This window comes from Erpetoichthys calabaricus, chromosome 6 (genome assembly GCF_900747795.2).
Source record: "Erpetoichthys calabaricus chromosome 6, fErpCal1.3, whole genome shotgun sequence".
Taxonomy (NCBI): domain Eukaryota; kingdom Metazoa; phylum Chordata; class Cladistia; order Polypteriformes; family Polypteridae; genus Erpetoichthys; species Erpetoichthys calabaricus.
In genome coordinates, this window is record NC_041399.2 from 155,698,308 (window position 1) to 155,842,486 (window position 144,179).

The 144,179-nt window shown below is 39.6% G+C and overlaps 1 protein-coding gene across 1 annotated transcript; it reads left to right on the forward strand.

The window, feature by feature from the left end:
• The first annotated feature begins 11,754 nt into the window (after positions 1 to 11,754).
• On the forward strand, positions 11,755 to 76,567 carry LOC114653121 (FYVE and coiled-coil domain-containing protein 1). Its single transcript, XM_028803289.2, has 5 exons — positions 11,755 to 11,822; positions 16,250 to 16,348; positions 64,859 to 65,069; positions 73,278 to 73,387; positions 74,748 to 76,567. Exons 1-5 carry the CDS (start codon positions 11,755 to 11,757, stop codon positions 74,821 to 74,823), a joined length of 564 nt encoding a protein of 187 aa, XP_028659122.2. The 3' UTR covers positions 74,824 to 76,567.
• The last annotated feature ends 67,612 nt before the right edge of the window (positions 76,568 to 144,179 follow it).

The following is a 144,179-nucleotide window of genomic DNA, read 5'->3' on the forward strand; positions in this document are numbered from 1 at the left end:
GATTTTTTGGTAAAGGGTGTAAGATGGAGGATTTCAGACAGGGAGGAACTGAGGCCTGGGACAGTGACAGGTTTTAAAGAACTTTGTAAAGACCCCAGCCAGCTGCTCTGCACAGCTCCTCAACACATGTCCAGGGACACTGCCGGGACCTGCTGCCTTCCTAGGATTGACAGCCTGGAACGAGTGTTTCACCTCATGTACCTCCACCCTAAGGGAGGACGTGATGTTGTAGTGAGTTGCTGCATCTAAGCATTTTGGGCAGCCGTTTTGAATTGGGTTCAGATCTCAGGCATGTTGTTCTTGCGAGCATGTTAGGTTGATTTGATGCCTGACTCTAAATTGTCTTTTGTTTTAATATTCTTGCATGCCTAATTGTGCCCTAAAGGTAATCTAATGATCAGCCCATATTGGTTCTGCCTTGTGCCCAGGTCAGATCAGGCTCCAACTTCCTGCAAATTTAGATAAAGGAGATTCACTAAATGTATGTATAGATTGATGTTTTACATAATTTTACATAATAGCCACTACATTGCAACATATAGAAAATGAGGGCTACATTATTATAAAGAAGAGATTGTTTTATAGGAAACTAGGGGACTCCGTCCCATGCTCCATTCGCTCACCAACCCCCGAGTTTGGTCCTGTGGAAATAAAATTTAAACTGTTTTTTTTTCATGGGAATTGTTACATATGTATTATGTTCACTTTTTATTTTAGAATTTCAAACAATATTTGGAATGAACTGTTCTTCAAAATCACATTGAATTTTGATTCCTTGTTTGGTCTTACCGCATGATAATACAACGTATAACTAGCCATGAGTGAATATCGTTTTTCAAATGTTTATCCTTGTGATTTGTTAATTGTCATTGCAAAAGCTATTCTCATGGGAAACTGTAAACGTTTTATTACGAATGGCATATTCCCATTTCAAGTTCATTCAATAAAAATAAGACTTTCTGATAAAACAAATCTACTTATGAAAGTGGGAATATCCAGAGCCGATGTAGCCGGTGGCATTGTTCTCAAGAAGCTATGGATTTCTGGCCATTGTGGATTGCCATCATTGTAATAAAGAAATCTGGCCGACCGATAGTTGTGGTTGCATCATGATATAGTGTTGCAATGCTCTTGGACTACCTTGATATGATGATGGTAATATTACTGCTTTACCTATTTTGAATTTGTCCGACCTATTAATATTTGAATTGTGAATGTGATCAATGAGACCATGCATATGTTTCGTTCTAAGTTTAGCTTGATTCGATTTAATAAAGAAGAGATGATTAGGTGCGACTTTTACCCGAAATATTGTGTGGCTGTTTCATATTGTATGACCATCCTGTTTGGCCATCTGGGAACAGCAAAGGAAAGAGTACAGGGTCGGCATGTGGCGATGTATTTGACATACATAACGAATCATGCTTTGCCTTTGGATATACATGAATATCTACTGTCTTTGATATCTCCGATTTTTCGAAGTATCGCTGACAATTCCTCACATGTGGGTTTATTATAAATGCGACTGTGATCTTTCGGATTCATATAGACATCCAGGATAATTTCTTTGTCCTTGTTTTGTTGATAACTTTCGTGTAAAGTGCGATACTTTTGGACGTATGGATTTGTATCCATTATTGGCTGTACAATTTCTATTACATCGGATCTTATAACTCTTTTGATTCTATGTTGCATCGCTTCTCCGTGATCATAAATATACACCTGACCAAATTGTGGTTTTTTCGAAATTAAACTTATCGTAGCAGTAATTGTTGCGGTAACACAGATTCTCATAGCATATGGTACTTTTCCCTGATGGCAACACGAATTAGATGATCTACAAGTCTCCGACGTAAACTGTACAGCGTTACAATATCTACATACTGCCGACATATCACCTATGTCAATATATTCAATCTCTTTTTGCTGTTCCGTTATTTCACCTAGTAATAATTTCCGTTTGTTTGCGCGAATGCGATCTGTACTCTCTGTTGTTTGACACCTTCAAATTGTAGTACTGTCGTATTTTTTAACCTGCTCTGTGTGTGTATCACACAAAGGTTATTTTTTGAGCCTTTCGAATTCTACTGCTATTATAATCTGTAACCTGCTCTGCATGTGTATGTTTGGACGTGCCTGTTATTTCTGACCCCTGTTATTTCACCTAGTAATAATTTCTGTTTGTTTGCACGAATGCAATCTGTACTCTTTGTTGTTTGACTCCTTTGAATTGTAGTACTGTCATATTTTTTAACTTGTTCTGCATGTGTATTGCGCCAAGGTTTGTTTGGAGCCTTTCGAATTCCACTGCTGTCATAATCTGTAACATGCTCTGCATGTGTTGTAAAAATGAATAGACTCAATACACTTATAAAGGTTTGGGGAAGCTACCCGTGTATTATTCCGGGCTGCAAAAGGCTTTTAAATAGTACAGAGATGTTCTAAGTACAGAGTCCAAAACAGAACTGCCGGGGTTTTGCAAAGATGGCGGCTTTAAGGGATCAGACAGGACGTGACGTAAGGGAACCAGAAGTGATGGTTCTTCTGATGTCAGATTGTGTGCTGGAAGTGATATTATTCTGGGCGCCAGAACCGGACGTGACATTGTTCTGGGCGCCGGAACTGGAAGTGACGTCATCCGCTCTGAATCAGACAGGTTTTCCTGTGGCTGTGCTGCAGAGATAACAGGAGAAGGTTTAGTGCACCCCACCACCCCCTGGCCTTTGCTTGGTCCATATAATGTTCTCCTATTCGCACATGTGTGACAGTGTATGTTTGGACCTGCATTTGTCTTTTATTTCTGAGCCTGTTTGGACCTGCAAGGTTTTCAATTCCACTTGTTCCAGGCTGATTATTACTTTCCTTGCCTAGGTCACCATCTCACAGGAACATGCTTCCAATGGATGTCAGTATGACGTTACTGTGGATAGAGAAGGGAACAAAACTGTCCTCTCTGTTCACCAACAGAAAAGCAATTAATATATTTAGCAGTCCCCATCATTATCATTATAGAAACATATTATTTGATGCTGCAAAAGAAAAATTAGCTATTGGGAAATACCAGATAATTCATAATGTGTGTTGAGGTAAGTTGTATGTATGAGGAAACATTATGGTCATTATAGATTCTCAAAAGAGTGATTAAGACAGCTACAAAATTTATTAAGCAGCAGATGTTAATGGCTCAGAATAATAAACATTGCTTTTAAACTTACATTAATTGTAATTAATGTTTATATGTTTTTATCTAATGTTTATTGTACCATCAGTAGACTGATTTTAGCCTACCACACAGCCTTAGCAAGAATGTGTGATGACCACTAAAAAGTCAGTATTATGTTATTGGTCATAAGCAAGAATCACACCTTTAAAATCATCCAGTAGTATTTTGTTTTTATGTCCAAAGTGATTTAAAGCACAACATAACTATTAAAGGGAGAAGAAAGGATTTGTTTGTAAATAAAGTTTGGAAAGAAAGCATTTGAACTTGTGAAGAGGAAAACAAAAAAGCTTAATGATACAGGAAAAAGTAGTCAAAAACAAGACGATTGGCAAGGGACATTTTGCACAGATTGGATGCAATTATACTGCAATTTTCCACATTATTAAATGAAAACAACATCACCTCATGTTGTATAATACCTGTTTTACAACAGTGAAAGATAGTAGTAATTGTTTTTATGTTTATCTGAAATATTCATCTGTCTTTTCATTCACTAAAACTTGTCCAGGATAGGTTTCTGCCTTGTGCCTGATTCTGCCTAGACAGGCTATAGCTCCAAATGGAATTACACAGGTTCTGAAGATGACTGCCACTTTTTATTAATTTATTACTGTAGTTTTAATTAAATATGTAGGTTTATATTTCCAGGTTACTGTACTTTGTCTTTTTTGTCTTATTAATTAAAAATTTTAAGTTCTCAAAGTTGTCTGGGTGAAGACCAATATATGAAGTAAATTGAACTGAATTGCTTCTAGTATTTAAATGAGTGTAGTAGTTGCCTGTTGTACAAGTCTGAAAAACTAACTTGAAATAATATTATTTTCTATAGCACTCAGAATGAGAATCTGTTTAAGTATAACAGTGATTTTTTACATGTGGCATCTAATCTATAGAAAGTAAAAGTGCAATTTTAAAAATAGCCAAGAACAAGTTTGTACAATGATATTTGATCTGAATGGGTCAGCCAAAGCAGTAGCCAGGAAATGCTTGTAAAATGTTATTTTAGATTAAATATATCAAGGGAAATGAAAGGCTTAAATCATTCATGTGAAAACAATGCACATATCCTGTAAACGTTTTGAAAATGTTGATATGGTTGCGACTCAAAATAGCCACTAAGTGGTATTAGAAATGCAAATAATAAAAATAAGAGCAAAATAATGGTCTTAACAATGTAAATTAAGAGGGTTCTGTGTTTGTTACATATTTGTGATGTCTTTAATTTTTTATATAAGCAAATGTGTTTAAGGATTTTACCAAATTGTCAAAAAAGCATCTTGATTTCTTTTTTAAGAAAACCAGGAGACCTATTCTGCATGTCAACATTTTATCTGCCAAGTAGATTATACTGTAGTCCACTCAAATAAAGTAGGAAGCTTGTTATCGATGCAGACTGTTAAGAAATCCTTCCACAAAGAAGCACAAACACAAAAGACCAAACCAGCCCTTATTTCTGGCCTGAGCCCATTTGAAAGACCTCTGCCACAGGCTGAGTAGGCCAAACTTGAAAGGCAAGCTTTCAGACTTACACAGGTCTAAAATGAGAGGCTTTTAAAAATCAAAAAATGTCAACAGATACCAAAAGAAGAGAGTAGAAAACCAGAAAAACCTGTGGCCAACAGGACAAAGAAAGTTCCTTGAATATCTTAAAACATTTATTGTAAAGAATTAGAAAAGGAAATCCAGGAAAAGAGCAAGGCAAAGGCAAGCTTAAACCAAACAGTACCAGTAAGTAAGAAAACAAATATCAGTACTTTTTAATCAAAGCAGGGGGAAAAACCAGGAAATCCAAATAAGAATCATAAATTAAAATCAGGAGTCACAAACTATCAATGCTGAAGTTGCTGAGACCACTGTTGGGGAAGCATTTCAGCTCCATAATTGGGTGGCCATGCCTGTTTAGGCTCTGTACACAGGAGACAAGGCAGTTGAAAGTAATAAACGAATTTAATATATACAATATAAATATAACAAAATATTACACAATAATTAATAAACACAATATCAAATATAACACAGAACAAAACCAAAAACATAACTAATAACACAATACGATAAATTCCATTTAAACAACAACAGAAAGACTAAACAAATACGAAATAAACTTGAACCAGGTCAACAACCCTAACAATGCCATAACACTGACAAATGGCACTTAGCAAGGCATGAGCTCAACAGTACCTACTTTAAAACAGGAATTTGTGTAGGTGACTGAAACGCTTTTCCACATAGTAGTGTAGCTTACAGGGAACTACCAGGGATTGTATGTCTTACTATATAAATGATGACCTGAAAATAGTTATACAGATTTTAAAGGTACCAAAGTAAGAAAAAGGTGTTGGAGACTGACAGAATACCAAAAAGTTTCCACAGGGCAATACAAGTCATCAAAGTCATATCTGCCGTATTTAGCTTTATTGTTTTTCTTTGGATCATTGCTTCTTTGTGTACCTTCTCTGAATAAATCACCATTTTTATTCCTTTTGACTTTTGTGGCACTTATTTTGGGTCAGAATAGCACAAATGCAGGCTGCATTTGATAGGACATTTTTTTAGCCAAGTTTTCTTTTATAAAGCAATTTCATAGTAAGAAGCTGTCCCAAGGTACATTACAAAGTAAACAAATTAATATAGGTCAAAAGAAGGTAGAGTGAAAGAGTTAATGAACATAAGAGTGGATTGACAAGAAAGAGTTAATGAACAGTAAAACCAAGTCAGCATTAATAATGTAGTGGTAACAGTGTCAGTTTTAGGCAGGAAATATATATGTTGTTCAAGTTAAAGTTTGTTTTATGACAAATTGAGGCAAATTAACAGATCAGGGGAAATATTCTCAGAATTTTGCAGCCACAAATGTGAGAGATGTGTTGATGAAGGGCTGTATACAGATAGCTGATCTCACGCCCCTAGTGATTATAGAAAATGATAATTTATCTAAAATTCTGCAAAGGCATGATGGTGTATTTACAGAAATTATTTTTTGTTCTGGTGTATTGGATCTTGGTCTTGTTATTTTAAAATTATTTAAAAGGACTGCTCAAAGAAATGAAAGGAACATTTTTTAATCAGAATATAGCATCAAGTCAGTGAAACTTCTTTGATATTGATCTGGTCAATTAAGTACCAGAGGGGACTGTTAATCAGTTTCAGCTGCTTTGGTATTAATGAAATTAACAACAGGTGTACTAGAGGGGTAACAATGAGACGACCCCCAAAACAGGAATGGTTTAACAGGTCGAGGCCACTGACATTTTTCCCTCTTCATCTTTTCAGACTGTTTTTCACTAGTTTTGCATTTGACTACGGTCAGTGTCACTGCTGGTAGCATGAGACAATACCTGGACCTTATAGAGTTTGCACAGGTAGTCCAACTTCTCCAGGATGGCACATCAATACATGCCATTGCCAGAAGGTTTGCTGTGTCTCCAAGCACAGTCTCAAGGGCATGGAGGAGATTCCAGAAGACAGGCAGTTACTCTAGGAGAGCTGGACAGGGCCATAGAAGGTCCTTAACCTATCAGTAGGACCGGTATCTGCTCCTTTGGGCAAGGAGGAACAGGATGAGCACTGCCAGAGCCCTACAAAATGACCTCCAGCAAGCCACTGGTGTGAATGTCTTTGACCAAACAATCAGAAACAGACTTCATGAGGGTTGCTTGAGGGCCCGATGTCCTCTAGTGGGCCCTGTGCTCACTGCCCAGCACCGTGGAGCTCGATTGGCATTTGCCGTAGAATACCAGAATTGGTAGGTCCAACACTGGTGCCCTGTGCTTTTCACAGATGAGAACAGGTTCACCTTGAACACATGTGACAGTCATGAAAGGGTCTGGAGAAGCTGTGGAGAACGTTATGCTGCCTGTAACATCGTTCAGCATGACCAGTTTGGTGGTGGGTCAGTGACGATCTGGGGAGGCATATTCATGGAGGAATGCATAGACCTCTACAGGCTAGACAACGGCACCTTGACTGCCAATGGATATCAGGATGAAATCCTTGGACCCGTTGTCAGACCATATGCTGGTGCAGTGGGTCCTGGGTTCCTCCTGGTGCACGACAATGCCCAGCCTCATGTAGTGAGAGTATGCAGACAGTTCCTGTAGGATGAAGGAATTGATACCATTGACTGGCTTCCACGCTCGCTTGACCTAAATCCAGTAGAACACCTCTGCGACATTATGTTTCGGTCCATCTGACGCAGACTGTCCAGGAGCTCAGTGATGCCCTGGTCAAGATCTGGGTGGAGATCCCCCAGGACACCATCCGTTGTCTCATTAGGATCATGCCTCGACATTGTCAGACATGCATACAGCACGCGGGGGCCATACAAACTACTGAGTACAATTTTGAGTTGCTGCAATGAAATTTTGGCAAAATGGACTAGCCTGCCGCATCATTTTTTCACTTTGATTTTTGGGGTGTCTTTGAATTCAGACCTCTGTAGGCTGACAATTTTCATTTCCATCCTTTCGTTCCTAACACATTACCCAGTCCATATCAGTATAGATATCCAGCATGATTTTTTTTTCCCATTGAGATCTGATATGTTTTCAAAATGCTTCTTTAATTTTTTTGAGCAGTTTATATATACAGAGAGAGAGAACATAAGAAGGTAAATAGAAAGGTCATCAAACCTTCATACGGGCATTCCGACAGTCAGAGAATTCTTCATATACACTAATACTCTGCATTATGATATTTCTGTAGGAAAAGTAGACAAAGCATTTCTGGAGATCTGCACATCTTCACCCAGTCTTCTGCCCTTCACTCCACATGCTCAGACCACTTAGTTTATTTCTCCTCAACACAACACATACTGTATCACCTCCACACTATGTCTTTCGTTGAAGGATGTACATGTGGCAGATTGACTGGCAGGTCAATGCCCAAACTGTTGCTGCATCCAAATGATGCCATCTTTCGCCTGAGAGAATAAAACTGAATTAAAAAAAAGATAAAAATAAGTTAACCTTTACAAGTACCATAAATTTACACCGGCTGTTACAGACTCAAATCAAATGTATGTTTTTATTGTATATTAGTAACAATAAGAGCAGCTGACCACTCAAAACAGTAATTCTGAGAAGCACCCAGAATCTAACTCGTGACCTTTTGATTATGAGACAGCAGTTCTTAACCACTGCACCACCCAAGAGGCCATGTCAGTATCGTACCCTAACCCGATTTCTTTTTCTTTGGTTATATTCTCGAGTAAAAGCTCACTTGTTTTGTTATATGTGTACCTTTTCTGAAAGTGTTTATTTATATTTGGACTTCAGTCTTGACACATTATTCACTTCATGTCAAAATTTTGTCGTTAGTACTATAACACGAAAAAAGTTTGTTTTAGGTATGTGTTCAACATTTCCCACATTTCCTGTCATCCTACATTTACATAGATCGTTGTAGACACGGAACACACATGAAATGCATGTGTTCCAAATAATGATATATCATTTACCCTATACAACTCCAGGCACCTCACACCCAGATAAACAAGACTTGAGCTGGGACAACTTTTTGCCCTTTCTGTGGCAGTTGGGGGGATGGAATAGTAGGCTGCTTGTTGCTTTTGCTGATCAACACATTTACAACACAAAAGACGCTAATGGAGAGGTGCAAAGGAATTTAAGGTGGCCTAGGATTCCGAGTTTTTTTGTAGGCTTCAGGGATTCTAGTGTTAAGTTGTCAGTTACTGTGAATAGTTAAGCAAGCAGCAGATGAAATAATCACCAGAAGGTGTAAAGTTAAAGATAACACATTTCTCTCTATTATAAAAAAAAAATCCTGGAAAGGAAAAGCAGGGCGACGATACATGATCTTCTCAGAAGACACTTAAAAGACCCACGAGACACAAACAATATCAAATAACACTCAGTCGTGTAAAGGCACGTAGTACACACAGATGCTGTGCTCTCAGCACATATAAAGCGTATAAGGACAATGCATTCTAGATGAAATGTCAACGAATAAGCAAAGAAGAAAGAGCAGCATGGAGAAAAGAGACCCAAAAGCATTGGAGAGAAAAAAAGGCAGATAAGAGATTATGAAAGCAGTAGAATTCGAAAGGCTCAAACAAATGATGGCGCGATACACATGCAGAGAAAGGTAAAGAATATGAAAGAAGTAAAATTCAAAAGTATTGTAGCGTCCCAGCCAGGTTGAAGCCTTTTTTGCTTTAAGTGACTGTTAGGTCCGATTGAGGGAGGGCGGAGTACAGCATGGAAGACTGATAGCAGCGTGACAGCAGCAGAAAGGCAGCAACGGCACCTCCTTAGCATGCGTTCAGCTGCCAACCAACCCAGACAACGTGAGCAGCATTATACATCCTGAGAAAGAAATTTAACCACGCCCGGGGCCGGAAATAAAGGACAAGTATGTTTTTACAATGTCACACGAGACAAGTCAGTGAAACATCATTTAAAACAAGTCCACGGACATCTAACTTGTCAGTTGTTGGATTACTGTTGACAGACACGCTTCATGGGCTCCCAGCTCTTAAAACAATGACAAGAGACAAGCAAAACACGCAGCTCGCCAGCAGCAAAAAGCCTGCAGATGATCAGAATGCTTCTCCTTAGTGTGCGTTCAGCCAAACTAACCCTCGCCCCCCCCCCCCCCCCCACAACGCGAGCGACAGAGATGCCAAGTGGCAGAAGAACAGCTGTTGTACAGGCTTTGAAATGATCAGGCAGCATGACAAGCAGAACCGGCAGCTCACCAGCAGCAGAAAGACAGCAGATTATCCAACGGCATCTCCTTAGCGTGCGTTCAGCCGCACCCCCTTCACAACACGAGCAGCGTTATACGTCCGGCGAGAAAGAGATGTAACCACGCCTGGGACCGGAAATAAAGTATTGTTTTTTACAAAAGTTTTAAAATAAAAGTGAAAATAATGCATATGTAACAATTCCCATGTAACTAATAATCTCTTTAAATTGTATATCCACTAAACCAAACCTGGGGGTGGGCGAGCAGGGGGTGGAGCCCCCTAGTCTTTAATATTTCAAGCAAGATTATGTTTTTATTTCCATCATTCACAGGTACAAAATGCCAAAAAATTGAAAAGGGCCTGAAGCAAACGTTTGGGCACTCAACATGGTCAGTACTTAGTAATACCCCTTTTTGCAAGTAAATGCTTTTGTACCCACCTAAGAGTGTTTCAGTTCATACTTGGGGTATTTTCGGCCATTTGTCCTTACAAAAAGCCTTCTAATTCTGCAAGATTCTTGAGCCTTCTTGCATGCACTGCTCTTTTGAAATCTAGCCACAGATTTTCAATGATGTTTAAGTCAGGGGACTGACAAAATTGTCATCTTACACCTCATAAGGTATTCCATTGCAGATTTTGAAGTGTGTTTCGGATTATTATTTTGTTGTAGGACCCATCTTCTTTTTAACTTCAACATTTTTACAAATGGTGTGACGTTTGCTTACGGAATCTGCTGGTATTTATTTGAATCCATTCTTCCCATTACCAGTGACATGTTCCCTGTGCTATTGGCTGCAGCACAAGCCCAAAGCATGATCGAGCCACCACCATGCTTAATTGCTGGAGAGGTGTTCTTTTCCTGGAAAATCGGCAAACTTTTCTCTCCAAACACAACTTTACATATTGTGGACAAAAAGTTCTATTTTGACATCATCAGTCTGTCATGAAACACTGTCTTCAGTCAGTGTCCGCTAGTAGTTCATAGCCGGATGGTGCTCGAGGTACACCAAAACTCATATAAAGTACAAAGCCTCTTGAAATCAAAGTCACCAATGTTAATTGAGAAAAAAAAAGATAAACCAGTATTTCTGGGTGAGATAAAGGACAAAATCCACAACAACAATAAAAAAAATAATAAAATGTAACAATCCAGCAGAACAAAATAGTCACATCCAACAAACAGGAAGAATTCGATAAATTACTGAAAAAAATCATGTATAGTAATTATAGGCAAGGGCTGATAACATGCACATAGGCCAAAGCTGCCAAAAAAAATAAAATTGTAGAAAGAAAAAGGTCGAATAACTGATCCAATGGCTCTGTAACAGCCCAAAACCTCTCTCCCCAAATGCTGAAGTTCTCCCCAAAATCTAAGAGATTTACTGGCTTGAAAAGGTTGGGAAATACCTTTAAGACAACCTTGAGCACGGAGGGAAAAAAATTACCCTTTACAATTACGCAGAATAGCGACACCTATCCTAAACACTCCCCTCTTACTAATGGCACTGAGCCTTTTAAGTATTTCCTGTTCAGTCACTTAAAGGTAATGGGCTCCTACCATTCTGATAGAGGGGGAGGAACACCTTCATATCCTTACTTTATTTCTACATATACACCATCTTACATACATCTAACACATCCCTGGGGATTACATCTAAATTCTTAAACAACAAGACATAAAATACATAAACGAATGTAGTAAAACTATTACCATACCCGTACTGCGATTGTTTTCCCATTTCGTTCTTCCTGACTGATGTGAAATCAGGTGCTTGCTGGCTTTTAGCAGCATAAAGGGAGTATTCAGCCATGCGTGGGTAGAATGAAAACTGTACGTCAACTGACCACTAACGCGGGAAGTCAGCTTCAGAAGAGGACTCTGCCAAGCCGGTAAGTGAAGACATTATCTGAAATAAAAAAAAAAAAATCTGATATTTACTGGAATGATGTGCTAAGCTTAAGTGTCTTATGGGGAACCTTCACTTTACGAATCTTTCAGCACGTCACCTGTAAACTCTTTACTGTACTTTATTTGATTAAATAGCAGCTGTTGCTGGTTCTTCTGGCACCCCTCACCGACAAAAAACCCGGCGATGGGTCTGCTACTGCCACACAGTCCATTGAATTTGTTTCCAAAATGCATCAGACTTGCTTAGATGTTCATTTGCACACTTCAGGTGCTGAAGGTTGTCACTAGGGCACAGGAAAGGTTTTCTTCTGCTTACTCTATCATGAAGGTCATATTTGTTCAGTTGTCGCTGCACAGTAGAACACTGCTCCAACACAATGAGCAGTTCTTTTAGAAAGTTTTCTTTAGAACATTAGAACACTCTAGACGAGAACAGGCCATTTAGCCCCACAAAGCTCACCAGTCCTATCCACTTATTTCTTCCAAAAAAACATCAAGTCAAGTTTTGAAAGTCCCCAACGTCTTACTGTCTACCACACTACTTGGTAGCTTATTCCAAGTGTCTATTGTTCTTTGTGTAAAGAAAAACTTTCTAATGTTTGTGTGAAATTTACCCTTAACAAGTTTCCAACAGTCTTGATCCACTGTACTGATTCCCTTCATAATTTTAAACACTTCAATCATGTCGCCTCTTAATCTTCTTTTGCTTAAACTGTATAGGCTCAGCTCTTTTAATCTTTCCTCATAATTCAACCCCTGTAGCCCTGGAATCAGCCTAGTCACTCTTCTCTGGACCTTTTCTAGTGCTGCTATGTCCTTTTTGTAGCCTGGAGACCAAAACTGAACACAGTACTCAAGATAAGGCCTCACCAGTGCATTATAAAGGTTGAGCATAACCTCCTTGGACTTGTACTCCACACATCGTGCTATATAACCTAACATTCTGTTAGCCTTCTTAATGGCTTCTGAACACTATCGGGAAGTCGATAGCTTAGAGTCCACTATGACTCCTAAATCCTTCTCATAAGGTGTACTCTCGATTTTCCGACCGCCCATTGTGTATTCAAACCTAACATTTTTACTTCCTATGTGTAATACTTTACATTTACTGACATTAAATTTCATCTGCCACAAATCTGCCCAAGCCTGTATGCTATCCAAGTCCTTCGGATTCCAAATTATCTGCTAATCCACCTATCTTGGTATCACCTGCAAACTTAACCAGCTTGTTACTTATATTCCTATCTAAATCATTTATATATATTAAAAATAGCAGCGGTCCTAGCACTGACCCCTGTGGAACACCACTCTTAACATCAGCCAGTTCTGATGAGGTTCCTCTCACCATCACCATCTGCTTCCTGTGTCTGAGCCAATTCTGCACCCATCTAAAAACATCACCCTGAACTCCCACTTCTTTTAATTTGATGCCCAACCTTTCATATGGCACCTTATCAAATGCTTTCTGAAAGTCCAGATAAATAATATCATATGCTCCACTTTGATCATATCCTTTTGTTGCCTCCTCATAGAAATCCAGCATGTTAGTAAAACACGACCTCCCTCTTATGAACCCATGCTGACTGTTCCTAATAACTCCTGTCCTTGCCAGGTGTTGCTCAATCTTATCCTTAATAATTCCTTCCATTAATTTTCCTGTGATGCATGTTAAGCTTACTGGCCTATAGTTGCTTGGATCTGCCCTGTCACCCTTTTTATATAATTGGATTATATTTGCCATTTTCCAGTCCTTCGGAATCTCTCCAGTGTACAGTGACTTCCAAAAAATATGTGTCAAGGGTTTATATATGTACTCGCTAGCCTCCTTAAGAACTCGAGGGTAAATATTATCTGGCCCTGGTGATTTGTTTGATTTCATCTTATTTAATCTGAGCAGCACTTCTCCCTCTACAATTTCCAAATCCCTCAGTACCTCCATAGTAGTACCTATTACCTCTGGGAGGTTATCCACTTGCTCACTTGTAAACACCTCAGAAAAATGTAAGTTTAGGGAATCCGCTATTTCACTGTATCTTTTAATTCCCCTTTACTATTTCTGATGCACTTGACCTCCCCCTTGACTGTTCTTCTACTACTAAAATACTGAAAGAATATCTGAGGGTCGTCTTTTGCCTTATCTGCTATATTCCTCTCCAACTGTCATTTAGCCTCCCTGATATCCTTCTTAATGGTTGCCCTCATGTTCTCATACGCTCTACGAATCACTTTGTAGTCATTAGTCTTATATGCTTTATAAAGCAGTTTTTTCCTTTGCAACTTCTTTTTTAAATCTTTATTAATCCACTGTGGAGTTTTTTTAAGTTTCCTATTAATTCCAAATTTAGGTATATATCTGTCCTGCATTACATGTAAAAACATTTTTAAACCTGTTCCACCCCTCCTCGACTGTCTCCCCACTTAAAATCTTATCCCAGTGTATCATACTTAGACATCGTCGCATCTGCTCAAAATTAGCCCTACCAAAGTTCAACTTAACAATTTTAGTCTTTGCATCTGTACTCTTACAAAATACTGAGAATTGTATTACATTATGGTCACTTGACCCTAGTGGTTCAATCACCTCTACACCCTCAATTCTGTCCTGATTATTACAAAATACTAAATCCAGGCAGGCTTCACCCCTTGTTGGTGCTTTAACATGCTGTGTTAAAAAACAGTCACTGATTACTTCTAAAAACTCCTGCTCTTGTGCTCCTCCATCTGCAATGTTATCCCAGTTAATATTTGGATAATTAAAGTCCCCCATGATTATAATATCTCCCTGTAAACTTGCCTTTTTGATATTACTAAAAAGATGTGTGTTAAAATTACTGTCTGAATTGGGTGGTCTATAACACACTCCTAAAATAAGACCTCTTTCCCTAATATTTTCCAGGCGAAGCCACATGTCCTCACTAAGATGGGGCTCATCATCCAACTGAAGAGGACTTTCATTTAAATCCTGTTTGGCATAAACAGCAACCCCACCTCCTTTTCTGTTTTGCCTGTCCTTCCTAAAAAATGTGTATCCCTCTATGTTACACTCATCCCCATCTTTGTTATTTAGCCAGGTTAGCTTGGTCTTCCAGACCTCAACTTGACTTCCACTGTTCCAAGTTAACTGCCATTAAGATATCATTTTGCTTAACTTCTTAATAACATGACAAACTGAGGAAACAGCTACATGAAAACACTTTGGTATCTTTTCTATCCTTCTACTGCTTTGTGAGCATCAATTATTTTATTTTTCAGAGTGCTAGGTAGCTACTTAGAGGAGTCCATGGCTGCTGATTGTTGGACAAGATCTGAAGAGTCAGGGAATTGATACAACTTTGCAATTTGCATCACCTGGAGTTTCCTAACAATGATGGTTGTCCTAACAAGCCAATTAAAGTCTGAGACCTTGGTTAAAGTTATCTGAGACCTCATATATCTTGGGGTGCCCAAACATTTGCATGGTGCTCCTTTCCTTTTGTCACTGTACAATTCTTCAAAACAAAAATGATACACTATTGCATAAAATGCTGATAAGAAATGTGTCATCTTTACCTTTATGCCCTTTGGTGATCAGTTAGTTTTTTGCATACTTAACTATGCACAGTAACAGACATTTTAAGCAAGGGTGACCAAAACTTTACATGCCACTTGTCATGCTTAGTTTGAAGAGTTGCACAAGAGATAAGAAGAAGAGACCAGGTTTCCAGGGAAGTATAACCTTATTGCTGATCAGGTGGGGACACTGTAGACTTTATTCAAAAAAGAGTTTTTCTTCAACATACAGTTGCCCAACACTAGCTCCCTTCTTCAGATTAAAAGAACACAAAGTCTTCCATTTTGAGCAGGTTCAGTGGCTCAGAAGCAGCAGCTGGGGCAGACACAGTCTGGAGGAGAGAGGAAAGAAGAGTGAGCAATTGGGCTGGACAGAACTTGAAATTTTAAATGTTCTAAACATCATGTGACAAACATGTCACATGGTAAGCCTGCAGACCTGCAGAGAGCCTGTTAAGAGTATCCTTGTATGCTTGTATTCCATTGAATTTTTTGAAAGGGCAGCTGTGTTTCTTTGTCATTGGTTTAGTGTTTAATAGAGAGTCAGTGCGCAGCTAACAGTGTAAGCATATAAGTGCCGACGTTAAGCGGTAGGAATGAGCAGCAGACCAGTTACTGAACTGTCTTTGCGTGACTGCCACTGCTGTCATAGACAGCGAATCTATGGTGGCATCATCAGGCTCACACTGTATGTACTGTATATTTGTTATGATAATTGTAGTTCATCTATCATCTATGAAATCCAATTAAATCTAGTTCAAGGTCATTGAATGGAAGCCTATCCTAACACCATAAGTTTAAGATGATTTGAAATCAGTTTTATGTAGTTATTTATATTCATATTTATTTTTGTTTCTAGAAACTCAAACTCAAATTTCACTTCTTCAAATGAAATAGAGGAGCAGATATCAACTGTACAGGATGCAGAAGTAAATTTGCTCAAGTCTGGAGAGTTGACGTAAGTGGATTTTATCTATTAGTTAGAATGACAGAGCCAAGATTTATGGTCTTGTACCATCTGTATGTGCTGCTGAAAAAATCTGATAGAAGAGCTGTTGAGATGATAACCTGCACTCAGTGTGAATCCCTAAGAAATCATTTTTATCATATTTTGAAATAAAGCAGGGAAATTGCAGAATTAATTATGTAATCGGTGTTTCAATTCATCCCAAAGGAGTTCAGTAGGTCAGGGTCAGGGTTCTGTGCAGGCCATTTCAGTTTCTCCACATCAAACTTGTCAAAACACGTCTATGTCTTTACCTTGACTGTACCCCTGGCTTTGTGCGTGGGGTACGGCAATGTTGGAACAGAAACAAGGCCGTTCCTAAACTGTTGCCAGAAAGGAAGAAGTGCACTATTGTTTAAAATATGTTTATATGGTGTAGCATTAACAGCATCCATCACTGGAACCATGGGCTGTAGTCCAGACTCTGAAACACTGCCCCAGACCATTATCCCTCCTCTACCGAACTTTACAGTAGGCGTTGTAGTAAAGTTGCGCTGTCGTGGCATCTGCCAAACGTAGATTCATCCATCAGACTGCCATATAGTGAAGTGTGATTAATCTACATTATTAATCCACAGTTTTAATTTATGCACCGAGGCACCGACACGCATGCGCAGTGCGCCGCGGCGCCCCAGAGTCAAACGCAGCGGCTTCCCAGAGTCAGTAGGTGGCGCCCAAACAACATGGATAAAAACAATGAACGAAGGCGCCCACACAAAGAAACCACTTTAGTTCAAATGGGGTTATTGAATTAAATGGAAAGTTTACCATGCCTACGACCTGTGAACTAAACCTGAGGTAAAGCGTGCACACCAAGTTGTACAGCCGCCCGGACGCAACTGGACACACCACCGCATATACGACGACACAGCCATAAACAAACAAAAACGAGACTGCATGAAGAAAAACAATAACAGAAGCGCGTTGAAATGAACTGTTCCAGGACGCACCCACCCTCCATGATATTTCATCACGCACCGGCTTCCCCCCTGGGAATGGCCCATACTGCTTTCGCGTGTATTGACAAATATTGCATCGGATTGGAACAGTGCACCCTGAGCCAAATCACCACCGCAAATGTGCACAAATGTACGTGTTACATCTAGATGACGCAGTGTATCAACCACAGAGCTAATAATGAGAAACGTAGCTGAAGTCATAAACAATCACCCATTAGCAAACTGTATAAAAATGCTACATGAGGTTGAAAGAGAAGCCAATACAAAAGCAGAGGCGGACGGTGTGGCACCAACTACAATTGCCTTAGTGCTAATAAAGGACAAAGAACAGGATCCAAGACGATACAATGTTCCCATCGTTAATGAAGTGGCAATTGGGTTTCAAAGTGATGACGGTGAGCCTCAGTTTCACCGCGATATTGTCATGCATTTACGTCCTGATGGAAACAGGGGGCCTACAACACGCTTCTGAAACACCACAACCGCATGAGTCACAGCTCCAAAAAGAAACCGCTTTAGTACAAACTAGGGGGCTCCGCCCCCTGCTCGCTTCGCTCGCCAACCCCTGGCGTTGGTGCATGACAAAGAGTGAGATGTATGAATTAGATATAGAATAGTGTGCAGGTTTGGATGATGCCTATATAAATACAAAATAGAGTGTTTGGCATAGAGTAATGTTTTATTGGAATATTTCTCTGTATACAACATTAGTAGTAAAGATGGTGTCTTGTCTTTGAATGAGTCTTCCTTGGCATGTATCATTTTTAATTTTAACTTTATTGTGAGATGAACGTCGAACACATGAGAAGGCAAAATAAAGTTGTGCATGTCCAAAAACGGGTTCAGAGAGGTAGATGCCAACCTTGTCCATGGTTTGTTCTTGTGATTTTTTGCTGGTCATGGCTAATGCAGGTTTAATGGGGAACTGTCGGTGTTTCAATGTAAAAGGTAATTCTAGGTCAGAACTCGTAAGGTCAATTCCAAGAATGAGAACAGTATTGTTAGCATGTGAATCTGAAAGAACTGTTGCTTGAATAACATCGTGTGTTATGGTGTTGACGACTAACCGTGTGCCATTGCATAAACCCTGTTTAGTGTTAAGGTTTCTTAATAGCATGATTATTGTTCCGTTTTTAAGGGTAAGGTTGTGTTGTGGTCATCCATCCGGGTTAATAGTGTCCAAATATTCTAATGGGAAATTCAGATGTTCATTGTCGTCATCAGAGTCAACTTTGTCAGAGCTTAGAAAGAGCCGTGTCTCTCCAGGAAGTAATGAAATGACCTGGTTATTAATGTGATTAACATTAACAGTCTAATCTGCCCCTTTTGACAACAACGTGTAAATTCATTATTTGTATTGCCAGTTGTTTCTTCTGTGAAGTTAAGTGAATGACAATGATTGCAAATGACATTCATTAATCCCAATGAATTTTCCTCAATAGTGGACTCATTATTGAAAGCGTTGTCAGCCAACTGGCGTAAGAGTTTAGCAGACGTCTGGTGTTGATGTCTGCGACGGGCATGTTTTGCTTGTGGTGTTTGAGTGCCGCGTTGTTGCATGTCCATTATTTGTGACGCGCTATTTTTGAGTTTTAATTGATCCGCCTCCGCTTTGCGCAAAGTCCGTTTCACTCTACGTCGTGCATTGTTTGTATCGTGCCTTGTCCGTTTTTGTATGTCGGTCAGTTGAGCTTTCTGCTTTTTGAGTCCTGCTTGCTTGTTTTCTGGCCGGTCATATGCGCGTTGCTTTGCTCCCTTTTTTGTATGTCTGAGTCGCAAGCTCTTTCTTTTGAAATCGTGCTTGTTTTGATGCAGCACTTTGAGACGCGCGCTGTATGCATCTACGTTCAATGTGTCTGTCCATTTGGGCACGTCTCTGTAACGGGGTTACTTGAGCTTTGCGTTTTTTGATCCGAGACATTTTTTCTCACGTATTTTCCGAAGCGCATTGTATGCGCCGCCGTGTATTCTTTTTGTTTCATTCGTGTTCGTGTGTTTTGTTCCGTTATCCGATCCGAATAGTTTTGTACCCGTGACCGTGTATGCATGACTTGTTTGTTCCTCAGCGTGCGAAATATGGATAAGTATTTAGTAGGATCGTACTCACTGTTAATATGGAGCCTTTTCTCCAGTTTTTTCGGTTAATAGTGCTTTATTTTAATGAGATCCACCTATGCTGCCTAGTGTGAAGGTTTTGAGATGACGTATGTTTAATATGGACGTTTACTTTAGATATGTGGCTTTGGGTGTCACTTCTTATTGATTGGGGGGGGGGGTGTGTGGGTGAGGATTGTTGTTGAGCGAGCGTCTTCTTTCTTTTTGTGTTCCAGGGGCTTGTTGAATCCCCCTCTTTGTGTGTGTCCCGTCCGTTGCTTGTAGGGTGTGTGGGGCGGTTTTGTGTTCTTTTTTTTTGTGTTCCAGGGGCTTGTTAAATCCCCCTCTTGGTGTGTATCCCGTCCGCCCTAAATCCCCCTCTTGGTGTGTATCCCGTCCGCCCTTTCTTGCGCCTGCGCAGTACGTCTTTTTGCAGCTACGGCCCATGGCCGGATGTGCCTGCGTCCATCATCCGGTTTAGCATTCTCGGTTAGTAATATGGATATATTTATTTAATTAAATGACATTTCCCAGGACGCACCCACCCTCCATGAGGTGATTGCCATTCTTTGATTTGCCATTCTTTCGAGAATTGCGGGCTTGCTGGTCACTCCAGAAAACACGTTTTCATGTGTCCAGAATCCGTGGTGGTGTGCTTTATACTTCTCTGGCTGATGCTTGGCATTGGATATAGTGATCTTAGGCTTGGGCATTGAAATCTATTTCATGAAGCTCATGATACACAGTTCTTGTGATGATGTTGATTCTTTGTTTTTGTATATGTTTTTTTCAGTGAATTATAAATTATAGAGGTATTGTAGAGGTAATGTTAGTAAATGTAGAGCATAGTGTCTTTTTGGACTAAACTAAAAGCAAGCTTTATATTCAGAACTAACTTTAACCTTTAGTCAGTTGTGCACATGTGATTATGCTTCAACAATCATTTTGTACCTACACTATTTTAGTAATACCAGCTAAATTGAAATTTAGGCATTGTGTTTTTAAATTTGTTACATAATGTTACCATGTGAGAAAGTGATCTGGCTACATATAGAGAATGTTTTTTTAAATAAATATTTAAAAAATATAGAAATATATAATTGCATATGGTAATCCACAACCCAGCCACAGGGGATGCAAAAACCAGTGTGTTTCTTCGTACCGGTACCAAGCCCGGATAAATGGGGAGGGTTACATCAGGAAGGGCATCCGGTGTAAAATTTTTCCAAATCAAAGTGCGGACAACAATGCAAATTTCCATACTGGATCGGTCGAGCCCCGGGTTAACAACGACCACAACCAGTACTGTTAGCCAACAGGATGCGGGCGGAAATCGAGCTACTGTTGGCTGAAGAAGAAGAATAAGAAGGAGAAGAAGAGGGGGGAGATGTGTCCGGAGGCAGGAGGACAGGAGGAAGGTAAAGAGAGTGGAACTGAGGGTAGGAACTTTGAATGTTGGCAGTATGACTGGTAATGGGAGAGAGTTAGCAGATATGATGGAGAGAAGGAAGGTTGATATATTGTGCGTGCAAGAGACTAAATGGAAGGGGAGTAAGGCCGGGTGGATTGGAGGTGGATTCAAATTGTTCTGTCATGGTGTGGATAGGAGAAGAAATGGAGTAGGGGTTATTCTGAAGGAACAGTATGTCAAGAGTGTTTTGAGGTGAAAAGAGTGTCAGACAAAGTAATGATTACGAAGCTGGAAATTGGAGGTGTGATGATGAATGTTGTTAGTGCTGTGACAGATTGAGGTCTCCGTGACCCCTTGAACCCTCAGACTAGACGTCAGACACCGGGTAAAAGTCCAAATATAATATTTATTATTATAAATAAGTGCACAAAGCACCCTCCTCTCCACAATACTCAATAACAAACCACAATAATCAATCCTCCACACTCCCAGACACTTTGCCACCCTTCCTCCCAGCTCAGCTCAGTGTACTGGGCTTCCCAGAGTCCTTTTATACACCCTGACCCGGAGGTGTTCCCATTCAACAGTCCACAGTTCCTTTTCCCTTCTGGGTCAGGGTAAACAGTCCTTTTCTTCAACCCGGGAGCACATCGTTTCTTCCTGTCACGTGACCGTGCCGTACTCCCGGGTTATAGGGCACATGCGAGCCTACGAGCCCCCCTACAGCGATGCCTGGTGGCCCCCAAGGTATCCAGCAGGGCTGTGTATAAAAACTACATAGTCCATGAGGCCCTGCTGGAACTCGGGGCATGTCCAAGCTGCTGGGAGAGCTCCTCCTGGCGGCCTGGGGGTGAGGGCCGGAGTAGAAAGCCAGCAATCCTTCACAATACCCCCCCCTTAGCGAAGCCAACTGGGGTGAAGCGACCAGCCCCACGAGGGACGTCCTCCTCCAGGAGGACGCGTTAGCCGAACCTTGGCGACGTTGTCTAGGCTCCCCAGCAAACCTTGGGGGAACGGTGTATCTTCTGTCCCACCGCTCCCCTGTCCTCTGGGGACAACTTCGCCACAAATGGCCTGGTCGACGGCAGTTGTAGCACCGACGCTGCCCTCCTGGTAGTCTCTCTTTCCCGAGACCTGAAACATCTCGGGAATTCTGTCAGCTCCACCCTCTCCTCCGCTAAGGAGGGTTTTTCGGCCGCTTTGCTGCTCTCTGCCCGTTTCTTTACTTTGTCAAGAGACCCGCTTTTTATTTCGGGGATCTCCTGCTTACTCTGGGGCTTGTGCACAGCGTGAGGCTCTCTATGGAGAAGAGAGAGCCTCTTTGCTGTTTGCACGCCCGTTGTCCTATGTATTATAGGAGGCGGCGTCATTAGCACCACATCATTCCGGGTAACAGCACTTTCCAGCTGCCCTGGTTTGATTGGCACTTCCTCCGCCCCTCCAGTAACTAATGACAACTCCCTTATCACTTTTTCAGGAGACTCCCGTTTCTCTTTTAGGATCTCCTTTTTAATCTGGGGCTTGTCCGCAGTTTGGATCTCTTTATTAACAGAAAAGAGTCCTTTTACTGTCTGAACGCCCTTTGACTTTACATTAACCCGAGGCGGCGTCTTCAGCACCTTATCGCCCCGAGAGACAGTACCTTCCAACTGCTCCGGTTTGATTGGCGCTTCCTCCGCCCCTTCTGTCCTTATCCCACTCTCTCTTGTAGGGCTCGCAGTGGTTTGGCTCCCGCTACTTATCAATTGCGGGCCCGTTTCAGACTGCGTCCCTATTTCATTATATATGGTACCGGCATTTCCTACTTGTACCGCCAAATCATATAACACGGGACGCTCCCTACCTAGTCGCCGCAGGTATTCCTCCACCTTTCTAAAAGGCACTTCGGCCGCTGCTCCCATATCCCCAACGATCTTCTTTATCGTCGCCACAACCTGTAAGAAACTGTGCACAGGCTGAAGCAACTTCTCCAGCTCGTGCACGTCCAAAAAGTTATTTAATTCAGCCGGAGGTATGCTCAGGAGATCACTAGCCTTACCCTCCAGCTGGGAGCCAATGAGCACGTCCGCTGTCGGCACGTGCTCTGACGGGATTCGCGGAGGCATCTGGGATTTAGAGTTTTCTTCGTCCGAGGGCCGGGTTGCCTTCTTTGGCAAACTGCCGTCTGTCTTTAATAATTTGTCGACAGATCGAACAGCTACATCCCAGCCCCCCTTACCTTCTTGCGGGTTGAGCGGTGCTTCGCTCGCCTCCCCCTTCCTTTTCGGAAAAACCCAGTCCGTCTTTTCCGGGTTGAAGACGTAAACAGCTGGACACTGACCTTCTCCTTCGGGGTGGGTCACGTGTCCGTCGCCAGCACCCGACATGCGGAAGTCTTTCTCACTTGACTGCTCCACTGATGTGAGTGCACTACTGCCTTCTGCATTCTCTCCTGCCTCCCGCAGAACCTCCGGATGGACCCCTGGGAGGTATGCGCACGGGACAAAATGCGTTATTTTAAATAAGTTTTCAAATTCACTCCCGGCACATACCTCATTTCCATCGTCCTCTTCCGGATGCTTCTCCCGAAGCACGTAGCCACTCCGTGGTTCATCATGAGAGCAGGCAATGTTGAGCATTAGACCTCCGCTGTTGCTGGCGCTCTGCTTTGTCTTCTTCTTTCCCATGACGTCCTTGGTAAAGGTGAGGTTTGGCGATTTTTCTGCATGTCTGGACGCTGCCTTCTCCGGGTTCTCTGCCCACAGTAAAATTTATTTATGTACAGGTCCTCTGCCAAAATCGACGGCCAGAGAATCCTGCCGACTACGCCAACTGTGACAGATTGAGGTCTCCGTGACCCCTTGAACCCTCAGACTAGACGTCAGACACCAGGTAAAAGTCCAAATATAATATTTATTATTATAAATAAGTGCACAAAGCACCCTCCTCTCCACAATACTCAATAACAAACCACAATAATCAATCCTCCACACTCCCAGACACTTTGCCACCCTTCCTCCCAGCTCAGCTCAGTGTACTGGGCTTCCCAGAGTCCTTTTATACACCCTGACCCGGAGGTGTTCCCATTCAACAGTCCACAGTTCCTTTTCCCTTCTGGGTCAGGGTAAACAGTCCTTTTCTTCAACCCGGGAGCACATCGTTTCTTCCTGTCACGTGACCGTGCCGTACTCCCGGGTTATAGGGCACATGCGAGCCTACGAGCCCCCCTACAGCGATGCCTGGTGGCCCCCAAGGTATCCAGCAGGGCTGTGTATAAAAACTACATAGTCCATGAGGCCCTGCTGGAACTCGGGGCATGTCCAAGCTGCTGGGAGAGCTCCTCCTGGCGGCCTGGGGGTGAGGGCCGGAGTAGAAAGCCGGCAATCCTTCACAGTGCATATGTCCCACAAGTTGGGTGTGCAATGGATAAGAAAGAAGATTTTTGGAGTGAGCTGGATAAAGTGATGAACAGCGTACCCAAGGGACAGAAAGTGGTGATTGGAGCGGATTTCAATGGACATGTTGGTGAGGGGAACAGAGGAGACGAGGTGGTGATGGGTAGGTATGGTGTCAAGGAGAGGAATGAAGAAGGTCAGATGATAGTGGATTTTGCCAAAAGGATGGACATGGCTGTGGTGAATACGTATTTTAAGAAGAGGGAGGAACATAGAGTTATGTACAAGAGTGAAGGAAGATGCACTCAGGTAGATTACATCCTATGCAGAAGAGTCAATCTGAAGGAGATTGAAGAGTGCAAAGTGGTGGCAGGGGGAAATGTAGTTAAGCAGCATAGGATGGTGGTCTGTAGGATGACGTTGAAGATCAAGAAGAGGAAGAGAGTTAGGGCAGAGCCAAGGATCAAATGGTGGAAGTTGAAAAAGGAAGACTGCAAGGTTGAGTTTAGGGAGAAGGTAAGACAGGCACTGGGTGGTAGTGAAGAATTACCAGACAGTTGGGAAACTACAGCAGATGTAGTAAGTGTGACAGCAAGAAGGGTGCTTGGCGTGACATCTGGACAGAGGAAGGAGGAAAAGGAAAGCTGGTGGTGGAATGGGGAAGTACAGGAGAGTATACAGAGGAAGAAGATGGCAAAGAAGAAGTGGAATAGTCAGAGAGATGCAGAAAGTAGACAAGAGTACAAGGAGATAAGGCGCTTGGTGAAGAGAGAGGTGGCAAAGGCTAAAGAAAAGGCGTATCATGAGTTGTATGAGGAGTTAGACACTAAGGAGGGAGAAAAGGACATGTACTGATTGGCTAGACAGAGGGAGCGAGCTGGGAAAGATGTGCAGCAGGTTAGGGTGATAAAGGACAAAGATGGAAACATACTGAAAAAGCAAAGAGAGTGTGTTGAGCAGATGAAAGAGTACTTTGAGAGGCTGATGAATGAAGAGAATGAGAGAGAAGAGGTTGGATGATGTGGAGATAGTGAATCAGGAAGTGCAACGGATTAGCAAGGAGGAAGTGAAGACAGCTATGAAGAGGATGAAGAATGGAAAAGCTGTTGGTCCAGATGACATACCTGTGGAAGCATGGAGGTGTTTAGGAGAGATGGCAATGGAGTTTTTAACCAGATTGTTTAATGGTATCTTGGAAAGTGTGAGGATGCCTGAGGAGTGGAGAAGAAGTGTACTGGTGCAGATATTTAAGAATAAGGGGAATGTGCAGGACTGTTGTAACTACAGGGGGATAAAATTCATGAGCCACAGCATGAAATTATGGGAAAGTGTATTGGAAGCTAGGTTAAGAAGTGAGGTGATGATTAGTGAGCAGCAGTATGGTTTCATGCCAAGAAAGAGCACCACAGATGTGATGTTTGCTCTGAGGGTGTTGATGGAGAAGTATAGAGAAGGCCAGAAGGAGTTGCATTGCATCTTTGTGGACCTGGAGAAAGCATATGACAGGGTGCCTCGAGAGGAGTTGTGATATTGTATGAGGAAGTCGGGAGTGGCAGAGAAGTATGTAAGAGTTGTACAGGATATGTACGAGGGAAGTGTGACCGTGGTGAGATCTGCGGTAGGAGTGACGGATGCATTCAAAGTGGAGGTGGGATTACATCAGGGTGGACAGGTTGACAGACAAGATTAGACATGAGACCCTGTGGACTATGATGTTTGCTGATGACATTGTGATCTGTAGGGAACAGGTTGAGGAGACCCTAGAGAGGTGGAGATATGCTCTAGAGAGGACAGGAATGAAGGTCAGTAGGAACAAGACAGAGAGTACATGTGTGTAAATAAGAGGGAGGTCAGTGGAATGGTGAGGGTGCAAGGAGTAGAGTTGGCGAAGGTGGATGAGTTTAAATACTTGGGATCAACAGTACAGAGTAATGGGGATTGTGGAAGAGAGGTGAAAAAGAGAATGCAGGCAGGTTTGGAATGGGTGGAGAAGAGTGTCAGGAGTGATTTGTGACAGACGGATATCAGCAAGAGTGAAAGGGAAGGTCTACAGGACTGTAGTGAGATCAGCTATGTTATATGGTTTGGAGACACTGGCATTGACCAGAAAGTAGGAGCTGGAGGTAGAAGAGTTAAAGATGCTAAGATTTCCATTGGGTGTGACAAGGATGGATAGGATTAGAAATGAGTACATTAAAGGATCATTTCAAGTTGGACGGTTGGGAGACAAAGTCAGTGAGGCGAGATTGAGTTGGTTTGGACATGTGCAGAGGAGAGATGCTGAGTATATTGGGAGAAGGATGCTAAGGATAGAGCTGCCAGGCAAGAGAAAAAGAGGAAGGCGCAAGAGAAGGTTTATGGATGTGGTGAGAGAGGACATGCTGGTGATGGGTGTAACAGAACATGATGCAGAGGACAGAAAGAAATGGACGAAAATGATTCACTGCAGCAACCCCTAACGGGAGCAGCCGAAAGAAGAAGACGAAAGTAGAAGATATGGTAATCCACAGAGTTGTAGGGAGCATATTCCGGTTGGCTTTTGGGCAAAAGGTTTGAATTTGATCCAGGATAGCCCAGTTCATTATTCATTGTAGAAAATATACAAACACACAGTTAACCTCACTGAAGCTGGGTCAACTTAAAGACACCAGATAATCTTAAGAAGCTAAGTGTGGGTGGAAATCAGTTTAAGATAAGAGGAACACATCCATACACAAGATAAACATGCTAACAGTACAAAGGCCACACTTCTTTCCTTCTACTTGTGAATGTAGATTTTCCCTGTGTTCCATACTGTTTTTTTTCTAGATTATAGGGGTTGTCTTAAAGGTGATGGAACATTTAGCTCTGTTTATTTCTATGTTTTTTTTCCAGCTCCCAAACTCTTCTCTTAGTACTGACAGCATTCCTTCCCATAATCTGAAAATGCTCCTGGTAACAATGGACACAAGGGCAGAATTAACTGTGAATAGGACATCAGTCTATTAAAAGCACAATCACAAAAGTATTCACATAAACACACAAACATACAAGTAATGTAGAAAGAAAAAAATTGTTTATCATTTTCTACCTCATAAGCAATCAGTTTTTTATGTTTTTTCTGTTTACATTGACTTATAAAGTGGGCTGAAAAAAATTGCATGGAGTTGACAAGTGAATGCATGAAAAAAAAGAAGTGCGGGGCACAACAGGTTTAACCTATTACTGCTGCCCACAGTTCCTTATATTACTTTTTGTTTTGTTTTCTGTTTTTATGATGGCTATCATTCTTCATGACAACTACTTGCTTTCCTCATTGCAATTTCAGTGATTAATCAGTCGCAGACTGTGTTTTCACCTTTGGTAATTTGATACGTGGGCAGTTGATATATTTTCAGCATCATCCAGCACTAAGATAGATCTTCATCATTTGTTATTAATTTTAAACATACCGGTAAATACTGTAGTTGATAAAGTTAACAACAATATGAGAACATCTAATAAGCAAGAAAGTTTGTCTGTCCCAATGTTCGTCACAGTGCATTCACCAAGTGAGTGGAAGAGTTATCCATAAGCTACAGTTTTGATGATTAATAACAAATTTTAAATGCGTGAACATTATTAAAAATATTAAGGAAACCCCTAAAACAGTAAATTCTAATTTAATTCAGAAAAAAATTATATATCAAGGTTGTGAGAAATGCGGCAACACTGTCGCATTATCCACACCTAATCGAGGCTACTATTCTACTATACTATTTCCGAATCGGAAGTGAGAGGATGTTTTCATTCCATGTATACCTATGATTTGCAATGAACTCCCTTTCAAATTCATACAACTTCAAATTCCAGTACATCTTGCATTTGTGATGTTCATAAATAAAGCGAAAGGACAATCACTTAAAGTTACTAGAGTTTACCTCATAGAATCATTCTTTTCACATGGCCAGCTATACATCGCCTGTTCCAGAGCAGGATCAGGAAATAATTTATACGTTCTTGTTCCTGATGGTGAAACGAAAAACGTCATATATCATAAGGCACTCTAAATGATTCGTAGCAATTATAATCCATTATTCATTAATAATTGCAGTTTGACTTTTGAACTACAATGATCCCTCCTGAATCGCGGGGGTTGCGTTCCAGAACCCCCTGTGAAAGGTGAAAATCTGTGAAGTAAAAACCATATGTTAATATGGTTATTTTTATATTGTCACGCTTGGGTCACAGATTTGCACAGAAACACAGGAGGTTGTAGAGACAGGAACTTTATTGAAACACTGCAAACAAACATTTGTCTCTTTTTCAAAAGATTAAACGTGCTCCATGACAAGGCAGAGATGACAGTTCCGTCTCACAATTAGAGAATGCAAACATATCTTCCTCTTCAAAGGAGTGTGCGTCAGGAGCAGAGATTGTCTCAGAGAGAGAGAGAGAGAGAAAAGCAAACAATCAAAAATCAATAGGTGCAGTTCAGGCTTTTAAGTATGCGAAGCATATCGCATGACAAAGCAGCTGCAAGTAAGCTCAGCAAGGAAGGGAGCAATGTGAAGGTAGTCATTCAGCATTTTTTAGAGGAGCGTCCGTATCATCTAGGGGTGTGAACAGCCCCCCTGCTCACACCCCCTCCGTCAGGAGCAAAGAATGTCAGAGAGAGAGAAAAAAAGCAAACAGTCAAAAGCACCGCGTGGGAAGCATATCGCGCGACAAAGCAGCCGCAAGTAAGCCCAGCAAGGAAGGGAACAATGGGAAGGTAGTCTTTCAGCGTTTTTTTCCTTTAGGGGTGCGAACAGCCCTCCTGCTCACAATATATTTGAGGAGTTTTATTTAATACGTAATACTTGCTATGATACTATGATTGGGTAGCTTCTCGGCCATCCACCAATAGCGTCCCTTGTATGAAATCAACCGGAAAAACCAACTGAGGAAGTATGCACCAGAAATTTAAAGACCCATTGTCTGCAGAAATCTGCGAACCAGCGAAAAATCTGCGATATATATTTAGATATGCTTACATATAAAAATCGCGATAGAGTGAAGCCACAAAAGTCTAAGCGCGATATAGCGAGGGATTACTGTATATATATATATATACACAGTGGAAACTCAAGTCACGAACGTCTCGGACCACGTACAAATCGGGTTATGACCAAAATGTTTGCCAAACTTTTGCATTTGTTCACGACCACACACTCGGGCGACGAACAAACCAGTTTCCCTTCCAGTTCGTACGCGCCAATGATTTCCGCACGTGTTTAGTCTCTCCCTGTACATTCCGTGTGCAGCGAGCAAACGAGAGAGATAGAGCGCGAGCGAGAGAGAGAGAGAGAGAGAGCGCGAGCAAGCGAGAGAGAGAGCGTGAGCGAGAGAGCACGAGCGAGAGAGAGCGTAAGTGAGCAAGAGAGAGAGAGCGCGAGCAAGAGAGAGAGAGAGAGAGCGAGAGAGAGAGAGCACGAGCGAGTGTATATATATTTACATACAGCTCGTACGGTCCGGAACAGATTAATTGTATTTACATACAATCCTATGGGGGAAATTACTTCTGGTCATGACCAAATCGGGTTGTGACCAGAGTTTTGGAACACATTTTCCTTTCTTCAGGAGTTTCCATTAATGAAAATCAGACACCCAAATGGATCTGAGAGTTAGCTGTATTTATTTAATGCATGCAGTCAGCTGTGTTCAGTAGTGAACTGGACCAGTACACATTATAAAGTATCTATCTATCTATCTATCTATTCAGCAGTAGCAATCATTGTTTTTAACAAACCATGATGGCAATGTATGATGTCATTTTGATTCCAGTGCTGTTCACTAGTTGTTCACTAGCTGCATAAATATTATTGCCAGTGCACAGTCTGGCCAACAAGCACCACTGAGTTTATGGACCCAGCCTCCTGTAGTCAGGTTTTGTACAGTTCTCTAGTTAGTTTTGGCAGCAATGATAGTGAGGAGATTAAACAGTCCATACAAGAAAGGTCTCTTTACAGTGAATGAGTCATTGAGACAAATGATTGAGAAAGCAAGACAATTCCATATAATATGAATTTCAAGGCTTAATGGATTTTTCCAAAGCACTTGTTATCAGTAGAGATGTGTGGTTGATGACTGTTTTAAATACTGAAGTATCTATTATGATTCTGGTTGCATTTATCTGATAATCTTTTAAGCCTTTATATGGAATGTTTAGCCATAATTGACACTCTGAACTTTGCCAACGTGTGGAAAGAAATTGGGGCAATGGTACATAAATTTGACGTGTTTGTGTATCCAAAGGTATTTTCTGAGTTGATTTTGCATATCTACGTTTTTGTTGCTGTTAGGGGAGTTTGAAATGTTTACTTTCTTACCGGTATTACACTTAGAAGTAATTTTGGGTAAAGTTAAAATTTGAATTCATGGAACCTTCTATTTTCTAAGATGAGAGTCATAGGAAACCAGAACCAGTCCCAACAGAACTGAATGCATAGCAAGAATCAGCTTTGGGTGGGGCACATGTCTAGTGCAGGGCATATTCATGCACATACTCGGGCTGGGCCAGTACGTATAACCAATTAACTTAACAATCACATTAATGAGATAGGCAAAAAAAGAAGAGTGTACTGCAAGAAAAAAAATAATTCTGAAGCAATTTAACATGTAAACTTGTTACCAGGTAAATCCACTACACACGATTCTGATAAATAATGTTTTACTGTAGTTTTTTTACTCATCAAAGATAGTCTTGATTTATTGTATCGCAGTTTTACTTTTTAGCATTTCATGTACTTCAGGAGAATAAGGAATTAGAGATAAAAAGAAAATGTATACTTGCATCAATAGTAGATTTGTTCTCATTGTACAAATACCAGTTTTGGTATTGAGTAGAGTTTTGCTTAATTGTTAATATTGATGAAATATAATAAATGTTGATTTGCAGTAAATGTGAATCATACTTCTTATGAACAAACTTAGAGTTTACATAAAGAAAATGTAGAAAATTAGGTAGAGAGCTCTGGGCTAAATTTATTTTACCACTAGAGGTCAGAATTTTATAAAAGATTTTCTCTTGAAAGGAAAATCCATGTAAAAATCATCTATTCAGCCATTACCACATCACTTATCCAGGTCAGGGTTTGTGGTTCTGCTGTCTATCACATCAGAATTAGAAACAAGGCAGAAGCCAACCCCAGATGGGACAGCAGGGCACACTTGATAATTTAACTGAATTGTGTGGTAAATTTGTTGACATTAACTGAATTTAGCATTATATTTTCAAGTTAATGCTTTTCTATTAAGAAATGTAGATCTACTGGGAGAAATACATTGTTTTATCAAACAAAAATAAATTTGTTATATTAGATGAAAAATATAAAACAGTACAGATTTAATATACATAAAATCAGTTTCCTGTTATCATAAACTAGGGGGCTCTGCCCCCTGCTCGCTTCGCTCGCCAACCCCTGGTGTTGGGAAATGACAAAGAGTGAGATGTATGAATGAGATATAGAATAGTGTGAAGATGTGGATGATGCATATAGAAAGCAAACAATAAAGTGTTTGGCACAGTGTAAAGGTTTATTGGAAAATTTCTTTGTACAGAACATTAGTAGTAAAGATGGTGTCTTGTCCTTGAATGAGTTTTCCTTGGCATGGAGTACTTATAACTTTAACTTTAACATCAGATGAACGTCGAACTCGTGAGAAGGCAAACTAAAGTTGTCCATGTCCAAAAACGGGTTCAGAGAGGTAGATGCCAACCTTGTCCATGGTTTGTCCTTGTGATTTGTTGATGGTCATGGCAAATGCAGGTTTAATGGGGAACTGTCGGCGTTTCAGTGTAAAAGGTAATTCCAGGTCAGAACTTGTAAGGTGAATTCTAGGAATCAGAACAGTATTGTTAGCATGTGATCCTGTAAGAACTGTCGCTTGAATAACATTGTGTGTCATGGTGTTGACGACTAAACGTGTGCCATTGCATAAACCCTGTTTAGTGTTAAGGTTTCTTAATAGCATGATTATTGTTCCGTTTTTAAGGCTAAGATTGTGTCGTGGTAATCCGGCTGGGTTAATAGCGTTTAAATATTGTAAGGGGAAATTAAGATGGTCATTGTCGTTATCAGAGTGAACTTTGTCAGAGCTTAGAAAGAGTCGTGCCTCTCCAGGAAGTAATGCAATGACCTGGTTATTTATGTGATCAACATTAATATTTTTTGGACATAATATAGTGCGTTGTGTTAAAAGGGGTATTTGGTCTAATGAGATTGCTGTTCCAAATATCTCTGTAACTTAAGTTGTCGCAGATAAAGGCTTGAGGAATTGTAATAATAAGTGGGTGAAGTCCATCTGTATTGGTGAGTGTACCCTTTCCCAGTTGTAATAACCAATTGTTATATTCTGGATCTGGACATCGCATGTTTTGTACTAACTGTATCGTTTGAAAGCAATGCCAATTGTCTGCGTATTTTAAGGTGGACTGAACAATAGCTGAGCGCATGGCATGTGGAACAATAGCCAAGCATTGTCTAAAATACCCTCCTAATAAAAGCACCTTTCCTCCAAAGGGAATATTATTATTCATCAACGTTTGTAGAAGTTTATCAATGGTGTTGAGTAAGTGACTGGATGCCATTGTACATTCATCAATAATTAACAGTTTTGCAAGACGGATGTCACGTGCATTGCTACTGTTCATGTTTATAGTGGATAGCGATTTGTAGGATCTAATGCAGTTCATAAAGTTTTTACTTTCAGGTACATTGTTAGTTAGAAGCTTCTGTAGATATTCAGGATATGAATGTAAAGGAAGCAGTCTAATTTGACCCTATTGACAACAACGTGTAAATTCATTACTTGTATTGCCAGTTGTTTCTTCAGGGAAGTTAAGTGAATGACAATGATTGCAAATGACATTCATTAATCCCAATGAATTTTCCTGAATAGTGGACTCATTATTGAACGCATTGTCAGCTAACTGGCGCAAGCGTTTAGCAGGTGTCTGTCGTTGATGTCCGTGACGTGTATTTTTTGCTTGTGCCGTGTGAGAGGCGCGTCGGTGTATGTCCAGTATTTGATGACATTCATTAATCCCAATGAATTTTCCTGAATAGTGCACTCATTATTGAACGCGTTGTCAGGTAAGTGGCGCAAGCGTTTAGCAGGTGTCTGGCGTTGATGTCCGTGACATGTATCTTTTGCTTGTGCCGTTTGAGAGGCGCGTCGTTGCATGTCCAGTATTTGGGACGTGCTGTTTTGGAGCTGTAATCGATTCGCCTGTGCTGTGTGAGAAGTCCGTTGTAGTCTACGTCGTGCATTGTTTGTATTGAGCCTTGCCCATTTTTGTATGTCGGTCAGTCGAGCTTTCTCTTTTTGGAGCCTTGCCTGCTTGTTTTCTGGCATTTCAGATGTGTGTTGTAGACGTCTGCGTTTATTTATGTTGTCTCTTCGCTGCCGTTTTTGTATGTCTGAGACGCGAGGTGTTTCGTTTTGAACCCGTGCCTGTTTCGATGCAGCACTTTGAGACGCGCGCTGCATGCGTCTACGTTCATTGTGTCTGTCCATTTGGGCTCGTCTCTGTAACTGTGTTAGTTGAGCTTTGCGTTTTTGGAGCCGAGACATTTTTTCTTCCGGAGTTTCAGAAGCGCGTTGTAGGCACCGACGTGTATTTTGTTTTTTCATGCGGGTTCGTGTGTTTGGTCCCGTTATCCGAGCCGGATCGTTTTGTACCCGTGATCGTGAATTCATGACTTGTTTGTTCTTCAGCGTGAGAAATATGGATAAGTAATAAGGAGGATCGCACTCACTGTTAATATGGAGCCTTTTCTGCGGTTGAACGGTTAATAGTGCCTCATTGTGATGAAATCCACCTATGCTGCATAGTGTGAACGTGTTGAGATGACGTACGTTTAATACGGACGGTTCCTTCAGAAATGGGGCTTTGTGTGTCATTTCTTATTTATGTTAGTGTGGTCGTGGGTCTGAATCGTCGTTTTTGTGTACGTTTCGTGTGCTATGTCTGTAGTCTGTCCCGTTTCGTGTCCAATGGGCTTTGTGTGGCGCTCACGGCTTCTTTTTTTTGTGTGCTAGGGGCTTGTTGAATCCTCCTCTTTGTGTGTGTCCCGTTTCGTGTGCAATGGTACACAGCGCCGGCGTCTGACTCCTTTTTTCTGTGGTCGCGGCGCCTCATTTCTTATTTTACGTTGCATTCCATCCGGTTCCTGGTGCTTGGAGGAGGGGGGTTGCTTGGGGGGGGGGGGGGGGGGGGGAATTTGTGGGGCGCCTGCGCAGTACGTCTTTTGCATCCACGGCCCATGGCCGGATGTCCCTGCGTCCATCCGGTTTACCATTCTCGGTTAGTAATGTGGATATTAATGATAGTATTATCTTCATAGTTACTATTGAATCTCTGAAATATCATCTTAACATTTTAATGTGGATTTGTATACAGTGAGTGAGCTTCACAGTGATGCTGTGGTTGGAACTGATGCTATGTGGCATCATTGATACTTGGGTTTGAATCCTGGACTAATCATTGTATTTGCGGAGTCCGCTTATTTTTTGCATAGGCTTTTTTGAGAGTACTCATTGATCCTTTCTCAAAGAGTTGCTATTGAGGTTGATTGTAGATTCTAAATTGGCCTCATGTGGGTGAGTGTGTGTGTATATGAGTGTGTATTGTGATAAACTAGTACTTCTTTTGAGGTTGGTTCCCCTCTTGATTTACCCACAGCCATGAATTTCAGATTGGAAAATAGGGCTGAGTACAGAAAAGTCTTTGTTTTGTATAAAATTGGGTAATTCATTTAATAATAAATTGTCAATCAGAAATTAAAGTAAGGGATTATATTAAATGTGTAATGTCAATATGATATACTGTATGACTAATTTAAAAAAATTATTAGCTTTAAGGGATGTGATTGAAAATGATTGACAGAAAATGTTAGCTGATCTTAGTTTATTTACTGTTTTTCTTAAGTTTGTTGATTTTAAAGTTTTTATTATTGTAGGTGCATTATTTTCTCCCATCAGAGTGAAAAGGACTCAGCTCGCTTTTACAAACTTAAAATAAATTTCTGAGTTGTCAACAGACATATCAGCTCATCCTTGATCAGCACCTCTTCTTACCAGATGAAACTCAAAGCAAATTGACCAAATATTGGTAGATTTACTCTTAACAGTACTTATGCACTACTGATAGTCTAAAGTGGAGCAGTGCCCAATATGTCCCTCACATATTCTAAATCTTAAAATATTTCATAGGCTAAACAACAATATTGGACTATTTCCTTCTTTGTTTACTGTTCATACCCTTGTGAGCTTTTCTAAAGCTATTTGTTAGTCTCAACATTTATTCATTTGTACCTTTAGGACCCTCTTCTATGGTTAAGAGAGTGTAGTCCCATTTATGCACTCCTTATTTCAAATAACTTTTAATATGTATTCAAAAACAAGTATTTTTTTCGAATTATGAAGCACAGTTTATTTAAACTAATACCTATGAAATTTTATTTAACTAAATTGTCTGTTTTTTATCTGTCATTGCAGACATAAAAGTAAACATGAAAGTATAACTTTATTTGGAAAATATTTTGATAAAAAAAATCAACATTTGGAGGAATTAACCAATGAAACTGAGTGTCAACCTCAAAAAATAGAAAGGCTACACGTCTTAAACAGTTTATGCATTGCAGTGTCTTTAATGGAAATTTGTGGCATTTGAAATTATTACAGAAATGGAAATTATTGTTCACAAACAGAAAATGTGCTAGTTTTATCAAAATTACTTAAATACTTTAGTTCCACAATAGTATTACAATACAGTTAAAAATGCACTGTATGAGTAAAGTAGCAGAAGCTTTTTTCATGTAAGGTGTTGAAATCAACAAATGTTCATTTTAGAACATTCTTTTTTCTAATGAACTGTGGCTTTTCAGATATTTACAGTTAACTCCTGCTCCTTTTTTTAAATGTTCATCACACACATTTTATAAATGTTCTCCAGAATTTTTTGGACAATCCAGAGCTAACAAATTAACACAGGTATAAATGTTCAACAGAATTTTTCTTGAACAATCCAGGACCAAAAATTGATACAGGTTGTCATAACATATTGGAATATTGGTGTACACTGGTTTTGTAACAAAATAACACATCTGAATAGAAAATGTTATTTTTGACATGTAGATTTATATTAATATTTGTGTAAATTAAAAAATCACTCATTTTAATTTTTAATTACTTGGAAAACAATTATTATTTTATATAGCTTCTTTTAAAATGGCCATGGCAGTACAACCTATATCTGCATAAATTTGATGATGTATATAGAATGTATATATTCTTAAATACTGTAAGACAATATCTGCCTGTCCGGCAGTTGCACTGTATTGGGTGTATTCCACATTAGTATTTGTAATGCACCATCTATTGGAATATGCTGTATTTTATAATAGTAAACCGCATTGAATTTTTCCATCCAACAGGTTGTGCATGTCAAGTGTTAGCACTGATGTTGATAATGCTATAATATACAGTTAGGTCCATAAATATTTGGACAGAGACAACTTTTTTCTAATTTTGGTTCTGTACATTACCACAATGAATTTTAAATGAAACAAGTTAGATGCAGTTGAAGTGCAGACTTTCAGCTTTAATTCAGTGGGGTGAACAAAACGATTGCATAAAAATGTGAGGCAACTAAATCATTTTTTTAACACAATCCCTTCATTTCAGGGGCTCAAAAGTAATTGGACGATTGACTCAACGGCTATTTCATGGGCAGGTGTGGGCAAGTCCGTCGTTATATCATTATTAATTAAGCAGATTTAATTCATGTTCACCCCACTGAATTAAAGCTGAAAGTCTGCACTTCAACTGCATCTGAGTTGTTTCATTTAAAATTCATTGTGGTAATATACAGAACCAAAATTAGAAAAAAGTTGTCTCTGTCCAAATATTTATGGACCTAACTGTAGATAACAGATGTTATCCTTCAATATGCACCTAGCTTTGCTTGGGAACAACTGTAAAGATATTTCCAAGACAATCCAAAGTAATACAGCATGGAATAACCTGCTGGTATCTTTCAATGTGCACTTTGCGAACCAGCACCCAAGCGATTTCTTAATTAGGGACACTAATTCTGTGTCTTTTTACATGAAGTGGACTAGTCTGCATTGGTACAGTGTAACAGCTTTATTCCATTTTGCACCACGCCATAGAAACATTTCCCATTATAACCTTAATGGGGACCCCCCCATGCCCAAACTGTTTGATTTAATATGCTTATATCATAGTGATCAAAACTCTTGAGAGTGACTGAAGTGCGCTATTATCAAATCATGTAAAATTTGCAATGCATCAAGAAGATGACTAAGAAGCTATTGGCACATATTGTTTCCACTTCAGGCAGTGTTGAAAATTAATAGTTAAATGTTGATTCATACGTTTCTTTTTCCTGTATTATACAAAATAAATATTTCCATGCATTACATGTATTTTTTTGGATTTGAGCTAAACATTTGATTCAGTATCATACTGTAGTTCAGACTAAATATAAATTTAAAATATGGTTTCCATATTTTTAAATGGTATATTCGGTGGGTATGTCAATATTATGTTGAGCCACCTTTTGCTTTAATGACAGCCTTGAGTCTGTTGGGGTACTTCTCTATCAGCTTTGCACATCTAGATTGAGCAATATTTGCCCACTGTTCTTTACAGAACTGTTCAAGTTCGGTCAGATTGGATGGTGAGCGTTGGTGGACTGCTATCTTCAAATCTTTAAACAGATTTTCAATGGGATTTAGGTTTGGGCTCTGACTGGGCCACACAAGGACATTCACTTTTTTCTCCTTCCGCCACTGTGTGGTCAATTTTGCTGTGTGCTTCGGGTCGTTTTCATGTTGAAAGGTGAACATTCTGCCCATCTTTAACTTTCTGGCAGAGGGTAGCAGGTTTTCCTCAAGAATTTGACGGTATTTTGCCTCATCCATTTTTCCCTGCAGCAGAGAAACACCCCCACAACAGGTTGCTGCCATCTCCATGCTTTACTGTAGGTATGGTGTGTTGTGGATGGTGATCTGTACTAGATTTCCGCTAGATGTACCGTTTGGTATTGAGGCCAAATAGTTCGATTTTGGTCTCATCTGACCATAAGATCTTTTTCCACTTGGCATCAGAATCTTTAAGGTGTATTCTGGCAAAGCTCAAATGAACCTTAATGTGGCCTTTCTTGAAAAGTGGCTTTTTCCTTGCGACCCTCCCGAACAAGCCAGAATTGTGGAGTGCTTGTGAAATTGTTGTTACATGCTCACAATGATCACTCTTTGCCATAAACTCCTGTAACTCCTTCAAAGTGGCCATTGGCCTCTTGGTAGCCTCTCTTACCAGTTTCCTCCTTGCTTTTCCATCCAGTTTGGTGCGATGGACTGATCCAGGGAAGGTCCTAGTAGTACCAAACACTTGCCACTTCTTTATTATGGACTTTACTGTGCTCCTTGGGATTGATAAAGCCTGTGAGATTTTTTTGTATCCATCTCCTGCCTTATGTCTGTCCACTACTCTATCCCTGAGATCTTTTGAAAGTGGCTTGCCACCCATAGTCAGTTGTTTGCTGTCAGTTTAACTACCAAGCAAGGGAATGCTCCAGGAACAGCTGTTTTTATGCTTCACTAATCACACTGATTACAGTTGATCACAGGTGGAAGCCAGTAACCATGGTCTGTAATGGAATTGGTGGTTACGTACACCTGATTGAGTTTACAAATATTGTTTAGGAGGGGGATGATCCTTTATTAATCTCAGTATTTCTTGTTTTTTATTTTTTTAAATTCTTCTGAAATGTAGCTGTGATATCTTTCACTTGGATGTTATAGATTGCATTGAGTAAGTAAAGCTGGAAAAAATATTGGTTTGTGTGTTTTCATTTAAGGCTGTAAAGCAAAATTCTTTTCTATACCCATCGTAAGTACATTTTCAAATGCGTATCAGTCAATCTGATGTGTGCGAAATTCACTTTATAACATTACCCACCATGATAAGTTAGTTAAGCCTGCTTATGTGTAGGTCTAAGTTAGTATGCAACTTTGTTCCCCTTTTCCAACTCCAAAAAGCACATTGCACCAGGACTTAGTCTTAGTCTTGACCTGCTGCATCAGAGTCTGCAGCTGTGGGGCACACTGCAACCACACTAAACCCTAAAGTTAATGTTACCGTAAATATGTATTAAGACTAGATCAGCAAGGAATCATCCATAGCACAAGTAACTCAAATTGTTTTCTTTTGTCTTGCATATAGGGTAAAGGTAATTTCACAGAAATTAGAAAAGTTTATAAACAATGCAAAAATGCTAGAGATGGCAAAACTTTTGAAATAGGTGGTTGGTTTGAGTAATGGTACTGCGATTGCAGTCAAATTGTTACAAAGTACAACAAAGTATTGTAGTGACTTCTTTCTGGATAAAGGAAAGGAAAACACATGAGCCAGTGTATGTGGTTAACAGGAAGAGAACAGTTTATTACGGTGAGAGGCACAAAACAGGAGAAGCAAGAATTGTGCAGGACAGAACTGGTTATAAAGAAATAGCATATTTAACTATATACAGTCTTCCCCATGGGATAGTCATGGCTATGGGATAGTCTTTACCAAGCTGTGCTGGCTGCTGTTAGTCACTGTTAGGACTATCCATATTACTAAACGAGAATGGTAAACCGGATGGACGCAGGGACATGGGCCGTGGACGCAAAAGACGTAGTGCGCAGGCGCCACACAAAGCCCCCCTCCAAGCACCGGAAAATAAGAAATGATGCGCCGCGCCCATAGCACACAAAAAAAAGGAGTCAGACGCGGGCGCCACACAAACCCATGACACAAAGCGCCACACGAAGCCCATAGCACACGAAACGGGACACACACAAAAAAGAGGATTCAGACCCACGACACACAAAGTACCCCTCCACTAACAGAAATAAGAAATGAGGCAACGCGCCCCTAGCACACCAAAAACAAAGGAGTCAGACGCAAGCGCCACATAGCACACGAAACGGTACGCATACAAAAAAGAGGATTCAGACCCACGACACACAAAGCCCCCCTCCACAAACAGAAATAAAAAATGAGGCAACGCGCCCCTAGCACACAAAAAAAAAGTAGTCAGATGAGAGCGCCACACAAAGCCCATTGCACACGAGACGGGACAGACAACGGACATAGCAGACGAAACGGGACATACACAAAAAGGAGGATTTAGACCCATGACACACAAAGCCCCCCTCCACTAACAGAAATAAATAATGAGGCAACGCGCCCCTAGCACACAAAAACAAGGAGTCACACGCAAGCGCCACACAAAGCCCATGGCACACGAAACGGGACAGACTACGGATTTCACACACTAACATAAATAAGACATGAGACACAAAGCACCCCTCCACTAACAGAAATATGAAATCAGGCAACGCGCTCATATCACACAAAAACAAGGAGTCAGACACACACCCCAAAGTGAAACGGGACAGACTACAGACTCCACACACGGTCATCCATCGAGCCCGAGATTGAGGCTCAAAAACGGAAGAGCAACCAAAAGCGAACACTCGAGATCCTACAAAAACCCCACACATACGGACAACACAACATATTTGAATCAGATTATCCCCGCCTAACAGTGAAACGGGACAGTCTAAGGAGTCCACAAAACTTCACAAATCAAGCCCGAGATGGTACTGAAAAAAAGGACTCACACCCCCACATCACAGTTAAACGGAACAGACTACGGAGTCCTCAAAAGGTCACACATCAAACCCAACATATTACAGAAAGCGATTTGTGTTTCGGAAAACGGCAGATACTACGATAGAAGCATTCGCCTACAACTCGCATCTGAAATCAACGTACAGACTATACAGCACATTCCACGCACTTCTAAAAAAACGCACGCCAACAAACGACGTCATACATAAACAACAAGAGACCGGACTACAATACATATACAGGCGCGACACCTGATGGGTAATAATACGAAGAAACGAAATGTCCATATTAAACTATACAGCATAGGTAAATCTCATTACAATGATGCACTATTAACCGTACAACCACAGAGAAGGCTCCATATTAACAGTGAGTGCGATCCTCCTTATTACTTATCCATATTACTAACGATAAAGAACAAACAAGTCATGAATTCACGATCACGGGTACAAAACGATATGGCTCGAGTAACGGGACCACAAACACGAACCCGCATGAGAAAAAACAATAAACGTCGGCGCCTACAACGCGCTTCTGAAACCGCGGAACAAAAAATGTCTCGGCTCCAAAAACGCAAAGCTCAACTAACACAGTTACAGAAACGAGCCCAGATGGACAGACACAATGAACGTAGACGCATGCAGCACGCGTCTCAAAGTGCTGAAGCGAAGCAGGCACGGGTTCAAAAGGAAAGAGCTCGAGTCACAGAGATACAAAAACGGGAGCGAAGGGACAAAATAAATGAACGCAGACATCTACAACGCACGTCTGAAATGCCAGAAAACACGCAGGCGAGGCTCCAAAAAGAGAAAGCTCGACTGACCGAGATACAAAAACGAGCCAGGCTCAATACAAACAATGAACGCCGGCGACTACAACGGGCTTCTCACACAACACAAGCAAAGTGATTACAGCTCCAAAACAACACATCCCAAATACTGGACATACAACGACGCGCCCCGTCTTGCAAAACTGTTAATTATAGATGAATGTACAATGGCATCCAGTCACTTACTCAACACCATTGATAAACTTCTACAAATGTTGATGAATAATAATATTCCCTTTGGAGGAAAGGTACTTTTATTAGGAGGAGATTTTAGGCAGTGCGTACTTATTGTTCCACATGCCATGCGCTCAGCTATTGTTCAGTCCACCTTAAAATACGCAGACAATTGGCATTGCTTTCAAAAGATACACTTGGTACAAAACATGCGATGTCCAGATCCAGAATATAACAATTGGTTATCACAACTGGGAGATGGGACACTCACCAATACAGATGGACTTCACCCAGATATTATTACAATTCCTCAAGCCTTTATCTGCGACGACTTAGTTACGGAGATATTTGGAACAGCAATCTCATTAGACCAAATACCCCTTTTAACACAACGGACTATATTATATCCAAAAAATATTAATGTTGATCACATAAATAACCAAGTCATTGCATTACTTCCTGGAGAGGCACAACTCTTTCTAAGCTCTGACAAAGTTGACTCTGATGACGACAATGACCATCTTAATTTCCCCTTAGAATATTTGAACACTAATAACCCAGCCGGATTACGACAACACAATCTATCTATCTATCTATCTATCTATCTATCTATCTATCTATCTATCTATCTATCTATCTATCTATCTATCTATCTATCTATCTATCTATCTATCTATCTATCTATCTATCTATCTATCTATCTTAACCTCAAAATCGGAACAATATTCATGCTATTAAGAAACCTTAACACTAAACAGGGTTTATGCAGTGGTACACGTTTAGTCGTCAACACCATGACACACAATGTTATTGAAGCAAAAGTTCTTACAGGATCACATGCTAACAATACTGTTCTGATTCCTAGAATTGACCTTACAAGTTCTGACCTAGAATTACCTTTTACACTTAAACGGCGACAGTTCCCCATTACACCTGCATTTGCCATGACCATCAACAAATCACAAGGACAAACCATGGACAAGGTTGGCATCTACCTCTCTGAGCCCGTATTTGGACATGGACAACTTTATGTGGCCTTCTCACGAGTTCGCCGTTCATCTGACGTTAAAGTTAAGGTTATAAATGATCCATGCCAAGGAAAACTCATTCAAGGACAAGACACCATCTTTACTACTAATGTTGTGTACAAGGAAATTTTCCAATAAATCTTTACACCGTGCCATGCAGTTTATTCTTTGCTTCCTATGTGCGTCATCTACACCTTCACACTATGCTATATCTCATACGTACATCACGCTATTTGTAATTACCCAACACCAGGGGTTGGCGAGCGAAGCGAGCAGCTAGTTATTACATGGTGGACAAAACAGAGTCTGTTTCTCTGTCTGTTCTCTCACAACATCACTCTCTGCCTTTTCTCTGATTCAGAAAACACAGCTTTCCTTATGTTTCTCTCTCTCTCTTGCAAAAAGGTTTTGGTGAAATGACACTTAACCACATTACGATTCACCTGCTTCAAGTTCACTGCCATTCTCCCCATGTTTCATCTGTCTCCTCAGCTTTCTCTTTTCGGGTATTGGTTCATGTTGGCTGCTCATACTCCACCATTGCTCCTACTGGGTTGTCCGGATTTGTATGGCCAGCTCAAACTGTCTCCTGCCTACCACACCTCAGCACTGCGCTACCACATGCACTAGCTCATAGACAAATTACTACATTATTAAAGCAAGTCATATGCCACATTTCCTTTAAAAGTAACTTAGTTACTGTTTTTACTCGTGTACCATGCGCCCTCGTGAAATGCGCACCCTATTTTTTACAAAGAAAATCGCGAAAACCGTTTTGCCCCATGTACGACGCGCATTGTGATTGTATAGAAAGCGTTTAGGGCATGTTTTCCACGAAATGCCCTTCTGTTTTTGTTGCATGATGAAAGTTTTTCTTTCTTCCGTCGTGAGAGAGAGAGAGAGCGCATGTGAGCGAGAGAGAGAGCCCAAGCAGAAGAAGTAAACATTACAGAAAAATATTTCCTCATGTATGACGAGCACCTGATTTTCTAATGCTAATTTTCGGGAAAAAATGTGCGCGTGGTAAACGCGTAAATACGGTACATTACGCATTACTTACAAAAATAGTATGTCATAGAATTACATATTATAAAATGTAATTTGTTACATACAGCATGTCACATTTGTGTTTTTTTTTTTTTTTTGTATAAAAAACTGAACATTTCACTGGCCAACATTTTTATTGAATCCTAAATTCATATAGGAACCTTCATAAAACTGACCAGAAACACAGTCAAATCTTTTAATCTTCGTTTATTTTATAAATACGTTTTGTAATTAATGTGTGATGATGTAAATCGTATCCATTCCCAGTTTCCATCCTTAGACATGAGCCCCTGAAATTTCACAGTATGAACATTAGCTGCTGTGCCACCAGATCATAGTTTCAAAATAGCTATAGTACTAGGGTGTTAAATAAAAGGTGTAATTTTGCTTGGCTTTTCTCTAAAATAGCTATAGAAAATAGCTGTATTAAAACTAGACCAGTTCTTTTTTTTTTAGGTCTCAGTTATGATGGGTTTACACTTCAATTTTTAGAAACAGTGGGAAAGCAACTGCTCACACTGTGTGATAGAGTTGCCAGTCGTAAATATGTGCTCAAACTGTACAAACACATTTGGTCCAGTTCACATGCCATGCTATGGGTGCTCATGCTAAACATGTACATGGCCCCCAACAGACAGTTTTACCCTTTCAAATAAACATGATGGCCACAGGCTTCTCAAAATGTCAACAAAGAAAAGAGCCACATTCCTGACTCATGCCATACTATGCTCTGAAAGTACAAAGAAAAGAAAAAGACATAACTGGAACCTGGATGATTGAAGCACAGGCATTATGGTCTGTCTATTATAGAGAGAGAATTAGTGGTATGTAGTCTATGTAATTTACCGTTTTGGGTTTATTTTGAGTTCTTCTAGTAAAGGTTTCCTGAGATGCTTTTGTCATTAACAATTTAGTTGAAGGTGTGTTGCTAAGTGATAGATTTTTGAAATCATCCATCCATCCATCCTCTTCCGTTTATCCAAGGTCGGGTCGCGGGGGCAGCAGCTTGAGCAGAGATGCCCAGACTTCCCTTGCCCCGGCCACTTCTTCTAGCTCTTCCGGGGGAATCCCAAGGCGTTCCCAGGCCAGCCGGGAGACATAGTTCCTCCAGCGTGTCCTGGGTCTTCCCCGGGGCCTCCTCCCATTTGGACGTGCCCAGAACACCTCACCAGGGAGGCGTCCAGGAGGCATCCTGATCAGATGCCCGAGCCACCTCATCTGACTCCTCTCGATGCGGAGGAGCAGTGGCTCTACTCTGAGCCCCTCCCGGATGATTGAGCTTCTCACCCTATCTTTAAGGGAGAGCCCAGACACCCTGTGGAGAAAACTCATTTCAGCCGCTTGTATTCGCGATCTCGTTCTTTCGGTCACTACCCATAGCTCATGACCATAGGTGAGGGTAGGAACATAGATCGACTGGTAAATTGAGAGCTTCGCCTTGCGGCTCAGCTCCTTTTTCACCACGACAGACCAATGCAGAGCCCGCATCACTGCGGACACCACACCGATCCGCCTGTCGATCTCACGCTCCATTCTTCCCTCACTCGTGAACAAGACCGCAAGATACTTGAACTCCTCCACTTGGGGCAGGATCTCACTCCCAACCCTGAGAGGGCACTCCACCCTTTTCCGGCTGAGGACCATGGTCTCGGATTTGGAGGTGCTGATTCCCATCCCAGCTGCTTCACACTCAGCTGCGAACCGATCCAGAGAGAGCTGAAGATCACGGCCTGATGAAGCAAACAAGACAACATCATCTGCAAAAAGCAGTGACCCAATCCTGAGTCCACCAAGCCGGACCCCCTCAACACCCTGGCTGTGCCTAGAAATTCTGTCCTTAAAAGTTAAGAACAGAATCAATGACAAAGGGCAGCCCTGGCAGAGTCCAACTCTCACTGGAAACGGGTTCGACTTACTGCCAGCAATGCGGACCAAGCTCTGACACCGATCGTACAGGGACCGAACAGCTCTTATCAGGGGGTCCGGTACCCCATACTCTCGGAGCACCCCCCACAGGATTCCCCGAGGGACACGGTCGAATGCCTTTTCCAAGTCCACAAAACACATGTAGACTGGTTGGGCGAACTCCCATGCACCCTCCAGGACCCTGCTAAGGGTGTAGAGCTGGTCCACTGTTCCGCGACCAGGACGAAAACCACACTGTTCCTCCTGAATCCGAGGTTCGACTATCCGACGGACCCTCCTCTCCAGAACCCCCGAATAGACTTTTCCAGGGAGGCTGAGGAGTGTGATCCCTCTGTAGTTGGAACACACCCTTCGGTCCCCCTTCTTACAGAGGGGGACCACCACCCCAGTCTGCCAATCCAGAGGCACTGTCCCTGATGTCCATGCGATGTTGCAGAGACGTGTCAACGAAGACAGCCCTACAACATCCAGAGCCTTGAGGAACTCTGGGCGTATCCCATCCACCCCTTGGGCCCTGCCCCCAAGGAGTTTTTTGACCACCTCGGTGACCTCAGTCCCAGAGATGGGGGAGCCCACCTCCGAGTCCCCAGGCTCTGCTTCCTCATTGGAAGGCATGTTAGTGGGATTGAGGAGGTCTTCGAAGTACTCCCCCCACCGACCCACAACGTCCCGAGTCGAGGTCAGCAGTGCACCATCTCCACCATACACAGTGTTGACACTGCACTGCTTCCCCCTCCTGAGACGCCGGATGGTGGACCAGAATCTCCTTGAAGCATCCGAAAGTCGTTCTCCATGGCCTCCCCAAACTCCTCCCATGCCCGAGTTTTTGCCTCAGCAACCACCGAAGCCGCATTCTGCTTGGCCTGCCGGTACCTATCAGCTGCCTCCAGAGTCCCACAAGACAAAAGGGACCGGTAGGACTCCTTCTTCAGCTTGACGGCATCCTTCACCGCTGGTGTCCACCAACGGGTTCGGGGATTGCCACCACGACAGGCACCGACTACCTTACGGCCACAGCTCCGGTCAGCCGCCTCAACAATAGAGGCACGGAACATGGCCCATTCAGACTCAATGTCCCCCACCTCCCTCGGGACATGGTCGAAGTTCTGCCGGAGGTGGGAGTTGAAGCTACTTCTGACAGGGGGCTCTGGCAGACGTTCCCAGCAGACCCTCACAACACGTTTGGGCCTACCAGACCTGCCCGGTATCCTCCCCCCTCATCGGAGCCAACTCACCACCAGGTGGTGATCAGTTGACAGCTCCACCCCTCTCTTCACCCGAGTGTCCAAGACATGTGGCCGCAAGTCCGATGACACGACCACAAAGTCGATCATCGAACTGAGGCCTAGGGTGTCCTGGTGCCAAGTGCACATATGAACACCCCTATGCTTGAACATGGTGTTCGTTATGGACAATCCATGACGAGCACAGAAGTCCAATAACAAAACACCACTCGGGTTCAGATCGGGGGGGCCATTCCTCCCAATCACGCCCTTCCAGGTCTCACTGTCATTGCCCACGTGAGCATTGAAGTCTCCCAGCAGTACGAGGGAGTCCCCAGAAGGTGTGCCCTCCAGCACCCCCTCCAGGGACTCCAAAAAGGGTGGGTACTCCAAACTGCTGTTCGGTGCATACGCATAAACAACAGTTAGGACCCGTCCCCCCACCCGAAGGCGGAGGGAGGCTACCCTCTCGTCCACCGGGGTAAACCCCAATGTACAGGCTCCAAGTCGGGGGGCAATAAGTATGCCCACACCTGCTCGGCGCCTCTCACTGGGGGGCAACTCCAGAGTGGTAGAGAGTCCAGCCCCTCTCAAGGAGATTGGTTCCAGAGTCCAAGCTGTGCGTCGAGGTGAGCCCGACTATATCTAGCTGGAACCTCTCGACCTCGCGCACTAGCTCAGGCTCCTTCCCCTTCAGAGAGGTGACATTCCACGTCCCAAGAGCCAGCTTCTGTAGCCGAGGATCGGACCGCCAAGGTCCCCGCCTTCGGCCACCACCCAACTCACACTGCACCCGACCTCCTTGGCCCCTCCCATAGGTGGTGTGCCCATGGGAAGGGGGACCCACGTTGCCTCTTCGGCTCTTCGAGCCCCATGGGTGCAAGCCCGGCCACCAGGCGCTCGCCATCGAGCCCCACCTCCAGGCCTGGCTCCAGAGGGGGGCCCCGGTGACCTGCGTCCGGGCGAGGGAAACGCTGTCCAAATTTTGTATTCATCATGGAGGTTTTGTTGAACCGCACTTTGTCTCATCCCTCACCTAGGACCAGTTTGCCTTGGGTGGCCCTACCAGGGGCATAAAGCCCCGGACAACAGAGCTCCTAGGATCATTGGGACATGCAAACCCCTCCACCACGATAAGGTGGCGGTTCGAGGGGATAAGGTGGTGGTTCGAGGGGTTTTTTTGAAATCAATCATTTAAAAATGATAATGGCAATGGTAATACCCAGTGTACAAAATACTGCAATTGTTGCATAAAGAAATTTTATAATGACATCAGAAAAATAGGTCATGAGACTGCTGACACTACAAGATGGCCAACTGAAATTTCTGACATTAAAAAAATTCTTACACTCATACAACAGCCCAATCGTATAATACAATGAGGCATCACAACTCCTCTCATACTGCACATGAAACAATGGCCGAAATCATACAGTATATGCCTAGTATTAGTGGATTGCACACAGCACACAGTTTTCTGCTTGGCTGTGCAACTGTGCTTGACAGTGGACCAACATACCATATTTGCTTCTTGCCTTACACTCAGTGCTGCTTCGATAACCACTGCCTCCCTGTGACCCTATCAAATAAGTATTGAGTTAGGTTACTCATTACTTTAAAAGTTAATATTACGTTTGCCTGAACTCATTTTGATGGTTGGCTTATCCACAAGTATATACAGTATAGTAATTGTTTTACACTTTATTTTCACACATTTCTTACTTGTTATAACATATCTGTTGTGCTTAATTGCTTGCTTTAATGCTAGCAGTATCAAAAATGACACAAATAAGTTGGAGTTGTATGTAGCTGAGCATAATCTCTCTGTATATAAAATCCAGCATCTGTCTGTCTGTATGTCTGTCCACTTTTTACGAGAGAACTACTTAACGGATTTAGATCGGGTTTTTTTTATAATTTGCTTGAACATTCCAGCTGATTTTGCGACTTCTGTCATCGTGCTAAGAATCATAGTTCGCTTGCAAGAGCGATATATTCGTGCTAATCCGAGGCTGCGGGCCGAGGGGAGGGGGAAGCTTGACATCAGGAGTGGGGAGTTGGTCTGACTCTGTGTTTTGGAGCGTAACTTGCCACTTAGCTAGTGATACCTTTTCGTTTATTGATTTTTAAAGTTTATCCTGTTTCACTACAACGTGGGCAGAGCTGCGGGGAACAGATAGTTATATTATAAAAATAACATAGATCTTGCTAAATAACATTGAAATTTGTATAACATAGATGACTCTTTTTTTAGGAAGGTTAGACAAAAAGTAAAGGAGGAAGTGTGGCTATTCATGTAAAACAGAATTTGGATTGAAAGCCACATCATAGTAAGCACTTCTGGATTCAACTAGAAAGCATTAGGACTAGAGGCCTTTTTTTAGGTCTGTGTTATAGACCCCAAATGCAAACAGTAGTTTCAATGTACATCTTTTTTAAAATATTAAAAAGACAAGATTAGACTATATTATAATAATGGGGTACTGTAATTACAAAAAATATTAACGGGGCAACCCTTAGAAATAACGGGAGTACAATAGCAAGAGTTTATAGATGTAATCAGTGACTGCTTTGTAACATAGTATGTTAATACACCAACAAGAGGAGAAGCCTGTCTAGATTTAGCATTCGGGACAGAATTCAGAGTGTAGGGGTAATTGAACCACTAGAGTCAAGTGACCATAATATAACACATTTCACAATGTTTTGGCAAAGTTTGAAAAGAATACCTAGAATATTTTTTTAAGTGTAGAAACAGGAGCAGTGACACAGGTTTTATAATGTATTAGGTGTTCACCATGAAATCTGGAAGCAATGAGAAGTTAAAGATAGCTCAGCAGTAGGTAAATAAGGAGAGAAATATAACTCTCAAAGGTAGAAACAGCTGTGTAAGGCGTATTTAAAACTAATAATAATAATAATTCTTTGCATTTATATAGCGCTTTTCTCACTACTCAAAGAGCTCAATAGCTCCAGCCATAACCACAGGGTGTATAAGAGCATAAGAGCAACCATTGAAAAGGATATTGGGGACACTAAAAGACACAGAGTAATATTGTAGAAAAGTCAAAAGATTACCCAAACAGATTCTTTCAGTATTTTAGTAGTAGAAAAACAGTTAAGGAGCAGGTGAAGTGTTTCACAAACACTAAGGGAGAGTTAAAATATACAGACAGTGAAATATTAAATGCTTGAAACTTGCATTTTTCCTGAGTTTACAGATGTGAAGAAGTTGATAACCTACCAGCAGTAACAGGTACTACTAAGGGGGTAGTTAGTGATTTGGAAATAGCTATGGGAAGAAGTTCTGCTTAGAATAAATGTGCAGAAATCTAACAAATCACAAGAACCAGATGACGTTTATTCTTCAGTGCTTACCAAGGTTAGTGGTGCATAAATAAACACTTGATGCATATTTTTCACAGAGTATTGGAGAAATTCCTAAGGCCTGAAATGGCAAATATCCTGTTGTATAAAAAGGGTGATCGGACAGTACTATTGGCCAGTAAGCTTAATGTATGTCACATGTAAATTAATGAAAATAATTATTAAATAAAATTGGGTATCACATGGTGGAATTATTGCGAACAGTCAGCATGGTTTCAGTTAAGGGAGGCAGTGTTATTGTTAGTATACTGGAATTCTATTAGGTAGCAACAAAATCATATGATCAGAGAGATGCATTTGATATTATTTATCTTGTTTTTTAGAAGGCATTTGACACGGTCCCACGTGAGAGGTTGGATGTCAAAATAAAGATGTGAGAATTCAGGACATAGAGTTTATGAGAGTACAAAATTGGCTAAAACACAGGAAGCAAAGAGTTATGATGCAAGGAACCTTGACAGAATTACAGAATTAGGTGATATTAAAGTAGTTTCCCTCAGGGGTTACTGCTGGGGCTGCTGCTCTTTTTAGTTTACTGTATATAAATGGTCTGGCTAAGAATATAAACAACAATCATATTAAGTCTGCAGATGATGGCAAACAAGGTGGAATGACAGATAATCTAGAATTAGTGGAATCATTACAGAAGGACTTTGGCAGATTTGTGGCAAATTAAATTTAACGTAAGTGTGTTAGGTATTGCATGCAGGAAGTAAAAATGTTAAATCTAAATACACGGTCTGAAATTTGAAAATATTCTTTATGAGATGTCATTAGGAATCATACTGGATTCATCACTATCTAAACCTAGGCAATGTACAGATGCCATTAAGAAGTTTATAGAGTATGTACAAGTCACAGAAGGTTATAACACACTAGTGTGGCCTCACATCAAGTACTGTATACAGTTTTGGTCTCTGGTACACAAAAAAGACATAACAGCACTAGAAAAAAATGGGTGATTCCAGGACTGAAAGGTATTAACTATGAGGAAAGATTGAGTTCAAACTTTTTAATTTAAGCAAACAGAGATTAAGAGGTGACATGATTGAAGTTTTTAAAATTCTGAAAAGATTAATCATTACTTTAAAATGAGTTCAACAAGAACACAGGAACACTTTTCGAAACTTGTTAAAAATAAATGCCGCACAAACATTAGAAGGCTTTTCTTCACACAGAGAACCATAGACACATAGAATAAATTACCAAGTTATGCGGTAAAGAGTGGAACTTTAGGGACCTTCCAAACTTGAATTGATTTTCCTTTGAAGAAATTAGGTGAATAGGATTAGCAAGGTTCATCGGGATTAATAAAGTATCTATCTATCTATCTATCTATCTATCTATCTATCTATCTATCTATCTATCTATCTATCTATCTATCTATCTATCTATCTATCTATCTATCTATCTATCTATCTATCTATCTATCTATCTATCTATTGAGCAGGGTGGCCTGTTCTTGTCTCAATGTTTCTAATGTTGTAAGTAAAAAATCATTATAAGAAATTGTTCATGAACATTACATCATTTTGAATTTTTCATTTGTAGTTTTTTTATTAAGTTTGAAGTTAAGTTGAAAGATAGAATAAGGGCATTTTTTCAGTTTTTGCTTCCAGTTACTCCACCACCACTGCCTTTTCCTTATGTTAAATGATAAATAAGAAAACAAACACTCAAGAAAATGTGCCATATTTTGGAGAAGAGCACCTGAGTTGTTCCCTAATACATCAGTTTTACTTTTTCCAATTTCTAATAGTATTGCATATTCTACTGGAGCAAAAAAACAATGAACAACCAACGTAATGAAAATAATGATATTGTAAAGGCAATTATGATAGAAAATTGGGACGTTTTAATATTCCTAGGGCCTCAGTTAAAATTGATGTACATGATAGAAAATTGGGACGTTTTAATATTCCTAGGGCCTCAGTTAAAATTGATGTACATGCAGAGTCTAAAATAAGAGAAAAGATAAAACATAAACCCAGGTGATGTTGGTGTCTGGAAAGAAATAAATGTAACCTTATTTATAACTGACAGAAATTGTGAAAGCACTTGAATTACAATTACGGTAGATACAAAGACAGCAAATATTAAGGTAAGACTGATAAACTCAGTTGATTTGAGGATTAATATCTTTTATAATTCATCCACTCACATACCACTTCTGAGACCCACTTGTTTCTGTCTGTGTTTGCAGCATTGAGCACAAAGCCTTTTTGAAATAGACAGTGAGACACTAGTCCAGTACAGAGGACAGATACACCCACATTTTCTCACACTTTAGGCTTACCAATGGAAATAACATCATGTTTTCTGATTATTTTTCAGTATCCGGACTAGAAATGGCTTATGTAATTGTATCTTTGGATTTTTCCTGGTTTAACAAAGTAAAGGATAACATTCATATAGAATGATAATTTGGATTTTACTATACAATAAAACAATTCTTCATTCGTTAAATCAGCATATATTCAAGTTTCAAAGACTGCACATGCATAAGAAATCTTACACTGCAAGAACTAATAACTTTTTATAGTTTCCCCAGCACTTGTTTAAGTGTACTCATACTGTGCTGAAAGTATTAGTTTTCAAGAAAATGACATGTCTTAATATAAAGAGAATAAAACTGCTGGAACCAGAATTCTATTTAGAGGACCGAGATTCATATTTGCAATATAACTTTTAATTGTACCACATAATAAAATTAACCACAGATGCTGAGCCATTCTTAAATGTAGAAATATTTTCTTCTTTAAATATGATGCAGCTCTAAATATATTCTGTCATAGCAGTGAGCCATAATAATCCATCAGCAAGGGGAAGCCAGTGTAATCAACAAATCTTTTTTGGCAGATTTTTAATGAAAAACTTTTCTTAAGTTGTCATCATTAATCTATGGCATTGTGAATTTTTTAGGAGAGTTATACTTAAAATATATATTTCAACACATAATTCAGAAATCTTAAGAAGTTATACTAAAATTGACTTCACTTTAATATGAAAAGTAGGAAACATAATTTTTAACTGGAAAAAACAATGTGAAAAGCAACAGAATTTGTCAGACAATATTGCTATATCCATGAATGGTGGAAATTAGAAAAAAACTATTGTTTACCTATAAATTAAATGTTTATTTCCAAAAGTGATAATGTTGGACATTCTGATTATGGAAGAGAAGAATTTTACATAATCGATTAGATATTTGGTATAGATCAGTGTGTCTTAATATATTTCTTGACAGCAGGTTGGTGTTTGCCAGGGGGTGTTCTTTTTGTTACCATTTGTTGAGTTTACTCAGTCTATAGAACCTACACAAGAGTGTGTCAGTTCATAGTGCCGGGTTACACTTGACACTCAGAACATGTATGCACACGCCTCATGGCTGCCATGCATTCCCAGTCCTCTTTTGACAAGTCTTATTAGTATGGCATCATAAATTAACATGACATGTACATGAGTTGCAGTATCAGCAAAAATTTTAATTTCATGTTTTGGTACGTGACCTCAGCATCTGCATAGTGACAGACGTGCCTGTCAGAACAGCTGGCATCAAATCGGCAGTTCTTTGAAAGTTGATGTGGAAATGTCCAAGACGAAATGGAAACGAATTCGAGACAGATACGTCCATGCAAAACGTAAAATGTCAGAGAAAAGAATTGGGAATTTGGCCATTGCAAGATAACACAGTGTGACGGCAAGCTATAATGCAGCCCCAACATGATCAATGTGTGTGCTTTGATGTTTGATGAATGGTTCGATGCAGTGAAGCAAATCAGCAAACTTAAATGCTGACATACAAAAGTATTTGTGGTGCGTTACTTCATCCTTTTCTGCAGGCAATACAAGCATCTCATATTCCTCATTGTAATGATGCAATACATTTTTTTTTTTTTTGCAGCTTCATAGCAGCATTTTGCATGGCCACCTGGAATCCACCTGATTTACATAAAGTATGCAAGTATAGTCAGTACACAGTGTCAGCAAGCATACACATCGCATAGCGTCAAGTATATCCCAGCCTTTAACATGAACCACAGCTGCTGTTCTCTAAGTGATTTTCTTAATCTGAGTAAAATGCATGACTCATGTAGCATTCTCAAAATCTGTAAAGTTACATGGAAGACGGCTCTGCTTACCACTACCAAGTAATTTTCTGCTAGATGACCAATTTGTATGAAATAAGATAGCTGAATCACCTCTGGTTCACCTTCCTTGATGTGAACCACCACATCAAGGAAGAGCTACTCCGATTCTTCTTTCCTCTGTTTAGCACTAGAATCCCTGAAGCCTACGAAAAAAGTCGTAATTCGGGGCCACCTTAAATTCCTTTGCACCTTTTCATCGGGATCTTTGTTTTGCAAATGTGTCAATCAGCATGGGCAGCGAGCAGCCTGCTATCCCATCACCCACCAACACAGCTGAAGTTCTCCCAGCTCAAGTCTGTTTATGTGGTTGTGAGGTGTCTGGAAATGTATAGGGTAAATAATATATCATTGTTTGCAATACATACATTTCATGTATATTCCATGTCTACAACATTTTGGGTAAATGTTGGATGACAGAAAACGCAAGGCAAGAAATGTTGAACACATAACTAAAACAGAAACTTTTTTCATGTTATAGTAATGATGACAAAATGTTGACGTGAAGTATATAATGTGTGAAGACTGAAGTCCAAATATCAAATAAACACTTTCAAAAAAGGTATAACAGAACAAGTGCAGTTTTATTCAAGAATATAACCAAAGAAAAAATAATCATTCAATTTACATATTGTTGTCAATGAGTAAAAACCCAAGCCCAGATATCACTCGACACAAAGTTAATGTGTCTGTTTGGCTGGTGCAGAGGTAAGACCTACTGCTTTGTAGTCAAAAGAGGTTGCAGGTTTGAGTCTGAGCTTTCCCTGTTTTGAGTAGAGTGCTGCTATTATTATTACTATGATATAATAAAAACATAACATTTGATTTGAGTCTGTAACACCCGGTGTAAATTTTTGCTACCTATAAAAGATATCGATGAAGGGATATAAGCAGACACACAAATGTCTTCTTGGTGTCTTGTCATCACTTGATTTTTGTGCTATATTCAGTTTTATTTCCTCAGTTACATTCATGTGGTACAATGAACTTGCCTCTCCCTTTCTGAGTTGATGGCATTTTTCTCCCTTCTTTTCACAAGAGCAGCGCTGTGGCTGATGCTTGCTCAGAACTGTTTGTTGTACCGGCAATCAAAGATACAATGTCCCGTGACCACTATCAGACTGGAAAAAGGCAGGACCGTAGCAACAGACAGCTTCTTCGCAGCGTTTTCACTTGCTAATAGACTGCTGTAATGCAACACAGCTCTGCTTGGCACCATAAGTAAAATGGGACTTCCATCTGCAGCTAAAGTCACTTCAATACGCGAGCAATTCGCCACGCTAGTGTTTAGATCTGACAGCACCGTGCTGACAGTGTATGCGCCCAAACTTTACACCGGCTGTTACAGACTGAAATCAAAGGCTTCTTCTTTTTGGGCATACACACCCAAAGCAAAGTGACAATGCTCTAGAGAATATATCCTGTATATTATGTCTTCCTTTATAAAAGGGATTCCTTTATAAAAATACGAAAAAAAACCCCACCAGCATTCAGCATCATAGAATGAAATAATGGATAAAGTGTGAGGAAAATATCTTACGTGTTTGAAAAAACCCTTCTGTTCAGTAATGTGTTCTGTAAGAAGACTAGTGAAAATAGTTCCATTAAATGTATACCACGGCTAACCAAAAGAGAAAGAAAATGAGGAAGACTTAAGAAATGACTATTCAGAACAATTTTAACAAATAAGCAAAAATCAAAACAAAAAAGGAAAATCAATTCAGTTCAGGTTGTTTTTGTACAACACTCTTCATTCAGAGCAGATGCAGAGCACTGTGACAGTTTCACAGGTAGATACAAATACAAACTTAACAAATTACTAATTACATAATGAGTACAAATAAAGACACAATTTTGTTTAAATAGACAGTTAACAAATCAGTTTGAAACTGATTAACATAAATGTTGTCCAGCAATATCTATTCATTATTTAACAAGTATCCTCAGCAGCAGATCCAAGTACAAGTATACCAAGTCAAAAAAAGTGTTTTACTTTGAATTAAATGTTAATACTGATACACCAATCATAATGCAGTAATCGCTAGAGCCTACCTTCTCATCTTTGATAGCTAAAAGTAAGTTTTCATTTCAAGCTGTATTTCGTCTTAACTGTAGTGATTCTGAAATAAATAAATGAAGAAATACATACATACATAAAGGTTTTTTCAATGTTTTATTAAAAAATGATTAAATGCAGGGAATAACAAGACAAAAAATATTCTCAAAATACTCACCCCAACCCCATCTGTCTATTCTAAAAATTCACTCACCCCAACCCCATCTGTCTATTCCAAAAATTCATTTACCACCCCCCAACCCTGATGCCTAAACAATTAAGAATTTTAATAATCCAAATTTTATTTATTCTTTATGGTTATATTTTCTCATGTGTTACCTGTTTATAAGGTTGTTAAATTCTTAATTCTTGCAGCTGAGATCAAAAGTAAAGTAATATTTATAAAGAAAGAACACCAATGCTAAAAAGGTAAGTGGTTAGGGAGTTTCCACCTAGAAGTGGTTAAGAGTTTGGCTGCAATGGTGCCTAAAGATAAAGCATTTTTTTGAAAGAGAGATAACGACAGGTAAGACATGTCCAAAAGGAGAAGTTGAGGTGTAAATGAGCACAAAAGACAAATGAAGACTAATGGATCAAGACTTGTGTGAACGTGCCTGTAGCATCCAGGTCACAAAAAGGACATTGTAGTCTTGGAGTCTGGCCCAAAGTACACCATTCTTAAATTAATAAATTAACTTTATTCAATCGTGCAGTATATTAAATCTACTCAAAAATATTGCTTGTAATTTGTTGCCTTATTTTTCTTTGTAATTTGTTGCCTTATCTTAAGTACTTTTAACGCATTATTTTTTACAGTGTATCTGTAATTATAACCATAGTTTACTTAACAATTCATGAAAGTATTCAGTTAAAGTACTACTTCCATCCATCCATTATCCAACCTGCTATATCCTAACGACAGGGTCACGGGGGTCTGCTGGAGCCAATCCCAGCCAACACAGGGCATAAGGCTGGAAACAAATCCTGGGCAGGGCGCCAGCCCACCGCAGGGCGCGCACAAACACACACACACACCAAGCACACACTAGGGACAATTCAGAATCGCCAATGCACCTAACCTGCATGTTTTTGGACTGTGGGGGGAAACCAGAGTACCCGGAAGAAACACACACAGACACAGGGAGAACATGCAAACTCCACGCAGGGAGGACCCGGAAAGCGAACCCAGGTCTGTTTACTGTGAGGCAGCAGCACTAAGTACTACTTCCAGTTGCATGATTTTTCTCAAATTTCATATCTACTTCATATCGCCTTCAACACAATCCAACCTCTGCTCCACAGGGACAGCTGACAGGGATGGGAGTAGATTCATACCTGGTGGCATAGATCGTGGACTATCTTAAAGACAGACCTCAGTATGTGTGTCTTGGGAACTGCACTTCTGACATTGTGGTCAGCAACACAGGAGCGCCACGGGGGACTGTACTTTCTCCGGTCCTGTTCAGCCTGTATACATCGGACTTCCAATACAACTCGGAGTCCTGCCACGTGCAAAAGTTCGCTGACAACACTGCTATTGTGGGCTGCATCAGGAGTGGGCAGGAGGAGGAGTATAGGGACCTAATCAATGACTTTGTTAAATGGTGCGACTCAAACCACCTACACCTGAACACCAGCAAAACCAAGGAGCTAGTGGTGGATTTTAGGAGGCCCAGACCCCTCATGGACCCCGTGATCATCAGAGGTGACTGTGTACAGATGGTGCAGACCTATAAATACCTGGGAGTGCAGCTGGATGATAAATTAGACTGGACTGCCAATACTGATGCTCTGTGTAAGAAAGAACAGAACCAGTTATACTTCCTTAGAAGGCTGGCGTCCTTCAACATCTGCAATAAGATGCTGCAGATGTTCTATCAGACGGTTGTGGCGAGCGCCTTCTTCTACGTGGTGGTGTGCTGGGGAGGCAGCATTAAGAAGAAAGACGCCTCACGCCTGGACAAACTGGTGAAGAAGGCAGGCTCTATTGTTGGCATGGAGCAGGACAGCTTGACATCTGTGGCAGAGTGACGGGCACTAAGCAGGCTCCTATCAATTATGGAGAATCCACTGCATCCACTAAACAGTGTCAACTCTAGACAGAAGAGCAGCTTCAGCGACAGACTGTAGTCACTGTCCTGCTCCACTGACAGACTGAGAAGATCGTTCCTCCCCCAAACTATGCGACTCTTCAATTCCACCTGGGGGGGAAAACATTAACATTATACAAAGTTATTGTCTGTTTTTACCTGCATTATTATCAATCTTTAATTTAATATTGTTTTTTGTATCAGTATGCTGCTGCTGGAGTATGTGAATTTCCCCTTGAGATTAATAAAGTATCTATCTATCTATCTATCTATCTATCTATCTATCTATCTATCTATCTATCTATCTATCTATCTATCTATCTATCTATCTATCTATCTATCTATCTATCTATCTATCTATCTATCTATCTATCTATCTATCTATCTATCTATCTATCTATCTATTTTTCAGCATTTCTAATATCCACACAATATTTGTTAGCAGTTTTCAAATGAGATCTTTCCCCTCCTTAGATAAAACTAGTAAGTAGGACTGGACTTTGGATGAGTACAGTGCTGGAGAAGAAAGAGGAATCATACAGCTAATGAAATTGATATGTTGGTGTAATGTTCAATTTGACAGAGGCAACATCAGCTTAAAGAGAAAGATCAGTTTTAAACTAAAATTTCAATTACCTGTTCATTTGTTTGAAGACAGACCAATAATCGTGGAATACAATTAAATTTAATTTGGGGGAAAATGACTACATGTAGATTACAAAATTGTGATGGTTATGTCAGGAGAAAGGTCAGTTGACTTACACTGATAACTAATAGGAAATAGAACAGACTTAGACCAATTGATCTTGTAGTCTGAAACTGTAGTGAATCTATCAAACAGGTACAAGACTGAAGATATATACAGTGCAGCATTGTTTACAAATAAGAGCATTGTCTGCATATAAGAAAATTGAGTGATGGGAATTTTGTATTGTGATTGGAGTGATATAACTTAAAGAGCAAATAGCAGTTTCCAGCAGATAAAGAGAAAGAGCAGACACACAGCAGCCATGTCAGAATTGGTAATGAGTGTAAGGTCCATGATCATTTTTTGCAAAAACGTATTTATTGTAAGATTATCCAAAAGTATGATCAGTTTAATTTGTCAAAAGCTTTTTCAGCCTCAGGAGATAATAGAGCCACAGGAGATTTTATGCCAGAAGACATAATTGTAATACAGTGGAACCTCGGTTTGCGAGCATAATTCATTCCGGAAACGTGTTCGTAGTCCAAAGCACTCATATATCAAAGTGAATTTCCCCATAAGAAATAATGGAAACTCAGATGATTTGTTCCACAACCCAAAACTATTCATATAAAAATGATTAATACAAAATATAAAGTAAAAGTACATAAAACAAATTAACCTGCACTTTACCTTTGAAAAGAATCATGGCTGGTGTGAATGAGTTTCTAAACTCTTGTGGGATTGCACCCAACGGGATGACACGCAGAAGAGCGTCCCAAAGCAATCGTAGTCTCCCCGTGCTGTAGCAGTTCTCCGTAAGAGCGAATCCGAAAAAATCGCGGACATGCTATAAGCGCCTGCCGTCAATGGGTGATACAAGGAACATTATAAATGTGCAGTACCCTGCCTGACTGCTGTGTCTGTGTATAAATAACTGCGCTGTTGCTGTTTCAAGCTGAATAAAGCTTGTGTTGCTAAAGTACTGAGACTCAGCTTCGTGTTTTAGGGTGCAAGACGGGGACTTGCACGTCACAGCACACACGCGCACACACAGTCAAAAATGCTAATGCTGTAGTAAACACTATACGCTCATACGGATGTTGACTATATGAGTGAGGCACGCCGACTCAGATGGAGAATAGGAGACGATTGCCCACAATCCCGCAGTGAAAGAGAGAGAAGAACCACCAGCTCAGTTGTGATCACATGACGCTCAGCAGACAAACTACTCGTATTGCAAGACCTCGCTCGTTTATCAAGTGAAAATTTATTTAAAATTTTTGCTCGTCTTGCAGAACATTTGTAAACCAAGTTACTCGCAAACCGAGGTTCCACTGTATATAGTAATCTGTGTATACATTGTCTAAAAGTGGTCAGGCGTGAATAAAGTTTAATCTGGGTGTGTTAATTTACCAATAACACTAATTTTATAACAATAATTTTAACTTTTTTTCTAACATGAATCAAAATATGTGAATTCTTTCATGTTGAATTCTAATATCTAATAGGACTCTCTATCACTCAAGGATGTTAATTGACAAATGTTCAAAATTTACAATACTGTAAATGTATGTTTACACTGTATACTGTATACATGGGGGAATGTCTCACCTTAAAAGTAAAAGTTTACAGTATTTCACTGAACTTGCCCTTAGGAATATCCATCTTAACAGTTTATTGTAGTCCGCAAGCATACTGGGACTCTACTTGCCTTGGTATCCCATTTGCATTTCAGAAATGACCTGAGGGAAACATTTGCCTTGCTTATTGATGACTACTCTTAGACTTCAAGGTAATAAGTCCAAATATCAATTGAAAAAAATTAATTTTACACTTTGACATCTGATCACAATCTGGCATGGATCAGTGCCTCAGACAGGGCGCAGGCTCCTGTCTCAACATTTTCAAATGTGTTTCAGTAATCTCTGGAATATGTATTTTATGCTCCTCTGGAAAGTTATAAAATGTTGACAAACAGAAAAACAAATTAATCCTTAATTAATGTTTTAAAAACCCATACGCCTTAATAAAGGTTTATATACTAAAATACACAGCCTAAAAAGTCATATTTCAAAAAACTATGAGTAAGAGTAAAAGAAAAATTCTGAGTACATTTTAGAAATAAGCATGAAAGTGTATTTTTAAAACAACCCTATGTTGCTCTTTCACAGAATCTTTGTTAACCAATGTAATCAGACTTGCTCTAGAATTAAACATTAGCTAGCAATTTAACATTGGTATTGATTAATAAGTGTTGGTAGTTCTGGCATGAGAAAGGGTGTTTATCCTGCTTGAGCATTAGTGAAACTTCTGCAGTAGTAAGTCCCAAAACGTCAATAGAAGCTCTCACAGTATACTGTCAATTCCAGGACAATTTGCATTTTCTCAGAAAATGGGGAGCATTACACAGTTCTTGAGCTGTACTCTGTGCACCCAGGAGTTCTGGTTCTGTCTTAGAGAGATGCAATAAATAGACTGTAGATAAAAATGAGTTAATGGATTGATGGGAGACATTTTCCTGAGCAGAAAACAATGTGGTACAGAAAGAGGCCAATTCTACATTGATTTTCTTATGACCTGCTGTGATCTGACCATTATACTCTTTTAACTCAAATATGTTCAAGGGAATTTAATTTTTTCACAGCTGCAAAGCTAAAAGCTGACTGGGCAAAGCTGTATAACAATGAGCATGATTGTTATGCATATAAAATTCAAACATTTTTATTAGCAGTGCGTTTATCTGAGCCTTGACAGCTGAAATGTATGCACAGAGGTTACTATTACGTTTAAGAGCACAAGAAAGTTCTGACTCTATTTTTTTTTTTTTAATTTTTATTAAAAGCAAATAACAATCAAATCAAACTTAACAAAACCAAAATTCCACCCCCACCCAAAAGAAAGAAAGAGAGGAGAGCCAGCCAACAAAGCAAAGCTTTAAAGCAACAAGGAATGTTTTCCCCGATGTAGAAGCTTATTCTAAAATGTTATTGATTAGATCCTGCTATATTTTAAGAAAGTTTTGACGAGATCCTCTGAGTGAGAATTTGATTTTTTTCCAATTTAAGATAGTATAGGATATCATTTACCCACTGACTTTAAAGGTGGTAGGTTGGGATTCTTCCAGTTCAGCAAAATAAGTCTAAGTGCTAGTAGTGAGGTAAAGGCAATTACGATTTATTTGTCCTTCTCCATTTTAAGCCCATCTGAGACTACACCGAACACAGCTATTAATGAGTTAGGAATGATTGTGACACCAAGGCTATCTGATAGGCATTTGAAGATTTTTGTCCAAAACAATGTTAATTTGAGGCTGGAGCTAGATTACAGTGTTCAGCAGTTGAGCATTGAGCTGGAAACATTTCGGATAATTTTAATCAGAATGAATGCACTAAATAGAAATGTTATGTGAAAGTTCCTTTCCCCATTTTGCCCTGGCATATTTGAAAGGAAAGGACTTTGAAATGTTTTTATAAATTTTCGAGATGCTATCAGAGTCTTCAAGACTGATCAATATTTCTTCTGGAATAGAAAGGTGAAAGGTGTGGAAAATTGTGCAGGTTCAGTTCAGCAATGTTTATAGCTTGAAATAGTAGAAAAAATGTGCTGATGAGAAGTTAAATTTGAAGCTTAAATGCTCGTAGGATGCAAAAACATTATCGATATACAAGTCTCTATAAATGTTTCAATCCCAGATATTTTCCAAGCATTTAATACTGTGTATGTTTGAGGGGGTAGAAATACTTGGTTGTCATGTAGAGGTTCAACAGGTAAGAGCTTCTCTGTAATAAAGTGCTTCCTACATTAGTGCCTTATTCTGAGTGAATGAAGGGCAATTGGATTATAAGTGTATTGATGATAGCAAAATGAACCCCCCAACATCCATCCATCCATCCATTTTCCAACCCGCTGAATCCGAACACAGGGTCACGGGGGTCTGCTGGAGCCAATCCCAGCCAACACAGGGCACAAGGCAGGAACCAATCCCGGGCAGGGTGCCAACCCACCGCAGGACACACTCAAACACACCCACACACCAAGCATACACCAGGGCCAATTTAGAATCGCCAATCCACCTAACCTGCATGTCTTCGGACTGTGGGAGGAAACCGGAGCGCCCAGAGGAAACCCACGCAGACACGGGGAGAACATGCAAACTCCACGCAGGGAGGACCTGGGAAGTGAACCCGGGTCCCCAGGTCACCCAACTGCGAGGCAGCAGCGCTACCCACTGCGCCACCGTGCCGCCAACCCCCCAACAGTGGTGTATAAAAGGTTAAAGTTGAGGTATCTTGAAAATACAGTCCCAATACAATAAATCTCAGGAATGATACTAAATAGTTCTAATGGATACTGAGATAATGTATAATAGTACATTCCCGATACAATAAATGAAGGATATGAAGTTAAAAAAACACCTTTTAAATAGATAGTTACTGTGTAGTTGCCCAGAATTACACATTCAGTATTCATTGAAAGAGATTGCAATATAATAATCTAGAAAGAAATTCAAGGAGGAATGAAGTATGTTTCACAAATATTCTATTTATAAATATTAATACATTTTTTTATTCTTGATTTTTTCCCATCCAAAATTTTATTGTTTGTGTCTCTACATTACCGGGTCAGATTTAGATGTTTAGAGCGCCAGCTTCTCAGCACAAGAGCACCCTTTTGCCTGTCAGCAAAATCCAGTGGAGCACCCTTGTTCAATTTTATCAAGGACACCCTCCGTTCAAGCAGACTAGTGACTGTGATTTTTGTGATCACTTGTGAGGAGGAAAGTGCTATTGTGAGGCATGTTATCACAGGGTTTTACCATATTTGTGCTTTATAATTTAATGCAAAGCATGTATAGTCTATTGTCTATTTGCTTTTGAATGAATAATGCTATAAACCTATTATAGCAGCATAGAGTTGCTTCTTCTCCACATTGAGAGGAACCAAGTAAAGTGATTTGGTCCCTTAGAGATGGTAATACTTTGATGGCTCCAAAAGAAGGTGTACAGGACGTGGCACATTAAGGTAAAACTCAAGAGACTGCTAAGGAATTATATTTCTCATCTGGCCTAATAATGCACGCAAGTTCCTCCAGAATCAGTTAGACATATGGTAGCTTGTGGTAAGAAAATGAGGTGCAAACAGATAGCAATCTGTTACAATCATTTCTGTTACTTGTAAAGACCATCTTTTAAAATTCCTTCAGTCAGACTGCAATGCAGTTACATCTTCATATCTGACACTTATCAGCTTGTAATTTCACTGAAACATTTTTAACATTATGACAAAACTGACTTAAATCTAACTTTCATTTCATATAGGTACAAGATCCCCATGAATGTTGAAGATATATCACGTTTTGGAGATGGCAACAGAGAGCTTTTTATTAAGTCTAGCTGTTACAGCATCATTCCTATTATTGTCAATGAATCTGGAACCACAATCAGCTGGGTGTTTTCATCTGAACCAAAAAGCATCTCCTTTAGTGTAGTCTATCAAGAATCTTTGGAAGCTCCTGTGGAAAAAAGTAAGGTAAGATACAGCCTTAAAAATATCTACAATCAAACATTGTTTATTTTCATTTAACTTACTGTGCTGTAAAGTCAAGACCACATTTTTTATCTTTTGTGTTGCTATTCCAATTTTATAAGAAATAATTACACAAGTAAAACATAGTCACTTATTTTGTTTATCGTTCTGTATAAGCAGTTCTAAAATGAGATTAAAGGAATGAGTAGTCTCTTTTCATTTATAAAATTTCTTCATTTTAAAAATACCATTAACAATATCAAGGCAAATAACTTGGCTGTAACTATTTATAATTAATATACAGTAAGTGCATTTAAAATTACATTCTAGCTACTTTATTCCATGTCTTCTGTTAACATTCATTGTTTGCTGCTTTAAAGCAAAGTGGAGTCATTAATGTGATTTCTTATAATGTTAACTAATTTAATAGTAGTTTAGATGTAATTTTGGTTTCAGCAGTAGTGCCCATATATTGCTGATTAAAACCAGTTGTTTAATTTAAGATATACTGCAATTTTCTACTTTTATATCCATTTACTTTTTTCTGGTTCAGATTATGGAGCCAAATGATATCCTGGTGACAGCAGCAGCAGCAGCTGCCATAGAGGGTGCAATTGAACAGAGTTATTGGACAGAGATTCTGTCATCTAGGATGAAAAATATTAATCAGTTATGTGCAATAGAGGTGTACCATTTATATGAATGAACATGAATTGTCAATGCACAGTGGAAGATAATAAAAAAAAAAGTTATAGAATATTGCCTAAAGACATTTTGGATTGTATACCACAATATTGCAGTTTCATTTTCAGTCATTGTAGGATCCTGAGCAAATTTAACTTCACATTGAAAAAAAACATCAATTAAGTAACACAGTATAAATGAATTTTCTAAACTCACTGTGACTATTTCTAATTAGAGGACTTGTTCTTTCCTTAAAATATTGTTTTGAATCTCTTTCAATTAACTCTCCCAAGGAGTTCCTAGAATCTTTTTAAAATGAAATATTTAACAATCATTCATTCTCGAAAGTCTTTTCAATTAGTCAAGGCATTTTTCTCTATATTACATTAAATATCTTACACTGTCAGAGACAAATTCAGCTTTTTATTAAAGCTCACTTGCAACATATTTAAATTTCTCATGGATCTACATTTGATTTGAATCCCATTAATAGGCACTGCTCGTGTGGAATTTGAACATTCTGCCTGTGTCTGTATGTTTTTTTCTGGATGTTCCCATTTTCTTTCCACATCCCCAAAAAAGTGCTGCTTAAATGGATTGGTGACACTGCTAGAATTTGGTGTGTATGTGAATAGGCCCTGTGATGAAATGGTGCCCCACTCAGGGATGTTTCCTGCCTCTTGGCCAGTGCAACAAGAATAGGCTCATGTTTCCTATGATTGATAGTTGGATTAGTTGGGAATGAGAATATCATGTTATACTTTATGCTTTAATTTAAAAAAAAAAATTGTTTGCATTTATATAGCGCTTTTCTCACTACTCAAAGCGCTCAGCAATTGCAGGGTAAGGGCCTTGCTGAAGAGCCCAACAGAGCAGAATCCCTTTTGGCATTTACGGGATTTGAACCGGCAACCTACCGATTGCCAGTGCAGATCCCTAGCCTCAGAGTCACCACTCCACCACTCTGTAATTTATAATGTGAAGAGGCTGTAAACCTGCATTTGTTGTGGATTGTCTGAGAAGAACAGCATGTTGTAAGTATTTTACATCAATGCATTTGTTGATAACAGACTTGATTTAAGATGTTAAATCATTACTTTTTTTGTTTAAATGAATATATCTGCCTAGATGCCCTTCTAGTTAAAACTGGCATATAATTGTGTGTGATCTGTTTTTGTTTGCATTGCACTGTGCTTCAAAAGTAAACTAATAAGTTTGCATTCTTAGCAGCTGATCAGCTTTCTTACAGGAGAATTGGGTCCTAAAACTTCTACAGAAATTCTACAGAAATATATACTGCTAAGTTCTACACTATTGTATATACTGTTGTTGTTGTTATTGGTGTAAATGACACAATGTGCTGAAATCTGGTGGCACTAAGTTACAGTACTTTATTTTTGTTTGTTGCCACTGATCACACTTTAATAGTTTGTGATTGTTTAATTGGAAACTTCTTCACTGATGATCAAGTTATTGCCAAACACTGTTAGCCAACAGAGACATCTTGTGGAAATAATTGGAAATTCATAAAATGCAGCATAGATGGTTTTGACCAGTTCTCCTCAGTCCAAACAATGTGCTTCTCAGCAAAATCTAGTGTATCTTTTTTCTTCTTCATGCTGATGAGAGGCTTGGTTGCTGTCTTTTTTTTGTGATGTGGGTTAGTTTTTACTGATAAAGTATGATTGCAATATGGCTATTCTATTATTGGACAAGCAGTGAATTTCTAATTTTGATTTCCAGTGTACATTACAATAATCTGAACAAAATATAACTCTTTACTTAAGTAAAAGCTGAGGCTAAAAGCAAGTAGATGCATTTGTTTTTTTTTTTTTTCTTTTTTGTTTTTTTTTTGTGTTTTTTGCAAAACTAAAAGTATGTGATTATTTTAAGATTGCTGTGTCTATTTTTTGGTGATTACATAAAAAACTGAATTGTTTAATACTACCATCCTTTTAGTATGCTACTTTGTATTCATTCTTGTTTACTTAGTGACTCTGAAACAGTACATCTTGTAAGCCTTAACCATACATCCAAAAGAGACACTCTCTCTTAAAAATATGAGAGTTCCAGAGCCTATTCAGGAGATGCAAGGATGGAACTCACCATGGCATATCTGTCAGAGAAAATTTCTATTATTTAATTTTACTTCTGTTGTCTTAATATATACAATTATATTATGACTTGTTATTGTCTTTTTAGTAGCTTAGAAACAAAAACATCAAATCCGATGAAAAAGGAGGCAACACAAGCACAAAAGCGTGTAAAATCCTAAAAAATATTGAAACGGATTTCAAACTATAATATGTTCAAATAACAAGCATTTGCATGTAAAATTCTGTATGCAGTGCTTTTGCAAAAGCTGCATTTCAGGGTGTTGAGCGTGTCATATTGAGGTGTGTGGGTAAGAGCTGGATGAGCTTGATGCAGCATTTATTGTTACAGTATCACACAACAATGAAAATGCTTGTAAATGCAGCTAAAGGTTTTACTAGCTCTAAACAACCCTTTCTGCTCAACCCTGGCAGATTAGCCGTTCATGTTTATTACAGATTTGTTGTGTATGGGTTAATATCTGATGCTTGCAAGATATGATATGCATTAGCATTGTTTCTGCTTTTTTGGAATACATCATTCATTTTGAAATACATTATGTGCCTTGTGCTACAGTCATATGAAAAAGTTTGGGAACCCCTCTTAATTCTTTGGATTTTTGTTTATCATTGGCTAAGCTTTCAAAGTAGCAACTTCCTTTTAATATATGACATGCCTTATGGAAACTGTAGTATTTCAGCAGTGATATTAAGTTTATTGGATTAACAGAAAATATGCAATATGCATCATAAGAAAATTAGACAGGTGCATAAATTTGGGCACCCCAACCGAGATATTACATCAATACTTAGTTGAGCCTCCTTTTGCAAATATAACAGCCTCTTGACGCCTCCTATAGCCTTTGATGAGTGTCTGGATTCTGGAGGGAGGTATTTTTGACTATTCTTCCATACAAAATCTCTCCAGTTCAGTTAAATTTGATGGCTGCCGAGCATGGACAGCCTGCTTCAAATCATCCCATAGATTTTTGATGATATTCAAGTCAGGGGACTGTGACGGCCATTCCAGAAGATTGTACTTCTCCCTCTGCATGAATTTGTAGATTTCGAAATGTGTTTTGGGTCATTGTCTTGTTGGAATATCCAACCCCTGCGTAACTTCAACATTGTGACTGGTGCTTGAACATTATCCTGAAGAATTTGTTGATATTGGGTTGAATTCATTTGACCCTCGACTTTAACAAGGGCCCCAGTCCCTGAACTAGCCATACAGCCCCACAGCATGATGGAACTTCCACCAAATTTGATAGTAGGTAGCAGGTGTTTTTGTTGGAATGCGGTGTTCTTCTTCCGTCATGCAAAGCACTTTTTGTTATGACCAAATAACTCAATTTTTGTCTCATCAGTCCAAAGTACTTTGTTCCAAAATGAATCTGGCTTGTCTAAATGAGCATTTGCATACAACAAGCGACTCTGTTTGTGGTGTGAGTGCAGAAAGGGCTTCTTTCTCATCACCCTGCCATACAGATGTTCTTTGTGCAAATTGCGCTGAATTGTAGAACCATTCTCACAATCCTCCGCACATGCTGCTCCTGTATTTTTCTTGGCCTGCCAGATCTGGGTTTAACAGCAACCATGCCTGTGGCCTTCCATTTCCTGATTACATTCCTTATAGTTGAAACTGACAATTTAAACCTCTGAGATAGTTTTTTGTAGCCTTCCCCTAAACCATGATACTGAACAATGTTTGTTGTCAGATCTTTTGAGAGTTGCTTTGAGGATCCCATGCTGTCACTCTATAGAGGAGAGTCAAAGGGAAGCACAACTTGCAATTGACCAACTTAAATACTTTTTCTCATGATTGGACACAACTGTCTATGAACTTCAAGGCTTAACGAGCTAATCCAACCAATTTGGTGTTGCAAGTAATCAGTATTAAGCAGTTACATGCATTCAAATCAACAAAATTACAAGGGTACCCAAATTTTTTGCACAGCCAGTTTTTCACATTTGATTTAATTTCATACAACTAAATACTGCTTCACTAAGAATCTTTGTTCGGAAAACACCCCAGTACTCAGATGTTCCTAAGAAATGAAAGACTTATCTTTTTTGTTGAAAGTAAATTATTATGTAGGCTGAGAGGGGTTCCCAAACTTTTTCATATGACTGTAAGAAGCATATATTTCTCTTTCTGAAGTTATACCTTGAAAAGTTTACTCCTGTTAACCTGACATCCAAGTACTAATGTTAAGTCACTTTTATTCATAATCTATGTGTTTTCAATTCATTATGCATTTAAACAACTTGAAACCATTCAAATAATCTGAAAATGAATCAGGCAGCTAGTTAATTGTGACTCAGCTGCCTAACTAATATTATTGTTAAAAGTAAACACACCTGATATGAAAAAGTAAAGTTCGTTGTCTTGCAGTTGGAACAGAGTGTGAGATATGATGTTAGGATTCATCTATTAACCTAAAAAAGACCACTTCCTTTTGAGTCAGAAGTTAAATGTTGTCTGTATAATCTCAGTAGTTGCAGTGTTATTTTTAGCCTCGGACTCCAAAACAATTTACAAATTGAAATTTAATTTATGTTTGCTAACTTAATGTTGCAAAAGCTTAAACATGTAGCTCAGCTCTAAGAAAAGGTCTGAGGTACCCTGGATTGAATTTTGGCATCTACTAATATTCTTTCAAAAGTATAAAATGAAAAACTTTAATCAAAATTTGAGTAATTAATTGTTAGCCTCTTAAATTACATATCTGGAACAATTTTGAATGTTGTAACATGAGTCAACATTGGATGTACAGCGGGGAAAATAAGTATGGAACTCGTCTATGTTTTTCTCAATAAATATATTTCTAATGGGGCTATTGACATGAAATTTTCACCAGATGTCAGTAACAACACAAGTAATTCAAACATAGAAAGAAAGCAGAACAAATAAGTCCATAAATTAAGTTATGTGTAATAAAGTGGAATGATACAGGGAATAGATATTGAACACGCTTACTGAAATTTATTTAATACTTTCTAGAAAAGACTTTGTTGGTAATGACAGATATTTGGCATTATATCTGGTGACTTCTTATGCATATATTTTTCTGTATAACATCCTCTTGCACAATCTGTTTTCCACAATGAGAGATCACACTGCATGCTAAGCAGAAAAATTGTAGTTATGAGGTAGCAACTCTAATCATTATGTACCCCTAATGACAAGCCATCCATGTAGTAAAAAAAGTCAGCAGTATACAGTAGGTATCATTTTTCCCCAGGGAAATCATCATCATCATAAAATGTTATAACATGTAAATGAAATATCTAAAATCAGATTTTGTGGGTAGTTTCTGTTTCTGTTACATTTATTACTATGTTTTTATTTCTGTACTGTGTACATATGTGATTTAAGTCACCTACCTCTGCTCTATGTACCCAACTCAGAATATGATCAATTTAATAAGTACTGCTGTATGAGTCAGTATTTAAATTAACTATTATGGGACTACAAATTATTAAAGTGTAATTCTGCAGCAGAGCATCATCCAATCACATTATTTTATACACCGTTGTCTTCAAATAATTTTGTGAGCAGTGGTTAAATAGTTAAAGTCATATCCTCTCAATAAATTAAACCAGTCTGTACTTGATGAGATTTTTTCAAGCAGTATGTATTGTACATATTGAAACAAAGTTCTCAGAAATGTTGTATATACAGAACAGGGGGAGCTGGGTCCTAGGGCTTATCCTGGCAGCACTAGGTACAAGGCAGGGGACAGCCCTAAACAGGGTGCAAGCCAATTTCAGGGCCTGCACATGCATGTGCAGTCACACAAGGACAATGTAGAAGCACTACTTTAAGTAACCTGCACAACTTTAAAGTTGTGGAAGGAAAACCCACACAGATACATAGCATGGGGAAACAGTGCTAATCACTGCACCACCATAGTGCTCCTAAGAATTTAAGTGTAAATTCTGTCACATGATGAGCAACATTCCATAACTACATTGTCTTTTTGCAGATAAAATGAGTTTCACAGTAATTTTTTAGACTTTTATGGCTTTACATTATATCTTTGGCATGCTCTCGTTAGGATCCTTTTCGAAGTTTCTGCATTTAATACTTCATTAGGATACCTTTCAATGTTTTGGCATTTTAAATATTTTGTATAGTGCATTATATACTGTAGTTTCAGCATAACCTCTCTTACCATGTGCTCTGTACATCAATACCTGTGTATGCATCTTAAATACAATATGCTTTTTTATTTTTTATAGGAAAATTACAGTGAGGCTTTATCATCTACCCTATTGAAGTATATACCAACTTTTGTATTTATTATAATACTGTACTATTTTCCTCCCAGGGTCATAATATCTGCCAAGCTACTACAACAACAACAACAACATTTATTTATATAGCACATTTTCATACAAAAAGTAGCTCAAAGTGCTTTACATAATGGAGAGAAGAAAAATAAAAGACAAAATAAGAAATTAAAATAAGACAACATTAATTAACATAGAAAGGAGTAAGGTCCGATGGCCAGGGTGGACAGAAAAAACAAAAACAAAAAAAACTCCAGAAGGCTGGAGAAAAAAATAAAATCTGTAGGGGTTCCAGGCCACGAGACCGCCCAGTCCCCTTTGGGCATTCTACCTAACATAAATGAAATAGTCCTCTTTGTAGTTTGGGTTTACTACATTTTTCTATGAATTTATTTTATCAATGTAGTAGTAATAAATACTATACACTTTCTCTCTTCTTCTTTTTATGCTTTTTTTTTTGTTTTGTAATACCTCTTGTTAAGTTACATATTCATAGATGTATTCAGACACTTGGACTCTAACCTTACTCTTCTTTTTATACATGTGCATGTATTGTTTAATTGTTCTCTTCATTACAGTAATTATGAATTTTTGTAAATATAAGATGTCGTATACACTAAAAAAGACATGTATAGAAAACAATGCAAATATAAATGTAATAGAGTCATTCAAGCAAATGCTGTATTGCTGCAACCCTTATAGCTTTAAAACAAGTTTCATTGTCTTCAGAAACTTTCCCACAAGATGCACTGTCTGCATTGTGGCCTGATTTTTTTCAGTCTTAGTGAAATCTGTAATCATTTTAAGCTGAGATTTAAGATGTGGAGTCATTCTGAAACTGAAATTTCTGTATTTGGTCATGAGCTTCATTTGCAAAAACAACAATATGGGTAAACAACATATAAAGTAGTTTTTACTAATTATCACTGTGGTGAACATTTCATAGTAAAGCCAAAAGTAAATAAGCAAGTACATAATGCTAGACTGAATGGAAGATCTGTACATGTAGCAGGAATGTTGTGTATCATAAGAAAAACTTTTTGTATTGCTGTTAGGGTATAAGAGTACTGAGCAACAGAGTGTTATATTGTAGTTAAGAAAAAGAAAAATGTGCCAATATTTTTCTGTTCAATTACAGGTTTTAATCCCACTAACTCGATGCAATGCCCATAAAGAAACCATACAAGGCCAGCTAAAAGTGAGAAATCCTGGTGCTTATCTTCTTATTTTTGATAACTCATTTTCCAGGTAATATTTACATTTAAATTATTGCAATTTAAAATCAGCAAAATGGAGTACTTTATGTTTAGCTTCCTGCTCATCTCTTCTTCAAAGATAACCTTTATTTGTAGAAGGGATGTGGTTTGTTAGTGCCTAGCATGCTATACCAGCATACACAAGCCTCAATGTTTAAAGGAAAATAAGGACTCTATTAATAATTGATTTTTATATCAGATAAGGACTTCATAATGAACACTATTGCAAAGCATCTTACAGAAAAATTAACAACATAATTGAAGATGAATTACACAGAGGTGACCTGAATGTGAATAGTCAATGATCTTCTGTAAATTCATGTAAATTGTGTTTTCTTTCCCAATATATATGTATAAATATATAACTAAATTATGGTCACCCACTGGTCATTCTTATATAGTGTGTGTTATGTTTAAAAACAGAGTAGAAATGTGCGTTCTCTCCTGATATACATGTAAGAGCCTCATTCTCCTACAGCTTTTCACTTATTGTCTTTTTTTCAATGTTTCCAGCAGTTAAGCTTGCATCAGCACTTACCTATAATACAGCTTACAGCTGTTAGCAGCTCATTTTAAAAGTCAGTATCCAACCTGTTATTATAACCATTGTCTTCAATAAAATCCAGTTTTTGATCTCAGTTAACTTTTTTTCGTGAAGTCAGTCTGACAAATTAGTTTATTTGCAGTGAAAATTCTACTCCTTCTAATTCTGCCTCTTATTCTTCAATCGTCTTTCCACTTATTGGCTCTGACCACAGTGTATCTGGATCTAGAGTGCGTTCTGAGATACTTCTAATGCCTTTGTACTTCTGTCAGTTTAGTTTCAGATCATGCTTAAACAAAATAAACTGTGTCAGTCTTAAATACATTTGGTAGCAAATGCAAAATCAAAAATGTTAAAGATTAGTACTGTACACAGACCAGCATTATGCTATTGATTTTTCTCTACTTACTAAACTATAATTCTGTCTCATCAACGCTTACTGCTTTATTTTGTATATAATGATAAAGGCATTTCCTGCTTCAGTTTAACAGTAGAGTGACAGGCAATTATATGTTTGATAATTAAATCATAGCTAACAATAACTAAGATGGCACAAATGGAAAGTTATAGTCTGGATGCATTTAATTCTTAAATAAAATGTTTTTTTCATTTACCTATAATTGACTAATGACTCTGATATAATGTTACAGAGTTAAAGAGTATTTTAGGTCAATTTAATACACATATTAAAAATCTGTCATATATGCCATTTTTTAGTTTTGTTTTGAAGTACAAATTAATTTCAAAACTGTAAAGTGGAATTAAAAGTCTAGAGGTAAAGTACATTTCTTTTCTTTTCCTTTTCAAGGTTTGTCTCCAAAAAGGTTTTTTACCACCTGGCGATTGAGAAGCCTATAATCTATGATGGAAGCGATTCTCCATAAAGTAACACCAGTTTGTATGCTGATTATTAGTTTACACTTTTTAAAGTTCTGAGTGTGTTTAGAGTGAAAGTGAAGTGCATAAAATATTATCTATATTTAGAGTCTAGATTAAGTGATAGTTTTTAAGGTTGGTGTTTATTTATGCAAAGCATTTACTGTTATGATATTTAGTAATCATTTAAACTTTTTCAATTGAGAGTAAAATTGTGCACCTGAGTGCTGTAAATTTTTAAAGGTGTTTTTAAAAGTAGATACTAACCCACACTTTATATATTTATATAGATTTTTTTCAACCAAAAATAAACTGCACTTTTTAAGAATGTATAAATATGAAAACTACCAAACATAGACATACAATGAAATATATGTAGTAATTTATAATACTTCAAAATCTGCATTGGGCTTAATTATGCTATAGCAGACAAGATTGTATTTCCATTTTGAGTTTATCAAAAAGAGAATACATTTTTAGAATCACCTTTATTTTATCCTTGTTCTCCTCCAAAATTATTCAACAGTTATGTTGAACTGTTAGGGTCTTGCATGAATACTATAAAGTCCTCCTCTCAGTTAAAATTTTCCCATTAGGTTAATTTACTGAGGTTGTTAAGCAAGCCCAGACTAATAATATGTGGATTATTTTAAGAAAAGTGTTCCTAAATTTGATGTTTAGAAATATGTTAACTTAAGTTCAATTGCATAACAGCTTTTCATTAATTTATATTATATGTTTAAAAAACAGAATACTTAGAAGACTGCATTCTTATACCACTGAATGTTGGGACACTATTAAAATAGACATTTACTTTTGAATAGTTAAGGTTAAATAAAGTATTTTAGTGCAAAATCTTCAACATATATGATTAACTGAATAATAAATTATTTATCACTCATTTACACATGTGCTAGAGACTAAACAAAACTGACTGCAGCATTTTTGTCTGAAGCAACATACAGAAATCTTTAACTTTATTTTTGTCCAGAGCTGAAAATCAGACTGTTCTCTTTTTCTTCTTCCATTTCTGGTGTAACACTAAAAACCACATTGTCTTGGCATTGCATTTCCCATTCATCTGTTTAACTCAGTTTTGGTGCTCAGAGAGTATCCCAGCAGCACTGGGTTCAGAACAGGGGCTAATCACCATGAACATTCATGTATTCAGCAACACTCACTCACTAGAGAACAGGAAAACAATTGACTTAATATGCTGCAGAAAAACTGAATAAAGTTAAAATATACATGCAGACACAGGGAGAATGTGCACACTCCGGACATACACTGACTGGGTCAGGATTTGAATTCAGTACCCTGTGGATGTAAAGCAACACTGCTACCTCAGCAGCAGCCCACTGCACAATGTTCCATTTTCATTTTATTAAAAAAGTATCCTCTATATAAGCCAATCAATAAGTTCCTTTTGTAAACACAACTTTTATCAGTTTTAATTGATACAAAAATTTCATTTTAGGCACTGCTCTGAATGTTTTTTGTTGATACTTCAAACAGTCCTTACTAAATAGGCAGCTTTTACAGTTTATGAGAAATAAACCTTTATTGTGAAGTTAAAAAATAGTTTTATTTTACCACTACTGCTTGATGAAAATATAGGTAACTGGAGTGGATATCCAATATCATTTAACATAGTTAATTTTTATCTCATTGGTGATCATCATATTTTCCAGCATCACCTTTTTAAAAACAATCAAAAATCAGTGTAAGTACATTCCTTCATTCATTTAAAAAATAAAATGGGTGACTTATCTCCATTGTAATATGAAATATAAAGAAAAAGGTAAAGAATAATTGTACTTTGAAAATAAAGAAAATATTATGCTTGTTGAAAAACACTTCCCTGTTTTGTTTAATTGACTTTATAATTTTAGAACCCCTCTATTTGATTTGTCTATTGGTATTACATATAAGGAGTACAGTACACCCCCAAAATTCGCAGGGGTTACGTTCCTGGAGCACCCGCGAATTGTGAAAAACCGCAAATTTTGGATGTGGTTAAAAAATGCCTATTTTCATAGTTTAAACCCTAAATATGCCCCCAAAACACTTGAATTTAATTTCAAACTCAGCTTAATACATTACCTAAAAATAAAGAGTGTAAAGATAAACCTGTATACTGTACTGCCATGTCTCCCGCAGTGCTAGAATGTAAAATACAGATGTTACCGCTATATGTACTGTAATTCATGCAAACGCGTTTTCATTGCCAGAAGCCTTAGACGGTGCAGCTTGTTTCGGCGGCATCTTGGTGCTTTAACCGTTAAACTGCCACATACTTGGGGGTTAATGCATCCCTGGACGCCAAATACCTTTTTGCTGCACTTTAGGTAAATGTCACAATCAACAAAGAAAAAGTGAAATTTTAATGGAACACATTTTTTTTCATGCAAAGAGCATCACAATTACTGCAACACTGATCATTTTACACACTGCTAATGAACTGTAAAAACTATTTAAAAAAACTACTGGAACAATATGTACAAAGTGCAACTGACACCATGGATGTAATGATGCACTGAGCCAACTGCACTTAAACTGGCTGCACGAAAGCACACAGAGGTAAGCGGTGATGCTTGCAGGCTAGTCTTAGTGCAGCTTGGGTCACATAATTGCACACAAACACAGGAGATTGTAGAGACAGGAACTTTATTCAAACACTTCAAACAAACATGTCTCTTTCAGAAGTAAAAGGTGCTCAGCATGCAATTAGTTAACGATTAAACAATAGACAAATATCATAGTAGCAGAGAATGTCTGGGGGAGGAGAGAGAAACAAAGCAATCAGCCAAAAAGGACAGGAATGTTCAGACTTTTAAGTAATCGTAGTGTTGTGCGAGAAGCCGCAATCCAGAAGACGGTGATTTATTTATTTTTATGGTGGAGATTCCAGCCTTGACCCAACGCCCACATTCACAAACAGAGACAAAAACAAAACAAACCGGTAATCAAACAGCAAATAAAGAATGTAATGAAAACAAATGAAATAAGAAAACAACAATACCACCCCTGTTCCCCTTACGGAGATTACACATTAAATACAACAAAGCACAAAAAAACACACACAGTAAATCATGAAAAACGGCAACGGATGAAATGTAATGATGAAAATAGATAGTCCAGAGATCCGCACGTTGGATGGGAATGTACAGATAGTCCTACCAGTAGTTCCTGAAATGGTGAAGACAGGTGGACGGGTTCAGGAGCGCTCCTTTCTTTGCAGGATGGCCATGAATCCACTTACAGTCCTCATGTACACAGGCTGACAATCCAGACGCACAAAACGATCCAGGACAAAATGAATAAGTACAGGTAGCCCAACAGAAGGCAGACAGACAGGAACTTGAAACACAAATTACAAAAACTTTTTTTTAAAAGCCGTGCTGACATCCTTTGACCTCAGCAGCCCCAGCACTCTTAGTAGAAGACCAGTCAGAGCCACTGCAGGGACTGCTGGGAGTTGCAGTTTCAAATTCTATTGGCTACTTTCACCATCCCAGTTTTCACCATCCCGGTTTTCTCTACAGCTGCTTCCTGTTCTCTCTACAGTACAGTATTGCCACGAAAAAAGCCATAAAAATTGGGGAGGATATTTGCGTTTTCCGCTAACATTTATTAGTTAGGTTCTAAGGAAAAATCCGCGAATGACTGAGGTCGCGAACTTAGAACCGTGACTTTGTGGGGGTCTACTGTACTACATATAAAGAGTAAAGTGTTTTTCTTTATATTATTCATTTCAATGGAAATTTTCAATTTTTAGATTGTCTTATACTGTCTTTAAGATATATTTATATGTATACAGTATATATTAGGGCTGTCAAAGGTAAAGAATTATCAGATGCGATTAAATTCAAAGGTATAACATTTTATATTTCCTTAATTGCATTTAGCATGTTCACTGTTTGACACCCCTTTGCTGTCTAAGCAAATGGTTTTCAAACTGGGGTCCACTGCCCTGGCAAGGTTGAAATTATTTTAAAAACTCAATTCCAACTTTAAAGTTTGTCTTTTAATTGCCTAGTTTTTAAATAAATATATAGGCAACATAAACTGTTCATCAATTGTTACATAAACTTTTATTAGTGTAGTTATACACAATAGCAGCAGTCCTTCTATCAGGTGGCATGTGAGGAAACTAACACACAAACAAAAACGGTTTAAAAAACGAACTGTAAAAGACCGTTGGTTATACAGAGGCCGACCCCAAATTGCCATGCTCAGCAGCACTTCAGTTCCACAGCTCAATCTTATTGTCCTCCTGCTGTGAGACTACACTAATATCTTGACCATCCCCTTTCTCCTGTTCTGTGTTCACCACCTACTCACGTTGACTTCAAGGGAACAGCTCCATTTGGCTTCTACACCTCTTTTCCATGCACCAGGATCAATGGATTCCCATGAAAGAGAGTGTCTCAGGTAATTGCTGTCTTTCTCACTCTAAACGCTCGCACATGCAGGCTGCACAAGCATGTCTGTGCCTTTCTCTTATGTGGCCAGTCCTGCAGCATTACAAGATTTTTAGTTACTAAAATATGCAAATCTTACATTGCATTATAGTGTTATTAATATTAATGGACAGCGGAAAGCCTTTGCTTCAGACAGCTACCAATGTTTGGTAGCCCTCATTCTTTCTTTAAAAATAAATATAGGAATTGGCTGAATTTAGAAGCAGAACTGTGCTTAAAGTTATCAAAACTGGAACCCAACATTGATATAAGGGTCCTATAAAACTTAAAGACACCCAACTGTCACAGTTGACTTCTGAGTTATTTTCCTCTTCTTTGACTGAAAGTCATGTGTAACTTTATTTTTTTCATTCTTTTGATCTGAATTCATTCTTTTGTAAATTAAAAATATTGAAATGTAAGGGTTTCTGTTTTATATTCTTTATGAATCCATGTCACTGTTGTTACATGAAAATAATTGATTTAAAAGCATTTGATGCACATAAGAAAAACTAAAATCCATACACAACCACACAAAAAATTATCTGTAATCCCCAAATGCGATATTAGGAGTAGTGGTGGGAGTTAACAAATCTAGTCTAGTAAGAGTTCAGTACTTAACAATTTAAGACTGAAAAAAAATGGTAGAACTTCTAAATATTTAATTTTCTGGAGGTGAAATGCCAAAAAAGGTTTAAAACCACTGGCCTAGAGATATCATGTGGTGTGTAATCAAATTATGTGTCAATAGTCTGTTGTAGATGAGCATTTGATCTGATTAATAGGTCTACTCTTATACAAAAGAACACAGTTTGATTAATGTTAGCAGTGATCAAGATCAAGATTGTGCTGTGCACAACAGCATTGGCTTTATATAAATGGGGGCTCCGACTAGATGGTAAAACATTTTGGGGACCTCATCTTAAAAGTTTGGGAACTCCTAATCTAGACTATTCCATTAACTATGTCTTAGAATAACAACATTTATGATAGTTACTTTTAATTTAAAACTCTTCCAGATGGTTCAAAGGACAACATTGTCACAACTTGTAAACATAGTGCAGGTAAATTTAAATATGACAGAAGTACAACATACTTGGCTTATCACATAAGAGTAAAACATGCATTATGTTAAAAACTCATATGATAGGCGGCAAAATCTGTGGCAGTCGATAATTCATGAATGTTCAACTTACCTTATTTCCATGAATGAAGCACAATTTAGAGTATTAACTGCTATTTATTACAGAATGGATCTCATCAGACTGCATGCCACTAAATATAGTTGATGATTCAAGACTTGAGAAACATCATTCAGTACGGTCCGACAATTCTTTCATGGGACAGTTGTGTCACATATCAAGGATTTATAAATGAAAGGCACAAGTCTTTGCAGTTTCACCAGCTAAGACATTCTACATTAGTGCCATTCAAGGGGAGTGCTGGACATTGCTGAACTACCTTGGTTAAACACACAATTAATCAATCGACATTATGCAATTGATTGCAATTAAAAATTTTAAAGGTTCAACAGCCCTATTATATATATATATTTATATATATATATATATATATATATATATATATCTATATATATATATATATATATATAGTTCTAAACACTATAATGTAGCAATGACTTTACAACTTAACTTAATATACAGTGCTGCTTTAGTTTGGGAAGTGTTTTTCCTGTTTTTAAACGGTAATTTTTGATATTACTTAAAATCGTTTTAGAGGTTTTGTACAGAGTTTGTATTGTAAATATGCTGTAAACATATTGCCATTATTCTAAACAATATTTAAAAAAATGTCTATGCAATATTGCACATAATGTATAAGTAAAAACTATATTAAGCAGGGCCAAAACTATTTAACTAAAGAAATTATGTATATTTTTTATTGAGGGGTTTGCATTTGTTCCATTAATTTTGTAAGTAGCATGTCAATATTGAGAGTGTAAACTGTTTCCTCACTGCCTATGCAAACAGTGTTGTTCCTTCAATGAGCTGTTTTGGCTTTATTTGTTTTCTTTAGCAAGAATCATAATAAAGAAAATGCTGACTATTGTGTTTCGCTTTGTTCTTGCAGTGTGTTTATTACACTAGATTGTGTGTCATACCAGTATTATATATGTTTTTTATCCATCAATTGTTTCTGTAATAAATCTGCTCAATCATTGATAAAAATGTTTGTTTTGCAGAGATAAAAGTACTAACTTGTACAAGAAATCATCAAAGAACGTTTTGTAAGCTAAAAGCAAGTGAGCAATTAATTACAAAACAATCTACTTGGCAAAGTTTGGTCACAAAATCAGTTAATGTTCACTTCACCTTTTGATTTTCAATGGCCAAAACCAAAACGTTTTTACTCTTTAAATCCTTTCCTTACAACTCATATCTTACAGACATGGCATATATCTAGCAGCTTTGTCTTTGTCTAGGTCTTACAAGTGCATTATATACTGTAGTTTTAAGATTATTATTATAAGTTTTATAAGATTCCATAGGAGGAAGTGCTGCCGGACCAGGAAGCAGGTACACCTAGAGTGCTTCCGGGTGCCCATGCAGTACTTCTGCCACACCAGGAAGTGCTGCAGGAAGGTCATCAGGGAGCACCTGGAGCACATCCAGGTGCATTATAAAAGGGGCCGCCTCATTCTATTCAGGTAACTGGAGTCGGGTGGCAGAGGACAGAGCTTGAGAAGGAGGGAGTGGATGCGGCAGAAAAAACAGTAAAAGTAAAAGACTGAGTAATTGTAAATTGTTTTATCTGATTGGTGCACTGTGTGAGGTGCTGTAAAGAAAAGAACTGAAAATAAAAAGCGTGACTTTTGTCAGTGTGCCTCTTGTGTCTGTCTGTGTCGGGTTGAGTGGCTGCTACACCCTCTTATCATTGTCACTATATATATATGGTATATATTTTTTTTTTTGGTTCAGTAGAAAACTGCCTTTCAGTAAAACAGCATCTCTCCAAATTTATCTAATGCTGACTGTCTTCCAACACAGTAGTACTAGACAGACTCTTATCATTGTCACTATATATATATATATATACTGTATATGTATATATATATATATATATATATATATATATATATATATATATATATATATATATATATATATATTATATATATATATATATATATGGTATATATATATATATATGGTATATATTTTTTTTTGGTTCAGTAGAAAACTGCCTTTCAGTAAAACAGCATCTCTCCAAATTTATCTCATGCTGACTGTCTTCCAACACAGTAGTACTAGACAGCTACTTAAGTATCATGTCTTTTGTGATCACTTTGATGCTTTTACCAGTGATAAAAGTTAAAGGAGAATTACACTTTTTACATATGTCCAAACCATTTTAATATCTGTTGGATGGGTTTTTAGTAGTAGTGTATTTTTATCCAAAATGCTCAATTTTGAATTGGCTATGCGATTTAAAAAAAACTCTTTTGTGCCAATGCAAGTTTGAAGTATCTTCTTTATCTGATCTTTTTCTCAATCACAAGAGGTGGGATGAGGCTGAATATTTTACTGTTATCATTTTGAAAAAACAGCCCACATTGGAAGTGACACATTAGTATACTATACTGCTATTTCCCAGGTTACAAAATGTAAGCAATGGAAAATGTACCTTCATTTTGAACTAAAAATAATCTGAGAAAAAAATTGTGCACATACCTGATTTGTAAGGATGACTGCAGCCAGCCATGATAGAGACTGAGTGACTAAGGCTTTTGTTTATTAAAATACATGTCTTGGTACAATCAAGAGATACACAAATAACATGGGCTATCAAAGCATGTTCAGATAAAATTAATATTGCACCCATAGGTTAAATAGAGTAACTTTACTTTTAAGCAGTCTAGCCTGTAATTATCAGTATCAACATAATCTAAGGGTACAGTGTGTGGCAGTTTTCACTCTCTCCTGTCTTTGTAGTCATTTCAGTTAAGGGTTTGTATGTGTTATGAAATCATTAGCTACTTTGAGTACTCCAGGATGAATTTTGTTTTTCTCTGGAGATATATTTGTTTTTTGTTTTTTTTAATCTCTTCAACTTCTGCCTTTTTGTTATATTTTCATTTTTTTAATAAGACTAAATAGTATAGATAATAATAATCTAGATGATAATAATAGTGTATGTTGTGCTACATTTTCACTCCTTCTATTTTGGCCTTTTTCATGTTATTAAAATGCTTAAAGAACCCCCTAGAGTTATTACACTGGTGAAAAAAAAACATTTTTTGTTGCTGAAAATATATTAATCTTGTTTTTCGTTTTTAGAGTCTCTCTGTTAGGTAAGGATTTTGAGTAATGTACAACTTAAATTTGAAAAGACAGTATATTTACATTCTTATTAAATTGACAAACATGTAATCTAAGACTGTTGTATTTGATTTTCTGGTTTTCTTTGCCTCAGAAACGTCTCTCTTATGAGTACAAGAGTCATCTTCAGCTCTTTCATCTTTTAAAGCATCTATAGTCTAAGGGCTGACAAAAATGCATTCCTTAATATTGGAATCTCTCATCTGGGGAAATGCATCCCATTTGTGCTTTATGCATTGTGTTGACAATGTTTTTCATAAGTCCAAGTTTGATATGCAGAGTAGTCAACAAGTGGATTCTGTACCCTTTCCAGGAATGAGTGAGGCATGTTTCAGCCACTCTTTCTAAACAGTACAGTAATCCCTCCTCCATCGCGGGGGTTGCGTTCCAGAGCCACCCGCGAAATAAGAAAATCCGCGAAGTAGAAACCATATGTTTATATGGTTATTTTTATATTGTCATGCTTGGGTCACAGATTTGCGCAGAAACACAGGAGGTTGTAGAGAGACAGGAACGTTATTCAAACACTGCAAACAAACATTTGTCTCTTTTTCAAAAGTTTAAACTGTGCTCCATGACAAGACAGAGATGACAGTTCTGTCTCACAATTAAAAGAATGCAGACATATCTTCCTCTTCAAAGGAGCAAACAAATCAATAGGGCTGTTTGGCTTTTAAGTATGCGAAGCACCGCGGCACAAAGCTGTTGAAGGCGGCAGCTCACACCCCCTCCGTCGGGAGCAGAGAGAGAGACAGATAAAAAAATCAATACGTGCCCTTCGTGCTTTTAAGTATGCGAAGCACCATGCAGCATGTCACTTCACGAAGCAGCTGCACAGAAGGTTGCCAACGTGAAGATAATCTTTCAGCATTTTTAGACGAGCGTCCGTATCGTCTAGGTGTGTGAACAGCCCCCCTGCTCAATCCCCCTACGTCAGGATCAGAAAAAGTCAGCGCAAGAGAGAGAGAGAGAGAGAGAGAGAGAAAAATAAGCTGGGTAGCTTCTCAGCCATCTGCCAATAGCGTCCCTTGTATGAAATCAACTGGGCAAACCAACTGAGGAAGCATGTACCAGAAATTAAAAGACCCATTGTCCGCAGAAATCCGCGAACCAGCAAAAAATCCGCGATATATATTTAAATATGCTTACATATAAAATCCGCGATAGAGTGAAGCCGCGAAAGGCGAAGCGCGATATAGCGAGGGATCACTGTACATTATTTGGAATACCTTTATTTGGTATAACTAAGCTGTAAGTTAAGCAAAAGTGCAATCACATTTAGATTCCCACAGATATTCCACTTACATTTCTGAGACCTGATGTTATCTTTTAGTAACTTGTATATATATATATATATATATATTAGTGGAACGAGCCGAGGACACAGACAGACGGACATTGTATTAAAGTCCAACGCACATTTATTTACAATATTTACACAAGTACATCTCAAAACCCCCAAATACCCCAAAGTCCAGGCCAACACCACAGTATGCCTTTCTTCAGACCGCCTCCTTCTCTCTCTCTTCACAGACCTTGTCCTCTTCCACCCGACTCTAGCCACTCTATGAAGGGAGGCGGCCCCTTTTATATGCACCTGGATGTGCTCCAGGTGCTTCCTGGCAATCTTCCAACGGCTGCGTGCCCGGAAGCACTCCGGGTGTCCCCACTTCTCTTCCCCCCAGCACTTCCGGGTGTGGTGGAAGTTCTGAGGTCCAGGGCTCTCCTGGCATGGGGGCGACCACGGGCCCCTACAGGGTTGAGCTTCCCAGCTCCGTACCCGTGGCCCCCAAAGGGACCAGGGCAGTCACCCCCTCGTGGTCTGGAGGAGGCACAAGCCCTCCTCCGGTCTTCCTGGGCGTCCCGGCTGGGGGTGCCACAATATAAATATATATTATATACCGTTCTCAGCGCATTATAAACCAACTTTCTTTTTCACAGTTCCTCAGACACCATTGCTTCTACAGTGATGAAGCAGGCTTCCAGAATAAAGTACTCAGAGTAAGATTTTTTTTTCTTTTTTGATAGAGGATGCCCATCCCATATTGTGAACAGTGCCTGCAACATTCACCCACTCAGGAACAGCATAAATGAATCTCACTCTCCGCTTCTCATCCCTTTCCAGTGTGACATCCTGTCTTTCCCATTAGCCATTAATCCATATTTCTACATTTTACACTTAGGCCATTCCACAGGAGCATTTATTTAATAATCCATGTCTAAAATCTTTTCATTAATAACCTAAATTAAGCCAATTTCTTTTTCATTACACAAAGCAGAGAACAGTTTCCCCATCAAGTGCTTTTTGTTACTTCAAAAGCCACTGTGTCACTTACATATATGCCTCCAAAAATATGATCACACCTTCTCCCCCTAGAAAATACAGTGTTACACAACAGGTCCTCAGTCAGTCCAAAAATTTTATTTACTGCTTTTCTTTTCAAAAGTGTCAGTTTGAAAGAAAATCAAGTTTTCTATACAGTGGAACCTCGGGTCACGAACATCTCTGAACATGTACAAATCGGTTTATGACCAAAAAGTTCGCCAAACTTTTGCATCTGGTTCACGACCACACACTCGGTATACGAACAAGCCAGTTTCCCTTTCGGTTTGTGCGCGCTGATAATTACCGCATGTGTTCAGTCTCTCCTTGTGCATTCCCTGTGCAGCTAGCGAGAGAGAGAGAGCGCGAGCATGACACATACGCACGAGAGAGAGAGAACGCGACACACCAATACTATCCACCTGCAGAGCCACAGCATCATACGTCAGCGTGCGAGAGAGAGAGAGACACACACACACACACAGAGGCGCGCGAGACACACACACACATGCGTGCGCGAGAGGGAGAGAGAGGGGGCTGGACACATAAGGCAGAGAAGGCAGTTAAAGAATGCACCGGGCTTGTTTTTGTTTTCACTTCTGTTTACAGCAATCGTTTCGTAGCGTGCATTGTTGCAATGTTACTTTTCTTGGTGGCTTATTAAATTATGGATTTTTCAAATGTTCATTTTTTTTTCCCTGTGTTTAAAACTCATTTAAAAAGTGTTTTTAGCGGGCAGTTCGTAGCGCTATAGTGCGAACTCTTGCAGTGTTAGTTTTCTCTGTTGTTCAAGGTTTTCTCAGTGTTATTCAATGTTTTTACATTTAGTTTACTATTACGCTGTGCATTCTATGGTTTAATTAACTATATTTGTGCTTAAAAACTTAAAAAAATATATATTTACATACAGTTCATACGGTCTGGAACGGATTAATTGTATTTACATACAATCCTATGGGGGAAATTGCTTCGGTTCACGACCAAATCAGGTTACGACCAGAGTTTTGGAACGAATTATGGTCGTGAACTGAGGCTCCACTGTATCTTATACATATATAGGTATATATCTATTTATATCTTTTTTTTAATATTACGTATATTGCTTTCTATACAACAAATAACTCCCTTTATACACACCTTAAAGACAGCTCTGGGTAAACCTTTTCTTTAACACTTTGTGGAAGACAATAACTTTTCATAATCTATAGAATGAGTAACTGCTCTCTCACTGTCGTGACATACTGTAAATGTCTTATGTGTATCTTTATACGCTCAAGAATTTATTTGTCTAGTCAGAACAGTTTAAGTAGAACTTAATGTTTTATTGTAGATCTTCTGTATATAACTATTGCAGAGTGGTTTTCATGATTACTTAAAAAGAAATCAATGCCAGTTTTTGGTGCCATGACACCAGCAGTCTTGTGCTTTTCACCACAATTTAGTTCAGGACATTCCTTTCACTAGAACACTTCCATGGTAGAACCATGTGAAAGGGGGACTTGAACCCTTCAGAGTTGGATTCTGTGCACTACCAAATTCGGTTCAGGGAGCATATTTGAGCATTTAAAATCAAAGGCCTTATAAAGCCTATTGTAGTGTATTTAATTTCCCTTGATTGTTGCCACATTGATCTGTTTCTTGTCTTTCCCCTTTGAAATAATAACAGAAGAAGCTAAAGTCATTCTCAGTCTGGATCTCATATATTTCTCCAGTACTAAATAAATGACTAACCTTTTAACCACTTCCTTTTCTCTTCCTGCATGGCCACGTTTCACGCCCTCTCTGGTTTTCAGCCCTTTCATCTTTGCCCCGGCTTTGTTCCCTCCTTCCAGATCTATATACCTAATTTGTTTTTTCCTTTTCAGTTACACCTTATGAAGGCTGTACAGCTAAAACACGGTGCTTCTAATGTTCTGTTTTTTCAACATGGAAATAACCTCTAATTATTTCTACTTACATAAATTGTACACTCTCAGGTCAGGTCAGGTTGGGATGCACTGGTACAGTGCATTGCTTTACCCACCACACAACAAAACAGCTCGGGATCCTGGTTGGCAACCCCCAGGCAGACACGCAGTCCATTCCCACCTTCCAGAGATTTCCATCTATCTGCTGCAGCCAGGTGTTAAATTGGCATCCCCTTGGCCTGTTCCAGCAACTCGGCTCCTCAACACTGAGGATCCTGCGAACCGGATCACCCTCAGGGAATTGCACCACATGGTCGTAGTGCCGAAAGTGATGCTCCCTCACAATGCAGGTAATTTGCCTTATTCAAGACTCTATGAGCAGCTGCTCATTTGACACAAAGTCAAACCAGCAGTACCTAAGGATTCTCCAAAGAGACACAGTACCAAAGGAGTCCAGTCTTTGTCTGAGGTCACTGGATAGCGTCCATACCTCGCAACCATATAGCAAGACAAGAAGCACCAGGACTCTAAAGACTTAGACCTTCATCCTTTTGCATAAATATCGGGAGTGCCACACACCCCTTTCCAGCAACTTCATGACCCCCTATGCTGTCACAACCCATCTACTGACTTCATAGGAAGAGTCACAGAGACATGAACGCCACTACCGAGGTAAGTAAACCTCTTGACAAGGTTGGCAGTCTTTCTGCAGACAGACACATTGCTGACGGCTGTGCCTAAGAGGTCATTAAAGGCCTGGATCTTGTTTTTTATACAGGACACTCGCAAACCCAGACACTCAGACTCCTCACTCAGTCTCTCAAGCGCTCCAATCAGAGCCTCCATTGACTCCACAAAAATCACAGCATCATTAGCAAAGTCAAGATCAGTGAATCTTTCTTAACCAGCAGATGTCCCACAGCCACTGGACCTCACAACCTTGCCTAACCCCCAGTTCATGCAAGTATTGAACAGAGTCAGAATCAACTGGGAAAAACGCAGAGGTTCTGCCTCCACTCTGCACAGCACTCACAGTACCAGTGTACAGGCTGGCCATGATATCCAGATATCCAGCAACATTGTGAGGATCCCGCAAAGTCTCAGGATGTCCCACAGGGTACTTCGATCAACTGAATCAAATGCTTTACAAAAACCAATAAAGGCTTCAAAGAAACTTTACTGATATTCAAGTTTGCACTCCATGAGAATTCTCAGTGCCAGGATGCAGTCAGTGGTAGACGTCTTAGGCGTAAAAGCAGACTTCCCCGGTAACTAGAAGGTGAGCAAGTGATCATGGATTATATTGAGAATGACTAGCAAGGACCTTACCCAGCACCAAGAGCAGTGTTATCCCCTTGTAGTTGCCTCAATCCAGGTGATCACCCTTCCCTTTCCAGATAGGGATGACAAGTCCCGTTTTACAGTCAGTTGGGATGACACCCGTCTCCCAAATGGAGGCAAAGATTGCACAACTGCAATGTCATCCGTAAGGACCGTTCCATCAGCTGCCCTGACTGCGACTCTCTGAGGAACTGATTCGGATGTGTGTAATGCTTTGATTCCTCTGTAAGCAGGAAGTGGGTCACTAGACCATAGATGGTGTGTCACTTGCTCACAGATCCCTCCAACAAATGCCGCCTTATCTGACCTCAGAGCCCTCGCAGCCATCCTTCTCAGTTCCCAGTACAGACAAGTTACCATCCAGCCATGTGCTGCGACTCCCCTCGATGATACCCAGAGTGCCTTGCGAGATGAAACACCTCCATCTGGGAACACCAGTAACACCAACATAACCCTCAGCAACCTTCAGGGTCTTGTCACAGAAAGTCTCCTTCATCACATTAGGATCGGCAGTCTTACTAAAGTCTATAAGTTCCTCATAGAAATTGCGTGCAAACTTATCAGAAACAGCCTAATCTTGGAGTCGGGCTAGGTCCACCTTCATTTTCCTAGGAGGTGGTAGCCTACTGGACCTAAGCTGGATCTTCAGAGTAGCCACAACAAGTCTGTGGTCAGAATTCACAAACTAGTCACTTCTGTAGACCCCGCAGTTTAATAAGAGCCTCCAGCATCTGCCCCGAGGATGTGATTGATCTCCTTCACTGCACCACCAGTATTGGAATACCAAGTCCAACGATGTGGCTCGGGGCACTGGACCAGGATCCAATGATCCACAGCCCCTGACCTTTTGCAAAGTCAAGGAACATGGAACCACTTTCACTATGGTCACCAGACCCATGGGGATGGACACAATCCTCATAGCCAACCCTGTCAGTGCCAGTGGTTGCATTGAAGTCACCCATGCAGGCACCCATCAACCATCGAGCCAAGTTGTGAATAAAATCCAAGGGAGTAGCTCTGCTGCAGCCACCCATAGGAAGGCTGCTCGCATTTTGAAGAAGATGGGGGAAAGCCCTCAGAGCCCCATCCCTGGAAGAGTCAAAACCATCAGAGAGTGAATGGGGTCAGGCCTGTTGGGGATCAGAACTGGTGTGGTGCTAAGGCATTGCGCACTGCATGGCAACACATGGGTCCAAATTTGAGGCAGCCCATCCGGGTAGGCACGTGGAATGTCTTGTCTTGTCTCATGATGATCATCTTCCTTTGCTGTTCGAGGAGCTGTGTAAACTCTGCATTTCAGTGCTGGCATTCTCTGAGGTGCGCAGAACTGGGACTGGCCAGATCTCTGTAGATGGGTACACCTTTTATTTGTCTGGTCACTCTGATGGCTGCCATACTAAGGGAGTAGCTGTTGCTTTAGCAGTTTGGATTCTTCCAATGGTGTCTGATGTCACTCCTTTCAACGAGCATATTATGAGACTCAGACTACGGCATTCTCTGGGTGCCTTGTCTATTGTCTCAGTGAATGCACCGACATCAGTGAGTGATGCCTCTGTATACTTTGCTCAGCTCAAATACACGTTTAAACTGATTTCAACATTACAAAGCTCTGACAAGTTGAAACCTCTTGAAAGTCAAAATTTGATAATGAGATCTTATTTAATTTAAGTGAAAAGTGAATACAAAGCTGTTTACTGGACACAATTAAACCACAACTGCACTAATAACTAGTAAAGCAATGGCTCTGCCTCCACCTCAGCCTGTGCCTGGATATTCAGATCTGCAGCTATGAAAATGGCCACACAAAATCTCCAGTATGTCTCCCAACAGAACTGTGTATTTGAATTTACAGTACAATTAAGGGACGTGCTTTTTTCGCTCTTTGACCATTTCTTGGGAGTGAACCCAGTCATCTAGCAACAGTTGATTGATTAAATGAAAGATTGAATAATTGCCAGTGTATCTCCCCAGCACACTGAGTAGCAGCAAATCTCCAGAGCCACTGGAGGGAGTCTGATTTGGGGGTCTTTACTGTCCCTTGTCTCTTTGACCCTGAAGTACCGCCAAGGTTTTTCAGTGACTTACTGGAAGTGCTTTAGGGTCTGGCTTTAAAAGGAGCTGGATGAATCCGAATCTGTAGAAGGTTCTGTTGTGAGTGTGCATGTGCTGAGGGCAGTGTGGTAAAATGCTCATGACCAGGGTGGTTAAATTCCCCCTAATGGCCAAAATTCTGCCATGGTAGCAGTTCTCATAGAGCTTTTTATTTTTCATGAGACTGCAGCCAAAGATACTTAGGGCAAGGTTTACTATTCTCTGCAGTGCTTTTCTCTTTCAAGAAGAGGTGTTGCTATAATTAGGGAAAATAAATCTCAAAACCCCAGTTCACTTCAGCACTTTTAATTAAAGGTTCTGTTGACCAGTAATATATAAGAAATGTATTTAACAAAAACAGCTTTGGAGCATCACATGCACCTTATATTGTAATTTTGGATGTGCTACCAATCCTTTGTTTGACAAAGCCTTTTATAGTGTATGAATATACAAAAACATATTTAGCATAAAGTGGACAACATGTTAATCTGATATAAATAGTCCATATTTGGGATATTAGATCATTCTGTATTAAAATGCATAGAGAGTTACAGTACATGATACTTCATTCCAAGTCAAGGGTGACCGCGATTGACTGCATACTAAAATGTGGTCATCCTACTTAGAGCGATTAGACAAAATGCAATATTTTTATTTCAAAACATTCCAATATATATCAATAAATCGTTTTTTAAACAGATTCAACAATAACCTCATTCATTTGGAACTCAAAAAACCCACGAATCCGAAGAGCAACCCTACAAAGACCTCAGGCAGAAGGTGGCATGGCTTTACCTAATTTTCAGTTTTATTATTGGGCAGCAAACATACAAGCCATAAAAACCTGGACACAAATATATGAACATTCACAGGCTTGGTCCGCAATAGAAGTAAAATCCTGTAGTACTTCTTTATACTCCCTGCTCTGCTCTCCAATAAATGAAAGTTATCGCAAATATACTAATAACCCAATTGTGCTTTACTCACTCAGAATATGGAACCAACTTAGAAAGCATTTTAAGATGGAAAATCTTTTATCTGTGGCACCACTGCAAGAGAACCACCTCTTTCAACCCTCACAAACATATCCAGTTTTTAGTACCTGGAAAAGTTTTGGGATTAAAATGCTCAGATATCTTTATATAGACAACATATTTGCATCTTTTGAACAATTACATTCAAAATTCAACCTCCCAGCTACACATTTCTTTCACTATCTTTTTTCTGCCTCACTCCGTGCTGTCAGTGCAACGCGGCCGCAGAGAGCTTAAACAACTCGGCACATCCACATAAAGAACGACAAGGGGTGAGCGAGCTTTCTTGAAGGCTTTTACTGGACGTACCTCGTTGTAAACTGAAATATATACAAAAGAAACATACAGTCATTTACAGGTGTACAATCAAAGATAAAGAATGATTTACAAAGCAATGCAGTACATAGCAGACAGTGTACATTAAACAGTAAAGCTTTAAAAGACACTTACAAGGCGAGTGGTTTCCACGGTTGGATCAAGACAAAGAGAAGTGCGTAGACAGAGGTTCAAATGCTGCGTAGCACAACTAATCAGACCCAGGGGGTTATATACGGTAAGGATACGTTTTGGACGTGACCAAAACAAGAGATAAAGGGTTGCCTACGTGAGAGACATGGGGTGTATTGTATTCAAAGATTTATTAGGGGACCTACGTGCTTTACGTGAGTTTCATAGACTTTTATAGCGCCACTGAGAGTGTGGGATGTGACTGACTGGTGTGTTAATAAATGACAAGATGAAGGGGGAGCACAGTTCAACAAATAACAGTCTTAACTAACAAGATGTGGGGCAGAACACTCCCCGTCTGATATAATAACATTATATCACTAAACAGTACATAGAGGCAAATATTGTATAAACCTATCCGTCTTTTTTAGGGACTATTAGAATGACTTCTGTGATAGGCCTGATAAAGTTTTTGGAGATTCCTTGAGAGGCAGTTTTAACTTCTATTTTTCTTATAGTGCCATCACTGCTAAAGAATACCAAGGTGATTAATCCCATAGGCCATTCATTAAGTGATAGTAGATTCTCCTTTAGCAAAACAATGTCTCCTATTTCTAAATTTCTAGATGGGTGGGCCCATTTCCGCCTGTTTTGCAGAGTAGGGTGGTATTCACGTCTCCATCGTGTCTAGAATTCATTTGCCATGGCTTGTACTTGTCTCCACTGGCTTTTAAAAAAGTCATTCCTTGTGAAATTACCTGGAGGTGCTGACACACCAGTTTTCTGGGTAAGCAGCATGGCAGGGCTCAATAAAAATGGCATCTCTGGGTCAGAGGAAATTGGGACAAGTGGTCTGGCATTTAGTATTGCAGATACTTCCGTCAGAAAGGTACAAAGGACTTCATGAGTGAGGTGAGACTGTCTGTTCTGTAGAAACATAGAGTCAAGTATTCTACGTGTCATGCCAATCATACGCTCCCAAGCACCTCCCATGTGTGACGCGTGAGGGGGGTTGAATTCCCAAGTGCATCCCTGTCCGCTTAAGTATCGTAGGATGCTCAGATGTTTCTCAGGGTCTTTTACAAATCCTAGTTCCCTGCTAGCTCCAATAAAGTTTGTTCTGCAGTCAGACCTGAGTTGCTTTGCAGGGCCACGTATTCCAAAAAATCTTCGCAAGGCATTGATTCAACTACCAGTGTCCATGGATTCTACTACTTCAATATGCACAGCTCTAGTGCTCATGCAAGTGAAGAGTATTGCCCAACGCTTGTTTTGAGCCACACCTCCTCTTGTGTGTCGTGTGGTAACTGACCATGGGCCAAACACATCTAATCCTACATAGGTGAAAGGAGGGGATGTATTGACGCGTTCTTGGGGAAGGTCTGCCATCATTTGTTTTTCCATCTTGCCTCTGAGCTTACGACAGGTGGTGCAAAGATGAAGAACAGAACTTACAAGTCTCTTACCACCAACTACCCACAGACCTGATGCTCGAATGGCTCCTTTTGTAAATAGACGGCCCTGGTGTTGCACGTCTTTGTGATAGTGCTCCACTAACAAAGCTGTAACATGACTTTGCCTTGGGAGTATAATAGGGTTCTTTTCGCTTTGGTCGATATCTGCATGCTTCAGTCGCCCCCCTACCTTGATAAAGCCATCATTCAGCATAGGGTGGAGTTTAAGAAGAGAACTGCTTATGGGGAGGTTCCTCTTTGCTGTGAGTGAATCAATTTCATTTGAGTATGCCTCTCTCTGGATTGACTTAAGAATAACATTCCTTGCAGCAGTGAGCTCATCTGGGGTACGCGGTTTGTTACACCAGTGCCAGCCATTACAGTTTCTGTGTGAGTTAGAGCATGACTTGAAAGAACGGACTATATGAATGAGAAGTGCAACAGCTCTCAAGGCAGAATGCCAAGTGGGGAAGCGTTGGAAGCGCTTAGGACTGAATGGTTTCTCTCTAGTCATAGTGATGAAGCTGGTTATTTGTGGGCGTACTTCTGCGTCTAGCTCAGGATGGATAAGTTCAAAGTTTTCTCGTGCTTCATGAGAAATTTGTTGTTGCTTGTATAGAAAGGCTGGTCCGGTAAACCAAAAGGTGTTGGCAAGCTGAGAAGCTGGTACTGATCTTGTTGCAAGATCGGCAGGATTCTGATCTGAGGGAACATAATGCCACTGCTCTGGCTTTGTCATCTGACGAATGCGTTGGACTCTGTTGTGTACATACACAAAGAAACACCTGGTCTCATTAAATATGTAGCCGAGAACAACTTTACTGTCGCAGTAGAACTTGACTGAGTCTGGCTGGAAATCCATCTCATCTAGAATGAGTTCTGCCATTTCTACTGCGAGTACTGCTGCACACAGTTCAAGGCGCGGTATGGTTGGTTCTGGCTGGGGGGTCAATTTGGCTTTTCCTAGAACAAATCCCACATGACACTGTCCACTCTTGGTGGTAATTTTAAGGTATGCTACTGCACCAATGGCCACATTAGATGCATCCGAGAAGACACACAATTCAGTATGCTTTGCCTGGGCCAGGCCATGAGGAGCATATGTGCGTGGGATATGAAGATATTTAAAATCCTGTATAGAGTTTTGCCAGATCTTCCACTCCTCCAATTTATCCTTTGAAAGTGGGGTATCCCAGCCGCCAGGGCCATGGAAGATTTTTCGCAGCAAAGCTCTCCCTTGTATGGTTACTGGGGCTACTAGACCAAGGGGGTCAAAAAGGCTGTTGACGGTGGATAAAACGCCACGACATGTAAATGGTTTTCCTCCTTCTGAAAATGTAAATGTAAATGTGTCAGATTCTATCTCCCAACTGAGTCCTAGACTTCTTTGGGCTGGAAGAATCTCTTTAGTAATATCCAAGTCTTTTATGCTTTTGGCTAGGTCATCTGCTGTAAAGGCTTTCATTACTAAGGTACTGTTTGAAGCGATTTTGTGTAGCCTTAGGTTAGATTGTGCCAAAGATGCTTGTGTCCGTTTTAGCAGACTAATGGTTTCAGTTTCCATTGGCAGAGAAATAAGACCGTCGTCTACATAAAAATGTCTCTGTATAAACTGCCGTGTATCTGCTCCATGCTCATGTTCACCTTCCTCAGCTGCTCATCTCAACCCATAGATGGCAACTGCAGGGGAAGGACTATTTCCAAAAACATGCACTCACATCTGATATTCAGTTATGTCTTTAGTTGTGTCATTGTCTTGATGCCAAAGAAACCTCAGATATTTCCGGTGGTCTTTTCTCACCATGAAACAATAGAACATTTGCTCAATGTCTGCAGTTACTGCTACGGGTTCCTTTCTGAAACGGATCAACACGCCAAGCAGAGATTTATTTAAGTCTGGTCCTTTCAGTAGAACGCTGTTTAGTGACATGCCACAGTACTGCGCACTGGAGTCAAAAACTACCCTTATTTGACCAGGCTTCTGTGGATGATATATTCCAAAAATTGGCAGGTACCAGCATTCCTCCCCTTCTTTCAGTGGAGGGGCTGGTTCTGCATGTCCATTCTCGAATATTTTCCCCATAAAGCTGGTGAACTGCCTTTTCATCTCGGGTCTTCTGTCTAAAGAATGCTGCAGAGAGACAAGGCGAGAAAGAGCCTGTTCACGATTATTGGGGAGACGAGGTCTGGGAGATTTGAAAGGGAGTGGTGCAACCCAGCTATTCACTTCATCTCTGTTAAGTCCTTTTCCATGATTTTTAAAAAGACTTGATCTTCAATGGAGAGGGCAAATTTGTTGTCATTTTTAGTTCTCTCAAATATTGACTTGCCCAGCACATCATTATGTGCAGACTTGATCAAAGGGGCCAATGGTGTTGGCTCCCCGCCGTAAGTCGCCCTTTCTCTCAAGCAAATGTGGTTATAGCAAGGCGTGAAAAGTGAAGGTCGTCCATTTTCCAGCACACTTGTCTTGAAAGTACAAACTGCCGGCTTGTAAGCATTTCCCAGGCAAACTTTGCCAACAAGAACCCAACCTAGATCGAGTTTTTGAGCAAAGGGTGCATTATGAGGGCCATTAATTTGCTGCCTCACTTTGTGTACTCTGATGACGTCTCTTCCAAGCAGTAGCAGAATATGGGCATTATTATCCAATTCTGGGATGTGGCATGCCACAGACTGTAAGTGAGGGTGGTGACGTGCTGCCTCTGGTGTTGGTATTTCAGAGCGATTGTTCAAAATCTCATTGCATTCGATAAGTGGAGGCAGGGCTATACTTACTCCGCCATTCACAGCCTCTATTTGGAAACCAACTGCTTTCCTGACAATTGTCTCCATAACTCCAGCACAGGTTCTCAAAGAGTATGTGAATGGGCTGCTTTGAATGTCAAACATACAGTATCAAAGAATTCTGATCTCACTAGCGAGCGGTTGCTCTGATTGTCCAGAATGGCATACATTTTAACTGTCTTCTTGGGCTGCCCTTGTGGATACACTTTAACAAGGCATATCTTTGAGCATGAGCGTGCCTGTAGGTTCTGGCCACATACTTTAGTGCAGTGAGAAGAAACTGTAGGTGAGCTGCTGAGGTCTCCTTCTTCATTAGCCTCATGTCTGGACTCCTGTGCATCAGATTTTGATGACCAGGGAGCAGGGCCTGGATGCATGGCTGTGCTGTGTCTGTCGCTCTCGCACTCCTTGCACTTCAGCTCCAACTTACAGTTTCTTGCTATGTGAAAAGATGAAGCGCAGCATCTAAAACATACGATTCTCTTTCAGATATGTCTTGCGCTCCTCTATGGTCTTTTCTCTAAAACCTCTACAGTTTGCCAGGGGATGAGGCTTGTTGTGGATGGGGCAGTACTTCATGAGTTCATCTTTTTTTCCTGGTTTAAGTGTACTTGAAACCATAGATGGGACAACATCTGTTTTATGGACAGATATATGAGCCTTTTGATTAAAATTCTTATACAAAGGCTTGCCATGCCTGCCTGGGTCACTATAACCTCCAGATAGTGCGAAGCTTGGGTCATTCCTGGTTCTGGCTTCATTGCATATAAACTTTGTGAAATAAGAGAAAGGAGGGTAGCACATGTCATGTTCCTCTTTAAACCTTGAACCTGCTGATATCCATTTTTCTTGGATGCTGTGAGGTAATTTTTCCACAATTGGATTAATTCCACGAGCTGTATCTAAGTAAGCAAGACCAGGTAGATATCCATCTTCTTTTGCAGACAGCAACTCCATGAGGAGGTCTCCTAGGTCTCTAAACCGGACATAATCTTTGCTGGATATGCGTGGGAAGTTCTCTAGTTTCTTAAACAGAATATTTTCTATCACTTCCGGGGCAGCATATCATTCTGCCAGTCTATCCCAGACCATTTTAAGAGCTGCCCTTGGATTATTTATATGAACAGCTCTGATTCTGCGGATGTGTTCGGCTGATTCTTTCCCCAGCCACTTTATTAACAGATCCAGCTCCTCAGTGGCAGTCAGGTCTAACCCTCGGGTAACGTTTATAAAGGATGACTGCCACATTCTGTAGTTCTCAGGTTGGTCATCAAACTTTATGAGTCCAGTTGTAACAAGTTCCCTGCGTGCCAAATACTTTGCAAAGTCAACCATGTCAGAAGCCTGGGCCTACTGCATAGAATACTGGTTATGCTGGGGGAACAGTCCTGTGTTTAAGGCTTGTTCCATGTGAGGGCTGCTCTATAAAGGAGGGGTCTGGATGTGCTGATCAGGCAGTCCTTCTGGGTAAGTGGTATGTGGTGAATGTGATGACACTCTTTGGACATCTGCACTTTCTCCTGCCTGAACCTTCATAGAAAACGGCTGGTCACCTGAGATGCGTAAAGGACTTCTCAATATGACGTCCTGTTGTGCTGCAGGTGATTTTTCCATTTCTATGCATGTAGTTGAGTTAGGCTGAGAGGTGACAGCGTCAAGTGTGAGCCATACACTCTGCTCCCGTACATACTCTGCTGTCCTTCCCTTAGCTTGAGATGAGCTTCGGTAGCTGCGGATCTCATCATTTAGTAAATCTGTTGCAGCTTCTAATATTTCAGCTTCTGCTACTGCGGCAGCAGCTTCCTTTTTGGACAGAAGAGCTTCTAGTGCTGCCGCCAGTGCAAGTCTCTCCGCCTCCATTCTTGATTGTTCTCTTTTAATGGCAAGCTCTTTCTCTGCAAAGGATGCGCGTGCACGCGCAGCTTCAGCCAACGCACAAGCTTTGGCCGTGGAACTTTTTGCTGAGGTGTTGGAATAGCGTGTGTGTCTTGAACTGGCCACAGAGGCAGCGTCGGTTTCGCATACCTTCTCCATCTTGCGCTTCAACTGGTCAGTAGGCGGAGTTGATTTAAAAGATGCCGTGGAGATGCTGTACTCCGATTTGCGGTGTGAATACTGTCTTTCAGCCAAGTTGCCCAGAGATCCTCCCTTTGATCCCTGGCATGAACATCCCTTTACTTAGCAGGTGAAGAGCAATGTTCTGCGGTCCGTCCCGCGCCGTGGAATTGCCCTTTTACTATGTTGCCATAGGATCCTTCTTTGATCCGTGTGGCCAGAACGTTCCTTAACTTAGATGTCTTAATGATTCTCTTGCAGTCTATCCCGCGACGTGGATTCGCCTTTTTACTTTTCTGCCTCACTCTGTGCTGTCAGTGCAACGCGGCCGCAGAGAGCTTAAACAACTCGGCACATCCACATAAAGAACGACAAGGGGTGAGCGAGCTTTCTTGAAGGCTTTTACTGGACGTACCTCGTTGTAAACTGAAATATATACAAAAGAAACATACAGTCATTTACAGGTGTACAATCAAAGACGATAAAGAATGATTTACAAAGCAATGCAGTGCATAGCAGACAGTGTACATTAAACAGTAAAGCTTTAAAAGACACTTACAAGGCGAGTGGTTTCCACGGTTGGATCAAGACAAAGAGAAGCGCGTAGACAGAGGTTCAAATGCTGCGTAGCACAACTAACCAGACCCAGGGGTTTATATACGCTAAGGATACGTTTTGGACGTGACCAAAACAAGAGATAAAGGGTTGCCTACGTGAGAGACATGGGGTGTACAGTATTGTATTCAAAGGTTTATTAGGGGACCTACGTGCTTTACGTGAGTTTCATAGACTTTTATAGCGCCACTGAGAGTGTGGGATGTGACTGACTGGTGTGTTAATAAATGACAAGATGAAGGGGGAGCACAGTTCAACAAATAACAGTCTTAACTAACAAGATGTGGGGCAGAACAATCTTCAAATTACAAATTTTGTTAAACAGAAATTGCCCGATTTTCCCCACCTCGCACCCTCCACAATGCTGGAAAAAATACTGCTCAATTTCGAGGAATTAAACACCATTTCCGCATTATATAAAATCCTATTAGAGCCCCTACCTTTCAAAGATCCAAGAGGACATTGGGAAGAAGATATCTTAATCAATATATCAGAAAAGGAGTGGAAGGTAGCAAAGCAGAGAATTCACTCGAGCTCCATATGCGCAAAGCAAAGAATTATTCAGCTAAAAATTATATATCGAGCCCATCTGTCTTGCTTAAAACTGTCCAAAATGTTTCCAGGGCAAGATCCAACCTGTGAACGTTGCAACCAAGCTCCTGCCTCACTGGGTCACATGTTCTGGGCCTCGCTTGGACGCCTGGCTTGTTCTTCATCTATTCTAATAATTTCGCTTCTTAGCTCTGATATTTTCTTGGTTTCTAATTTATTTCTGTGGGAAACAAATGAAATAATCTGGCCTCTTAAGAGGGCCTTTAGCCTTTAGAGGCCCCAGCTGTTGTGTGAGTCAGTTGATATAAAGGGGAATGGGTTAGTGCTAGAGGGGTTGTATTTGTATTGAAATTATTGAATGGAGCAGTGTAACCATTTACTTGTCAGCAGAGCTGTGGAGGAGCAGTCTTTAGCACAGTGGTATCCAGAGATGAGCAAAGCGTATAGCAATAACCTGGCTAAATAACAAAGATGGGGATGAGTATAACATAGAGGGATACACATTTTTTTGAAAGGATAGACAGAACAGAAAAGGAGGTGGGTTTGCTGTTTATGCGAAACAGAATTTAAATGTAAGTCCTGTTCAGTTGGACGATGAGCCCCATCTTAGTGATGAGAACATGTGGCTTCGCCTGGAAAATATTAGGGAAGGAGGTCTTATTTTAGGAGTGTGTTATAGACCACCCAATTCAGACAGTAATTTCAACACACATCTTTTTAGTAATATCAAGTTTACAGGGAGATATTATAGTCATGGAGGACTTTAATTATCCAAATATTAACTGGGATAACCTTACAGATGGAGGAGCACAAGAAAAGAAGGAGTTTTTAGAAGTAATCAGTGACTGTTTTTTAACACAGCATGTTAAAGCACCAACACTAGGGTGAAGCCTGTCTGGATTTAGTATTTTGTAATAATCAAGATAGAATTGAGGGTGTAGAAGTGATTTAACCACTAGGGTCAAGTGACCATAATATAATACAATTCTCATTATTTTGTAAGAGTGCAGATGCAAAGACTAAAATTGTTAAGTTGAACTTTGGCAGGGCAAATTTTGACCAGATGCGACAAAGTCTATGTAGGATAGACTGGCATAAGCTTTTAAGTGTGCAGACAGTCGAGGAGCAGTGGAACAGGTTTAAAAATGTTTTACATGTAATGCAGGACAGATACATACCCAAAATTGGAATTAATAGGAAATTTTTAAAAACTCCACAGTGGATTAATAAAGATTTAAAAAAGAAGCTGCAAAGGAAAAAACTGCTTTATAAGGCATATAAGACTAATGACTGCAAAGTGAATTGTAGAGTGTATGAGAACATGAGGGCAACCATTAAGAAGGATATTAAGAGGAATATAGCAGATAAGGTGAAAGAAGACCCTAAGAGATTCTTTCAGTATTTTAGTAGTAAAAGAACAGTCAAGGAGGAAGTCAACTGCATCAGAAATAGTAAAGGGGAATTAAAAGATACAGATAATGAAATAGCAGATGCCCTAATGCCCTACATTTTTCTGAGGTGTTCACAAGTGAGCAAGTGGATCACCTCCCAGAGGTAAACGCGACTACTACGAAGGTACTGACGGATTTGGAAATTGTAGAGGGAGAAGTACTGCTCAGATTAAATAAGCTGAAATCAAACAAATCACCAGGATCAAATAATATTTACCCTTGAATTCTTAAGAAGGCTAGTGAGTACATATATATGGCAAGGACAGGAGTTATTTGGAACAGTCAGCATGGGTTCAGAAGGGGGAGGTCACGTTTTACTAAAATGCTGGAAACAAAAGGATACGATCAAAGTGGAGCATATGATATTATTTGTCTTGACTCTCAGAAAGCATTTGATAAGGTGCCATATGAGTGGTTGGGCATCAAACTAAAATAAGTGGGAGTTCAGGGTGATGTATTTAGATGGGTACAGAATTGTCTCAGACACAGGAAACAGAGGGTGATGGTGCGAGGAACCTCATCAGAACTGGCTGATGTTAAGAGTGGTGTTCCACAGGGGTCAGTGCTAGGGCCACTGCTATTTTTAATATATGTAAATGATTTAAATAGGAATATAAGTAACAAGCTGGTTAAGTTTGCATATGATACCAAGATTGGTGGATTAGCAGATAATTTGGAATCCATTATATCATTACAGATGGACTTGGATAGCATACAGGCTTGGGCAGATTTGTGGCAGATGAAATTTAATGTCAGAAAATGTAAAATATTACACATAGGAAGTAAAAATGTTAGGTTTGAATACACAATGGGCGGTCGGAAAATCGAGAGTACACCTTAAGAGAAGGATTTAGGAGTCATAGTGGACTCTAAGCTATTGACTTCCCGACAGTGTTCAAAAGCCATTAAGAAGGCTAACAAAATGTTAGGTTATATAGCACAATGTGTGAAGTACAAGTCCAAGGAGCTTATGCTCAACTTTTAGGGCTCATTTATACTTCACGCTCAGAACGCGTACGCGCATGCATCATGGCTGTCACGCATTTCCAGCATTCATTTGACTTTTCCTCTGAGCAGGTCCTCAGAAATTAACGCAACGTGTGCACGAGTTGCAGTACCAGCAAAAGTCGGGGGGCGCAGTTCAATAAAAGTTGGAATGTGACGTCAGAGTCTCTGTTTTCTATCTACATGTGAGAGAAAGTTGCTATGCAGATCCTACGGGATCAATGTGCACGCTTTGATGTTTGATGAATGGTTCGATGTGGTGAAGCAAAATGCCGACATACAGATGCATTCGTGGTGCTTTTATATTTAAGCGTCGCATATTCCCCATCGTAATGATACGATACATTTTAAAAGTCTCACATACTATCTTTTGTGCTGTCTTTTTTTTTTTTTGCAACTTCACAACAGCAACATAATGTACAGCCACAGAGAAAAAAAAATTAAGGGCATGGTGAAAAGGTGTATTTTGTGATTAAAGTGGAAATTTCGGCTTTAATCTCAAAATGTCCACTTTATCCTCATAGTTTATTTTATCATTAAAGGAGACCGTCGTAAATGTCATCCCAGTTTTTAATTGCTATGAGCTTCTGGGACTTCCTCCTGACCTGACAGCTGCGGCAAGCAGCAATAGATCACCACACAGAACACATTACATGTATGATATTACAACTCTCTGCAAATTTAGAATCTTTAGATTTATACTTGATATCACTTTCATGATGAAATGTATTAAAGTATGTGGAGACCTGGGTTCGCTTCCCGGGTCCTCCCTGTGTGGAGTTTGCATGTTCTCCCCGTGTCTGTGTGGGTTTCCTCCAGGTGCTCCGTTTTCCTCCCACAGTCCAAAAACATGCAGGTTAGGTGGATTTGCGATTCTAACTTGGCCCTAGTTTGTGCTTGGTGTGTGGGTGCGTTTGTGTGTGTCCTGCGGTGGGTTGGCACCCTGCCTGGGATTGGTTTCTGCCTTGTGCCCTGTGTTGGCTGGGATTGGCTCCAGCAGACTCCCGTGACCCTGTGCTCGGATTCAGCGGGTTGGAAAATGGATGGATGGATGGATGGATGTTACATTTTACAGATAAATCATTAATTTCGTTTAAATAATGAATACTGTTAATAATTACACACATGGGGGTGACACGGTGGCGGAGCGGTAGCACTGCTGTCTCCAGGGAGTCACGTATTCCTGGTATTCCTTGCTTGGAATTTACATGTTTTCCTGCTAGGTTTCCACAGTGTGCTCCAGTTTCCTTCCAAAGATATGCAGATTTGGTGACACTAAAATGACGCTAGTGTATGTGAGTGCTTGTATTCACCTTTGAATGAGCTGATGCCCTGTCTAGGGATTGTTTCTGCCTCGTGCCCAATGCTAGCTGGAATGGGCACATCCCTGGATTGATGGATTTAATCATTAAACATCCTTTTCAGAGATATTGCGGTAAGGTGTCATTAGAATTTAATGGGTGTTCCAGGCAATTCACAACACAGCAAAGCCAAACCTGTTCTCACTGTGATAATATCTCGCACTGCCACCAGGTAGATTCTTCCAGATTTACGTAAATTACGCGTGCAAGTATAAACATTAAAACGCTTACATAGCAGGAGCATCTGATGCAGCATGCGTCGTGTCGCATAAAGTACACAATCAGTGTTTACAGATCAGGGTAAATTATTGAAAATGTGAAATACCAAAAACTAAAATTATTGACTATTTCTATTTCAGTCCCATTATTACTTGTGTGTTATCTGCACCTTGTGCCTTCAGAAGTCTAAGAATGATTTGATCTTTTGTTTAATTAATGTTCAAGTCTGGGCTATTGCTGTGATGCCACCTCAGCAGATGCGTGACTTTATTGCAGTGAGTGGACTCATTATCATCACTGATTAGGTCTATTATAGTGGTGTTATCCTCAAATTTAATGATTCAGTTCATGCTGTGTCAACCTTACACTCATACAGCAGCCTTGTGGGATGGCAGTGATAAGGATAAGCAGTTTTGTTTTGTTTTATTATTTTCTCAAGCACTGGTAGCCTTTCAATTAAAAAGTCCAGCCACTTGTCAGTGCACCCTTCCAAAAATGAAATATATGGAAAATATATTTGTACCAATATGAATTTAATTTAAAATATGTTATAATATACTTGAAGGATACATTTGTTACAGTAACTTGAAGTATGCTGACATATATTGTAATTTATGTAAACTATTGATGTTTTTGTATATTGCAACATACTTTTCAAAATGTAAAAATATATTTCTCCATATAAATTAAAATACTAGGATAATATACTGTAAGACATTTTACAAAATAAGTTACAATATTTTTCATATACTACAAATATTGGTTATAATATACCACACAGTATATTTTAGTTTATATAGTGTGACGGACTGCCACGGCCATTACTTGGCCAGGACACCAACAGAATGGAAGGACCTGGGGAGAGAGCATCAATGAGGAAATACCTCCCATGGGACACTAGAGGGCAGCCCTCCTGGGCGCTGTGGCACCACGGATTCCCGCAGGGCATGCTGGGAACTGGAGTTTGGTAAAGCCCTGCTGGGTCCCGTGGGAGCCACCAGGGGGAGCTGCAGAGCCCTATAATGGACTTCTACCATATCTGGGAGTGATTCCAGGTTATCTTGATGAGCCGCCTAGAAACCTCTCAGGACCTATAAAAAGAGCCAGTCATCACCACTTAATGGCCTGAGTCGGGGGTAAAATGGGCAAAGCTTGTGAGGAGGAGTGGAGGCGGAAGGACTGGCGAAGAGAAGGGACAGTGTTGCTGAAATATACTGGGTTGTTTTCTGTAAATAAATGGTGTGTTGTGTGGCAACTTGTGTCTCAGCCTGTCTGTTTCGGGGTTAGGACGGCTGTATGCACCCTGGTTGTCCACAGTAGGTATTTCAATATATTTTAATGTATATTTTTACATTTTGTATATTTAATGTTTAAATTATGCATGTATTTGAACTACATATACTTTTCTTTATATTGAAATATATGTCTACATATTTTCGGGTGTGTTGCAACATATTTCATTTTGTGATGTTCAGCATAATCCGAGGTGCAAGCAGGTTTGAACTGAAGACCAGACTGCTGCCAGTGTCACTAATTTTGTCTCCTTCTCAGTCACAGTTGCAGCACTGCAGCCATCCACGTTTTTTTTTTTTTTTTTTACTGCTTTGTTAGAGGAACAACATTGTAATAATGCCTGTGGGTCACTGCTTTCTTTTTCTCCTCTAACCTTTCTTTTATATGTTTAGATGTTAGCAGTTTAACGAAAAGTATGATTTAGAAATATTTGTACCTTTTTGTAAAGGTCCAATTCTAGATACATTGTAACATTACCAGCAACAGTTAGTTTTTAGTGGTGGTTCCTGTAAATTAGGGGTCACTGTGAAGAGCACACTTTGGAGTCAAGAATGCTAAAAATGACTGCGTCTTCATTTTCAAATGGGAATTGTAGTGTATTATTGACGTTTGAATTCCATTAATTAACGTAGACAGCACTTGGTGTCATACTGACTGGGCTTATTTTTGAGGTAAACTTTTCATCCATAATCTTTAACCAACAGGCATAAACGATCATATGAAGGTACTTCCCTCTAGCTGTGTCGACTTTTTGGAAGAAATGCAACAAGGGCAGCTTCAGTTCCAGATCAGATATGAAATATTTTGCTTTACAGATATTAAGGATAGAACAAGACAGGCAAAGGATGGGAGTTTTTTGGGACAGTAGATTGCTTGACCACCAGAGTCCCTGCAGAATCCCTTTCAGAGCTTGGATTTCATTAGTGTCATTAGTATTGCTTGGACATTAAACCAGAAGTAGTATCTCTCACCAAAGATATAAATAAACATTTCCACAGGCTTTATAGATGAAACCTCTTTCTGCTAGGAGACACATTTTTTTTTTCTTACTTGTGGCTTTTTCATAGCCCTTTAGCCACTAGCAGCAACATCCAGGTAAGCAAACAATTTAAACAAACAAAACAGTGTTTTTCTAATTGTATATTTGTGTTACAATATACAGTAATTTTGCTCTTACTGCAAAAGCATCTTTAAGGTTTCACAAAAGGTGTTACATAATGATAACACGCTTTACCTCAATGTTAAGGTGTGAAAGCCTGTTCTTCATGTAGCAGAAAAATATTCTTTGCATTCACTTTATTAACAGTTAATAAAGATAAATCAAATATAAATCCTCTTGTTCTTAGAATATGTAAACTGCTAAGGTTAATTAGAAATGTATCATGACCAATAAGGGGCAGTCTTGAGCTGGATACAAGCCCAAACAAATAGTATCAGAAAGAACATTAATTATTATAAGAAAAATTATAATAAAAAGTGGTAAGGGGTTGTCCTGAAGTGTAAAATCATTATATTTTGAATTTGCAAACTGCTTATATTAAATTTTAAATTTTGCTCAAATGAACAAGGATGAACTGAATTTACAGGGCTTTAACAACAGTGACAATTAACATTGCAGGCATCCTTTCTTTTACATTCTTCTTGTATTGCACCAGTAATTTATAACTAACGCATCTGTTACAGTTGGTTTGTAACTTAATAGTAGAGGAGGGAAAGGAGATAATTACAGATGCCACATGACTAGGAGCTGTTTTGATTAGTTTATAACCTGAGAATTAAAAGCAGTATGCAGGTACATAAAAAGATCAAAGAGTTTGAGCAGAGTCATTCATCATAAAGACAGCCAGCCAATCAAATGCGTGCAATGTCACATGTCCCAAAGCCACATGTAAAATTTTCACATAAATATAGCTCGTCCAAGGGACATGTGGAGGCAATAAAAACAACTACATTGGAAGCAACATAAGAGATCAGGACACAAGTAACCATTTCAACTGGACCTTTGAGAATGTAATCTGTGAATAACACCGGTTGCTAAATCAAAACACCGCCCAGGACAACATCCGCTTCTGACACTGTTTATTTTTTTTTTTCTAAGACTATATACATCCAGACTTTACTATTTTATTTTCTATTATATCTTCATCTGTTTGGCATTTCTTATACTTTAATAAATTTCATGTTGCTTTTATACAGTATTTTTATACTTTATTTTTATCTAGAGTAATTGAAGTGGTAAAGCGAATATTAGGGCACCAAGTGCAAGGGGAATTGCCGTTTGATCATCTTTGCAGGGTTATCAAGGCAGAGAGGGCGCACCTCAACAAGAAGAGCAACTGCAGTAGAAGTAAAACATTGTTTGGTTGGTAAGTGGTATATGACTAAAAAAGTGCTGAGTTTTTGTGTGTCACAAGGACATTTGTATGTTTTTTAGTGCTGGTAATAATAGTAAGTCGCTATGTAGAGTGCTAACCTGTATGGTGTGGAATTGTTTTCATTTTCAGTTTCTACCAGACCCTCCTATGGTATGTAAGAGACTTAATATGCAACAGTACTTTTCAACAAAAATTGGATGGAAGTTTCAAAGTAATGTCAGTAAATGAAAAAACACAGGTACCAGCACAAACTTCATAGAGCATGGTATCTGCAGCTCAGCTTGTTATGTCAAGTAATAAACTGAAGGACATAGTTTGATTATAGCTTAAATGTAGGATATTAGTAATTTATAGAAGACAAGAGGATTAGGAAAGACAAATTTTTGCATAGAATGTACAAATGAATTTATATGAACATGCTTATTCTACACTAATCATTAAGAAGATGTACTTTTTCAGCTTTGCAATATCTCGGTCTAGTTATTTATATATTTAGCTCTTCACATACCTTTTACTATCTTATAAACCACAATGAAGTTGAAAGGCCATGTCTAGGACAATTTGGAAACACTCACCACAAACCCTTGATTATGTTCACTGTCTTTCCAAGTACACCTTACTGCTACCTGCTGAATAGACAAGGTTAGATGTTGGTGGTGTGCAATTGTAATTTCTATCATTATCATAGCTCATGTTGTGTTACCCTCACAGCAGCCAACCAAACAGGTCAGAGCAGGATCCCCAGGCTTCAGTGAGGTGTACTTGTGTGTTCACACGCTGTGGTTCACTCACCTTATCTCACATGTCTTCTCACAATAGCATTAAAGCTCTAAAAAGACTGTGAAATACATGGAAATGCCCACGAAAGATTGAAATGCCATTTCTTTTGAGTGTGAGACTAAAGCATAGATATACAGTTTTATTAAAATACTAGTCATTAAGCCCATTACAATAACGGGCGCTAGAACAGTAGTGCATAAATATTAGTAGGAACAGTCTATATTAAATGGCAAGGGACTTTGACCTCATTCTTTTTGTTGGTCGTATTTTTCTTTGTCTTTCAGCCTTTCTTTTCTTGATGTTTACTTGCTGAGCTGACCGTTCTTCGTGGGCTGCCACCATGTATTGTATATCTTTAATTTTCCGTGACAGTAATACTGTCTTGTACGTTCGCTGGCTTGTACGTCCGTAATATACCTTTAATTCTCTCTGGCGGTAATACAGGCGTGCGCGTCGGTAATATGCCTTTAATTTTCTCTGACAGTAATACTGGCTTGTATGTGGCTGTAATATGTGTCACTGTATTATGTACCTTTAATTTCCTCTTGCAGTAATACTGGTTTGTATTTCTGTAAAATGCCAGTAACTTTCTCTGATGTTAATATCGCGCATCGCACCGTGCCCCGCGCATGCGCAGTTCACCAGAAGACACACACAGGGATTTTATTAAAGAGGATATTTAATATAATTAAAGTGAATTCTTAGCATTTGTTTTGGTGACTAGTGTTATTAGTAATTCTCTTATTTTTCTGCTATTTTGGTCTTATTTAAAGAAAAATGTAATTTTTGAGGCCAGGAATGTTTAAAAAGTTCTCAATTTAAATTAATTAGTTTTAATTTAAGTTGTTTTAATTAGTTTGAATAAGTAATCAGGTGTTTGTGCCATGTTGTAATTCACCTTACAAATTGGTTTTCACAAAAGAATTAGCTTTTTTATGTCATTCAGGTGTTTTATTTTCAAACACACAGTTACATTCTATTAGCTCAAGGAGCCTCCCGGCCCATTGCCTGCCTCTTTGGAGAGTATATGTTCTTCCCATGTCTGCCTTACCTTTTCTCCGGGCGCTATGATCTTCCTCTCAAGTCCTAAAAGTATATATCTTACACTTAATTTTAGTCCACCATAAGTGAAAACAGGTTGTTATTCCCATACTTAAAAGAAGTATTTTGGTTATGCAGGCTTTGTGGTAACATGCCTGATTAAGTTTACACAAACAAAAGCATTGTGTTCTTACCTTCTTTTGCTTTTAGCGTGGGAATAACCTTTCCTTTTTTTTGCCTTTACAGATACAGTGGACCCTTGACTTACGAACTCAATTCGTTCGCGAGGGCTGGTTGTAACTCAAGTTGGTTGTAAGTCAAGACTATTTTTCCCATAAGAAATAATAGAAATACCCATAATGCGTTCCGAACCTCCCACTGCAACACTTACTTAACCTTTTCATAATAAAAAAAGGGTTGTATAATGTGCATAATTTACCAAAACACCAATAATTTTTCTAATGTACTAACCAAAAAGTAATAAAAAGTGCCTAGCCTACCAGAAACAACAAATATTATACTGTACTCACCATTTAATTTGACATCTTTGGGCTGCAGGAAGGGAGGAGGATGATAATGAAACTGAAGGCTTTTTAAAGGCTTTCTTTAACTTGCGCTCAGGCATTTGCAATCATTTCAATAGCTGCTTTTGCGTTAATTTTAATCTCCTCCTGCCTACAAGTTATTCTGACGAGAAGTTTTCTCAGCATTTCCTTGCGATGATACAAGGAACTGTTTCTGAACTCTTCTGAGACCCCCCCACTCCCCACTCAATGGGAACGACATGCTGAAGTGCGTCCTGAAGCGGGATTGCCGTGACTGTGGAAGCTTGCTTGTCCATTGCCGGGCAGGGATATCACATGCATATCACCCATCGATATCTTTTCTGTTTGCTTTGGCTGAGAGACTCAGCACAGCTTTAAGCCGGCTTTTGCCCCAGCAACAGATAAACAGTCTTCCATACGGAGTTTGGACTTTGGCATGTCTTCTAGTTGGGGGAGGTCCCAAGAGAGTTTACAAACCTGACATTTTATTGAATGAGTGCCGCATTAATAGGAATGTTTCTGTTTGTTTACAATCGCGCAAGCGGATACACGTGACCGCATTTAGGTCGTAACGCAAGATGTTGGTCGTAAATCAAAATAAAAATTTTGGTCGTAAATCAAGTTGTTCGCATGTCAAGCCGGTCGTATATCAAGGGTCGACTGTATAGTTGATGCAACTCTTTACTAATGTCACTAACTTCAAGTAAATTTGTGTAAGTGTGCCCTCTAGTGGTCTTTAATCCCATAAATGCTAATGATGCTAGCATGCGGCAGTTGACCCTGAATTTGAATGGTTCAGAAAAAAGATAACTGAATAGTGAGGATTTGCTGATTTCTTCCCCTTAAAGTGGCTTAGGAGGTGTTGGTATATGGATTAGTGGATTACCTTCTTTTTATATTAACTGCTTGAATTGTAGATGTGTACTTCAAGATGGACTGTCAAACAGATTCAATCTGTGTGAATATTTTTACTATGTGGTATAAAAGAAATCAATTTAATGCTTTATGGAAATGCCTTGTATTGCAGCATTTCAAATAGTTCTTTTACACTACTGTTATTTCTGAAGATCGTAACAAAAATTGGCAAGGATGAAGAAATTACTACATTTTATCAGTGGTGCCAGTTAGGTCTATAGTCATATTTCAAATGCTTCTTCCAACTTAAAAATATGTAAACAGTTGAACTCCGATATACTTTTTGTGTAGGACTGTCTGCGTGTTTAGAAGTTGGTGGCTATGTCAGTGTAGAAAGACAGTAGGCAGAAGGTGGCAGTTGATTATGTTCATTTAAGAATGAAAATTAAGGGACGAAGCAGAGAGAGAGGGAGAGAGGAACAGACAAAAGTGGAGCAATTGACTCCTGTCTGGAGCCTAGTAAACTTCCAGATCAATGGGTAGCAGTCAGTGATCACTACTGAACAATGTCGGGCTTGTGTTGACCATTTAAAGGTGAGCCCAGGGCTGCAAGTTAATGGTTACTGGGAACAGCATATGCTCCTTGGGTTTAAGAATTGGCCTGCATAACGTCTTTACAAGACCATGCAATGTGAAAGCTTTCTAAGAAGCCCACGCCTTTTGGGTTATACAGGGTTGCAAGTACACTAGGGACAGCAGGGTATGTAAGCAAAGCAAGCAGCCACAGACTGCAGAATTGATTCTGTAGCCTGGCTTCGGGTTTAAAACTGCTTTAGACCAGGCTGTATTTCCCCAAAATTAACAAAATTTTGTAAAACTCTGGAACATTTTGTAAAGTCATTCCTTAAATTTAAAAGGGTTTGTCAACAAAGATAAGCAATGCCTGATCTATCTCAAAGTTCAAAACAACACAGAATTTGTAAGTTTTGCTATTTTTCAGTAGCTCTCTCCTGACAGAGATGCGGATATGATGCTTTTAATATGGTGTCACTGTCCTGCAGCTTTGATATCATATGCACCACTTTTACCATTGGCTTACCATCTTTACCTAGATCCTGTAGATGGAATAAGAAGCGTCTAAGATTAGCACCAGGCTTCCTCACATGATGTCACCACATCTTGACCACCTTCCTACAGTATATGTTTTTAGATTGACTAAGAAGGGCCTTACTATCCATGTAGATTATTTCTAAAAGGTGTTTATTTTAGTCCAAAGAATTATTTTTTAACATGTTTCATTCATCCTAGTGTTTCTTTTCCCCACTTCTATTGCCACTTTCAGCTGTGTATTTGTCACAAGAGCCTTTTTTGTTTTTGCAAAATTGATCTAAATTAGTATAAAATTGTCAATTTATTGATTTCCAAATTCTGCTTTGTCCATTTGAAGTTCAAAGTGAGCAGGAGGCTAGTCAAACAGCATAAAATGCAAGGCCAGAACCAACCTAAGATGGGATGCCATTTCATTACTTAAAAGTTCAACAACAACATTTATATTTATAGCACATTTTCATGCAAAGGATGTACCATAGCTCAAAGTGCTTTACAACGTGTCAAAGAGGTAATTACATGCAGAGAAAGCAAAATTTAATTTAGATAAGAATAACAATGAATAAATAGTGTACAAGAGATAGATAAATAATGTACACATTGAACCCTGCCGCTGTGAGTGGGTGTCACTGACTTCTCCACCCAAATGCTGCCCTCATAAACCATTTTCAATAAATCCGGATGCAGACCTTATGACATTTCCACTTGGGGAGAAACTCATGGAAACACTTGACCTACTTTGTACCAGACAATCTGAGTCCTACTGAATGAGTTCCGTGTCAAACTTGCATCTTCCAGCTCACAGTTATAGTGTGCTTGAAACTATTCCCACTGCCAAATTAGATGACAAGAATCAGCCTTGAAGAAATACCAGCCATTTTTTTCCCATTTTCCATCCATCTTCTAGCTGTTATCACTAACTTTAGAGTAACAGAAGTGCTCAATATCTAAGAATCAGAATTGAAGTGTAGTCATCTTCAGGTGAATTGTATTACTGGCTGATTTCCATACCATGGAAATATTTTGGGGAACCTGTAAGCCGCAGCATTTGAAATTCCAAATAGCCACAAATCTATTAAAGATCATCTGCTGCACAACAATATGATAATATCCACAAGTATTTAATGTTTAAAGCCCTTAAACTAATAATTAATTTGCCTACCAAAATGTCTATGTTAGTTAATATGGTGAAAGGTCTTTTAAAAGAGTCATGATATGCAGGCAACCTCGAGGGGCTTCAATCTAAATAAAGAAAAAACATTTTTATATTATTAGGTAATCTGAGGAACAAATCAGTAAAATCATCAACAGCAGCTGCACAGTAGCAGGAAACGAGACATATGGTAGTGTGCCCATGAGGCATCCTCTTGATGTTAAATTGTTCGCATTTGACTTTAGTCTACACCTGGCTGTTCAGATGTTTACCACTGTCATTAAGTGCATTATCACACTCACTTTGGTTGTGTCAATGGTTTAATGTGTCTTTATTCAATATCAGTCTAAACTTCTGCTAAGGTGACACTAGGTCTCATAAATACCTCCAGCTTTGGGACAGAGCCGAACCTAGGACTTCTCAAACATGTGAAACCATTATCTGCTGATCATATGCTATCAGTGGTTCTTTATCATAGTGATTGAAATTGAATCTAAACCATGAGAAACCCTAGTTTAGGTGTTTTGAAAGGATTTTCAAAATGCAATATGGAACAAATGTATAGACTGCTTTTGTGTTTATAGTTCCCAACATACTTGAACAAAAAGGTCAAAGTCAAGTTTCTTTAGCACATACAGTCACATTCATTAAAATATTGGACTAAAATAAGATAAAAAGGTAAAAGAATGATTTTCCAAACCCACTTAATCCAATCTGTGTAATAAGAAACCACCTGTAAGAGGTTTCAGGCCAGCCAAGCCCAGGGTTCACTCTTAAAGCAAGGTAGAATTTCACTGTAATCTTTACATGTGACAATACTACTACTACTACTAGGCCAATGTAAAGTGATGCATTATCTCAAGAAGTACATGTTTGGGATGCAGAAGGAGTATCTTCAGAATATTCATGTAAACGGAGAAAGGGTACAAATCACCACACTGACGGTGCTTGCTCAGGAGATCCCTGAAGATGTGAGATAACAATGCTAAGCACTTTTAACACTCTACTTTCTGAAGCATGCACAGTATGGTGTGCTATATATCTGGCACTGAGACAAATGCATTTTTATACTTTTTAGCACTGTGAAATTTTCATCACATAGCTTAATTAGAATACAGAATCACAGGGTAATAGAGCTTAACCAATCACATTGGGCATGATGTAAAACCCAGACTATGATGAGATGGAAATTACTTGCAGAGGACATGGCCACATTCACTTATTGAGATGGCATAGAAATTTGCGTTCATCCTTCTTCCATTCTACCATTTTCTGACGTGTGTATCCATTTCAGGGAATCAACCTTGAGAAGATACCAGTTCATCACAGAGCACTCATGATTATGTCTGCATAATTCTTTTATCCAGACATTTCAAGGTAAGATCAACATTTCACTTGCTCTAAAAATAACATGGTGCATTTTTGGTCATTCCAATCAAGTACTCTGTCCATGTGACAATAAGTATGAACTTTCATTTATAAACAGGTATCCACACTTACTCACATGATAATTGCATAAAGTATTCCATTAATCATTCTTCCCATTTTTAACCCTTACAGTATATCAAGTTCAGAGTGACAACTTGGGGCTTTTGACCAAAGTGCTTCCCAGCAGTATCAGTTCTAAGGCAGAAGCTTGCACACACACACCATCCGTCATTCACATGAAGCTTCCACAGAAGTGTGATCAAGTTAAATCCAGTGTCAAATTAGAGATCTATGAGTCCTGTCCTGCAATAACCAAAAGTCTAACTGCTGAGATACAATCAGCCATTTCTATGTGACTGCTATTATTCTGCCTGATAAGATTCTGGCCTTTATCAGAGTGAGAAGTTCAGAAAAATCTTTGAAGATATGATCAGTGGTTTTAGGACAACATTTGTGTAAATTCTGCTTGTTCCTTTAACAATGAGGTATGAACATCCTATTATTGCAGATAAAGCTTATCTGAAAACTGTAAATTAGACTAACATATGGAAGCTATGCAAAACAGTTAAAAACAGAAGTGAACACTAAAACTGCTCATTTTACATAAGAAACATTTCTTTTATCGAAAGTTCCCAGTCATAGTTGAGTTCCCAGTTACGAAATCTCAACTGATCATCAATGTGGATACACGGTTCAAAGAAGATAACACACAATCTAATTCATTTCTGGATACATTACAGATACCACAAATAGATACTTTTATTGCAGAGGAATTGGATAAACCTCTGGCGCTATCAGAATTACTAGATGCTATAAAGTCACTTCAGAGTGGGAACGCAGCAGGCCCTGATGGCTACCCTGTCGAATTTTATAAGAAATTCTCCACTCAGCTAGTTCCCCTCTTATTACCAACATTTACAGAAGCTAGAGACAATCAAATTCTACCTCAAACTTTTTGCCAAGCATTAATCACCGTCTTTCCTAAACAAAACAAGGACTTATTACAATGTGCATCATACAGACCAATTTCACTTCTGAATAATGATGTTAAGATACTCTCCAAAGTCCTAGCTAGACGGATGGAGAAACTGCTGCCTTCGGTAATATCACAAGATCAAATTGGATTTATTAAAAGCCGACACATAGCTTCCAATCTCCGATGCCTGTTTAATGTAATATATTCACCTGCAAAGTCAAACACCCCGGAGCTATTATTATCGTTGGATGCAGAAAAAGTATTTGATATGATTGAATGGAACTACCTTTTCACTACATTAGAAAAATTTGGGTTTGGCCCGAATATTTGTGCATGAATCAAACTATTGTATACCAATCCAGAAGCTTCAGTTTGTATTAACAACATTTGCTCAGACTACTTTAAAGTAGAACGCGGTACCAGACAAGGATGCCCCTTGTCACCACTGCTATTTGCAATCGCCAATGAACCACTGGCAGTTCACTGTTGAAATGTTTATCAGATAAAGGGGATTATCGAAGAAGGACTGGAACAGAAAATTTCTCTATATGCAGATGATATGGTACTGTACAGTATATATCAGACCCACAAAATACTGTGCCTGCAGTTTTAACAGCACTTACAGAATTTCAAAAGATCTCTGGTCTCAGAATTAATTTGAATAAAAGTGTGCTCTTTCCAGTGAATTCTCAAGCATACAATATTAGATTGGACAATTTCCCTTTTATTATTGCAGATCAGTTTAAATACCTAGGGGTAAACATCACTAGTAAACATAAAGCTCTTTATCAACAAAATGTAACCGTCTGTATGGAAAAAATTAAGCAAGACTTGCATAGATGGTCAACCCTCCATCTCACTCTAGCCGGAAGAATTAACATTGTTAAGATGAATATCCTTCCTAAGCTTCTCTTTTTATTAGAAAATATTCCAATATACATCAATAAATCATTCTTTTAGAAATTAGATTCAACCATAACCTCATTTATTTGGAACCTAAAACATCCACGTATCCAAAGAGCGACTCTACAAAGCCCCAAGACAGAAGGTGGCATGGCTCTACCTAACTTTCAGTTTTATTACTGGGTAGCAAAAATACAAGCTATAAAAACCTGGACATGGACACAAATAGATGAACATACACAGGCCTGGTCCACAATAGAAATAAAATCCTACAGTACTTGTCTATATTCCCTGCTTTGTGTCCCAATAAATGCAAGTTATCGCCAATACACTAATAACCCAATTGTGCTTCACTCACTCAGAATATGGAACCAATGCAGAAAGCATTTTAAGATGGAGAATTTTTTATCTGTGGCGCCTCTGCATGAGAACCACCTTTTTCAACCCTCACAAACATATGCAGTTTTTAATATCTAGAAAACATTTGGGATTAAATTGCTTAGAGATCTTTATATAGACAATATCTTTGCATCCTATGAACAATTACATTCCAAATTTAATTTTCCAGCAACACATTTCTTTCACTATCTTCAAATTAGAAACTTTGTCAAACAGAACCTACTCGATTTTCCCCATCTCCCACCTTCCTCTATGCTGGAAAAAATATTGCTCAGTCTCGAGGACTCAGACAGCCTTTCTGCAATACAGTATATAAAAATATTTTACAGTTCCTCCCTTTCAAAGATCCAAGAGGACAATGGGAAAAGGATCTCTCACTCAACATATCAGAAAAGGAGTGTAAGGTATCAATGCAGAGAATTCACTCGAGTTCTATATGCGCAAAGCATACAATTATTCAACTCAAAATTATATATCGAGCACATCTGTCTCGCTTGAAATTGTCCAAAATGTTTCCAGGGCAAGATCCAACCTGTAACGCTGCAATCAAGCTCCAGCCTCACTGGGTCACATGTTTTGGGCCTGCACCAAATTAACATCATTCTGGACAAAAATGTTTAAGTGCCTTTCAGACAGCCTTGGTGTCACACTCCCTCCTAACCCATTAACAGCTGTGTTTGGTGTTCTTCCAGATGTGCTTAAAGTGGAGAAGGACAAACAAACTGATTGCCTTCACTACACTATTGGCACGCAGACTTATTTTGCTAAACTGGAAGAATCCTAACTCTTCTCTTTTATGTCAGTGGGTAACCGATGTTTTATATTATTTGAAATTGGAAAAAATCAAATTCTCACTTAAAGGATCTGTGCAGAACCTGGCAGGATCTAATCAATAATATTTTAGAATAAGCTCTTAAAGCACTGAGGAAGTAGATTCTCTCCCGATTTCTTTTTCTTCTCCATTTATCTGTATCCGCCTATTAAACTCATCAATTTATTTATTTTTACTATTTTAAAGTTTTATTCTGTTGGCCATGCTCTCTTTCTCAGGGGTGTTGGTTGATTTGTTTTCAATCCTATTTTTTGTAAACATTGATCTATTTGTATGGAATGATTACAATAAAATCAATGAAATTAAAAAAAAAAAATCAATGTGGATACACAAATGTCTGCCTTATTTGCTTTGTAAAGTTCCTTTTGTTGGTGTGTTGCATTTTATACAAGTAAAACAAAGCTTTCTCACTCTGCATGTTTGTCCTTTATTTGAAGAGTGGAAGTTGCTTTTGTTATCCTTATATTTAACTTTAGAATATCACACAAGCCCTATTTTATAACATTTCTTGTCTTACTATCAGCATATTTTTGTTTTAGCATCACATTTTAAAACCTGTCATCATCATCATCATCAAGGTGTGAAGTGCCAAGCATCTCATGGAAACTGGGATATTATAATTAACCCTTCGAACCTCAAAATGTCTGAAAATCAAAATTGTAGGGGAGAATCTCTGAAAATTTAAAAGCATTGTATGGTGTTATAAATCACTCTGTGCCCTTTAAAAGTATTATAGCAGCCTTTACTGCCTGAGTGGGGAAGTAGCTTTCTTCAGGATCCCCAAAAATTGTCTGGGCTTAGATGCCAGTCCAGTAGGTAAAAGAGGATTTTTATTTTAAAAAACTATGAGACGATTCCATAAAAAGGCTTTCAGAGGAAATGATATAGAGAAGGGGCCTACACAGCTATTAGCAGAGCTGCCCCGTCCTACACGCAAATCATGCACTGTGCATGGGACCCGTGATTGAAGGATTGATGGGGAAGGGCTGTCTCAGGAATCTTCAAGTTTATATTGTTGATTGTCACCTGTTGTGATCATTTTCCATTAACAAGCAGAGCGACAGTTTCAAGTCAACACCACTCAGGAGCACAGAAAAGAAAAAGACAAAAACATGAAGTACAGCTTGTGCTGAACTTGTAGGTGTGTTTAAGAAATCTAATTGTCTGACTTCCAGTAAGCTAACTAACGTTACTTCAGGTTTCTAATACACTAAAGTTAGCCATTTACTAAAGTAGCAATGGAGTTACAATAGCATTATGTGTAACAGTTTTGGTACTGAGTGTTTAACAGACATTATCTGATTTTACAGTACCTAGCCGTCACATGGTTGAGGATTATTTAATATCAGTATATAGATCCCAGGACCTCTTCACGCTGTTAAAGGCTGTTAAAGTTTGTCGACATATGAAGTGCTTGGAGTGTTGTTGAACTGAACACATTTATAAATTTTACCAACACTCAAGCTCACTTGCTTACTAGTTAGCTATTGGAGGAATTGTGGGAAAGCACCACGCTAGTAACTTTGACATCCAAAAAGAGAAATTAGCTCAGATTAACTTCAACTGTTGGTTAATTTTATTGGCAGCTAAAATTACTGATTTAGTTAATGTCTTATTGCCATCTGCTGTCATTAGAAGCACAAAATGAAGTTTGCAAAAATTCATATGTTTATGTGATATATTCATGTTCTTTTTTAAGTATCACTCTATTTTGGTCATGAATTAGCTGCATTATTAAGTTTATTAAGCATGTTTAGTAGTAGCATTAGTATTTATTAATTATTATTAGTAGTAGTAGTAGTTGTAGGAGTAGTATTTTTATTATTATTATTAGTAATCGCAGTAGTAGTTCAAAATTGTTTTTTTTATTTTTTTGTTGTATCAAATTTCACAAGTGATATTGTTGGCTGTATCAAGTAGCAAAAAGTAATAGCACATTGATACCCTGGACCATTATTATTATTATTACTACTACTATTTATAAAGAAAAGAAATCCAAAAATGTATAGTTTGTATGCTTCTTTGCTTATTTATCAGTTTGTTATGTATTTATTGTTTTAAAAAATAGCTGTTCCAATAAATGCTCATGTAGTGAATTCAGAGACGGGCAGTTGGCGAGTGTTAGGGCTCATTTATACTTCCTGCTCAGAACGCGTGCGCGCCTGCATCATGGCTGCCATGCGTTCTGAGCATTCATTTGATGCATTCTCTGAGCAAGTCCTCAGAAATAAACGCTACGCATGCGCGAGTTGCAGTACCAGCAAAAAGTCGGGGGCGCAGTGTGCTAAAAGTTGGAATGTGACGTCAGAGTCTCTGTTTACTATCTAAATGTGACAGAAAGCCGCTTTGCGGATCCTACGAGATCGGTGTGCGTGCTTCAATATTTGATAAATGGTTCGATGTGGTGAAGCAAAATGCTGACATACAAATGTATTCGTGGTGCTTTTATATTCAAGCGTCGCATATTCCCGATCGTAATGACACGATATGTTTTAAAAGTTTCACATACCGTCTTCTGTGCTGTCTTTTTTTCTAGGGCTTCCTCTGCTCCTGACAGCAGCGGATCGCCAGCAATAGATCGCCACACTGAGCACATTAAATGTATGATATTCCAACTCTCTGCACATTTAGAATCTTTACATTTATACTTGATCTCACTTTCATGATGAAAAGTATTAAAGTATGTATATTACATTTTACAGATAAATCGGTAATTTCGTTTAAGTAATGAATACTGTTAATAATTACACACATGGGGGTGACACAGTGGCGGAGCGTTAGCGCTGCTATCTTGCAGATAGTCACGTCGCTGATATTCCCTGCCTGGAGTTTACATGTTTTCCTGCTGGGTTTCCTCAGTGTACTCCAGTTTCCTTCCAAAGATATGCAGATTTGGGGATTTGGTGCCGCTAAAATGATGCTAGTGTATGTGTGTGCTTGTATTCACCTTGCGATGAGCCGAGGCCTCGTCCAGGGATTGTTTCTCACTCATGCCCAATGCTTGCCGGAATGGACACATCCCTGGATTTAATCAATAAACATCCTTTTCGCAGATATTGCGGTAAGGTGTCATCGGAATTTAATGGGTTTTCCAGGCAATTCACAACACAGCGAAGCCGAACCTGTTTTCACCGTGTTAATATCTCGCACTGCCACCTGGTGGATTCCTCCAGATGTACGCAAAGTCCGCGCGCAAGTATAAACACTACAACACTTGCATAGCAGGACCGTCCGCTGCAACATGCGTTGCATCGCGTGAAGTATAAACCCGGCCTTAGGGTGCCCAAGAAGAAGGTTTCGCTTATTTCCCCAGTTTAGCCAGGGGCAGCAATGTCTGTTTGTACTTTTCTTAGTCTCAGTGATGCCGAAAAGTGTAATCATGTATATCAAAAGTGACAGAGATTGTTGATGCTGTGATGCTAATGATATTCAAATTGTAAATTAACTAGAGCTGCAGTGCTGGTCTATGGCAAAGTGACAAAGTGGTTACCTTAATTAGCACAATAAAATTGCCGTTTTACTGCTGTACGCACCCAGTGTCTTCAGTTTGTAAGTCTTGTGAAGGATGGCTTCAGATGTGGCTGAATAGGGTTGAAAGTGCTAACAACTCTCTATGGTCATAACAGATCCCTGGGCTTCCTTCATAAACAGTAGGGTGTATCCCGATATCCAGGCTGAATTTCCCTCCATGACCTAGTCATTCTGGCCCCCTAATCATCCACTGTCTATAATTGGCTATTGCTCTCTCACCCCTTAATCACATAATAGCTAATGCTGTATGTGGTGAGCATACTGGCACAAGAATTGCTGCCTTCCAGGTGGATACTACACATTAGGGGTGGTTGAAGTGGCTCCACACTCACTAAAACCATATAAGCAGTGAGAAAAGCACTATATAAATGTAAAGAATTTTTATTATTTATTACCATCACAGGTAAAAAAATCATATATTAAAAATATTGTCATATTTGTGATCAGCAACTTTGAAATACCATAAAACAACACTACACGTTCCGATCCCCATTTTGAAAAGAAGTAACTTTGACCCCTCTTATCCCATTAAAGGGGTGAATCTATGAGGTATGCAGTTGTGGCAAGTACAAGTTCCAGCCCTTCTGATCATTTTTGATGAAGACACCTATCTCTTTATCATATGGGTGGAATTTCCTGCACAGCATATCTTCCAAAAGTGGTCTTAAAATTAATTTTTGAGGCCTGAAGGGCACATTTAATTTTTTAGTTTGTGCTAGGTAATTGCATCTTTTTTCATCTTGCAGTTTATTGTATATTTCTTACATGATATGCAACATTCAAGCATGGATTTAAACTGAAGTATATTAAATTAATCAAATAAAGTTACTCTCCAAATAAGTCTTTAATAAATCAGAGTTTAAAAAAAGATAATAACATTAGCCATATGAAGTGTTCTTGTTCACTGTGTTTGCCCAAGGTTGTCTACAAGAATCCTGTTTTCTCACAGACAAGGCCTGCTGCTGCTTCATTTAAAGTGACCAGTTCAAGTTAGTGTGTATTTGTGGAAAAAGAGTAAATGTCATTTATTATTTTTTTGTTTTGTTTTTTTATGGTGAAAACTCCCTCTGAATGAAAATAATCCATCCATCCATTATCCAACCCACTATATCGTAACAAATGGTCACGGGGGTCTGCTGGAGCCAATCCCAGCCAACACAGGGTGCAAGGCAGGAAACAAACCCCGGGCAGGGCGCCAGCCCACCGCAGGGCTCTCACACACACACACACCCACACACCAAGGACAATTTAGAATCGCCAGTGCACCTAACCTGCATGTCTTTGGGACTGTGGGAGGAAACCCATGCAGACACGGGGAGAACATGCAAACTCCACGCAGGGATAACCCAGGAAGTGAACTCGGGTCTCCTAACTGCGAAGGCAGCAGCACTACCCACTGCACCACCGTGCCGCCCTATGAATGAAAATAATATCTAGTTTATTTAGTAATTATAGAACAAACAGGTTTAGACACCTGATCAAAGACATGAAGTGATCTAAGGATCTAAGAACTTGGTGTGGGGAGTCTTTGGGGCCAGAATTAATAAGTCATGTAAGCTGATGGCCAGGCTGTACTGCTGAGATTATTCCTTTAAGTTTACGTTGAATGCTTTGTTTTTAATCTAAACTTTAAAAAGGCCGTTAGCTTCAAAAAGCACTTTAATTCTAGTTGTTCACTGTAACTGACCACTAGAGTACCCACCAGTTATGGATTCATAATCACACTGGGCAATCAAGTCAAGAGGACCCCCATCACCACATACTTCCAAAAATGCAAGAAACAACCCCCTCAGACAAGGTACCCCGGCTCAAATTTTATAGCTTAAAACCAAATGCGAAGATGGTAAATCTTTGCCCTACCGCCTTGAATTATTTATAGGTGTACATAAAACTTAATCAGCTTAAAGTACCATAAGCCCCTAGTATTGTATATCTTTACTCCATATAATTCATGCTGAATTAATAACTAACATAACATTGTCATTTTCTCAAAATCCAAAATGTGCACTGTGGTGTTAATATAAACTGATCAGAAAAGCATCTTTTTGAAATAAATAATTATTTGTTTTCAAATGCATTATGTAAAATAATCCATATACATAACCTTTTAAGATCTTGTGACTCAAACAATAAGCTTGATCTAAAACTTTAAAGCTATTCAAAATGTGGCATATTTGAGGTAAAATGGTTCTATTTCCTAACAGTAAAAAAATAAAATTTGGAAATATGATTTTAAAGTATTACATCTTTGATTATTTACTGCCTGTCTCTATGATATCAAGACAGTAATAAAGCAGGAAATATGCTAGTAGCTAATAAATTTTAATAGGCAAACCTGGAGTGTTTCATATTCATGTTTGATAGTTTTCCTGCCCAGTCCTCAAGCGGTAGTGACACAGAGGAAGTTTGATCAAATTGTTTATTAAATTACATAGTAAGGGTGACAATTTCATTAACTGCACACTGTAATGCTCATTTGGAATAAAGGTTTGTCTTAAAGAAACGAGAGAGACAATGGTGATACAGAAATGTCATAGTTAAAGGAAATTGAACAGACTAATGGTCAGGAAACAGACAAAAGGATTTTTCACTAAAACCAGGAAATCTAGAAACCAAAACACTAACCAGAAAATTCACAAGTCAACACCAAATGAAACCCATAAACCTTCTGGTATTTTGAAGTGTTCTTGTGAAGAACAATAGCAAGTGTTTAGCCACCCAAAGGTGAAGGAAAGATGTGAGATGAAACATAATCAAAAAGCCAGCCAAAGGTCAGGCAAAAAAAAAAACAAAAAACAATGAACCAAATACTAAAACATGTTTTTAACCAGGAAAACACACAGAGAGAATTGTTAAGCACAAAAACAAGTAAAGAAAAAAATGTAAATAAGGATACTAGTTTTATTGTCCAATCTTTCTTTGGCCAGCAGAATACCACTGACATTCTCTCAAATGTGTCTAAAAAACAGTTCAATTTCTTCTTCTTCACCATAGGGGAGAAGCTTTGTCTTCTGTCCACCTTGGCCATCCTGTAGCTGTGCTTGCTGAATTGGTGCCCACCATTCCAGTGACAGGAGGATTTACTGTACATTCTCTGAATTGGAGCACCATGTGCTCCTGGTGTTTCAGTAAACACTTTCTTGCCTAACATGATCTGGTGCTTCAGTGACATCCATCTCTCTTCATGCTGTTTCTTCTTGTGCTCCTGGGCTTGCAAAAACCATTGGAATATCTTCTCCTTGTCTCCTGAATTCATCTCTCCTGATGTCTCAGGAAACTGGGCCTGGAGTTTCACCTCCTCAGATGAAACGGCAGCTACTGCGGGTGTTCGCCTAGGTGATATAACTGCTCTCACACTAATCTACCAAGTGTGAACTATTCATTTTATCCAAATATCTAAAAAAGAGGGGATAAAGGCAGTAAATTCTAAAGATAAGCTGCTATTTCATTAACATTTTTACCTGTAAATTCATTAGCAAGTAACTGCTTAAATAATAATGGCATTTCAAAATAAATTACACAGCAAAATCTCAAGATTTGGACAATTCAGTTATATTTTTAAAGTTCCTGTAAAATGTAAATAGTATTCTTCTTCTTCTTCTTTCGGCTGCTGCCATTAGGGGTTGCCACAGCGGATCATCTTCTTCCATATCTTTCTGTCCTCTGCATCTTGTTCTTTTACACCCATCACCTGCATGTCCTCTCTCACCACATCCATAAACCTTCTCTTAGGCCCTCCTCTTTTCCTCTTGCCTGGCAGCTCCATCCTTAACATCCATTTCCCAATACTGTGAAAGGGTCAGGTCAGGTCAGGTTAGGGAGCATGCACTGGTACAGCATGTTGCCGCACCCACAACACAATGAAACAGCTTGGGATCCCAGTTGGCAACCCCCCAGGCAGACACGCTGTTCAGTCCCACTCCCTGGAAATGACCACCTATCTGCCACAGCCAGGTGTTACGTGGGTGTCCCCTTGGCCTGGGCAAACCACTCGGGTCCTAAACAATGAGGATCTTGTGAGCAGGATCACCTTTGGGGAATCGTGCCACATGGCCATAGTGCCATAACTGCCGCTCTTTCACAGTGCAGGTAATGTGCTTCTTTCGGGACTCCATGAGCAACTGCTCCTTCAACGCAATAAATGGACGCACTAAAATGGTAAAAAAGAAAGACACAATTTAATAAACAATGCACACAACTAATAACACTGGCATTAAAGGTAAAATAACTGACAAAAAATGAAGGAGAAAATTAAAAGTATTTAACAAAACCAAAGGAAGGGGTGAAGCCCCAGTTAAATCCTGAAACATGGTATGTTTTACTTCCAATCATGATTTTACCAGTGGAGTAAGCAGTTCAAAAAAGTTACGTAGTGTTCACTCCTCCCAGCTTTCAATAACTTTGAGACAAAAATTTAACAAGAACTAGAGAATTATTTCATAAACAAAGAAAAACATTGGGGTTAAGGAAAGGATGAAGTGGCATCTCTAACACCCTTACAAATAATGTAAAGAAAGGAATCTATTTCTGTTTATGTGTCATGACTTACTGTAGCATATAAGAAGAATACAGAAATAACTTTTTTTTCTTTCAAGGACAAACCCATCGAAGCAAGATCAAAAACAAGAATATCTTTCAAAATTAATTCATCTCAACAAATAATATCCAAACCCAAGGTCACAAATGCACTAAAACAACAACTGAAGCTCAATCTAGGGCCCCCTTATAGACGTGTTGACCTTTCTAAATTGTCCTAATTGGTAAGAGACCCACCTTTAAACCCTTTTATACTTTACCACAAATTTGTGAAGAAAAAGTAAATTTCTCTTTTATTTTTCTTAATTTTTTATTATAAATTTATTTTTTGTACCAATTATTCAAAATTTTGTCCCATAAAAAACAAAGTAATAATTGCTTTCATCTGCTTATTTACAAAACGGCACCTGTGACATCATGTGGCAATGAACCATTATGAAGTTTTTTTTTCCACAAGGAGAGCCAGAATCAGTTACCAAGTAGTGGGGTAGATAGCAGGACTTCAGGGACATTCGAAATTTAACTTGATGTTGTTTTGGAGGAATTAAGTTTTGGTGAGCTTTCATGGGCTGAATGGCCAGTTCTCATCAAAATGTCACTAATGTTTTCAACTTGTATGTAGTGCCAACTCTCATGGAGTGCTTATTGATAAAAGGTCATCCTGATAGCAGAAAATCAAATATAAGGTAAAGCAGAGAAACTCAGTAGGCGGCGCAGTGGTAGCGCTGCTGCTTCGCTTCCCAGGTCCTCCCTGCGTGGAGTTTGCATGTTTGCCCCGTGTCTGTGTGGGTTTCCTCCAGGTGCTCCGGTTTCCTCCCACAGTCCAAAGACTGTTATGTGCATTGGTGATCCTAAATTGTCTCTAGTGTGTGCTTGGTGTGTGTGTGTGCCCAGTGGTGGGCTGGCACCCTGCCCGGGGTTCTTTCTTTGCACCCTGTGTTAGCTGGGATTGGCTCCAGCAGATCCCCATGACCCTGTAGTTAGGATATAGCAGGATGGATAATGGCTGACTGACTAAATGAGAGCACTAAAAAAAAATCTGCAAGGCCTGCTCCACTCCTGAGAAAGGCCTCTCTGCCCTTCATTTGCAAATGGAAAGGCAACAGTAACCTTAAGCCAAGGTAAAACCAAGATGCTTCACTGTCACACCAACAAAACAATGGTCATGTCATGATTTAGGCACTGGAATTTTGCAAATTAAGGTTTTGGTTCAGAATCAGCTCCAGTTGATTTTCATCAAAATAATTAATAGTAATTAAGCACAAATTTGTTATTGCCACGACTTCTTTAGTCACAATTGCGGCCCTGGAGCCATGACATCATCAGATGTGACTATATAAATATCGCTACAGGTCAGTTCTTTTCATCCCTTGCTGGATAAAAACACCAAAAAAAAAGCAAAAATGACAATGCTTAGCATCATGTAGCTGCTTTTCAGGCACACTGTAGTTGGATTTCCTTTCTGATTATGACTTTCTTTCATGCCTGAAAATGAGTCTTTGTCTTGCCCTTTTGATTCTGTTTTCCTGGTTTAGTTGATATTCTTGGTTTTATCCTTTGCTTCTGTTCAGGATTACATCCTGCTTAGTGCTTATATTGGTCATCTGGTCATCTTATCTCACAATTAATACTTAGACACATCATTGTGTCCTTAACAGGTAATCGCGTTTCACAGTCAGAATTAGTATAGAACTCTTGAATTTATTTGTCTTATAACCAATACCATAGATATAAAACAAAGGCACATAATAAGTGTTTTATTATTTGTTTATGAAAGGAATTAAAAAGCTTCAGACTGGGGGAGAATTTATTTACAGTGCATCCGGAAAGTATTCACAGCGCATCACTTTTTCCACATTTTGTTATGTTACAGCTTTATTCCAAAATAGATTAAATTGATTTTTTTCCTCAGAATTCTACGCACAACACCCCATAATGACAATGTGAAAAAAGTTAGAGATTTTTGCAAATGTATTAAAAATAAAAAAATTGAAAAAGCACATCTACATAAGTATTCACAGCCTTTGTCATGAAGCTCGAAATTGAGCTCAGGTACATCCTGTTTCCCCTGATCATCCTTGAGATGTTTCTGCAGCTTAATTGAAGTCCACCTGTGGTAAATTCAGTTGACTAGACATGATTTGGAAAGGCACACACCTGTCTATATAAGGTCCCACAGTTGACAGTTCATGTCAGAGCACAAACCAAGCATGATGTCAAAGGAATTGTCTGTAGACATCTGAGACAGGATTGTCTCAAGGCACAAATCTGGGGAAGGTTACAGAAATATTTCTGCTGCTTTGAAGGTCCCAATGAGCACAGTGTCCTCCATCATCCGTAAGTGGAAGAAGATCGAAACCACCAGAACTCTTCCTAGAGCTGGCTGGCCATCTAAACTGAGTGAACGGGGGAGAAGGGCCTTAGTCAGGTAGGTGACCAAGAACCCGATGGTCACTCTGTCAGAGCTCCAGAGGTCCTCTGTGGCGTGAGGAGAACCTTCCAGAAGGACAACCATCTCTGCAGCAATCCACCAATCAGGCCTGTATGGTAGAGTGGCCAGACAGAAGCCACTCCTTAGTAAAAGGCACATGGCAGCCCGCCTGGAGTCTGCCAAAAGGCACCTGAAGGACTCTCAGACCATGAGAAAGAAAATTCTCTGGTCTGATGAGACAAAGATTGAACTCTGGTGTGAATGCCAGGCGTCACGTTTGGAGGAAACCAGGCACCGCTCATCACCAGGCCAATACCATCCCTACAGTGAAGCATGGTGGTGGCAGCATCATGCTGTGGGGATGTTTTTCAGCGGCAGGAACTGGGAGACTATTCAGGATAAAGGGAAAGATGACTGCAGCAATGTACAGAGACATCCTGGATGAAAACCTGCTCCAGAGCGCTCTTGACCTCAGACTGGGGCGACGGTTCATCTTTCAGCAGGACAACGACCCTAAGCACACAGCCAAGATATCAAAGGAGTGGCTTCAGGACAACTCTGTGAATGTCCTTGAGTGGCCCAGCCAGAGCCCAGACTTGAATCCGATTGAACATCTCTGGAGAGATCTTAAAATGGCTGTGCACCGACGCTTCCCATCCAACCTGATGGAGCTTGAAAGAGGAATGGGCGAAACTGGCCAAGGATAGGTGTGCCAAGCTTGTGGCATCATATTTAAAAAGACTTGAGGCTGTAATTGCTGCCAAAGGTGCATCGACAAAGTATTGAGCAAAGGCTGTGAATACTTATGTACATGTGATTTCTCAGTTTTTTTATTTTTAATAAATTTGCAAAAACCTCAAGTAAACTTTTTTCACATTGTCATTATGCGGTGTTCTGTGCAGAATTCTGAGGAAAAAAAATGAATTTAATCCATTTTGGAATAAGGCTGTAACATAACAAAATGTGGAAAAAGTGATGCGCTGTGAATACTTTCTGGATGCACTGTAAGACGTGACGTTCATATCAATACTGAGCTACCATAGTAAAGAACATAATGGGCTGGTTATGAAATGTCGACAGTGACCATGTGAGCATGCTTGGCAATTCCCTGCTTTGGGGAGGCTTTTGAAATAATACAGTGATGTTTCTTAGTGTATGTGTTTGACTGTCCGTTTATCCATGTCAAGAAATTATGGTATATTCCATAACCATTTGTTAACAAAAGAGACAGATGTATTTTTTCAAAGGGAAATCAAGGAAATCCCCTTTTATTAGTCCATGTGAATTTCCCATTGGGATTAATAAAGTATCTATCTATCTATCTATCTATCTAGGCTATTCAAGGTCAAAACAAGTGAAAAATATGATAGAAGAATCTGTAGTCATTTTGAAGTGCCACTGAGCCAAGTTGGTTCCAAATGAATGATGACTTCCTGTCCTGTTTGGTCTTTTATTGGCAAGGACTAGAAGGACTGAAATCAGACGTGGGGACAGAGGCATTCTTGGTTTTTAACTTTGCTTCTGGGAGCAGAAGGGGGAAAGACAGCGAGTGGCTGTGCGGTAGCTAAATCCTTCCATGGTGTACCCTTATAAACTGTCTTGGTAAAACTGCGCTCTCAAATATGACACCCTTGTATCAGCTTTGACCCATGTTATTCTGTTTTGCTTATTATTATTATTATTATTTATTATTATTACTAATGTATCTCTTCTCTTTATGTCAGTATAATGTGTACTATAGAATTTGGGTCTTGGGGTGACTTTCAAGAAAATGAATATAAGATGACACTGATTTACCCTTGTTAACTACCATATGATGTTCTTCTGTACCTTCCATGGATGCTCAATTTTCTGAACATTGACTCATGGCTTTAGAATCCATCCATCCAGTTTCCAACCCGCTGAATCTGAACACAGGGTCACGGGGGTCAGCTGGAGCCAATCCCAGCCAACACAGGGCACAAGGCAGGGAATCAATCCCGGGCAGGGTGCCAACACACCGCAGGGCTTTAGAATCTCAGCAAAATATTTTATCTCATAATATCCCAAAATGTTCAGTATAATGCCGCAAACATTCAATTTTAAAGAATTCAGCATGTCAAGAAGTTCTATAGCTATACACCACAAAACACCTCACTCCTTCTGCTGAGCTAAAACAAACCTCAAGATAGTTGTCATGCCTACAAGCTGGCACAAGGCGAAATCAAAAGGGAATGCCTTCTTCCTCATTTTGCGTGGGGTCCTAAGCTGAAAGTCACACAGATCAAGTTAAAAGCATTGACAGGATGAGGTCATCTGGCTCAGTTTCAGCCATAGACAGTTGAGAGGGAACTGATGCAGAACCATTAACTTTATTTGTGGACGGGAAATAAGCTTTTAAACAAATCTAACTACAACATAAATAGAATAATCAAAAGTAATCAGCATTCAAAACTGCTGGAAATCACCCAGCAGCTTGGTGTGTTGGCTCAGTTGATAACCATATTTCATTTGCTCTTGTGACTTTCAACTGCAGCCATAATAGAAATTTAAGACAATTACTGCATGTTCCTACTATGCCTCATGACTATCGTTAATATGAATGAGATGGCATGACCATTCATTATTCCTTCACTGCTAACTGTTAGATAAGATTTTTGTGTTGGGTGGTTCTTAGAGAACTATCAGTGCTTCATATTCTCTTTATTGACCTCCTGTGTTTCTGTGAACAGTGCTGGGATCATCCATGGTGGCTTTAATGAAGACTCTTAACTCAGTTAACTATTGTAATTGACAACTACAGGGGTCTCATGGTGTTGATTAAAGTTTGAGGGACTCTTGGGTTGTGTGATGTCTCTAAAAGCATCCCTGAGAATTTAAGAGAAGAGGATTTGTTTAGAAAGAATATTCTCAGGTATCTTTCGTTTAAAGTACAGGGGTTGAAACTTGGTCCTAGGGGGCCACAGTTTGTGCAAAGTTTTCACACAGGCCAAATGTTTCATTAGAAGATTGATAGCAGGGCTTATTTAAGGTTTGACTCACGTGACGTTTACTGGAGCCCATCCTTTTTCTTGGCTGCCCTCCAATGCCTTTGACACTGCTCTGATCTTCCATAGCATCAGTGATCTTTTAAGTTCTGCATTCACTGCCTATACATTCACACTGCTTCACAATCCTCACCTGTGGTCCAAGACAACACCTCCTACTCTCGCTTTCCCTAACATCATGTGCCGATCCAATCCAGGGTCCTTTCTGATACTTGCCAGCAGCCACATACCTAGACCAATGGATATAAACAGCAGGGTTGTTTTCATAACTGCTTGGTCATCTCCCACTCACGCACACATACCCTCTGCATGATTTCACATGATGGCTCTGCCGCTTCTGACAAAAGTCTCTTTCACATGGACTTGTAGTCTGACCAGAAATTTTATTCCAAACATGCTACTGAAACACTGATTGGTTTGTTGTACCAAAATAGTATTAGCTAAAGCAGTGATTTCCCATCCTTACCTATATCCCTCACCCCAGGAAAATGTTTGATTTATGTTTGCACCCTGTGCAAAAGAAATGTCACATCTGAAGATTAAGAAGTCTAATTTCTCATTTTTGAACCATAGATTGAACCACATACAGTCCTGCGGGTGAACAAGTTGAGCTCAAAGAATTAAGCTTTTAACTCAGTGCATAAAATTTGAATATAAATTGAGGATTAACCTTTATAAATTTCAATAATCTTGTAAATTTGTACCCCATGAAGCTTAGACACTTGATTGATGATCAATGAAGCATCAAGTGCCGCAAGGAAATGACCTGTGATCAAAGATGAAGGAGTTTAGGGGATTGAAGACCCCCCGCACCATTAAACAGTGAAACACAGTTGACAAGCTTTGTCTCCCAATAATACCTCCACTGCAGTTCAAAAACAGATACACTGCACAGTTAAAATTGCTGTGCTACTGCCAGGACCACCAGCAGGAGAGATGGGTTGAGTGTAAACAGCAGGGGCCTCATGTATAAATGGTGCGTACGCACAGAAATGTTGCGTACGAACGTTTCCACTCTCAAATCACGATGTATAAAACCTAAACTTGGCGTAAAGCCACGCACATTTCCACGGTACCTCATACCCTGGCGTACGCAATTTCTCCACTCGGTTTTGCAGACTGGCGGCACCCAGCGTCAAAGCAGTGCTACTGTTCCTGTGTGGTCACCCTTTCTTTCTTAGACCCACATTCCTGACGCGGCTTTATAAATACAGGTACTTGTCGACTTACGACCGCGATTGGTTCCGACTGACTGGTTGTAAGTCGATCTGGACGTAAGTCGGCCTATGTTAATTTAAGGTAAGAATATTAGACTGGGTAATAATATTGTAATCATCTTAAAGTAATATTTTATCAACATTTTCTTACTTTCTAAGACAAACACAGCATACTACAGTACAATTTGTTTAATATGTGGAAAACGTACAAAACAAGAAATACTGTACTGTACATTTAATTCCTGGCACCACTGGTGCTTGGCTGCGGGTTGTAGATATCGCCTTCATCAGATCAGGCGAGGCTGCGGACGGGGTGATGGGAGGAGTTGCTCTTTTCATAAACATAGTGAGCTTCGTCTGAATTGTTTGTTTTTTTTTTCTCTTCATAAATTTCGCAATAAGGACGAAATGTGTTGCGTGCCATCCGTTCAATCCTCGCAAATCGTTCAATATTTGGGTCCATTTTTTCAAAATGAGCGAGGAGTTTATTCAGTAGATAAATCTTCTGACAATCCCTTTGTGGTGAACATTCTTTGTGGCACCTCCTCCTCTTCGTCTTACTCCAATTCTCTTGTTTCTTCTTCCGCCACTCTTTCTTCTTCCAATTCTATCAGCTCTTCATTCATAAGTTCACCTGATTCCCGGTCTAGCAACTCCTCGACATCTTCCATTTCACATTCCAATGAAAGGTCTTTTGACAGTTTCACTATTTCTTCACGAATCTCATCAAGTTCTTGTTCACTGTTAAATCCAGCAAAAGTATTTACATAACGCTTAACACACTTCTTCCATATGCCATTCATACACTGTGAGTCGACATTTCTTGCGGGGAGGGCTTCTGTTTTCTCTGATCTGAGTTCACCTCTGTTATAGCGCGTCTTTATTTGAAAAGAGCAGTGTCAGATCGGGGCGAGCGTGAACGCTAACTTTGACAAGCACTATAAATTTACAATGGTTGTTACAGACGTAAATCAAATGTATGTTTTTATTGTATAATATTAACAATAACAGCAGCTCTCTACTCAAAGCGGTAAACTCGAGAAGCTGCTAGCATCGAACCCAGAAGCTCTTGATTGGGAGTCAGCAGTTGTGTGTGGGAACTGTTAACATTTGAATGTGATGATTGTATATAAAACTTGTGCACAAACGAGACTGGGATAACTGTGGATGTGGATGTGAGTGGTGTGTGTGACTGAGAATGACTGGTGTGAAGCCTGAAGTCCAAATATCAAATAAACACTTTCACAAGTACAAGTATAACAGAACAAGTGCGCTTTTATTCAAGAAGAAAAAAGAAAGCAGGTTGCGGTAAGCAGTTGATGCGACTGCTTGCGTAGTGCAATCCTAAGAACTGCCCAATCAAGAGCTTCTGGGTTTGATGCTGGCAGCTTCTCAAGTTTGCCGTTTTGAGTAGAAAGCTGCTATTAGTGTTAATATTATAGGGTTATATGTTAGGGTTATATTATTATCGAAAATTGCCAAAACAACAAGACACAAACACACGTGGGGCAACACTGTTGCGTATATTTTTACTGCTGCATAGCGAGACTTGAGAGTGCGGGAAACTGGCGCTGCCAACAGCTGGCAGGGGAAACAGTCAAACGCGTCGTAAAGTCGAACAGTCGTAACTTGCATAGGTCGTATGTCGACGAGTACCTGTACACTGAAATTAACTGCATATTGTTTATTAGTGTAATGCATCTGATTGTAATTAACCTGTAGCAATATAATGGTCCAGGGAATAGCCATAGCCATTCCAAATACCATAACTGCTTTAGCGTTGTTACGCTCACTGCATCTTCTTCTTTCAGCTGCTCCCGTTAAGGGTTGCCACAGCGGATCATCTTTTTCCATATTACTCTCACTGCACCACTCAGAGTATTTATATCACTGTATCTGAGTGGGGAATCACAGCAGCAGCTGATTGGAAAGAGAATTATCGGTATACAGTTTCAAGCACACACTACCTCAGCCACAACGCGTCAAAGACTTTCCTGTATGGACTTCGCGTTTTAGAAGCAGTTTCATCCCAAGAACTATAAACGCACTCAATCAGTCCATCAAGTGCTCCTTGTAGAACTGTTTGTACTTATAAGTACAATTACCCCACTTTAAACTTGCAATACAGTTATAATATTGCACAACCTGCACCATTTTATAAAGCGCGTATGATGACGATATCATTTTTAAGATGAAATGCAGCAAAATAATTTTGCTTATAGTATACAGATAAAACTTTAACTTCATTTAAATAATCTGTATTGTTAATAATTAAACATGTGAGGACACGGTGCCGCAGCGCTAGCTAGTTTACGGATAGCTCCTGCCTTGCGCTGTATTATTGCTGGTGCTGACGCAACACTGGAAGGATAGATGGATAGAATAATTAAACATGTACTACGAAGAGATTTCAATGTTCCTTAAAAGTTTTGAAGAATCGGCATTCTAAGCTTACAGATGGCTTAACGTCTATTACAGAGCTGATTGTGTGGCGATTGGGTATTTGGAGAAAGAAATGTAAGGACAGGAATTGGAGGTTAGTACGTTTGAAAGAGACAGTACTTCTGTAATAAATTTTTTCATCGAAGGTCGCACATGGTGCAGCAAGCCTCTTGTGTGAGATATGAACAATCACTGCGCCGCTGTGTTCCCATGTTTAATAACATGCTTTCATTCCTGTCATCATGAAAAAGATATCACGTATACATCTCAGTACGGTATTTTAATTATTCAGAGAGCTGTAATATCACGAATGCAATGGATTCTGTGTCCTGTCGGAGAAAGAGAAAGAACGGAAGCACGTAGTGATTCACACACATAGAGCACATAGAAGATCAAACACAGAACAAAGCATTTAACGTGCTACTTGAGAAACTAGTAAAATAAATGATTTTAAGATGAAGTTTATGATGTTCTACTTTAATGACAAAATAAACTAGGTGATTAAAGTGGAAATTTCGAAATTAAAGTTGATATTTCGTGCTTTTTTCCCCACTGTGTGCCTATTTTTTTTCTCTGTACCCTAATAAGCTTTCATATGACACTCAGACGGTCCGCTGCGAGTCGCCTTTTCACACTGACTTTGATATGTGATTTCTTTTTTATTTTGGGCGCTGTGCGACTTTGTGAACTTGAGCTTTCAAGTTTCTCCGACACTATGTCACTCGATCAACTTTCTTTTGTTGATTATACCACTGTTTAAACCAACAAATAGTACGTTTTTCCTTTGCCTCCACTTGGTATTCGCTGAAATTCTTATATTTTCCCCCGTGCTTTTCCCATTGTCTTTTCACAGAAGACTATTTATATCGATTTGCATATTCAAAGAGGCATAATTCTGGGAGGAGTTGGGGTGGGACAGAAGGCGCGTGCACGTGCGTTACTTTTCACACTGATCGGGATTTATGTAGTGGAAGAACGTGAAAGTTTGCATACGTACAGATTCCTGCATCTGGATTTTTCTGTGCTTATGCACATTCCCGCTTTTGTGCTTACGTAGGCTTGGGCTTCGTAGTGGTACTGTAAGCACAATTAACTTTCCATTGTGGATTCCCCAGCATTTGTGAAAATAATGTGCCCTGCTAGCAGGGGTGGAGTAAGACTGTCTTTCAGCCCTGGAGTGACATTTCCAGACCAGACCATCCCCTCTCCTTTGGGGTAGAGAAGGAAGGTTATTACTTGTTACTGAAGTCACCTTGGTAACTGCCAACAAACCAAAACAGACATACAACTCCTAAATCAGCTGTCTCTTGCTTGTTTCAATGCTCTCATTTAGATGTTTGGACAACAAAGTTGCCAGGGTCAAGAGTGTTGTCTTGTAGACTACAGGCAGCTTCTGTTTTGTACCCTCGATAGCTAAGGCCATGCTTTCCAATCACTTTTACCACATCAACAACATGTTCTGTCTTCAGGATTGTTGTGGGTGATAGGAGACAAACAGATCAAGATCTTTGGGCTGTGGATGTGCAGAGTAACCAAAATTTGTAGTAGTCTTCTCTACATCCTTTCATTCTGCCCAATGTCTTTTTCTTTATCCTCCTTAGCTGTTGTTACCTCTATCATGTACAACCCTCTGTTGTCTCTGACATGGATCCTGCAGTTGAGCTAACTTCCCACAGGGCCAGCCTCATCTTTTATAACAAATAAATGAAGTAATTAATTGGACTCATACTATTTAGTGTGTATTACTGTGTACCATAGCTAATTATAATTTTGCAAAACATAATACATGATGCCTATATACAGTAGCTATAATATATTATTGAATATACCTTCCATGGATAATTTCTTCATATATTGAAGATAATATTTCATATTGGTCATATCATTTTCTGTAATATTGAAAAATACAAGCTATCATCACACTATGGTACCACAATGTTACAAACACCTGTTGCTGTCCTTTCTTTACTCCCTCACGCATCTTCTCTAATTACCATCACTGGAGTGACTCTCTGTGGCTGCTAGAGTGAGCCGAACTGACACACACAGCCAGCGTTTTGTTCTTCCATGTTCTGTTTTGGTCGTTTAATACTTGCATCATACATTCAGTAAACAGTTTTCATTTCTTAATAGGCTACACATAGCCTAAATTCTAAATCCTAAAGCTGGCTATGAAATCCAGGTAACAGCACTAAGTTACAACTACTCTTGTGGGCTGCTACATTATATAGTGACCTGACATTAACCGTGACATTTGAGATATCAGTATCAGCTAGACACGACATGTTTATGACACTATAAACTCAGTATGCTTTAAGCAATATCAATACCAGTCAAAGCCCGTATGCAGCCCTAGGCCAAATGGGGGCCGTACGTCCCATTATTTACCCAAACAGCTCCCCTTGGTGTCCATAGCTTGGACAGATTTGGGGAGAGGACGGAAAGGTCTGGAGCGAGTGCTGCATGACTTACCAAAACTGCGCCTTTGTTGTCCACAATGTGGATGCAACAGAAAGTCATGGATTGCGTGCCACTTGAGTTACATAACCTTAATTTTTGGGAACTGCGCTCCTTGGGTATCAACACCCTATGCAGCCACTTATGTTGCCTAATGGATTTACCGGCTCTAAGCAATATGGCAGACTGTAAGGTCAGTCACATTTGATACTGTAGCTAGTATTGATTTGCTGTTCACAAGTGCTACTGAAGTTGCATAATTAACGGATGATAACTTTTCTCACCTGTTCTAAATAAAGCTGATAGCTTCGCACATTACACTGTGTCCTCCACGAGCTCTGTGCCTTTTCAATTAATCCATACTCTCTCTGTACTAAGTTTCTTTTTTCTTTTACTTTTGTTGTCCATTGTAAAATGGTTAAATGCTATGAGTGGATTAAGAAAATGGTTGGATGGATTAAGCGTCAATTTCAGGTTTGAGAGGGGCCATCTCCTTTTGCCATAGAATGGATACCTGCACACAAAGCGAGGTTATACCACCTGTGGAGGGTTGACTTTTTGCTGTGGAATGGACTGTGCTGCTTCACTGACTATAAAAAGAAAAACACAGTCAGTGTTCAGCCCACTGCATCTCTTGCAGACGAGCTCAACACTTTCTATGTTCGTTTTGATGCAGCCAACAAAGAACAGGTGCTATATCCTCAAGGGGGCAGTGAGTCTGTCACTCTGATCCTTGAAACGTCTGACGTGAGAAGGTCCTTCAAAAAGATCAATCCTTGCAAAGCTCCGGGACCAGATGGCATCCCTGGCCGTGTTTTCAGGGCTTGTGCTGACCAGCTAGCAGGTGTGTTCACCAACATCTTCAATCTCTCCCTGAGACAGTCAGTGGTCTCCACTTCCTTCAAGGCATCCACCATCATTCCTGTCCCAAAGAAACCGGTGGTCTCCTGTCTGAATGACTATTGCCCGGCTGCACTGACATCGGTCGTTATGAAGTGCTTCGAGCAACTGGTCAAAGGTTACATCTGCTCCTCCCTCCCCGACACGCTGGATCCTGTCCAATTTGCTTACAGAGCAAACAGATCTATTCAGAGGATGTCATTGTGTTAACAATAAACACTGCCCTCACCCACCTGGAAAGAGGAAATACATGTGTAAGAATGCTGTTCATAGATTACAGCTCGGCATTCAACACCATCATCCCCTCAAAACTTGTCTTGAAGCTTGATGACCTTGGGTTGGGGATGACCATCTGCAGATGGATTTTCTCTTTCCTCACAAACAGGCCCCAGGTGGTGAGAGTCGGCAAACACACGTCCTCATCACTCATTTTAAACACAGGAGCGCCGCAGGGCTGTGTGCTTAGCCCCCTCTTGTATTCCTTGTTCACCCACGACTGTGTTGCAAAATGCGGCACAAACACCATCATCAAGTTTGCAGACGACACAACCATCATAGGCCTTATCACTGACAACGATGAGACGGCCTACAGAGAGGAGGTGCTGGCATTGAGTAATTGGTGCCTGGATAACAACTTGTCCCTTAACGTCAGCAAAACCAAAGAGATGATCGTGGACTATCGGAAACAGCAAGGCGGAGAACACCAGGCCATCTACATCAGCGGCGTAGAAATTGAAAGTGTTAACAGCTTCAAGTTCCTCGGAGTAAACATCACGGAGGATCTCTCATGGACCCTTCACATAGACACTGTGGTCAAGAAAGCTCACCAGCGGCTCTACTTCCTGAGAAGGCTGAAGAAGTTTGGCATGAATGCCAACATCACCTCAAACTTTTACAGGAGCGTGGTTGAGAATCTGCTGACGGGCTGCATTACTGCTGGTATGGGAGCTGCTCTGCCAGCAGCCAGAAATCACTACAGAGAGTGGTGAAGGCCGCAGAGCACATCACGGGCAAGAGTCTCCCGCCATTGAAGACATTTACCTCCGTAGGTGCTTGCGTAAGACAAGCAGCATCATAAAGGACCACAGCCATCCAGCATGCCAGCTGTTATCCTTGTTACCATCTGGCAGACGATACAGGAGTCTGGCTTCTCAGACTACAAGACTTAAGAACAGTTTTTACCACCAGGCCATTTGACTCCTCAACAGCAACACCTGAACACTTACATACACTTACATTACACCTACATTGCATTACATCTACATTGCACTACTCACACACAAACTGTACCTGCACACACTCGGAATACTGACTGGAACATGCATCTGCACTTTATGGAATATGCATCTGTACTCATAAAACATTATCTATAATAAAAACTAATAGGGGGTGGGGTTTGATTTGTCTAATTTGTTTGGTTATAAATTGATCTATTTGTATGGAATGATTACAATAAAAATTAATATATTAAAAAAAAATCTGTGCAATAACTGTCATTTGTACTTGCTGCTCATTCAACTCATGTTGCTCTATAACTTCTTTTAAAACGTACATATTTTATTTTATATGGCTAGTCTATTTTTAACTTGTAATTTTTTTTATTATTTTTTAGCTTTATTGGATCTAGGCTGAGTGACTTGTTTTTCTCTTCATTCACATTTCATTGTATGTTGACCCTGTGTTAACCTATATATGACAAATAAACCTAAACCAACTAAATGAGTGTGAATTTATTTATGAGAATTTGAAAAGATGTTCACTTCAGTTTGGACAGCCCATAAAAGTAACTGGCCACAGAAAAATCTCCCAGTGTTCTCAAATACCACCCCGCCTGCCTACTAAACACAATAACAAAGACAAGCTTTGAAGAGTCTCCACAACAAACCTGATAGCATGAGATAACAACAAAAGAGTCAGTACAGAAGACTAGAGAATATGGCGTAACAGGGAAGTTAGACACAAGCAAGGATGTCTAGGTCCCTATAACCCCATGTATATGTAAGGCCACGGAGAAGACAATGTAGGTGTGCAAGTCACTGCCATGTTTCTATTTGCACTTTTATGTGTTACTGAGTCTTCTTTCCTGTTGGTCATCAGGTGGCTCCCTGGTGCTGCTAAGGGAGCCATTAAGTGATAGTCAAATGGTCAGAGAAGTAGACAGGGCCAGTTGTGGGTAACCAATCTTCTACTTGGGGAATCATATCAAAACTGTAATGCAAGTAAACGGGGATGTGACCTCTTTGTTCTCAGTCCAGAACCTTCTGTTGTGTTCTTTTTGGCTTAGCTATAATGGGGTTTGAATGGATAATCTTACAAGCGTCATCAATTGCAATGCAAGAGAGAGAGAGAACATGAGGTGTGATAAATCTTAACAGGCATCAGAGCATTCCAGAAATCAAGGACAACATATTCACAAGGAGTCTTCAGAGCAGGGAGACGACTGGTTTGAAGAGAATGTGATATAGTGGAAGAAGCCAGTTTAGTCAATTGAGGGGTTATTGCCTAGTTAGTGTTGAAACTCTGGCAGAAGCATTTTGTAATCTGTGGTTACAATTTAACAAGACTTTTGAAAAGTGAGGCAAGTAATCCAGTTCAGATGCGATGATGGAGACTTTATACTTCTTCATAAAGTATACCCCACCAATCAAAGGAATGGTGGGGTAATTACAGATTTGTACTTATTTAAAGAGCAGAAGTGTGTGCAGACATGTGCAACCATGCTCTGACAGGTAGGACTCTCAAAATGAAGCAGTCCAAGCAAAAGGCAAGTGCTGCATTAAGCCTCACTAAACAGACCTTTGTGACGCTGAGGGTCCTCTTCAGGCTTCCAACGTCGTGATGGGGGTCCTGAACTTAACACCATTGATAATGTCACCGAGATGAGCTGACAAATGAGGACAAACACATGAAACCAGGGGATATATCCAAAACTGCATAAGTGCAGTTATTAAAACAACAAACTGTATCCCAACAAAAGTGCAGTGCCTCAGTTTCTTCAATAAATACATCATAAAACAAGTGTCCAGTGAGGATAAAAACCATCAATAAAAAAATCCTTTAAAATCAGAGGTAAAAATGCAGCAGTTACAATGCAATCACTCTTTACTATCCGGCCCACCTCCGTCTATCTTTCTCCCCGGCTCACCCATTGCTGCATCAGCCGGCGGAGACCCCAGAGCCACGAGCTCCTTCTGCCAACCTCCGTTTTGCCCTCCTTACGGACGTCACTGCCAGACCGTCCGAGGTCAGCTCTTCTCCTTTCATCTTTCGCACTCCCACAGTCACTCCTCAGATCCCTCGGGAGGACACCTGCCCTGCTCACCCCACTCCAATAGAACATTTAGTGGGGCGAACTAGCCCCTAGAGCGCCACAACCTAACGCTCCTTTGCGGGGCCCCAGCTCGTGCTGTCTCCTCCCTACAGGCGGCCAGATCGTAGCTGCTAAGACGGCTTTTCACGTCTTCTAACCTCCTTCTTTCTTTGTCTCTGATCCATCTTGGTGTCGACCCGTATATATACACCCTCGCGCCAATCCGTGGGCGCAGCGCTCTAATCACACACCGCAGGAAGCCAATGAGGCAATCGAGAACGACCACACCCACACGTGCAGGTGCGGCTCGCTCCAACTACCCCATTAACTCCCGCGGTCATGCAATCGCGCCCACGGAGAACGGCACGGCTATACGGATTAAAACACTTCTCACTTCTAAATAATGTTCTTCTTAGCTATAATTGTTGCTCACCCATTGTTAAACAAGCTTCTTTTTACCTCACTTTCTCACCTTTATCCTTACTGTTTCTTCTGCTGTAAAAGTAGGCCTGCCTTGAACCTTTAAAAGAGCAATAAGATCAATGTCAGAGTTCAGTATCGATGGCTTGAGTCTCTCTGTGGAAGAAGCATACTGCATATGCCACATGCACGAACACAGAACTATCACAGCCTTGGTTTGTGTCGTGATATGTAGCGGCTGAGCCATTACAGGTTTCAGAGGCTCCCATGCAGAGTACTATTAATATACTTGCCAAGATCTGAGTTTTGGTAACCCACTTTAGTCTTTGGTCACTTCACACAAATACAGTATGTGTCTAGCTCAGTGCAAGTCACTTTTTTCATAGGTCAGTCAGTCATTATACAACCCGCTAAATCCTAAAACAGGGTCTGCTGGAGCCAATCCCAGCCAACACAGAGCGCAAGGCAAGAACAAATCCATAGGACACACACGGGACAATTTAGAATTGTCAATGCACCTAACCTGCATGTCTTTGGACTATGGAAGGAAACCGGAGCACCCGGAGGAAACCCATGTAGACACAGGGAGAACATGCAAACTCCACGCAGGGAGGACCTGGTAAGTGAACCCGGGTCTCCTAACTGTGCACCACCGTGCCGCCCATTTTTTCATAGGTGTCTTCACTAATCTAATATTTTCTAGAATATTTATTTATTCCTAGAAAGCAATTTAAAGCCATATCTGGGACGCTGACTGAATCAACTGCTGTCCTCATAGCGACACTCCACTGATCATTGAGAATACTAACTATTGAAACTACTGAAACCTTAGCACATCAAAATATTTGACCACCTTCACAGAAACTAATGATAGGTTGAGCAGTAGTGAAACATGGAATTTGCAAAACTGTAAGACACTTACTGATGTGAATCAAATTATAACCACTGCTGGATCTACAGAGTTTTTTTAAGTCAGTCATCAGCTATGGTTGAATTTGTCATGCATCCAATCATTTTCTAATCCATTTATCAAGTTTAGGGTTGTGGGAATTCATGCCTTTACTGGCAACACTACTATAAGGCAGGAAACAACCATGGACAGAAGAGCAGTCCATCACAGTGCACCCTCAAGCATTTACTCACATGGGGTCAATTTACAGTTGTAACTACCATATGGGATGGACGGGCATCCTGGATAAGAGAGGGGAAGAATCCTTACCTGGAATTTAAGCCACAAGCGGACGGGCAGGTGTCCCGCCCAAGGAAGAAGAAGTTCCCTTGCCTGGATGGGAAGCCCCAGCTGAATGGACAGGCGTCCTGACCAGTTTTATCTACGGTACCTTTCCTGGCCAGGATAGAAGGGAAGGACACGAAAGGACTGTCTTTTCATTTTATCCCCCAGGATGCTAGATTGCAGCAGCCCTGGTTATCGGTGCCCATTCAAACACCAGCAGGAAATGCTAAGAATTGTACTCCCTACTATTTGGGACTTCCATATGACCCAGAAATGCTTCCAACAGGTGAAGCCTGTACTCCCGAATCCATTATAAAAGGGGCGACACTACCCTGTCTAGGCGAGTCGGAGCTAGGAGGAAGGAAGGCAACACCCGACTGGAGGAGAGCAGTGCGGTGGGAACAAAGAGAGCGCTACAGCAGTTGAGAGAAGGTAAGGAAACAAACTGTTTATTGTGTACAAGGTATTTTTATAATAAACAACCTTTTACTGTATTTGAACCTGGGACTGTATTATGTCTTTGTGTTTTGGGGTTTGGTGCTCACTGGCACCCCCTAGCCTTCACACAGTAGAGTCAATAAATTAACACAACCAGCACATCATTGAGATATTCAAGTAAATGCCACTCAGAAACAGGGAGAAACTGAGACATGAGCTGAGCTGCAGTCTGAATCCAGGGTTTGAAGATGTGAGACATTGTCCTGAGATTTTTCAGGTAAGGAAGACAG

Excerpts from the sequence above, each read along its gene's own strand:
- LOC114653121 (XM_028803289.2), top strand. The coding sequence starts at position 11,755 with ATGAAAACTGTACGTCAACTGACCACTAACGCGGGAAGTCAGCTTCAG. Across the intron at positions 11,823-16,249 it reads AAGAGGACTCTGCCAAGCCG|AAACTCAAACTCAAATTTCA; the intron begins GTAAGTGAAGAC and ends TTTTGTTTCTAG. Across the intron at positions 65,070-73,277 it reads CTCCTGTGGAAAAAAGTAAG|GTTTTAATCCCACTAACTCG; the intron begins GTAAGATACAGC and ends GTTCAATTACAG.